The 144,179-nt window shown below is 42.1% G+C and overlaps 1 protein-coding gene across 9 annotated transcripts; it reads left to right on the top strand.

Moving 5' to 3' along the window:
• Window positions 1-9,355: 9,355 nt before the first annotated feature.
• Window positions 9,356-72,509, top strand: LOC107392751 (ephrin type-B receptor 3). 9 transcript variants are annotated; one of them, XM_015970706.3, is made up of 16 exons: window positions 9,357-10,086; window positions 38,223-38,287; window positions 44,275-44,947; window positions 48,286-48,441; window positions 49,478-49,813; window positions 51,871-51,995; window positions 54,516-54,678; window positions 55,141-55,249; window positions 57,373-57,425; window positions 57,643-57,861; window positions 59,889-60,136; window positions 60,604-60,819; window positions 62,461-62,646; window positions 62,921-63,120; window positions 66,977-67,132; window positions 68,518-72,509. In XM_015970706.3, the coding sequence occupies exons 1-16, from the start codon at window positions 10,023-10,025 to the stop codon at window positions 68,624-68,626; spliced, it is 3,078 nt and encodes a 1,025-aa protein (XP_015826192.3). In that variant the 5' UTR covers window positions 9,357-10,022; the 3' UTR covers window positions 68,627-72,509. The 9 variants fall into 9 exon arrangements, with proteins under 9 accessions (XP_015826200.3, XP_015826192.3, XP_015826193.3 ...); XM_015970707.3 differs by having other exon boundaries at window positions 57,655-57,861; XM_015970708.3 differs by having other exon boundaries at window positions 9,358-10,086; window positions 62,497-62,646.
• The last annotated feature ends 71,670 nt before the right edge of the window (window positions 72,510-144,179 follow it).

The following is a 144,179-nucleotide window of genomic DNA, read 5'->3' on the forward strand; positions in this document are numbered from 1 at the left end:
GAGGCAAACAGTAACGTAGTGTGATTTGTTTTCCGAAGCTGATGCCGAGACAACTGTGAAACTGCAAGATGTGCTTGTTTTATTTGCAGCTGGTCTTTAAATTGTTGGGATGTTCATTGCAGCAATATTTACCGGAAAGCAGAAGAATGTGTAACTTTACTTTAATAGAGGATGGAAATCAAAATCTTCATAAAAAAAAAAAAAAAAAAACCTTTGCAACTGGATTTATTTTGACATGCTGGATTTAGACTTTTATTTTATTTATTTATTTGAAAGGGACTAAGCATATTAAGGAATTTAATTAGCACGTAAATATGCTGGAGTTAGCAAGAAGCTAATTTCCATCCGTAGTCCCCTATACACACATATAGTACATTGATAAAACATATTACAACACAAAACAACATTTAAACAAAAGCTAGATCAGCTATTTACACTAAATCAAGAAAAAAACAAGTAAATACAATTAAAAAAGACTAACATGATCCATCGTCTTAACCCTAACCCTAACCCAGGGTTAGGGTTAAGACCCAGCGATTTAAAATAGACCCAGGGATTTAAAATGGCAATAAAACTCATTATAATTAACAACAGCATTGTTGCCTATTGACCAGCCATGCTTTTAGTAGGTTTTTAAGAGTATAACGGGGCGTTGTCTCTTTATGGTACTTTATTCCACTCACTGCGTCCCGATCAACAGTAGTAGTAGTATTCTGTGAAAATGAGGTATTTCTAAAGTTAATCCTGCAGTCCCCTAATTGGCGACCAAGCCTCTTTGTTTTTGATGTTTTAGAAGATCTGAGCTGGAGCTTTATCTGTTAGACATTTGTAAATAATGCACACATTAATAAATAAATGCATAAACATGCTGATAGGTTGATAATTTGCTAAATCTCTCTTTTGCCCACTTTAAAAATAGGTGTAACAATTTCCTCCTTTCAGGCCGGGGCACTGGACGTTGGTTGATTAATCATTAATGTTGTTGGAACGACTAAAGTATTGATATATGCCTGCAGAAAAAAAGAGTTGATGTCCAAGGCATTGTTTGCTTTGGAGGATTTTAGGTCCATAATCATTTTAAACACACCGTCTTCTGTTATATTCACTGGATGAAAATAGCTTGTTGTTTTTTCATTGGACACAGAATAAGGGAGGGGGGTGGGAACTCCTTGGTGAGGTTGGTAACACTTTAAGAGTTAGCATCCATTCCAGGGTCACAGATCACTCTATTGGTCCGAATGAGGTCACAGGCAGAGTACCAGTTACTTGATGTAAACAATCCACAGCTCCTCACTGGATGTACTCCATGCTGCCTGTGTACCCAGTCGGGTATCAGCAATATGTCTCCTCACAGCAGACCATCAAATGCTTGTTTGGTTGGTGGAACCACTAACTCCCCTGACTTGACTCCAGTGTTCACCTGATCCAGCCTCATGCACCTGCCTTCCACTGCGGAGTCCCAGACTTCATCTGGCCTTCCACTCTGCCCTCTGTTTGTCTATGATTCATCATCGTTATCTTATCAGAGGGCTCCATCAAAAACTCCCCTGCCGTTTCCTCTCCACCCTGATCCCTCGTCCCAGTCCCGGAGGCCTTAGGCTGTGGATCCCCTTCCACAAACGGGATTCAAGCCTCCATCCTCATAACTCTGAATTTGCAGGGCCTCCCCACAGCTCGGCCCGTCAGAGGTAAGATTAGACATTTGCTCTATGTTAATATTGGAAGGTACAGGTCACAGGTGGACAACACCACGTATCAGTGAGCAGATGAGCTTAGGTTCAACTCATCTCACAACCGTATAGTGTTAGATAAATGAAGTCACAGCCAGGGTATAATAACCATAACTGAAGCTCCCCGGCTCAGGTAGAGTGATTATGGGATTCAGAGTCGGCATGACTTTGCTTTTATAGCTGTTGAGAAGAGAAGTTGGTCCAGCCAGGTTTTAAAATGAGGCAAATGTCAGGAGAGCTGCCACTGCTCCTGCCACACCCTGCACCATCTTCACAATAGAACCTGCCTCCAAACCTGAACATACCTGAACCTGACCAGTTTCTACAGTTGATCCAATCCTGTTCACCACATGGTTTTACTTGATTTTAACTCTAAGCATGCCTAATAAGTCACTACTAGCAGGTATAAAGGAAGAAGCTATTATAGGCACAGACGTACACATTGCCCTGCCCCAGTAATAAAGGTTTTGGTTACATGATGCTTATGCTAAAGTAATAAGGACTTAGCATGCACACGTGCACACTGGCCACCTCACCCACTCACTATGAAGTAATAAAGGCTTGGCTTGCACACAAACACGCACACAGGCATTCACATTGAATTACTGAAGTCTTGCACCAGCCTGCCAGGTGCTTTCCCCCCCACATGCACAATGCACAGGAGACCAGGAAATCATCAGACCAAAAAAGTTGACCAGGTGACTCCCTAAACCACTTCCACCTTTGAAAGGAACAAACCTCTCTTACCCATGCAGGGAAAGCTGTAACCGTGTACCTCATATTGAGTATGAGAGTATTTACCTGCGGATAAGGCAGACATTTCCTAAAGTGCCCCGACTTGGCGGCGGTTTTGGAGGTGCTCTGTTTCCTATTATGCATCTTTTTGGGTTATGGTATGTCATATACAAGTGGTGTGATTGTGCAGAGAGGGAGAGTACAACCGGATGGGAGCCATGTTAAATAGTAGCTAGAGCTAAACTGAAACCATGTGCTCCTGTGGTTTGAAACTTTGTCATGACTAACTACCTCTGGGAGAGCCCTCATATATCTGGACACCGAGGGGGGAAGAAAACCTCTTTTCTCCTGACTGACAGTAACTAGAACAGGGTGATTTGTTGTGAATTAATGCTCATAAGAAGTTGACACTGAAGCTATTGACCTCTGTGTGAGACATGAGGGAAACTGTAACTGTTCCATCAGAGATTTTGATGCAATTTCAAATAGCTGAAAACTCCTCCGAGCTGGTTTAACAAGTTAATTCCCAGCCTTGTTTAGGAGGGACGTTGATGGTGACCTTCAGTAACCTACAGCTGAGAGCATGTGCCACCACTTGCCACTGTTGCCAACCCTTTGGGTCACTGGCTGCATGCAGGATTGCATTCTGCAGCTGGATTTGCTGAAATGTCAAGGGTCAAGAGAAGGATTCTGGGTATGGAGGAAGAATACAGCCCACATGGGAGACAGTGTGTTGACATTGTGTTTGAACACTTTGAACAATGTTATCGCAGACAGTGAAGAGCTATGGGCCAATCAATCATTCTGTTATTGGAACAGCTCTGGTGATTACTCATCCTGAACCTTTGATATCAGCCGATGCCTCACGTGCCTCCTCACCAGCTCGCTGTCTGGACTCTGTCCTTGGGAAATGGCCACAACTGTATTTTTCAGAAACCTTATTATTAAAGTAAGATGTGCTCTTCTTTTTCCCCAACATGCAGATAATCCAGAGCCATGCTGGAAAAGTCCAGAATATTTATGAACCCAAAGCAATCGTGTTGGCACAAACTCCACTCAAAATATTTCAGGCTCAGCCGCTGACGCATGAAGACAGTATATATTTGAAATCTGGCGTGTGCAGACAAGCGTACATCAGCAGCAAAGAGACAGAGCGGGTCACACGTTGGGGAAAATATGGCTTTGCAGCACATTCTCAGATAGTTGCAACAGAGCGGCCTTGGGATTTTTCTGGTGTGTTAATGGGAAAAGCTCTGAAGCGCTTTGTGGTGTTCCTGCTGGCCAGTTTACTCCTCCTGACCTCTCTCCTCCTACTTCACCACACAGGCCACACAAAGCACAGAAACACGGGGAGCTGCTGGCAAAAGTGCCAGGCGAGAGGGAAACTCCTCTCAGAAGAAAACAAACAAAAAAAAAATTATTTTAGTTTAGTTTAATAATGTTTTATTTTATCTCACTGGTGAGAAACAGGAAATCTGAAGAAATTATAGTAAGTTATTATTGCATATAATTAACATCCTAAGAAATCTTAATTCTAAGTGATAGAAAATGTACATAAATAAGAGACTTCCTGTATTTGTCTGTTTTTGTGTTTTCTTGTTCAAATATTTCAAATGCAAATGAATCTCTGCATGTGTAGTTAGATGCACAAATAGATGTTTAACCCTCTGGAGGCAGGCGTTGCAGATTTGCAATGTTAAAACCTACCTACCTGGTTGCTCCACATACATATGTCATGAGCATTTTTTAACTCAGAAGTACCCCTGAAGGACTTAGTTGTCCGTCCTTTTATCAAAACTTGATTTGAGCCTGAGAAGGTTCAACTTTACCACCAGAAACATGCAACTCTCTTTGAAAGACTTTTAAAATGAGGTAAAACAACACGTGACGGGGTCATCGTTAGACTGGACCGTGGAAAAGTTCTTAATTCTGACGCAAATGTGTCTGTCGAGGTTTCTGCCTCTGTGGATTAAATCCCAGGTTGTTTTCAGACTAAATAAGGATCAACATGCTTTCAAAAATAACAGAAGAGAACATCTGGGCTAAATGAGGTAAAAGTTGGTTATTTAAAATCAGTAGTGAGTAGAAAAGAGTGACTTTTAGTTTTACACTCATAGTTTCATGACTATGTTTTTGTTCAAGTCTAAAAGAGAAAAGTCCAGCCAAGGGAACAAAAGATGAAAATGAGAAAGTCAAAGATCTTTCAGACTGGAGTTTACTAAAGTTTACATCTGAAGGATTCTAAGAGAAAAAACTCCCTCGCCATCACGTTGTTCTGCTACATAGAACATTTAAATTGCCTATGGACATATTTCTTCTGAAGACCCTGTGACTTAACCCTTTTTTGTTGCTCTCAGAAGCTAAAATTTAAACCTCATTTCTACAAAACCAAACAGACAAGTTTTCGTCCTCCGTACCTGAACTGCTCACCACCTCTGTGAAACTTCTGAGCTCACTACGTAACCCCGTGGTGGTGGTGAAAGGTTCCTTCTCTGTTTTTTCTCTGTGCAGCATGTAATTTTCATGCTCAGGCTCTTTGTCAGCTGCATGTGCCTGCATGACATGGTGATCCACATACGTCCATTTGACTGAGTCTATCTATGACTGCCTGTCTGTCTCAGCGCCCTCCTATTGGTGTGTTTGTCGGCACAGACACTGCTGGGTCATCATGCTGATTGAGGGTTGAGTCATAAATCTGCACTGAGCTGAGAAACTAAAGGATGTGTTTTTCCAGTTCAGCCCGAGAGGCAAAGGATCCCAGGCAGAGAGAAGTCAGTTACGGTCGACGCTGGGGTCCAAGTTGAGAAATCTGGTGAGGTGGCAGGGTGTGTGTGTGTGTGGGTGGGGCGGGGTTTCAGTCGGGACTGGATTTGTGAGCCTGTGTTAAGTGCTCGGTCAGTGGTGAAGGTCTGCAGGATTATAGACCCCCACCCTAAAACTCTCATGAACACACACACACACACACACACACACATACACACACACACACACACACACACACACACACACACACACACACACACACACACACACACTTTTTTCTCTTCCTGGATTCCAACTTTGAGCTTTGTGAGATTCTCCAGAGCCACCCACCACCAACTCCTCCTCCACCTCCTCCACCACCACTACTACTACTACTACTACTACTACTACTACTACTACTACTACTACTACTACTAGTACTACTACTATACTTTACCTCTTTGTGAGTACACACTCAAACACATTCAAGTACACGTACACACACATAAAAAGGCACTTGAACACAACCAAGATCTCACCATTCCCCTAATATTGCCACAGTAAAGTGATCCTCTCACACTCACGTTGCATTAGTGCCGCTACTAGACCAGACCCAGACACGAGAGCTACAGGGTGCATGTGAGCATGTGTGTGTTTAAAGCCTTGCATGACTTTTATGCATGTAAAAGTGGAAGAGTGTTTGCATGCAGGTCGGGGGGGGGGGGGGGGGGGGGGTGAAAGGGAGGTACGTTAGGCAAAGTCTTTCTGTCTGTCTGTGTGCATTTGCAGAGAGAAAGTAGAGACACCGATATCCTGGCACGAGATGAGTGGGAGGAAGGATGGATGAGGTTAGCAAGGGTCTGGCGAGAGCTCAGTAGGTGTAAGCTTGAGAAATTTCCATATGGCAGTAAAATGTCTGCCACTTTGCTTATTGAGTTTCTAATGTGTGCCAGGTGCTGTTGGGACACTCTCAGGAGCACTTAGTGCACCGTTTCCCTGTGTCTGTATATAGTATGTGTTTATATGCATTTGTTTTAGGCCGCATTTGAAACAAATTATGGACTTCAAACCAGATCAAACACTGCATCGGGACAAAATCAATGTCCACACAATTTGGTTTCAGGGAGGTTTCGTATAAAAGCGGCTGAAATATCCTCTTTCCTCGTGAGAGCTGAATTAGAGAGTAAAGGTAAATGTTCCGAAGCAAGCTTGGTTTGGATACGGTTAATGGCTACAGAAAGTGTCCAGGCAAGAAAAAGATTAAAAACAATGAAAAGTCAATGCAACATTACTAAAAATCCCAAAATAAGCCAACACACACACACACACACACACACACACACACACACACACACACACACACACACAGATGGCCTGTTGCAGCCGTTGTATGACAGGTCTGTAAATACAGCTCCATGTTTAACGTTCATTGGGACGACTTTAGGTTGCCAAACCCAAATGATACAAACTGTAAAATGTGGAGAAATAAATCTACACTATAAATTAGGTGAAATACGGCTAAAGCTGCAGAGTTTTAGAGCTGGATTTATTAATTTAGACCTTCTGGAAACACTCCCTGCAACAGTATGCTGGTTTATACCAAACTCGTATTTAGGATCCGACTTGTCTGTTTTTCACATTGACAAGCAGCGGAGGATATTACTTACAGTTATCCTGCATCGAGTTTTTACTCCTCAGATACCCTTTAAACGTTTAACACTCAAACTAAACGAAAAGGTAAACAAAGAAAGTAAAAGTCCTGAGACGAGTAGTCACTCCAAAGTCTAGTTTCTGTCTGAAGGCTGCTCTTCTGGTCCTGTCAACAACGGTCACGGTCAGGACTTTACTTCTGGTTGCCCTTCATGGCGATCAGCCACAAGAGCTGGGGCTTTGATGGTTTTGGAAACAAATGACAACGTCTGCTTTGATGTTGCTTCATATCCTCTTACCTACATCAACGTTCCTGCAGGATTTTCCTGGGAGACGGACGACGGTCTTATGAGGTACGCAGAACTTCATCTGGGAAATTTTTATCCAAGTAAGATCTGACCCCTAAACACAGCTAAATTCTGCCTGGTTTTTTTGGTTATTGTTTCTAAAAATCCACTCATATATAAAACAAACTTTATTTTGTTGAAAATATGTATAAAAAATATGAGTTTATTTTGAATATTTTGGCTATTTGATTGGACATTTTTCAATGCCTTTATTTTTTAATTTATTTATTTATTTATTTTTTATTTGTGTATTTGGGTTTTAGTTTTCTTTTCTTTGATTATCCTTATTCCTTAATGCCAACTGAATTAGTTTTTCTCCTGTTTAGGATCAATAACTTAACTCCTCACTTAATGTTATTTTTGCTATATTTAAATCGGATCTAAAAAAAATCAAGAAATGCTATTTCACACGACGCAACACTGTCCCCACCTTTCTCCTCTTCGTTTATTCTATTCAAATCAGCAACCAAAACAACCAAAAAATGCAGCAATAAATTGGAAAATAGAGTATTTGAATAAGTGAAACTCACTTTATGAACTAATTTTATCAACATAATAAGTATTGATGCATGAAAGTAAATTAACACTAGCCTATCATGTCAGGTATATTTATAGTGAAGCTAAAGTTCTGAAATTAATTCCAATAGCCGCCTATTATAATATCTCATACAAAACACTGTATTATAAATACTTGTGTATTCATTCATTATATATTTACAGCATCTATTTGTTGGAGAATAGCAGAGAAAGGTCCAAACTCCATTTGAGATCTGTTTCTATGAACTAGAAGGTTCCAGCATTTAAGGAGAAATTAATCAAACTTGTCTTTAATCACCAGCTCAGCCCTCATGTCCTCCTGTCATTACTGCCATGTTAATTAAACACCTGCTGCTGCCTATTGGCCAGGTCTCCTTATAAAGAGGTTTTAATCTCAGTAGGATCTGGTTCAAGTTCAGTAAAAATAAAATTGTTGCTAAACTGAACCAACCACCCTTTTCCCTTAAAAACTCAGCATTTCTTTAAGCTTTCACTAGAAATATTTACTTTGTTTTTGTTATTCAACTAGCACCTCGGATTAGATGTGTGTGTGTGTGTGTGCTTATTTTCTATTTGTAGTTAAAGACTAATTTTCCCAAATATGTTTTATTTGTTCCTCGAAATTATACATATACATATATATATATATATATATATATATATATATATATATATATATATATATATATATATATATATATATATATATATATATATATATATATATATATAGCTTTCATTTTATTTCCTATCGTTTAGATAAACTTGTAACAAAATAATCTAATAAAAACAAATTATGGGGTGAAATGGACAAACTGGAAAGTGTGACGTGGAGACAGGTCCCACCTCCATCCTCTCATCCAGGGAGGAAGTGAAGTAAAATCCTGAAGAAAAAGGAACCACATATAAATCTAATTCTAAACAAACACACGTGTTTGTTGAGCAGATCTGGAGCAGCAAAACCCTTCCGCTTCTTCTGAAGTTAAGTACAAAATCCCGGATGTGATCAAGTCAGAAAATGTCCCAGAAGGATAATTTACAGGATAAATGTCCACCTGAGTTCAGTTCGGATGCGATCACTTTGTCTGATTGTGCAAAAAAGCAAAAATGTATATTTTTTTCATCGAATTGGAAAAGCCATCCGAAAGGGGGCGCTGTGAGTCCGTTCCTTAACAGGGGATTTGTGCCCTCAGTAACACGGTGACCCGCTGCAAATGCATCAGTCATAAACAAAAAGGCAAAGCACAACAGTGCTGTCGTTAGGTAAGCTTTCTTAGAAACTCATAATTGAACTAAACAAACACAAACATAACCGAAGAGGTGTATGTTCCTAACAAAGACGCAGGTTGTGTTTCAGGAGAAGGGAAGGATTGAGCGAGACAAAGAGCTGCGTTTGGGGAACATCTAAAATGTGATAAATGGATCCTTAAAACGCAAAATGTTTTATTCTGATAATAAATGAGAAACTAAGTGATTGTCAAGGTAGGCATTTCTGCGCGCAGCTGCTGTAACCCCTCCTCTCTGTGCCCCCCTGCTCTCTCTCTCTCTCTCTCTCTCTCTCTCTCTCTCTCTCTCTCTCTCTCTCTCTCTCTCTCTCTCTCTCTCTCTCTCTCTCTCTCTCCGCACACACACACACACACACTCTCTCCTTATTCCTGCACAGACCGGAGCTTCATTCCTGTGCACGAGCCGAGAGAAGCAGACGGAGAAGCCGAAGCTGAGTAAATCGCTCAGGGAATAAATATTTGTGAACTGTGCGACTACAGGAATATGCCCCATTGATCGTGGACGCACGTGAGCGGTGTGGACTCTATGCGCCATGGTGGTGACAACAGCGCAGTGACCACACCAAGTAATTTCTAAAGGGATACTCTCCAGGAGCAGGTTGTCTTTCCCGTGTTCCCACCCTGAACCGAGCCCTGCTGGAGACGCTGAGTGGATGGTGACCGGCGGACTGGACTACCTGCGTTCTGTTTATTCGCTCCGCGTGCGCACAACGGGGAGACTTACTGCGCCCTTCTCTCCCTCTCCGGTGTTCCACGGAGCGCTTTGGAGATCACCGGACAGCGTGAAGGGCTTCTATTTTCACAACTGTCTCTAAGAAGGAGGCTGCTGCGTCCGGTGAACTCTCACCTGTCTCGCTGAATGGAGATACCACTGATCCCGGAGGCTTGACGCAGCTGGGACGGGACCGGGTGCGTGGAGCGTTGGATCACCCAGGATCGTGTTCCTCCACCCCCCTTCTCAGTCGTGGGTCTATTTCCATGTCCGACCTGAGCGTATGACAATGGATTACTTTCTGCTTTTAAGCAGCTTCTTGCTGTCTGTGGTTTCCGCCGTTGAAGGTAAGAAGACGTTTTTATTTTATTTTGTGCTGCTGCGTATTTTCTCCAAACCAAACGAGCCAGAACTCTGTTCGGCTCCGTTATGCCCCCTCCCTCCTTAAAAATCACATTTCTTCTCTCGCCTTCCACTTTAAACTAACATCTAACCCCCAAAGAGACAACCAGCCTGCTTTTGTTGGTGATATTAACGCGTTTACGCAGCGAGGCGCTGTGGCTGCTGCAGGTTTGGGTACACACATTGTTATGCGCTCATCCATTTCACTGATAGTTGTGTGTGTTTCGCCCATCGGGGTCCGGCTTTCTTCCTCTCTTTAGAGAAATTTGCTCCTCGCAGTAGGTTTCTCATCGGGGAGTGGCGGCGATCGCCCCCTCCACCACCTTCCCTCAGGTCGACTGCGTGTATTTTAGGCTTCCTTGAGTGTGTGGCCTTTTGACATCTGGTTGCATTTAAAAAGAAAGTTTAGAGAAGATTATTCAGACATGATGGCAAATTTCATTACTTCAAATAAGCAAGAACGTGTTTTCTGAATAATTTGATTCCTGTTTTGGTTCTTTATGATCCATTATTGATGTGGCTGTTTGCAGCTATTTCCACTCAAGAGTCCGTCTATTCAGCTGAGTCTGGATGTTTGCAGCGCGTAAAATCAATAGAAAACTTTAGCTGTATTCTTTTCTCAGCGAGATAGTCGTGGTAGTCTTTTATTATTATTATTATTATTATTATTATTATTATTATTATTATTATTATTATTATTATTATATTTGTGGAATCTCCCCTCTGACATGTGTGGTGGTGGGAATAAGGCTGGAGGCCTGGAGCTTGAACTGTGAATGCTGGGTTGTCTGGCTTTTCGGTGCCAGGAGAAAAGTAGGACAGTGGGCCACTGGCGCAGGAAACGCTCCTGTTTGCTCAGCAACCTGACCACAAAACTCTCCCAGAAAAGTTGATTTTCAGATAGGAAAACATTCTCACTTTTATTTGGACATTTGATGACTTTTTTTAAAACGTGAATGAAAGAAAACGATAACTTTAATAAATAGTGTCTTGATGCATTTAAATAGTTGCAAATAGATTAAAATTGTGATTAAAATATGTATCGGTAAGGAAATCGTTTCTTTGCACTTTTCATTTAATAATCACTCAAAATAGAACATTTTCCACTTTGTTTTGTACACAAACGTCTTTAAAAGACCTGTGATCTGAGAACTTCTGTTTAGTTAACTCCACAGGGATGGGTACATTCGCTTAATTTTTTTTTAACTTTAATGGAAACTTCCCAAGAACAAAATGCTGTTTTATTTCCCTGCGACCCCCCTGGATCCTTCCCAGTGACCCTTGCGGGTCACCGGACCCCAGTTGGGACTCGCTGACGTAAAACACATGGTTTGAACGGATGAGTGGATTCTTGTTGTGCAGAAGCAGGGGGCTCCGAAGGTGGAGAAGGAGGGGAGGAAATAGAAAAAGGGACGAGAGTTTGGTGTTCCTCCGACGGGAGCAGCAAGTTTTGTGCGCTCCACAGCTTGAAGTTGATGCATTTTTTTAGAACAATCCATCCTCGACGCGAGCGGTGCCATAAATTTGACTCTACTGACCTGGTTAAGGGTTACCTACACTTTTAATACGCGCAGGTGATTTATGATCAGGGCTGGAGCTGGTTTCGCATCACGCAGCCCGACGGGGCACGATTCCCCCGGAGCAACACGCGCTCTCACGGGTCCATGGGTCACGCAGAAAAAAGGAAAAGAAAAGAAAAACCTCCTCCTGAATTCAAGTTTTCTTTATTCACGTATTTCTCAAATGGAAACGCAGTGAAGTCCAAGAGGTTTTAATCTTACAAACTGGGTTTACTTTTAATTGTGCAATTATGGGACAATTACACTCAGAGGTGTCTCTGTTCTGTAGCTGCACACAGAAATGGCGCACAATAATCCAAGACCTGCCTAACAGCTTTTACGTCATTTAAAAAATCAATTTTCTGTTAGTTTCGTCTTTTTTCCTAATTAATTACATGTCCGTGGTGTATTTATTTATTTTAATTCAACAAATTAGATTTTTTAAGTGTTTGCTTGTTCAACTATAAAGTTTTTTTTGATACTCAAGATCTTGAAAGTCACTGACTTGACTCGAAAATTAAAACAGAGCAGTGTTTTCTGTCAAAGAGCGTGTGGATTATTAAGAGTGCTGTTATTCCTCGGTGGGTAAACGTGAGGCCTTGGCTGCTGAACTTTGAGCTGCGTCAAAGCCGAGGAGACAAATTGCGTTGATGACAGTCCTGTGTGGTGCACGGGCGCTTTGCTTACCCTTTGGTGTAAATTACCTGTGATGGAAGGAGGAAGTTAAAAAAGGAAACGTATGTGAGCAAAAGCATCTTCTGGCGTGGCACACGTTTTTATTTTCAACCACATTTACGCACAAAAAGTACTGAAATGTTGTTTCAGGTGAAAGGAAAGAATCATGAATAAAACGTGAGTCAACTCTAATAAACTCAACTCAGCGTTTTCTTTCTAATGCGGACTTCATGCACAGCAGTTCCCGTGCTGCATTTTTCTATTTATGCTTGTTTATTTCTTTGATTACGCACAAGCAGCCCTTTGTTTCGCACATGTTTGTGCGTCTCTTGAGGGTGAGATCACACCTCCACAGGAGCTTTCCCGTGCCTGTTTTCAATTGGCACGTTTCTCATCAAACTTTCTCACTTGATTTATTCATGCTCAGCATCTCTCTCCTGTCTCCCTCTACAGCAACGCGCCCTTCGGCACCAGTGTGTAAATACACAAATAACTTTTATATTAATTTTTTTGTAACTTTACCAAAATTAATGTAATTATAAGTTATGATTGACTTTATCTTTATTTGGATTTTATTTAAATTGGGTAAATACGTATTTCTTCTTTATTTCTTTAATTTTCTGTAACAACACAGGGCTGACTGACATATTCACATTAATGTTTGCGGGCTAAAGGATCTAATTCATACCCACTTACTCATTATAGGAGACCACATCCTGCCAAAGAACAATTCACCTCGAGAGTAATGGGTCCATTTGTCCGGCGCGCTTTGTGCCATGCGGCCTTTAAGCGCTGCGTCGGGCTCCGTGGCCTGAGCGGGACGCACACAGACGCAGCGGTGTCACAATTTACTCTGGGAGTTCTTTTACAGGACATTCAAAAGCAAATGACTGAACAAATGTATTTAGAGTCTCTGCTGAAGCAACAAAGGGAAGAATTAGCGAGTCTGCTTTGGCCAATACACAGAACACTCAGTGGGAAGGAGGAACTGGGCTAAAGAGGCGTGCAAGTGAATTAGCAAAATAAAAGCACATCACCCTGCTCCTTCAATATCTATCTATCTATCTATCTATCTATCTATCTATCTATCTATCTATCTATCTATCTATCTATCTATCTATCTATCTATCTATCTATCTATCTATCTATCTATCTATCTATCTATCTATCTATCTATCTATCGATCTATCTATGAAACATTTTAATTTCTTAAAACAAAATGATACTATTAGCTTATTACAATGTGTTGGAAAAAATCATAATAATTATTACAGGACACTCTTTTGATCGTCAAACCCATCATTATGTTGGCATCACCAGTTTTTTTTTTTTACTACAAAACCCTGCTCAAAACTCAACCAGTACTTTTCCCTTCCACTCTTTATGGGGCCACTTCCCATGGGCAGTGATGTGAATTTCTAATTCCTACTTCAGAGATACTTATTGGCATGGTAATGCAGAATGATCTCAGCGTTCATAGATGTGCTGGTGCTCCGAATAATGAATTAAGCAAATTATGAAGACATGAGGGACAACAACTGTGCCAGTCTATCATCCTTGCCATGCAGGATCCTGTTCTATTGACCTCAGCAGGGATCGGAGCCAGTCAGCAGGTCATATGCCATAGGCTGCCGCCATGTTGAACAGATGTACTTTGACTTAGATCCACATAGGCGCAGGGCTTACAGAGAAAATGGTGGGGGGGGGGGGGGGGGGGGGGGGGGGGCGAGAACGGATGACGACATGTTGGGGAGTCTGGATGAGAAAAGGCAGTATGGTGGCAGTCGGATAATGGGATGGATTTGGAAGTAAAGATCCAGAAAGGCCAACAGAGTTGACAGACTTTGCAGATGCAAGAGCCCTGCAGCCCTCCTCCACCTACAGATGGAGCACGGCTCAGGCTGCAGCATTAAGAGATCCAACATCCTGGGATATCATATGGAGATAAGCAGTGGACATTTGAGCTCATAGGCCTTGAAGGATGGATAAGAACCAGTGAAGATGAATTTAGGAATGATTAAAGCACATTTTAGAACTTTATTTTATACCATGTAATCCTAGAGGAATCATCACAATATAAAGTTACTTCCTTTTGTGGCAGAAGCAGCTGCACACATATATGAGTCATGGGTGATATAGTTGTTTTTAACTATAACATATTTTTATTATTTAAAAAAGATTTTTTTGTTTACTTCAGATGGTACCACTTTAAAAATCTTGTTTATTGTACTAGATGTAAAAAATATTTCTAACAATTGTAAAAAGTAATTTGAATATGCCTTTCTATATCACTGCAACACATTATGATAGTATCAAATGATCAATCTTGTTTATGTAATAGTCTTTGTGTGGTATCCCCTGTATTTATTTATATTTAGATTTATAATTAGAATAGAATATATGCTGCTGTGGTTTAACCCTGACAAACATAGTAAGGCTTTATTATAGTCGCATTATTACTCTGTTGGCTTTCTCACTATATATCAGTATTAATGTTAACAAGCTTTTAATTATCTCAGCTGGCCTTGAGAGGGTAACAGGTTTTTTTTTCCACACCACAAAACTTTCCGTGTTGGTGTATTTTTCTTACGGCTGGTTCAGATGACATTTGTTTGTGCAGTCTATCCTGGCAATCAACAGAGGGGCCTTGTGGGATGGCAGGTCTTTGACACCCACTGTTGAGAGCAAGCAGGGGAGGGAGCACTCACACACACACACACACACACACACACACACACACACACACACACACACACACACACACACACACTGCTGCTGTCTGCAGTTAGTCAAGCAGAACGACAGGGACAGAAAGGGAGAGACACAGACACAGGGAGTAAAGGAGAGTCGGCGAAATGTTGCACTCATAGGGCGAGCGAGATGGGCGACACGCCCACACACTAGTGTGTTCATTGGTTGGATCAGAGATAGGGGAATGTTTGTGTGTGCATTGCTGGTGGCACAGAATGGGTGTCCAGTGCGAAGGATTAAAAAGGAGTCATTTGACAACTGCGTGGAAAGACTGAGACACTAGTTTTACCTGCAGGAGAAACTCTGAGATCAGATTAAACCGTAGTAACACTTTTAATTGTTGATGGAAACAATCAAAAATAGTGTTTGTTCATGCGTGCATTGATGAAAAATGTCTGTTTTACATTGCTAACCCCATTCAGACACACATCTTTCTCTAGTTTCTTATACTGAAACAATATTAATGGCTTTGAAAATACTGATGAAACGTTTGACAAGATATTAATGGCCATCAGAGCCGGTGGTTTATAGCCCCTGTCTGCACCGGATGCACATAAAGTGCAGCTGAAATTACCACGTGTGGAACTGTCTAGATTATAAGTGAGTGAGTACCTGCTGTGAATTCTACCCACACTCAGCCCACGTCCCGCGACCTCGATGTAGAGGCCAACAACGGATCCCCTCGGATTATTCGGAGGTGGAGCTCCCTTCCCTAGGGTAGTCTCGCTCTTTTTCAACAATAGCTGCCATAACTCAGTAGAGCTCCAGGGGTCATCTCGTTTCAGCAGCGAATAAAAATGCATTCTAAGTGGAATGTTCTTTCTGGGAGTACTGATTGTGTAACTTTACTCTTCTAACCTAAACATGCTGCTGATTCTCACGCAGATAGACCAGAAACACCACAGAACATAAAGTGTGTTGGTGTCTGATGGGAGCTGGTGTCCCCACCAGACACATGACAGTGTTGACCCTGCTTTTCATACAAGACCTTTGAAAGGTGGAGCTTTATCCTCATGGCTATCCGATCCACCTCTTCCCACCGTTCCTTTATGAGCTTTGGAGTCTTGTAACTTTTTTTTGCCAACGAAGCAGAAACAGAACTTTGATATTTGTCTTTAAAAATGGCCAATTACATCTGTGCGGCGAGTGGACACAGCTGTAAAACAGTGTGCCTCGAGGGCCTTGAGAAAGACCACATTACCTGGCTTCGGCTTTCGACGGCCTTGTTAAACAGAAGAAAAGAGAGACGAAGGAAATGGGTAAGGAGATTTCTTTGTTGGGTTTAGCTCAACAGTCGGGGCGATTAATGGCAGGACATTTTGAGACCTGTAGCTGCAGGCCTTGTTGCTTTCATGAGCAGAGAAACAACTTTTTCCTACTTTCAAACAACCATCCAGAGTAAGCCCGAGTGTGATGATAGGTACTGTTTCAAAGGGAAAATCTGAGTTTCTGACTGATGTGATGAGCTTAAATGTCCAGTGTAATTACCGATGCTGCGAGTTTAAGAAAAGAGGCATTTCATCTGTGTATATTTTACTTGGTGAGGCGGTGTGTGTGCAATTTTTTCCCCCTTCGTATTTAGTACAGTCTTGCATTAGGAAGCTATTACACCTTATTCTGTCCCATTCCTCATCCTTGAATTCAAAAACACTTCACACCTGCGCTTCATCTACACTTCAAATCCCCCACAGGCAAGAGGAGGGCTCCCTATTAAGTATTCCTCCTTTTCTCTTCGAGTCTTTTTGATGACAGCAACCTGTCAAACTCGGACCCTTGTTTTACCAAATCCATTGAGAATATCTTGAGATGTGTTTTAAAGCTGCTTGAGTCCAACCCAGCAGATATCTGCAGGAGCAGTATCGCTCACATGCAACTTTTTGTTGAGATATTTACATAATCCCCGTGCTGCGCTGCAGCCTCTCTACAACTGCCAGCCATGGAGAGCATTAGTTTAAAGGAGTAGTTTACTCGTTTAATCAATACATTTGCTGTGGTATTTAGTATGAATAAATGTCTTGTAAGTTGTTCGGGGGGGGGGGGTGGAGGCAAACATACCAGTGCACCGTTTCTCAGCTGAACTTCAGACGGCAGGTTTTGGAGTCTTATTTCCTAATATTTATTATTAGACTTGAAACATCATGGATGTTTTATCTTCACAAATAACACAAACCTAGAGGAGCTTCTGCTGTGTGGTGATGTTGCTAATGCTAACTGTTAGCGTAAACTAGCGGAGACATTGTCTGCTGATTACCAGAAGCTAAACCAAAACAGCCTTCCCCGTGGTGAGTCAAAATCAGTGAGCCCATCATCATCATCATCATCATCATCATCATCATCATCATCATCATCATCATCTTTATTTCTGTAGCACTTTCCCCATCGTCCAAGAGGCGAACCAAAGTGCTGCACACGTACAAAAACCATTTTAAACAACACATGGCCAACAATAAAATATACATAAAAATACATTCCACAACATTCCACATTAAATACACATTCCACAACTTGGGAGCCAAAACTGAGAAAGCTCTACCTCCTCTAGTGGAGCTTTTCCTTCACAGAACGACTAGTAAGTCTTGCTGTGATGACCTAAGTGCACGTGATGGATTATGGCGGGTGAGTAGCTCAGACAGATAGCTAGTAGCACTGCCGTGCAGAGACTTAAAAACAAAGACAAGTGTCTTGAACCTGGCTCAGAAAGATACTGGAAGCCAGTGCAGATAGGCCAAAACGGGAGCGATGTGTTCCTGCTTTCTGATGCCAGTCAGGAATCTAGCAGCAGCATTTTGAGCAAACTGGAGCTGAGCAAGTGCAGCCTCGCTAACTCTAGAGTAAAGGGAGTTACAATAACCAAGCCAAGAAGTAATAAAAACATGGAGGCCATGTTAATTCAGTGTGACATAGATCTGTGAGGGTTTTCAAATACTAGAATTTCAAGGTCTATTTTCTATCAGAAGTTAATCCAAGAGATAGTTTTTTTAAATACAGGAGATAGGTGTCAGAGATTTATCCATTGACTGGTTATATTCAGATAAAACTTTAAAAAATGGTTTTTCAGTCAACCACACCTTTAATCTCAGCTGAAATAAATATGGAGTCCACATGAAGTTAGAGTGAGTGTAACATTTAGAGGACAGTAAACGGACAGCTGGAGCACCGAAACAGCAGTTATTAAAACGAGCGTTTGGTTTGAGCGACAATAAAGCAAATGTCGAGGTGCTGCTTTTGTTTTGCTGCTCTCGGGCAACCCCAACGCCTGTCCATTTGGTAGAGGTGTAAGTCCCAGATAGCCATAAAGTAGTGTGTGCTCCACAAACAGCAATCATCTGGTGTGTTTTCAACTGTCGGGAAGAAAGTCATCATCTTCATGACCTTAGCTAAGTAACTTCACAGCTATTGGTTAGGTTTTATAGCTTTTCATTAAATCCAAATGTCCTCCCACATCAGTTTGCATAGGTTTGTGATTTCACTTCTGTGTGTTGGACATGATGAGTTAAACATAAATCTTGTTTCAAATGTTGTGGAAAAAAAAACACTAATTACGTTGAGCCAGATGAAAGCTCTGGGAAAACATGACCCCCTCCCTCTGTGCCAAATCAGGCCATAAACAGCTTCTCTTTCCCCCTTTCACACCCTATGGAAGTCCCTTCCAACCTCTAAACTCTCTCTCACACACACACACACACACACTCAACACACATGAGTAATGACGGCTGCTTAATTACTCAACCATACACACAAATGCACAACATACCTCCAGCCATTACACTTGCAGGCAGACCCTCACAAGATCTTCACCTCTTCACCCTTGTTTTAGGGTCAGAGCCCACGTCCCCATTTATTCAGTCCTGTGCTAATGAATCAATCAGACGGTTCCATTCATTTCTTTTCTGTCAGGTCCAATCGATCAGCCTCTTTCTCCACGTTTTAGCAGAACAGCAGGGGAACTCAGATATTCAGAGCAAAGGAAGGGGTTTGAAACATGGGTTCAAAGACCTCTCACTTTTTCTCTGCTTTGGTTCCTCAAAAAATAAAAGTCGTTTTGATGGTGTGTTGCAGTGTGAACGCAGAGGTGTGAAATGAGAGCGAGGGGATTAAAAAGAATCAAGCATCTTCTAAAGTTTATGCACTGTAGCTCACCTTCCCAGTACCTTCTGCACTAGGCAGGCACTGGCTGTGTTGATTCCAGCAACATCAGAAGGCCAAAGAAGATGAGCAGTTTTGGGAATGTTCCTCCCAACCTTCTTTTTCAGCTTCTAACTTGGGCGGCTGAGCCGTGTGTGCGCTGGGTCCAGCTCTTGACATTTTCCATTTTACTAAATACGAAGGCAAAGACAGGTTATCCTCAACGTTGGAGGTGTGCAAATGTGTGAGGGGGGTTCGGTCTGTTTATTGGCTTTCTAGTTTATTTCAAAAGGTGTTGAACAAAAAACATCTATGCAGGCCAGAGGTTACAAGAGGACGAGGTCAACTGGAGAAGTCATGATTAGCTGATGGCCCACATGTAGTACTAACAGTATTTATGGGCCAATTTCCATGACTGCTACCTATTTTCCACCATATTTTTATTCTAAAATGTCACTAATAACATCAGTTGATGTACAACATTTCTGAAGCTGACTGAGCTTTTCAACACCACATTTAACTAACTGTTGAATCTTAACTTTTTGAGCTGCTCAGTGTTAAAGTCAGACATCTAAATAAAGTTAATTTTGAGGATTTATTATGCAGATGTTATTAGTGAACATAAAAATACATTTCTATTTAATTCTGCAACAGCACCAGGTTGCACGAGGACGTGCCTGACTTTAAATCGGCTCAAGGACAAATATCAGCCGACGCCGATATGTTGGCTGACCGATATATCGGTCTACCCCAGTGCATATTGTCTTCAGAAGAACTGAGAGAGAAAAAGTGTGAAAAGCAGGAGAGCAGTAGGTTTTGGAATGGAGAAGTCTGTTTGAGCAGATAAACTGCAGCATCCTATAATCTCCTGACCTGGAGTACCGCCACCACATCATCCAAGTCTTTTCTTTCATGCCACGAAGCTTCCTCCTACCTACAGGGATGCACCTGAGATAAATGATGCACTTTTATATCAATGTCTTTTTCTAACTCTTCTCCTCAGTTTCTCACACTCAGGTGCTTTTGGTTCAGCACGGAGCAAATTTCTCACTGCTTCTTCAAATAAGTATAATAGTGATTAAAATCAAAAGAAGTGTTTTGCAGCAGTTTCCAGGTGTGATCGCTAAATATTGTCAGATGCAAAAAAGTTGAGATAAACAAGAGGAGAAAAGGAGAAAGCAAGTAAACATTAATGCTTGAGTAGATTACACTATGAGCGTAACAACACCCGAGCTCTGTGGTTTCATTACCCGTCTGTGGTGAAGTGTTGTTACCTAGTTTATCAGTGGGAACAAAGCACAATGTTATTTACTCTCACTTGTTCTTTTACAGTGTGTCAGAGTTTGTTTATGACTCAAACGGTGATTGATTTATATGTACCGATACATCTTTTTGCTTTGTGATCAAAGGAAGTCTGAGGTATTTGAGTAAATCTTCAAAGGATCTTCACGTGTGTTTTACCAGCTTGCACGGCTTGGGTTTCTTGGCGGGACACTACACACAAGAACAAAGTACAAGTGTCAATGCTGTCTCCTGTGTCCCTCTTGGCTGATGATTTCCTAGCAACTTCTCGAGGTGGCATTCTTGTTTTTGTCTCTATTGATCTTGTAATCCCAACAGTGACAGGAAGCAGACAGATGTCAATGACTTCTTGGAGATTTGTTGTCGTCTTCTGCTTAATAAGATTGTGGTTGTAAAGCTGAAAGGTCTCCTTGTTAAAAAGCGTGACAAAAACACAATAATTCCATTCCCTCCATTGGCCGCGATTGTTTCCTGTGTCTTACAAAAGCCAAACGGTGTTCTGTGTGCAGAAAAGGGAAACAACACCCAAAAGAAAAAAAGAGTTTGAAAGACCAACACTTACATGACAGGTTTGGCACGAGCTTTTATTTCAACGTGTCGTTGTCGCCCTCGGCTTTTTTTTTTTCCTTCACAAAATTGCATTCCCTGCCTGTCAGCTTGGACAATGTAAAAGATTAGTGCTTAAGGAACAGTCACAGAAACAAAAAAACAAAAAAAAAATGCAGACAGCAAGCATATCTCAGTTGGCTGTAACTTAAGATGCCGCTTTAGGTGCTAGAGGGTGTCTAACTGTGAGTTGCAGGAGATGTCTTGGTTTTAAATACCAAGCCGAACGGCTTAGAGTGTGAAAACAATTGATGCAGACATGAAAGTGGAAGCAAGAACACACACACAGGGGTCGGATAACCCCTGGCCAGATGGGGACGGTCGAGTGAACACAGGGGAGCGGTTGTGGGGAGGGAGGGAAGGCAGGAAGGGGAGGTTACAATGTTTGTGCCAACGGTGTTAGAGAAGGGATGCTAGTGTTACCTCCTAAGCCACGTCTGGCTATAAATCCTCAGAGGTTTAGGAAATAGAAGGGTGGCGATGATTAGAGATTTAATTTAGCATGCCATCAATCAACAGCACCAAGATGGACACGACCGCTGCCTATTGCCCATCCTTGAAACCAGATTGGGGCAGTGTCTCGTGGGATTCACGCCCTTTTTTCACGCTTTGTTAATTAGGCTACCGAGCTGCCCCTTCACTTACTTATTTATGAATCTTGGCTTCGACCTGTCCTGAAAACCACTTGGTCTCCACTAATTAGTCTATCACTAATGGGCCCTGCTTCCAGACAATTCTAGACCCCATTTTGTCAATGCACACAGCAACGTGTAACACCCATTTGACCTTGGTGCTGCACAAGCCACGTCGTCTGGTGTTGTGTTTCTGTGGTACTGGATAAAGTGCCCCACATGGGATAATGAGGCAACACTTAAAAAAAATCAATTTTCATCCCCATCTGTCTCGGTAATTCCTGACCTGTTTCTTAACCCAAGACCTGAGCAGCTTGGACGTGCCGAGCGAGCCGTGACAGCCATCAAATATGGAAGAAAGTCTCAAGCAGCAGAACAAGAAATTCCTTTTCAGTGAAACTTTGACACTTCTTCACAGCAACACGGCACTTTACAAATTGAATGATTATTTGAATTATAGAATGCTATGAAACGAAGCTTGTATAGCACCAAAGAGGAGGCTGATTTCTACATAACACCTTTAAGATCTAATTATGTCACCATGCTGGTCTTATAATCACTCTAGCCACCAATCAACTACCCAAAAGTGCCTTTTCTCATTCCTTTTAATGTTAAAGTCGCTGTTCAGGGTCACTGTGTATTTTCTCTTGTGTGGTGGTTTGCATCCCATAAACACTGGACAATGTCTTTGGCCAAAACCCTCATGGATCCTAATGTATCCCTCCCACTTTGTCTGGCTCAGGGTCAGGGCTGATGACTAATCAGGCCGGTGCTGACCCACACCCTGCTGCTGGAGCATTACTAAACCTATCTCAGCGGTCCAGACGTCTTGCTTATTCCCTTCAGATCCCATCACCACAGGCTACCAGAGAACTCAACCCAGCTGCACGTGTGTTAATGGGCAGGTTTAGGCATAAACACTGACTGTTACTTTTTAACTAACCACAGCTTGTGTCAGACGTATGATGGAAAACCAGGTGTTTGGGAAGGGCAGGATTTCCCAGACGTAATAAAAAGTAATAAATAAATAAAACGGCGCTAAACGGCTTTGGTGAAAATCACGATTTCTTAAGAACAGATGGAAAATTTTCTAATTCATGTTTTAGATGCACAAACGTGTGCTCTGTGTGTGTGTGTGTGTGTGTGTGTGTGTGTGTGTGTGTGTGTGTGTGTGTGTGTGTGTGTGTGTGTGTGTGTGTGTGTGTGTGAAGGTAATGGTGGTGTGGGATAATTGGTGACACCCCGCTCCCTCTAAACTGTCAGCTTTAGTTACACATCAATGAGGGGTGAATAATACATTAGCTAGGGTAGCCTGTATCGCTCCTACAAATCCCAGGAGAGAGAGGCGCACAGACAGGTAGAAAAATGACAAACTAAATAAATAAATAACAACATTCTAAATATTCTATTCCCAAGTAAAGGTTGAAATAATATTTCACTATCAGACTTCTCTCGGGTCACGTCCTTTTCCTGTCCTGGCCTGGTTCTATGTTGGTACAATCAGACACATTCAAACTAATATGGTTTTGGTTGCTCTTGGAATTATTTCTACACGGTGTGTGTGTGTGTGTGTGTGTGTGTGTGTGTGTGTGTGTACACTATTTTGGGATTCATGTCCTTGCCAGATGAGAAAGTATATGTACTTTTAAGCTACATATGTCCATGTGTGTGTGTGTGTGGCTAACTGCTGCATGATTTATTCCTTCTTTCTCTGGTGTTGCTGTCTGGGGCTCTCTCTGTGTCATGCCAATGCACAGAGGTCTTTATGTAATTGCAGTGGGCCTCTGAAAGCCCCCTGCCATATGGACCCCAGCAGCCTTGGACCTCTGTCTGTCCATCCGTCAATTACTTTTAATTGCCAAGAGCCAGGACTCTGTGCTGTGGCTATGTGGCTATTATCTATTGAGCGGTTTCTCCATAGGTTAAATACATTAATATGTAATAGGATTTGGGACGTTACCAATCCCTGACCACGAGATTGACCAGATAATGCTGAGTTTGGCTGAAAAGCAGGTAGTGTGGATGGTAAAAGATCTAGTGTGACCTTAATTTTCAATGTTCGTCGCATTAGACTTGCACTCCTCCTTTTTTAAAATGCATTTAAATGATCATTTTACAATAAATAAAAATGTATATTTTTTTTAGAAAAGGGATAAACTACCAAGATACTTCAAAAAGTATTACAAATCGATGGCAGAAATCCACGTTTTTAATGATTTGTGTGACATTTGTTCCCCTGTGTAGTTGCCCTTTGTTATGTTAGTCTACGTTGTTATGATCTCAAAATAAACAACGGAATAATGAGATCAGTCTGTCTTATCTTAGTATTTATTTAAATAACATGACATCATATTGCAGGTGATAGAAGTAGACTGTACATAACAGACGAATACGATCAGGTGGCTTTGATGTAAAGGAAGCAATTGCATTAGTACCACTTACAGCCACTAGAAGGCAAACACCACTGGCTCTAGAGATCTCAGTTATACAACTTCAACATTGTTTTATGGGATTTTGATGCATACTGTATTGCTCATAGCTTATAATGATGTGAGAAAAAAGCTCACTCGTTTTCATCAGTTTGCTGATAGTTTCTTCAGGAATATTTAACAAGAACCTATGTTGGCCAATTAATGTCAAAACCTCTGATTCTTGCCTGATCAGTGTCAAAGTGCCACTTTTTTTTTCTTCAGGCACTTCTTATGAACACAAGGGCAGCATCATGCTGAACTAGTGAACCGGCATGGGCTTTTGGGAGAGTTTTATGCAGCATCTCTCAGATTCCGGTTGCTGTTGACTTCATGAAATGTTGCAGGTCACGACATCAACCCTGTTGTGCAGCAGGCTGCAGCACTTACCGAAAATGATTTTGCAGAAACATAAACCTAACAACCTAAATGTCACTTTAATATCAGTGCAAGATAAACAGCAGACATTAGCATTGGCAGCAGCATGTTTTGAGATTTTTATGGATGCCACTAAGGGCTTCTCTTACTCTGCTTCCTGGATCATTAGGGTGCTTTTAGCTGCTAAAGCAACAAAGTCCATTTTCACAGAGGACTTCCAACAAGTTATTACAGCCGCCAAGTGTGAGATTAATTAACTCAAAGGCGATTAAGAACAGAGAGAGAATGAGACGCAGTGATACAAACCATCCACTCAAAACAGATCAACATGATTAATCTCATGAAATCATTAGTGGGTGTGTGGTATTGAAAAACGGGCAAAAGAGTCATGAGTAATGATGGTGTTTCCTCTCCACCTTTTAGCCTCAGTTAATAAAGCCTAATAACGAATAAACACATTTGTCTCCCGCCACCGGCTTAAGTTGTAAAGCTTGATGCCAGAAAAAAGATCGCGCAGAACCTTTACAGTAATGAGCACAACGCTGTTTGTCACCATAGACTGTTGCGCACACTGTGAAGAAAGGAAAAACAGAAGGACAGAATATGCCGTCATCTTCTGCAAAGGATGCAGTGATGTTGTTGAGGTTCCTAAAAACATAAAGTGCATCGCTTTAAAGTTTAAGAGATGGTTAGTTGGTTTGAGCCGAAGAAACCACATCAGTGAATAAAAGCATTAAAAAAATGGGAGCGGTAGTCGTGTGGGTTAGGGAGACTATAAAAGAAGGAACAAAGAGAAGGAAAAGAGAACGGAAGTAAGGATTTGTGAGAGAAAGAGGACGGATCGTGTGGTTGACCCACCCAGGTGACCTTAGCGAGTTATCATCCCCATCTTTCTATGTTATTAATTTCATTTTCTTTATTTTGTAAAGGTGTGGGAAACTCCTTAAATCAACACATTTGAAGAGGAAACAATCTTTTATATAGCACCTCTCAAGAACAATTAAAAATAAATAAATAATAAATAAATAAACAAATGAGAAGATTTGCAGTGGTTTCTGGTAGGAATGAATGCCTTGCAAGCCGTACTCAGGGCAAAAATGCCCAGAAAGACCTGCATCAGCATGGATAAGTCTGCCACATCAGAGGAGAGCTCAGCAAAATCTGGTATCTTATTCCTGATATTTGAACACCTTGTCTCTGATTGGATAACAGCAACGCAACTCTACCACTAACTTCATTTCCTCAGCGACGTTGATGTTTTATCTTTTGCCTTGTGGTTGAGTTGCTAATGCTACTGTTAACTTCTGCTAGCTGAGACATTCTCTGCTGATTCTGAACGATAAAGCAACAACAGCCTTCCCCCCGTGGGCCAATACGAGTGAGTCCAAGCAACAACTTGACGTAGATCTGTCCTAGCGTTTCAAAGTCTATCAGAAGCTAATGCAGGAGAGCGGTGTAGGAGACTATTTTCATGTTCAGCCTGTGTGAAAACCTCAAAATGACCAGTAATAATCCCAAATAATCATTAAGGTGGGTTTTCAGTGTTCCACACCTTTAATCTAAAACACTCTAAGTCTTACTTCAATGTTGTGTGAAGAAAAGCGATAAGAAAGTGGGCACCAATCGTGTCATCGTTGTGTTTTTTTGATTTGCGTAGTTCTTACAGAAGGGGTGTGTGCCTTTGTGAAAGAGTGACAGAGCTGGTCGGTTGCATTCTTGAGTTTAACTGCCCAAATCTCCCTTTTGTTCCTTTTTGTATCTGAAAATCCAGCGGCAGAGAAAGTAGGTAAACTCCAACAATCCCTGTGCCTTCTTTACAAGCATGAGAAAAGCAGCAGCCAGCCAGGATCTGCACGTCACCCGGTTCCCCTCCCACCACGTAAAAAATAAAAACAAGACAAAAGTCTGAGTGTGTTAGTGTGATGCCAGGGTGGAGTATAAACACTAGAATAAAAGACATCTGTAATTTATTTCTTTACAGATAAATGAAGGCTTACCTGGAAACTAACAGTGGCTGGTAGTGATAATTAACGTGATGATTACTCTGCAGCATCTTCATAAATCATCCGCAGTGGCCCAACGAGCCGGAAGACAGTTTTTAAAGTAGAAATCTGTGCTAATGGGGGTAATCCCCAGCTCCTATTTTTGTTTTGTTGTTTTGTTTGTGCAAGTTTCCGAGGAGAAGCAGAGAAGAAACAAGCAAACCTCAAAGGCTTTTGGTTTATACCACCACTGTATTTTTCTTAAAAAACTATTTTAAAGTAATTGGAAGCCACTGGCATGTGGAAAATGTGGACCGCACTGGGGCTTTGCCCCCTCGCTGCAGACGCTCGGGCAGCTGTTCCGGCTCCAACAGGAAGTAACCATTTTTTATTAGATTTCACACAATTATGACCCACAGCAATGGTAAGGTGATCCAATACGCTGGCAGATGGCTGCGTTAGAGGACAATTTATTAAAAGAAACAATAGTAGCAGGATACAGGGGGAGGAAAAAGCCAGAAAACAGGGAAAGGGGAGTCCATGTGTTTGTGACAGCCCCATATCTGTTGGAACAGAGTGAGGTGCTAAAGCCCCTTTCACCTGCTCAGCCGTTTCGATGCCCAGCTCATTCCAGACGGCTCCTCTCGTGAACAAACAAGATTTGTGATTTTGTGTGCATCTGCATGCGTCTTAATAACATGTCTCGTTTTTTCATTTGTATATTTTGCACACACTGTATGCATTGGCATTACGTAAGTATAAATTATCAGTTGTCTTCCTCTTTGTTTGAGCTCTGTTTGTTGAGTCAGCCATTGCTGACACGCAAATTTGTCGGAAACCTGCTATTAGAGCTGGATAGTAACTCCCCTCACACAATACAACTGCGCAGATGGCACAATAGGCCTTCTTCTACTGAACAAAACTGCGTATTAGCGTGCGCTTTGTGCATGTTTACACTTCCTGTGCCTCTGAGACACGCTGATTATCTGCAGTTGCCACCCATACAAGCAAATATCCAGTCAGACAGGTGAGTGTGCGCTGTGTCTCGTTCTCAGCACCAATGGCGTGCTACCGCTGAATTGTATGCGCATGTCCCCAAGGACAAGTTGCTGTTATCAGCTCCACGTACAGTTTTAGCCTGGGAATCAGTGCTGCTGTCTCCTGCGCAGTCTTTTACTGGAGCAATTGAGCTGTTCTGGATGGATGCAGTGGAGCAAAGGAAAGTGAAATGGAGAAAAGAGAATAACTAGAGTAAAAACAGAGAAAAGGACAGCAGTGCTGTAGACAAGGGCTCCCTGGGCTGCAGTAAAGCAATGAGCAGAAACATTTCCCAGCAGGCAGACACACACAAACATGGTGGACATCGTAGATGTCTACACACGTTCTCTCACACACGTCTCTGAAGGCCTCGGCGTGTCACCACGCCAAAAACACAGCGGCAAAGCGAAGAGGGCAGGAACTGTGGGAATACAAGACTTTGCGCCAGCTTTCAATCCTCCCCCTTTGTTACCTCACCCACCTGCCTTCCCTTCCACTCCCATTTTACACTTTAGTTACCCCTTTTGTGGCTTTGTTGAATATCCTTTGTTTTCTTTTCTATCCCCACTCTTTGTTTTCTTTCTTCCTTCCCCTAGCTTTCCTTGACTCCACACACCCCGTTTCTGTCTTTGCTTTAAAGCATTTGTTTGCGCTCCAAAATTTCTATTTTTTGGAACAATTAGAAGCAGACACACCCAAAGCTGGGAATCATTTTCTTAACTGTTGTGTCCTCTCTTGTGCCGGATTGAACTGTCCTGAAAAATAAATAAAAAAAGTGTTCATATTCTGTTATTGTTCTGACATGAGTCATTCTCCATTCACATTATTCTCTCTGGGACTGCGACGGGAAGACAGCCTAAGATAAAGTGTCAGGGCAGATTGAGGAGCGATAAAAACTCCACTGGCAGACACGACGTGCTAAATTTGACTTGGAAGGGCTCAGCAAGAAGACTGACACTCACCTGTCATAATTTTAGCTGCGCCACTAATACCCCTAAATCCCTATGAGAGGTGGAGGCGCCAGGTGAATTTCTGCTCACAGACTGGCACACACCAGCCAGTGAGCCGTGTGTGAGAAAGCCCCTCTCATACCTGCTTACCTTGCAGTTATTCTGTTTAATTAGAAGTTTCTGATGCTTATTTTAATACGTTTTGAGGATAAAAGCTTATTTCAAGGCTAATTAAATTATAGCCTATCTTCCTGTGTTCTTATTTGACCTTTAAGGCACTTTGTATTTATCAGCAACGGCGCTGCCTCACGTGATTCCTATCAGCGTGTGTGTGAGCTCTGCTAGTGTCATTTGTTCATTAGCGTTATCCACAGAGGAAGTACCGAAGCCGCCTGCTTTTCAAAGCACTTTTATTCTCTTTTTTTCAGAGTAAATGACTCTACCACCCCTCTTTTAGTGTTGCTGTCTTTAAGGATGAACAGATAACGAGGCATTGATGAACAGCAGAGTAAAGTGCTTTATGTAAAATAGGCTTTTGTGTGTTTTAGGATATATGTGTTTGATTTTCATGTTGGATAAGGAGCTTATTAGTTCTATTAAAAGTAGCGATAAAATGTATTTTTAAAATTGGTTAAAAGGTGTGGTTGACTGAAAAACCATCTTTTAAATGATTATTTCTGATTAGAATGAGTCACTCGAGTTTTTCATGCAGGCTGAACATGAACATAGAAAGAAAGAAAGAAAATTATCTTTTATATAGCACCTCTCAAGATAAAAATCACGAGACATTTCACCAAAAAAAACTATTAAAGTATAAAAAGATTAAAACAAAAGATTAAAAACATGTTTAAATGGTAAAATGGTAAATGGAGTAAGTAGAAAGAGCAAAATGAGGAGAGGGTGATAAAGGTCGTGTAAAACCAGCTCTAACAGGTGAGTTTTCAGCTGCTTTTTAAAGGAGACCACTGAGTCCACTGATCTCAGGCTCAGCGGGAGAGAGTTCCAGAGGTCCAGAGTCTGGGGGCCACAGCAGCAAATGATCTGTCACCTTTGGTCCTTAGCCTGGTACGCTGCACAACCAGTAGGCTTTGGTCACTGGACCTCAGGGACCTGCTGGGGGTGTAGGGACTAAGAAGATCACCAATGTAAGATGGTGCTTGTCTCCTAACCCTAACTCCTGCCTTAGCTTCTATTCAAAATAGATGGTGGATGTCTAGGATTTTAAAATCCTCACAGATCTACGTCACACTGTGAATTAGCATTGATGGACTCACCGATCTTGACTCATGACGGGGAAGACTGTTGTTGTTTTAACATCCGGGAATCAGCAGTGGACGTCTCAGCTAGTTTAAGCTAACTTTTAGCATTAGCAGCACCACCACACAGCAGAACTCCTCCAGGCTTGAGTTATTTGTGAAGACAAAACATCAACTTCCATTGTTTGGTTCTTTTTAAAACACAGGAAAGGTTTCTCTTTAGCTTGCTGACCGTTTCGTTTGCCGACTGCAAAACATCCTCGGAGCTGACGCTGATGGTGGCGTCACTTCCTACTCCGTTCATCCGCAGGCAGCAGAGGACGTTGTCGCCCTCTGTTGCCCGCTCTCCCCTCTCCGATGATGCAGTCCCATGCGCGATCCAATGTGTAGATGGAGTAGGAAGTGACGCCATCATCAGTGTCAGCTCTGAGGATGTTTTGCAGTCGGCAAACGAAACTGTCAGCAAGGTAAAGAAAAACCTTTCCTGTGTTTAAAAATAACCAAAAAATGAAATTAGAAACTAGACACAGTAAGAACACACCAAAGATATATAAAACATCAACGTTGCAAAACAAACAAAGTCAGTATGTAGAGTTGTGTTGTTTTTATCTAATCTGTGGTGAGATGTCCAAATATCAGGAAATAAGACTACAAAAACCCTCCATCTAACGCTCAGCTGATGTGAGACACAGACATCATAAATGTAGATGCCCTGTGTGCAAAGTGGCCGGCTGCCATCTTGGATGGGTCTCCATTCGCACCCAGTACATTTACTTCTACTGAGGAAAGTGTTTAACCAAATAAAAACACATTTTTTAATGATTTTTCCCCCCACAAAATCAGACAAATAATATGGCATGATTGTTAAAATATGAATATAATAAAATTAATTAAAATATAAAATCGAAGCAATACATCCAGAAATATTCATGTCTGAGACGTGGGCAACTTTTAGGTAAGAGAGATGGTGCCCCCCCCCCCTCCCCTCCCCCTCCCGGGAACAACTTCCTACTACAGACCACTGCAAATGTATTGACGAAATGAGTGAATCACTCATTTAATAAATTAAGTTAACTTCTGCTGTTTTATGTAGCAAAAATGACAAATGGGACACTTCTTGCCTTTTTTATTTCTTTGGCATTTTGATATTTTGTGCCCTTGTGCAAATAAAAGCTTCAGTGAAACTTGACAGCCGCTGAAATTATATTTCACAGTGCGTGTTATAAATAGGTACTGTTTAAAGAGAAAGGAAACGTCTTGCCTGTTTGTCATTTTCAGCTTGAAACAACGTGATGAGCTGTGCGTGGTGGATTTGTTTGCCTCTCATCTGTAAATCAATCAGACCTTGCTGTGTCTGCAGAACGTTGTGTTTTAAATATGTCAGGTCGCTGCTCTCCAGGGAGCGTGAGGTGAAGCTAAATTAAATCAACATCAGTGGTGACACATATTTCGGGAACTGAGGCACACGCAGAAAAATGCAGATTACAACTTACAAACAAAGAAAACAGATTCCCACAAAGCTCAGATACTAGATTGGAATTTCCATATGCAGATCCTTCTAGGTAAGAAACTAAACCTGCAACTCACTTGCTTGTTTGCATTTTTCAGTCGCGGTTGGCTGAGTCATCAGCCAGGAAATCTGGCGATAGCATCTCGCTGTCTCACGCAAAGGCGAACACAGAGTGTGACGCGCATGCTTGTATACATCTGATCCAAGACGTGAATGTTATCTTCAAACCATGTTTACCATCAGCCTTTGAGGTTTTATTTTATTGGAAGAACGAAAACACTCAGACTAAATTATAAAATGTTGTAAAACTCAGAAGGGAAGTGAGCGCAAACTTTCCTGGAGGGTCCAAGAGCGAAAAAACGGCTTCATTTATAGTAAAGTTTGAGGCAATAGTTTCCACGTTGGGTGATATAAACATCCCATGGCTCTGCTGAAACCTGGTGCTGTGCCCATATCCTGGCTTGGTTAAACACAGGCAGACTTGATGTCCTTAAAGTAATCATTTGGAAATGAGGAACATGAGTTTAAAAAATGTGGCAGAAATCAAAGCTAGAACAAAGTCAGCAGAAGTTTATGGAAATGGGATCTATAAAAAGCACTTTGCAAATTAAAAAATCTGATTTACTGTAAATGCTCTATATTTTAATTTCAAGTAATTTAAGCATCAAACAAGTTTGTTTTAAGAGGAAGAAGGTTCGCTGAAGCACATGCAGCTTCAATTAACCACCTTGACACTGAGCAAAACACTTAAGTGTTATTAATCCTGGCTTTTTGGATGGCTTTTTTTTATAGAAGCCACACACAAAGGCAGATCTGTAGAATAACTAAAGATTTTTTAATGAAGAAAAAGAAAGAAAATGGGCACATTATCTCTTCTGAGAGCTAATTTTTTAACACATTCATGACATCTTTCAACCTGTCTGTGCCCCACTTAGAAAATGGCAGAATATGAACATTTCAGAGATATCCATCTAGTTCCCAGTGAACATGTTAGAGTGTAAAATAGGTTTTTAATTACAAACTGCATGATTAGAAACCAATAGAATTTATTTATTATACAGCAATGCAAAATTAATAAAATGATGGTTCCTTAGAAAGTTTGTAAAGAATATGCACCATTAAGCACAAGAACAATCAACCATTTTCATTAAAATAATGAAAAATCTGCCTTTTTTTAAATTTTCTATTAATTTACAGATAAGATAAAAACACATGGACTAAACCATCCAGTAAACCTTGCTACAATTAACATATTTCAGTTCTTATTTATCCAAAAGCAACATTTTTCTTAAGTTTTTTATGTCAGTAGTCATGTTGCAGAACGTATTTACGATGATGTTATTTACAAAAAAACTTCTAAAAACACCTTAAGTGTGCATTCTGATACCTTTTTGTCCCCTGAACGTTTTAGTCTTTTCTCTTAAGCTCTTTTCACTCATGCAATCACAATTCAGAAAACCAAAGAGGCTAAAACACACTCATGCGTGTGTGTACTCATTCAATCGCACATGCTGATGCAGATAAATTCACTCAAACAGACGAACACCTGGTTTTTTAGCAGTTGCCCTCAGGGCTACCTGTTTGTCAGACCCTCTCTGGTTTGTAATTAGGAGTGCAGAAGAGATGGGAGGGGTAAAGAGAAAAAAAGATGAGAGAATGGAGAATAAAAGAGAGGAAAAAGAAGGAGGGAGTAAAGACAAAGAACAGCACAGGAATTAGACGAGACTTGATGCTCCCCTGAATGCTGCATAGCTCGCATCCTCCCCGGTGCAATCAAAGCTTTTCCTCCCCTCTATTTGAACCACTTTGCACTGCTTTGGCCAGTTTTCCTCAAAGCCTTTGAAGAAACAAAAAGTTGTTTGCTTCTGTTTATTTATCGCAAAGTTGCAGAGTTATTGGGAAAGAGCTGTTTGTCAGAAACGGCCCCTTGAGACACGATGGACTAAACAGAGACACAAGAAAGCCACGCTGTCCAAAATCCAAAGGAAAGCTTTAAGCCCAAGGGACCTTTTGGTGAGGGGCAAAATCATTTGAGAGCAGTGTCCTGCTGACAAATGCAGTGGGCAAATACTTGATTTCATTAAACTTTCTTATTGAGAAGGGTGTAGAGGAAAATAGGGATGGAAGAGAGCTTATTTACCAAGTATCTTTGGTGCTCGTTGGCACACAGACACACATGCAGCACAAACTTTTGTGTGACAGCCATTGTGGGATAAATGACAGCAGGTTGTGTGTGTGTGTGTGTGTGTGTGTGTGTGTGTGTGTGTGTGTGTGTGTGTGTGTGTGTGTGTGTGTGTGTGTGTGTGTGTGTGTGCTGATGGTGAGGGGTTGTCATGGGAGGCAAGTCTGCTCAGAAATTCCTTAGAGGAATCAACTCTTGGCTTGTCCAAGTCGCGGCAACCAATTACCGCGTGTGTGTGTGTGTGTGTGTGTGTGTGTGTGTGTGTGTGGTAGAGAACTGAAGGGGAGGCCTTGCCATAAAATGGAGGGGACTTCTCCTAATCATCGCCCTCTGGCCCCGGACAAAGGCAAAAAGACTGCTTGGACAATTTGAATTTGAATAGCATCTCTCCTCCTGCCCTCTCCCTGCGTGTCTATTTTCCTCTTTCTCGGCCTCAACTTCATTCTGGACAACAAAAGTGGAGCCAACAAAGATAGCCCACAAAGCAATCAGGCTAATAGCGCTAATAAGTTGAGCGTGGGGTCCTCACTCTCAGTGTTGACACATTTCACTGTCTCTGTGGCTAAACAGGGACTCGAGTGTTTGGCAACCAGAAGGCATAGTATTTTAATGGAGTGTCTACCCCATGCCAGGTTGCCATGTGCTTGGTCTGTTTGAATGTAGAAGAACACAACAATGGCAACTTGGAGAAGAGGTGGGGAGAAGATAATTAACTGGTGGAGAAGCCTCAAGGGAATAGTTGGGAGGCAGGAGGCATTAGAAGGTTGAAGTTTAGTTTTTTTTTCTTGTATTTGCTTTAAAAAAGTCATTTAAAAAAAGATAGCTGAGCTGAAAACATGACTGCACCATTGTTGGTCGTCGAGACATACAGTATCTTAGAGCTGTCAAGCTGGCAGAATCATGTGAAAACCCTCGGCAAGATCCGAGCTGAACCCCTCACCTGTCTGCTCCTCATGACCTGGGGACTTGTTAAACGACTATGCATTCCTGTCTTTCAATAATAGTCCTCCTTCCCCTTTCCGCCACTGGCCCCTCTCTTTTTTCATCCAAGAAGTCTGCTTGTTTGAACAAAGACATATTTAAGACGCTTGTAACTCTGGCTGCTGTGTGTATGTGTGTGTGTGAGTGTGTGTGTGTGCGAGTGTGTGTGTTGGATGCAGCCATTGGGACGAAAGTTTCAGTGCCCTCCCCTGTTATTAGGCCTGCCCTGTCATTATGGGATTAGTCAGTAGGGGTTGGTCTTGCATGCATGTGTGTATGTTTGTGTGCATGTGCGTGTAAGCATTTGTTTGCTTGTGAGTGATCTCCCGCAAGCCTGTTTGTGTTTCTACAGGTTTTCTCACGCATCCGGAGCACGCAGAGAAAACAAAGGTCTTCCATTTTACCCCCACAGTTGTTAAAATAATCCCAGGTGCATTTGACCTTCATCATAAATAACACTTTACTAAAGCGGTCCTCGGGTTGCTCAAACACTAAGTTGCTAATTGAATAGTCTCGATAAGCGGTGGGTGGTTGAAAAACAGTCCCTCACGCACGGTGTGCCACATCAATCAATGTGCTGTTCGAAAACACAAGTACGGGTGTCGACATCTGCGAAACGACAGGTAAAAAAAAAAAGGCCAGACCTGTAAACAAATGCAGAACAGAACCAGGTGGAAGGGTGAAGAGAGGGAGAAGAGGAATCGTTTTACTGGAATGATGAAAACGAGGTTGAAAGTAAATGGAGAAAGAAAGCGAGCACTGGGGAGATGGATTAAATGACCTGGTGCATCCCTGTCAGGAGTGCCTTCAGCATCTGCACGCTTCATTTTCAGCCTGCCTGTAGTCTATGGCAGTAAATTTGCATGTTCATTTGCCTGATTTACTCTCTTTGCTTAATTTCTGCCTCCAACCTACAATCACTCCTTCTCTCATTTAACTCTTTGAGGATTAGAGTGAGCTGAGACACGCAGAGGTAATACGACCAATGAGAAACACCTTCTTCCAACTGAGGAGGGTCTTGTAGAGTCACCATGGTAGTTTCGCCCCAAACTTGTCCTTCTGGTTTTCTTTGCGTCTATTTTTTGTCGTCTTTTCACCTCATCCCATTAGGCAACCTTCCAACGTGTTCTTAGGGGCTTTCAAAGCCGGTTTGCTTTTAAAGAGACCTAGTTTGACTCCTTCACGTGCTTCATCATCTGTGTCGTACAAGTCTGTCAGTTTCGCACTGAAAGCAGCGCCTTTATTTATGAGCACATAGCACCTCATTTTATGGTCACTTATGGATTGAGTTTGTGCTGTTTGTCCCTTTGCCAGTGCTTCAATTTGTCGTACAATGCAACGATAAATACTGCAATACACTTGCATTACCTGATGTTGTGGGCCAAATAATTACTGTGTGCAAAGACAAATGGGTAGGCCAGAAATCCACAAGCACATGCATGCACATGCGTCTGAGAGAAAACAGCCAGGTTAGGTCGGGGTCAACCAGGGCTTTAACTCTGGCCCATTGACTCAGGATTGATGTTCCACTTTGGGCACAAAGCAGGGCTTTGCTCCCAACAGACACACCCATAATTGCCCTCTGACACTGACTAACACACAGTCGAGTAGGCACACATACAGAGTCCCATTTTGGTTTAACAATGCATATGAATTGAAAAAGGAGATGTTGCAAATGCACCTGCACTCCAGAATGATCCACGGCCCAAACCACTGAGTCAGATTGCACAGGTGTGTGTGTGCATGCATGTGTGTGTGTGTGTGCTTTGCATATTTTTCTCGCCACACAGTTCTAGTTCTTTCAGCCTCATCTCTGTCTCCCACTCATCCTCGTCTGTCATTGTGTTTCACTGTGTTGTAATTTTTTTCTGCAAGGTCAGCTGTAATGACAAGCCACCGCTGCATACATGCGGCCTCGTTGTAATGATAAAGTCTAGGCAGTGGAGGTATATCATTTTCACCACACCGGCTTAGATACCTGCGTAGCTGTCAGTAACAAGTCCCAAATCACACACTCCCACAGTGTGAGTCGGGAAGTTCCACCGATTTTATGAGCTGACTGAGTCTCCGGGATAAAAACACTAGCAGGCTGCGAAGTGACAAAACTGGCTACAGCTCGTTTGCAAAGAGGAAAATGGGCGATGGCGAAATTGATTCAGGGATTGTTTTAAAGCATTCAACACCATTAGATAAGGAGGAATAATAAATAACAGCAGAAAGGGGGATTGGGCTCCTGCAGTTTTCTGTTCACAGATCCAGAGTTCTCACTGCGTCAGCTGGCTCAGGATACACAAATTCAGCGCGTTTTGCTTAAGGGGACCCCATGAGATTGCATCTGAAGGTGTCTGCCTTTGGTTGGAGCATTCTTGGACATAATATATGTATATTTTACCAGTGTAATATGCATGTCAGACACACTGTCACTCACAGGATGTTGGTTAGAAGTCTCCCTGGGGCAGCATGCTGTAGTTAGTCATAATTCATGAGACGTTTGGCCGTTAGCATATGTCAGAGCCAGGGTTCCTGAATGCAACAGTGCAGCACAGATCTAGAGACATGATGGTAAAATGCATTATTTTTTCTCAAGTTTGATTTTTCTTCAGGTGAAAAACAATTCTGGAAAAAAAGGGAGCGCTATGGCGTCTTTAGACTGATCAATTGATGTCCACGCAGAAAGACAGACCTTGAACCTCCGTCAGTGAAAATACGTTGCTATCTGGCCGTCTTGTTTCATCATCTTTACTATCATGTAGAACAGTGCAGCGGCTGAGATAATAACTGTGGTTGCGCCCGAAGCACCAGGTAGTAAAAGAGCCAACATTTATAGTCTTCCTTCCCTTCTCTAACAGCGCCAGTTTCTTTGCCAGCGGAAACAAGACGGTGGAAAACCGACTGGAAAGAAAAAAGATATGCAGGGGAGGTTCCTGTCCACCATTTTGTCTTCATTCCCTTTTATGTTTGTGTGTTTCTCCTGTGTGCCAACAAATAGGTGTAAAAAGGGTGCTTAACTGAAAGTGTGTTGGTTATTCTCACAACCGAATGGAGCTTTCTGACCTCACAAGCTTCTCCTTTGTGGCTCCTAACTTTACGACCCCTTTCTCCTTTCAAGCCTTCTGTTGGGTTGTATATCTTTTGGAGTTTTACAACATGCGATTCACTGTACACGTGCATGTGTGTGTGTGTGTGTGTGTGTGTGTGTGTGTGTGTGTGTGTGTGTGTGTGTGTGTGTGTGTGTGTGTGTGTCAGTGCCCTGTGGGAAGTGGAGCAGCTTTGCCACTGTTGTCCTAACCTTGTTCAAAACAAGCACCCAAAATGACACTAATTGGCCAAATGAGGAACCGCAATAAAATTTAACACACCACTTCACCAATAGCCAGCTTCTATTTCTGTCTTTCTTCCGCCTTATTCCAGATTTTCTGTCACGCATGCAAACGCACGCACTCCAGCTCATACAGTGCCTCTTTGTCTAACTGAATTTAATATCGCTCAAAGCCTGTCCCAGCAGTTCAGTTATTCACCGCGTTATCTGAGAACAGCTTTGGTCAAAGGCTTTTTATCCGTTCCTTGGATCATTTTACAAGTTTTATGACATTGTTGTAAAACCATTGAAAGTTCTATTGACCTCTCCTGCCACCCTGTTCGCCTTTTGTCTGACCTGGATGTTTTCTTTCTGCCTCCGTTTACAGAGACGCTGATGGACACCAAGTGGGCCACTACAGAATTAGCGTGGACTGCACACCCTGAGACTGGAGTGAGTTTAATGACTTTTTGTGTGTCAATTTGTATTTAAAATGGGCAAAAATGAAAACAGATGCTGTTCAAAGAATCAAAAACTCAGATGTGATTGCTGCTTCATAGCCGGAACACCTAATTTGAAAATCACCCACGAGGACATGTTAATATTCATCAGGTTGTGCTTTTTAGAGTGGCATAAGATCCACTGCGGTCCAATTTTGGCTCTCCACCCAGTAACAGATGTTTCTTTCTCTCTGCACCAGTGCACATTAAACATGTGCTATAAAGTAACCTTTAAAACACTAAAATATCTCTCAGCGTTGACAGTTTACCCATCTGTGCACCCAAATTTACCTCACACTAAGTCCCAAAGACGGCCTCTTCTTGGTTTCCCATGTGGTTCTCACAATGGGCCAAAGAGGAGCAAAGAGTCTTGACCCCTCCTCAGCTATACTTCAAAATGCCAGCACTCCTCCCCTTGCTTTTGTGTGGTCCTCACACTTGGAGTTTGTGTTTTGAAAGGTGGGCCCCAGTTTTTGTTTTCTAATATATTTTGTTGTTGCCCCCCCGGCAGTGACATACTGTCATAGCTGTTCGTAGTCACCCATCCTCCCTAGTCTGCCTTTTCTTCACTTCCAATGGTGACTGACGGAGCCGGACACATTAGCAACCTCAGCCATAAACAATCAGAGGCCAAATTCCCTCACAATCTGGCATGACCTCTTTCTTCCCCCACCCCCATCTCTATCTTCCCACTTCCCTTCACTTATTAACCTACAGTGCAGCAGCAATGCTCCCACCGGTTCCTCGTAGATGCTGAAATCATAAAACACGCCCGTTAAGCCCGTGAAGCACAACCTGCAACAGATGCTTCTTTGCACTAGATGCATAAAACTGACAAACCTTTTGCAATACAAATTCCCTCAAAATACCAAGCAATCAAGAACATATTTTGTTTCCTTTTTATGTAAGCAAAATGTGCCACAGACAGGAATGGTGCTCCTTCTGCTATCTCTTTATCTTTTTTATTTCCTTCCTCTGAGTTTTTATACATAAATGCACCCAAAAAAAGTAGAAGAAAAGACGAAAAAGCTCAATCACCGTTCCCGTTATCTGGTTTCTGGTTTTGTGTGCACTGTGGTCATTTGTTTGTGTGCTTTAGCAGTCTTGCAAAGTGAATGACGTGGACTGTTTTTGTTATGGGTGACGGGTGTTTAAGAGGGAGCAATACAGACAAACAAAACAACCAGAGCAAGCTCGAAGGGAAGAAGAACCGCAAGACTCAGATTAAGTAAATTATTTTTAGGAGCCCATGTGGCTAAAAGGAGCTAGAAAAAGATATTTATGTAGGAAAAATAAATCTACCGAAACTAATATATCTCTAAAACATTTGGGCGACGGTGGCACAGGAGTTAAGTGTTTGCCCCGTAATCAGAAGGTTGCAGGTTCGATCCCCGCTCAGTCTGTCACTGTTGTTGTATCCTTGGGCAAGACACTTAACCCCCCTCAGAAGGACCAGTGGCACCTGTATACGTCAGACTCGCCTCTGTCAGCGTGCCCCACGGCAGCTGTGGCTATACGTAGTTCATCACCACCAGTGTGTGAATGGATGAATGACTGTGTTGTAAAGCGCCGTGGGGGCTTTATCCCAGGAATCTAGAAGGCGCTATATCAAATACAGGCTATTCTGAATTTTAACATCCCCTTAGCTTTATAATTAGAGCTTCAAGAAAAAACAAACATAACTACAGAAAGTACCTTTTCAGCACTCGTTTGACTTTTTTTTTGTTTTTTTTGTTTACATGGTTTGAGGTATAAATCTCTTCACAGCTATTCTACAGTGTACTTTTTGTTTGGCTTAATTCTCTGTGGGTATGTTCATAAATCACATCCTTTAGGTTTCCCAAACCATCTGGGAGATGAAGGGGACTTTCCTCTTGTTAGATTTGGAACAACACCCCCTCGGGCTTTTTACAATCATACAACAATTTACCATGAATGACTTGTGGAAACACTGTAATGACTTGTTATGCATTGTTCAGTGTGCTTCATTGACCACCAGCATGAGTAAACGAGTTTAACAAAAACAGTAATAACCCTTATTGAATGAATTGAATGAATTGGGGGGAAAACACTTTACTGCTAAAAGATGGCCAGGAAACTTGTTTTTATTTATCTTTCATCAACGTAAAAGTTACTCAGGTCAGATCAAATCAAAATCTACATGAATGCTTAATTTAAAGCAGCAATGGCTAATTTGGAAAACAAATTAGCTTAGAACATTTTTTTGTGCCTTTTAACAAAGTTCTAGTATAAATATAGATATACTGTGGAGATTTAGAAAAAGAATAAAGTGGTTCTCTTGCATTTGACGTCTGGCTATAACACTTTTTGGACCGAAAGCAACTTTTGGATCATCTTGTTGTTGGTCTTGTCAAACCACCGCACTTCTGCACTTCCCTGTTTCCTCTATTCATTACATACTCTCGGATTTTGCAACAGAACATCGCCGGTGTGAGAGGTTCTCCGCTGAATAATATCAGAGAAGGAGAAACAGACAGCTGCTACCACTTCAACTTTAGGACAAACTACCAGAGTCCCCCCCCCCCTCCCCACCCCCCAAAAAAACAACTCCATTTGAGAACATCATCATTGTCTGTGAGGCACTCTAAGTCTTTATGTCCAAAACACCAGTAAATCTCTAATCTCTATCCAAGCAATGCCTGCCTGTAAAATCTGATCATCAATTATTAATGTGTCACTGCTTTGTTAACCAAGTCCTTAATATGGCTTTCTGTGGCCTTTCCGTGGCATTGTTAAGCTACATAAACCTCAGAAATTCTTATTAAACAGTATTTGTTACAACAACTAAGAATTATAACGCAGCTTCTGATGGTCTGGATCGAGGTCCGAGCTGTGCAGCGGTTAAAATCTCCGTAGAAGCCTCAAGCCAGATCGCTAGTCAACGTGGTGCTTTCAGTATCTCTTCAAACAGTGAGATACAACATTTAGCTTAATGTTAAAAGTTCTCAGATAACCAATCCATTCTTACATGAAGACATCCTAAATTATGTCCAGGTTTCTCTGTTCCTCTAAAGAAATTTCCACAATTTAGTGTTAACATGAAACAACTGGGTTGTAGATAATTATAAGTTCACATATTTTTACTGCCACTCAGCAAACGCTCCCTAAGATCTGAAATCATATAAATACAGCAGTAATGAGTCAGGAGGGTAGTGTATGAAGCTCCACAAGGTAAAGTTAATGTTGCTATATCTAAAGGTAGTAATTTACCATTTGAGGCAACATTAGAAAAGCTATTAATTTAAAAACTGAGCAGCTAAAGTTATTTTATTAACCTGCACGGGGATATGCTCATTGGTCTGCATAAGTGGCTCTTTGCACATTTGTTTGCAAACTAAGCTAACACTGAGAGCTCCACTCATGCAGCTGGATCTGAAATCGTTTTACAAGCGCAGGGACACAATATTCCAAAGAATATCAAAAACTCTCAAAAGGTCATTTGGCGTTTCACTATCTGTGCCTCTCCGTTTCAAATTCACCATCTGAGTTTGTTCCAAAACTCGATAGATTTGCCAAAATGTTGCAAAACATATTTTTCCAGCTGCATTGTGGACCTTCGAGGAGTGGCATAGTGCACGAAGATATTGTTCATTGTAATCGTAAAGTAGAATTCAGAGTTGTGATTGGAAGGGACACAAAGAAAATACAGGGGATTGCCAAATTCTGCACAACAACTCATCTCCCTGCAAATCAATGCCAAGAATGTTGAGGCTTTTTTTACTAAACTTCCCTAATTTATTCAGACTTGGTAAGCAGGCACTTTGAGTGTTTGCCCACCGGTGCATGTCTCAAAGGGGGGCGTGACCTCTCTCTAAATGCACACGTACAGCCACACTCAACAAACACACCATGCAAGTGCAAACTCAGACCCACAGGCAGGCTCGCACTAGCACTTTAAACAAACACACCCAATTTTATCCACACTCTCACAAACACTTGGCTGCATTGCTGTTTTGCAGACAGTGATTTATTACACTAAACTAAAGACCCATTGACACTTCATGCTTTTAGCCATCCCATTGACCTGGCTGGTGATTATTGATTCCCCCCGGTCGCTTCTTCGTTCTCTAGCTATCGTTTTAATGTCACTGCCGAACTGCACCCATTCTCCTTCTCACTGACTCGTTGGCACGAGGGTCTTGGATGAATTGCCTTGTCTCCACCGCATCCATATTACAGCCTTAATTAAGATGCTTGGAGCTCGAATGGAAACAACACGCTCTGAGGATCACATTCGTGCCTATTTACAAGTTTTGAGATAAGTTTAGCAAAAGTTAATTGTTCTGTGGAAAATTCAATCCCAAATTGTTACTTTGCTATAGGCATGTCAGGGGATTTAAACCCTTTGTATAATGGTGTTTTGGAGAAACAGAACTGATTAAAAAGACCATCGTGTAAGTAAATGCCCATGTGTATGTGAGCTACGCAGTGGTTAGGGGATTTCTAAGAAGTTTTATCCAAAACTGTATACTTTGATCCTTTTGTTTAGCTCAAGCTTTTTCCTCATTGTCCTTCAAATTCTTTGATGCATGTTCATGCATTGTGCAAAACACTTGGATGTGTGTTTTAATTTGGAATTTTCCATGCAAATAAGCCAGCTAGATTTAGCTACGAAAATCAATGTGCTTGAATACTTGCAAAGAAGAAGAGTGGGGTACCGTATCCCCAGCTGTTCACACAGACATCTATCAATGAGGATTTTTGTTTAAGGACAAAATGATTTAACTGCAGTGTCCAATATATGAATTTAAAAAGCAGAATCACTGAGAAATATTTTTGTTATTAAATTAGAAAATGGTCGGTCATTGAGTTTCACTTATAGGCTGAACGTGAAAATAGTCGTCTACTCTTATTTCCTGCATTAGCTTCTGATAGAAAATAAATAGAAAAACGCTCAGTTCAGAAAAGAAAGACAGTATGACATCACACTGTCACTTAACATTTGTGGACTCACCCATTTTGGTTCGCAACGAGGAAGGCTGTTCTTGGTTAAGTGGTCAGAAAACAGCTAATAGAAGCTAACCGTTAGCATTAGCAACTCCATCACACAGCAGAACTCCTCCAGGCTTGTGTTTTTTGAGGGGATCAACACTGCAGAACAAACAGTCAGTGGTAGAGCTGCATTGCTGCTAACCAGTCAAAAGCAAGATGTCCAATAATCATGACCTAAGCCTCCAGATCCTGCCGTTTCGTGCTACGTTCTCTTCTGGCTTACTTCTACTTCCTCAAACAGGTGCATCAGAGTTTATTTGTCCCCAGAGATCAACTTTCAAGGCATTTGTTCTTACAAAAGACCACTGCAAATGTATTAAAAATATGAGTAAAGCTGATCCTAAATGCAGGTCAAATTTGGTGATTTTTAAAAAAATCTTTGCTAAATCAATGCACGGGTATTGTAGCAGCACTGAAATGTATGGAGGTTTGTGGAAACAAACAAAAAATGCATGAAGGTTATGTGGCTCCATTTTGCAGCCTGTATTAAAGGACGTTACAGTCATTGCTCGATAATTGAAGCGTAATTGGTTGTGAAGCAACGTGGCTGCTACTTTCAAGCAGATATGAGGTAAACATGCTGTGGTGGTTCTGTAGCGAGGAGGTGACAGGTTGCTATAATTGTGATAAATTTGCCGTCCTTGTCCCTGGCTTTTTGCCACTCTAATCACAGATGAAAGCCACATTATAGTAAAAGGAAGTGAGTTGAAGTGAAATAATGGCCAACAAAAAGCCTGCTTCTTTCAGTCATGGTCTCAACCTCTGCACTGGTACTTCCACTATTTGCTTTTTATGTCGTATTAATTAATGTGTGTCATGAAAGTTAGATGCAATAGCTTCACAAATCAAAGTGATTATCTCTCAAACGCATCACGATGCAGGCACTGTCAATTATTTTCAATGCCTTTTTTCTGCTTTCTCACACAGTGGGAAGAGGTAAGCGGCTATGATGATGCCATGAATCCTATCCGGACGTATCAAGTCTGCAACGTACGGGAGCTCAATCAGAATAACTGGCTGCGCAGTGACTTCATCCCACGAAAAGATGTACTGCGTGTTTACGTAGAAATGAAATTCACAGTACGTGACTGCAACAGTATTCCCAACATACCAGGTTCCTGCAAAGAGACATTCAACCTCTTCTACTATGAGTCAGACTCTGACTCAGCAACAGCCACTAGCCCGTTCTGGATGGAGAACCCTTACGTAAAAGTGGACACCATTGCTCCAGATGATAGCTTCTCCACGCTTGAGGAAGGGAGAGTGAACACAAAAGTTCGAAGTTTTGGGCCATTGTCAAAAGCTGGGTTCTACCTGGCCTTCCAGGACCTTGGTGCTTGCATGTCCCTTATCTCAGTGAGGGTGTTTTACAAGAAGTGCTCCACCACTATTGCCAACTTTGCGGTATTCCCAGAAACTGCAACTGGAGCTGAGGCAACCTCTTTGGTTATTGCACCAGGTACTTGTGTGCCCAATGCCGTGGAGGCGTCAGTGCCATTGAAGCTCTACTGCAATGGAGATGGAGAATGGATGGTTCCAGTAGGAGCCTGCACATGTGCTGCTGGTTTTGAACCAGCCATGAAGGATACCCAATGCCAAGGTGAGTCTTTTCGTAACAAGTAATTTACTTGGTACCGGATTCTATCTCATTGTTGGTGGCGGTGTCTTAAAACCATTCGATTTTTGTTGCAGTGGTGAATCGACATGTTCTACATTCTTTACTGGTTTCATATATTTCAGACTCTTCCTAATGAACAGTGATGGTTTCATGCAAAGCCTTTCTCTGATGTAAGGGTTTCTTCATCCATAGCCCTTTTGGACATGATTATTAGAAAGACTCGGTTTGTGTTATTTTGGCCTCCAATTTATTGCTAGAATGTCCAGCTGGTACTTTATTATCAGTCAAGTCATTACCCATGCATTTGGAACATTAATCAACACATACCCAAACCAGAACAAACACATTTGATGGCCCTGTCAGCTGGAGGCTTTTTACTTCATTGACCTCCATTTGGCCATGCAGCTGGGTGCTAACAAAGAAAATTTCAGTTAGGGCTCCCTGCTTATGAAAGTTCAGACGTGATGGAAAACGAGACATGTTGGCAGAACCAGTGATGAAAGTGAATTTTAGGCTCAGCTAAACTGGTGTGCAGAAGACAGCGGGAGAAGAATTAAGGATAAATGGAAGCTGTGTGTGTGTGTGTGTGTGTGTTGAGGAGTATGAGGCCGTAAAATTGGGCTCAGGGTGTGTAGGTCAAAAGGAGGCAGTGGAATGAGTGAGTGAGAGACAGCGGCTGGTGGTGTTATTGATCAGCAGGGGTTGATTGCATGGTGTCTTTGCATGTTCGCTTTGTGGGGGTTTGTTTATCATCCTTGGCTGCTTGGGTTCAGAGGGATCATTCTTCTTCCAACAGCAGAGATGGATGAGGCTAAGAGGACCATTTCTTCTACACCTGTATTTTTGATCAGACAGAGAACAAGTGGACCCTTTGCACAGACAGCCTCCACAAAACTCATGATTCTGAACACAAATTTTAAAAGTGAGTGCTTGTGTAAGAAAAAGGACAAGTGCAAAACATCATATGTAAACTTAAAATCTCATTTGTTTGCATCTGGCAGCTCAAGGTTAAAGCGGTGGTGACGAGGCCCTGATAAAATATACTCTAATCACTGGAAAGCACATAGGATAAATCTTCCTCTTTTCCCCCTCGTTTCTTCTCAGGTCTGCTTTCTTCCCTCCTCCTCTTCCACCTCTTACTTTGCACTATTTTCACATCATTTCATCTCTTTCTCTTCTTTTCTGTTCTTATTCCAATAAGCAGCGTCTCTTTTTCTCCGCGCTACTCGTTGCTTCTCTCATTCCCTCTTAATCTGAAGGCCGTAGCACTCATTAATAAGCCACCAGAGATACAGTTGGGATGTCAGCATTAATATTAATCGATGAGCCCTTTTTTCACCTCTCCACTCATTTGCTGCACATTTTTCACCCCCCCCCAAAATTCTTTACTTTTTCATGCCTCACACTTTCCAATTTCAGCATACATTCTAATCAGTTCCTTAAGCTCTGTGTTCTGCATGAGAGGATAAGACACAGGGGACTGAGGAAGAGGGTGGGCGTGGGGGCTCCTACCGGATTAGCATTTTCTGTGCTTCCACCTTTTTTCTCTACCCCTTGTCTGTCTTTCTGCCTCATTCTTTAATGGTTCCTCCACGAGAAAAGTGGATGAAAGGAGGAGGATGGCCCCTTTTCTCACTGGAAGTGATTGATCAGCACTTTCAACCTTTTTCCTGAAAAAGAAAAATAGCCTCTTTTAATGGAAATGTACCCTCAACATCTGTAGTTGGGCCAACATGTTGAAAAAAACTATTTTTCATTCCCCGTGAGTTAAGAAACTTCTTTTAGTTTACTTTGTGTAGCGTGAACTTAAATGAACTTGCCTGGGTCACACCAGTCGAAAAGGCTGTTCCATCACCCGATACAACTGGAGGTGATTTCTTATCTGTTTATCAAGCAGCACTTCCTGTTAGCCAGCAGTGAGGATGGCTCTGATTAATGGTGGAAGAACAAATACACTTAGCACTTGTGTACACAGTGCAGGGAGCCGGTGGCTCTGAGCTAATGATAAAGCTTTAAAACAAGGGAACAACAGGAGCAGTCTGTTGTTCACGGGCTGTGCTGTAGGTTTGACCTCCAGTTTGAGATTTCTTTTTTTCAACAGGGAATGTAAATCCTGCACAGATGCTGAAAGACGATGATCAAACCATGTCGTCTGTCCTTGAGCGTGACAGTCCACCACACTAATCAGCCGTCCCTAGTTAACTTGTCCGGCCTTACCTGCTGTCGTCTTTTTATTAAGCACCGCTGCAAACTCATTCATCTTTTAACAAGATGGAAATATACAGAGCTTGCCAAAGTGTTTGGATTGTAGATCTGCAGTTACTGTTATCCTGCATGTCTGTAACTTATCACTAGAGTTATAAACTCCCAAACAGCTGCTATAAATGGAGATGTTTTTTTTTTAAGTGTAATGGTCTCTTCCTGTGATTCACGAAGCACCGTTTAATCAAGAACCAGTTAAGGTGAAACTATGTTTCTTTCCCTGGACAGGTGATCTTAAAGGTGTGGAACACTGAAAAAACATGTTTTAATGATTATTTCTGATTATAATGGGTGACTCAGAGTTTTTCATGCAGGCTGAACGTGAAAACAGTCTCTTACACCAATCTCCTAGATTAGCTTCTGATAGAAAACAGAGGGTGAAGCTCTAGGATTAGAAAAGCCTGGCAGAGCTGCGTCGCACTGTCACGTAACATGCATGCACTCACCCATCTTGACTGGCAGCGAGTAAGACTGATGTTGGTTTAGCGTCCAGGAAACAGCGGAGAACGTCTCGATTAGTGGAAGCTAACTGTTAGCATTAGCAACTCCACATGACAGCAGAACTCCTCCAGGGTTGCATTATTTGTGGATAAAGCATCAATGTTGCAGAACAAACCAAGTCAGTGGTAGAGTCATGTTACTGTTGTCCAATCTGAGGCAAGATGTCCAGATATCGGCAAATAAGACTCCAAACCTGTGTTTAAAGACTTTTGAGTTTAGGAAAGAGTCAGTCATCATTTTAACGGTCTTAGGTGTTGACATCCTCCTTAGATAAGCATAGTGTTTTACAAACAGCTTAAAACTGCATGGAAATTCTTCATTGTGTTAATGATAAAATCACTGGAACAAACAATAGAGTGCATCGAGAGCTGAAGATGCACAGTGCTGGTATATGTGTGCCCTGTACCATCAATACAGTGATATTTGTGGCAAATGTACCTGATTTGCAATAGAATGAAGTCAATAACATTTTGTCAAATTGTAGATGCATTTAACAGCAGATCAGTTCAATATTTTAAACTGTTGTTCACGCTTTACTTCATATCTTTTACGTTCAGCTTGCAGCCCAGGCACCTTCAAGTCAAAGCAAGGAGAAGGTCCCTGTTTTCCCTGCCCTCCCAACAGCCGAGCAACCTCGGGAGCAGCTAGCATTTGCTCCTGTCGAAATGGTTATTACCGCTCTGACACAGACTCGTCAGACTCCCCCTGCACAAGTAAGTGAGGCTTTACTTTTGAAAATCATTCATCCGTTTTTGTTTAAAACAGAAACTGCTTCCTAAATACCTTATTTAATTCAAAATCAAGTTAGTTATCAGTCAGAAAATAACATTTTGACACTGTGAAAGTTCTCCCAACCTCCCTGTGAATTGTGCCATCAAAGGCTGATAAGAAAATGGTTCAAGAACAACATTCCCACCGTGTCTCACATTTAGCAAACAAGGCTGCTTACTTTCTCAGCATTACCCAAACTTTATCAACCTAACACTTCCCCGCCTATCTCTCTGTGAAGTCTCTCTGCTCCAGCCCCTCTACTGGCAGAAAGCAAAGAAACACTATCAGTACCTTCATTAATAGCAAACATGCAGACATAGGAGCAGATTCATTCAAAATGTAAAGACGGAACGAGATCCTTTTGATTTTTTGCTGCCAGAGTCGGGGTCCGATTCTCCCATAGCGCAGTGCAAGATAAGGTTCTGTTAATTGGATAAGAATTGCCAAGGCTCTGCCAATAGTTTGTCTTACCCATTCCCTGCAGCACTTCACACACACACACACACACACACACACACACACACACACACACACACACACACACACACACACACACACACACACACACACACACACACACACACACACACACACACACACACAGTGGAAATAAGCATGCAATTCAAATTTAAACGTGTGCCCTCTTTTTGACTGAAGAACTGCTGGAACAGTCTCTCGCTATGTGAGGAGAATAAAATATTCGAGTTAATTCAGGGGAAATGGACTAATACCACAACACAAAGGGAATTACTGGGTCATGAATTGTGCTAAAATCAGCAATGGAGTGATGAATACATGCATTCCCAGTTTAATGATATGTAAACTCTGTTTTTCAATATGACTCTTTGTCTGTTGTCAAGGTGTCTCTGTACTGTCACCAAGACAATTTTTCGCACCTATTGTGCACAGAGATTAAATTCTATCTCATTTCCTACCCATTCTCCTCGTCTCATCCACACTTTTGCCTCTCGTTTGCAGCCGTTCCATCTGCCCCGCGAAACGTCATCTCCATTGTCAACGAAACTTCGCTGGTGCTGGAATGGAGTGAGCCTCGAGACTCGGGCAGCCGTGAGGACACCTTCTATAATGTCATCTGTAAGAAGTGCCTGCCTGAGCGAGGGATGTGCTCACGGTGCGATGACAACGTGGACATTTCACCACGTCACCTGGGACTGACACAGCGCCGCGTGACAGTCCGTAACCTGCAGGCCCACACGCAGTACAGCTTCGAAATACAAGCAGTCAATGGCGTTTCCAACAAGAGCCCCTATACACCTCAGTTCTCCGCAGTGAACATCACTACAAATCAGGCCGGTAGGTACAGCGGCTGCTTTGCTGCTGCCTGTCAGAGATCAATATTGAACTTCTGGGCAATCTTGACTGTCAGAGCCTGGAAGAAAGATACACAGAATGTCAGACAAAACTCTCTGGGCTGAAGAAGTAGAGATCAATTCCTAGTGTGCAAGTAGGGGTGTTACATATCCCTTTGAACAAGGAAGACATTTTTGAATGAGCATCTTTTTTTCACACACCCACACAGTGCTCTCTACTAACATTGCTGCAAATATAAATAGCAAGGCAAGGTGGTAAACCTTCAGTGCTGCCTACTGGTTCCAACCCACTGATCCTTCAGCTCTCCGCAGCAGCAGTAAATATGTACTCAGATATGGTGCTGTACCAAAGTAAATAATTTTGCATGTAAAAGATAGAAACGGACATCTCCATTGATGGGTGTATTGATGGGAGTTTTGTGTACGTAACTTTAGTGCAGTTACTTGGTATTTTGGGGAGTTTGTGGATTCAGAGCGCCTTAAATGACCTCAATAAAGCTCAAATGTGAAGCTTATGCTGACCAGAGGAGGTGGTCTCTTTGTTCATTCTCCCGGGCCTCTTAAGTTTGTGTCTTGGACGTGTTTAGCTGCTATGTTAAATTTGCTTTCTCACTCGGCTCAGACAGCAGCCTTCCTCCTCCCCCATCTTCTCTCTCTGTGGCCTTCACCTCACCGCTAACCTTGTGTGCATGCTTTTTTTAAAAGATGCATTTGAAATGCCTGTTCTTTGTGGATCTAGGACCCAAAGGCCCCACAGGCCTCCATGTGAAGGCCTCATTGTTTTACAAAGGGGTCTGGCGCTGCTCTGATAGGGATGCATGTCCACCCATAGCTGCACGGTGTCAGCTGGGTGCAGCGGGAGCAACAGAAGGACAGGACAGGGCAAGAGAGCATCGACTGTGATCAGATTATCCATTTGTGTAGTCCCACGGCTATCCCTGCATGCACATTCACCTTTTAAGAACCAAAACAAATACTAAGGGTGGTGATAAGCTGCAGAGGCCACCACCATGGTTACTGCAACATCTTCTCCCAGAGGAGGGCCCCTAATCCCTTGGCTAGAGTAACCAAGGGCTCTGCCTAGGAAGTATTGTCATCTGCAGGAGAAAGAGAGACATGAGGAGATGAAATGAATGGGGGTGGCTAGGGAGGGTAAGACTTAGCGATGTAGATTTTTAAGGAATCAAAGAAAGACAGAAATAGAAGGAAGTCTGGTGTGAAACTTAGATTGGTAGAAAAATGTGAGTTTTGGAAACTTGATGAATTTATGTTGTTTAACGGAAACCCATAACATTCTTTCTGAAGTCAAGATGCCACTGGAGAAGGGAAGGGGACGTTACGAGTCAAAGCAGTAGACATAGAGGGGAGTGAGTGAGAGGGACAGAACAAGACAGGACTTTGAAAATAGGAAGGGAGTCGGGTAGGCAGACGGCACATAGTTGTTAAAAGACATATGTGAACAAAGCATGGAAACCTCCAGTGGGTATAGATCCACACTTGAATGGGATGTCCACAAACTGATTCAATTGTATTTGTGTGAGCAAAATAATCTTCGTTTCTTTCTTACATCTTGTTACAGACGTGTTGATGTGCAACAAAAACACACATCCGAACCGCGGTGTTGAACGTTTAGCTAGGCTTTGCCTGGTTTATGACAGGTAGTGTCTGGCTATGCCAGAAACGTTTCATCTGTGATGTCTGATTCTCATGGCGTCACAGGAGAATCCCCTTTACTTCCTCTGGTTCTCTGTGAGAGAAAGTCTCAGCATTACTAGGGAGTGGTTCTGCATACTAACTAATGGCCACAGCTTTTCACAAAGCTCGTGGCTTTAGACTTTGTGTTTGGCTTTCTGTGAACCACAAAGAGCATAGAACTTCAAAAGACGTAACACACACAACCACACACACACACACACACACACACACACACACACACACACACACACACACACACACACACACACACACACACACACACACACACACACACGAAAAGATGAATAAACTAGTTTGTGTTGATTGTGTTTGTTCCTTGGGTAGCTCCATCTGCAGTGCCCACAGTCCACCTAATGGCGGCCTCAGCGAGCACCATGAGCCTGTCCTGGCTCCCTCCAGAAAAACCCAACGGAATCATTCTGGATTATGAGATTAAGTACCATGAGAAGGTAAGCATCAGTGAATGCCTCTAATTCAATCCAATTTCATTGACTAGCATGGCCTCTGTTTCATCTGTTTCTGTAAATACAGAAACAATGCCTCTGCTGATAAGCACATGGTACTGTTGAGGCACACCACCACTTCCATTCTTTTGCAAGCATTCTCCTCAACTGGTTTCCTCCCTTTCATCGCTTAATTCCTTCTTTTTACTTCTCCCAATCCTTTCACAAATTTCTATTATTCTCTGCCATTTTCTAAATTTCTCTTGCCCTCATTCTTTTCTTCTTCCGCTCAGTCCATCTTTGTTTCTAAAAGCACAGGACCTTTTGTTGACCAGTGGTTTATATGCTAGTTTGAGTCGTGTGCTAGAGCCATTTTTAAGTTTGCTCAAAACAGTAACTGATTAGATTTGTCGGTTACTTGTGCTTCAAATTGACAGCGCGTCTAGAGTAATTCTTTATTACTTTCTCCTAAATTACAAAGACCACATGCTACATCGATTCTAAACTTTTAAAAATGGTGCTTTACAGATTTTAGTTGGCCATCTTTAGTTCATGTAAGAATTTTCTAGCTTGGCAAACCATCTTATACATGTGTGATTGTATAGTCTGGCCACGGCTCATAGACAGATCTCAGTCAAGTGGCACAATCTACGGTTATCTTTCAAACTGCCTCTGCATGCTATTGGATAATGAACAAAGTGATGTACTCACCTCTACGTTTGTCAGTCAACAGGGAAGTTCGCCACCCACTGTTGATGAAAATGCTAATACATCTTTTTTGTCAATAAAGGACACAAATAAGTACCACCATCTGCTCTTGACTGAAAGAAAAGCCATTTCAAAGAGTCATTTCAAACAAGCTGTCACCATCTTAGTTGTTCCGCTCCATTGCATCATTCTGCCCACCAAACCAGTATAGCACAATGACTAGTGTAACTCAAAACTGCTCAGGCCAATTGTAGACCTGCTGAGACTCCTATGGTGCGTGGCTAGACCAACCTGCAAGTCTAAATTTCTAGGCTAAAAGTTTTTTTGAGCTGAGTCACATGCAGGTCCTTCTAAAAAAGTTAGCATATTGTGATAAAGTTCATTATTTCTGTAATGTACTGATAAACATTAGACTTCCATATATATTAGATTCATTACACATGACTGAAATAGTTCAAGCCTTTTATTGTTTCTAATATTGATGATTTTTGCATACAGCTCATGAAAACACAAAATTCTTATCTAAAAAATTAGCATATCATGAATATCATGAAAAGACTGCCGACCTGACTGCTGTCCGGAAGGCCATCATTGACACCCTCAAGCAAGAGGGTAAGACACAGAAAGAAATTTCTGAACAAATAGGCTGTTCTCAGAGTGCTGTATCAAGGCACCTTAGTGGGAAGTCTGTGGGAAGGAAAAGGTGTGACAGAAAACGCTGCACAACGATAAGAGGTGACCGGACCCTGAGGAAGATTGTGGAGAAGGACCGATTCCAGACCTTGGGGGACCTGCGGAAGCAGTGGACTGAGTCTGGAGTAGAAACATTCTGAGCCACCGTGTACAGGCGTGTGCAGGAAATGGGCTACAGGTGCTGCATTCCCCAGGTCAAGCCACTTTTGAACCAGAAACAGCGGCAGATGGGCTACAGAGAAGCAGCACTGGACTGTTGCTCAGTAGTCCAAAGTACTTTTTTCGGATGAAAGCAAATTTTGCATGTCATTCGGACATCAAGGTGCCAGAGTCTGGAGGAAGGCTGGGTAGAGGGAAATGCCAAAATGCTTAAAGTCCAGTGTCAAGTACCCACAGTCAGTGATGGTCTGGAGTGCCATGTCAGCTGCTGGTGTTAGTCCACTGTGTTTTATCAAGGGCAGGGTCAGTGCAGCTAGCTATCAGGAGATTTTGGAGCACTTCATGCTTCCATCTGTTGAAAAGCTTTATGGAGACGAAGATTTCATTTTTCAGCACAACCTGGCACCTGCACACAGTGCCAAAACCACTGGTAAATGGTTTACTGACCATGGTATTACTGTGCTCAATTGGCCTGCCAACTCTCCTGACCTGAACCCCAAAGAGAATCTGTGGGATATTGTGAAGAGAAAGTTGAGATAACACAAGACCCAACACTCTGGATGAGCTTAAGGCCACTATCAAAACATCCTGGGGCTCCATAACACCTCAGCAGTGCCACAGGCTGATTGCCTCCATGCCACGCCGCATTGAAGCAGTCATTTCTGCAAAAGGATTCCCGACCAAGTATTGAGTGCATAACTGAACATAATTATTTGAAGGTTGACTTTTTTTGTATTAAAAACACTTTTATTGGTCGGATGAAATATGCTAATTTTTTGAGATAGGAATTTTGGGTTTTCATGAGCTGTATGCCAAAATCATCAATTTTAGAAACAATAAAAGGCTTAAACTACTTCATTTGTCTGCATGCTCTGCTAAAGACTCTGTAGGAGAACAGAAGAAATAATGATCAATGGGAACTTGTGCTTGATATGTTTTTTTTTTCACTTTTTTTTTTGTATGCAGGATCAGGGCGAGGCCATTGCCCACACCATGACTGCCCAACGGAGCAACGCCCGCATTGAAGGCCTCAAGGCTGGTACACCTTATGTGGTTCAGGTCCGTGCCCGAACAGTGGCCGGTTATGGACGATACAGCAGCCCAGCAGACTTCAGCACCAACTTGCAAAGTACGTTACTCCCACACTTTTGTAGATCCAGAGATAGTGTGTCAACGTGTTGCGTTGGAAAAATGGCTTGAAAATAGCAACACGCTCAAACTTCTGAGGGAGATCAATAGTCAGTCTGTCTATTTTTCATTCAAATAAATCTTTACTTCTTATAGAAAATTTTACAATTTTTTAATATTTTTTCCCATCTAATTGCAGCCAATCCAATGATTATTAGAGATTAAAATTGTATGCTAGATTTTTTTAAATAAGATTTATATCTTTAGCTTTATCGGATTTCTTCCTGTTCTGCTTAATACAGCCTGATAACCATGAAGACACATTCTTATTTTCTATAATTAAATATTCTGACTGATTTATGAAAGGCATATTTGACTATACATTAGACTTTAGCTCATGTGGACATATCTTTATGATTACTCCTTTATTCATTTAACAATGTTCTCAATGCTACACCTAAAGCTGATCCACCCAAGTCATGGCAAGAGCAGCTGCCACTCATCGTTGGATCAATCACAGCCATCTTGGTCTTCATCATTGCACTTGTGGTCATCGCCATCGTCTGCTTCAGGTCAGAATATGCCTGCTAAAAAAATTACAACAATCAGCATGCATGGTAGATTTCACTTCTGTATGCTCCCACAGCAGGGGCTTAAATTTACACCTAAGCATAATGTTTTTCTTCAGATGAGGAAAACAGAGAGCTTCAAATGCCAACTTTGTTTTCACGTCCTCCAAACCACCCCAACACAGTCTCAGTGGAATGCTTTGCCACCTGTGAGGCAGCTGAATGCAAGATTAGCCTTCTGAATCACTGAATAGTAAATAGCTTTGGCTAGATTGCTCTTTTTGCTCACTGGACACAGCATGGCATATCAGCTGTTGAGTCTGATAGGCTTGCCTTCATGGCCCAACACTTTAAATCTACTGTGTGGTTGCCTGGTCACTAAGATCCCAGATGTGGCCATGTGTGCTCGGCTCAGCTGACTAAGAAGTTGTGAATGGCCGCTGACACCTTTTAAATAGTCTGATGCAACATCAGCACAGTCGTTTATCCATATTCAACTCATTTGTCAAGTAGCAAATGCAAAGTGTGTTTGTGTCACATGTGTGTGAGAGGTTGGCACCCACTCTTTGCTGGCACCCACTGATCTCCACATACAAGCCAGTTTAGGCAGCGGCTGACGAGCGTGGGCATCGGTCACGCTAGACTGAATAACAAAATCCCTGATTCCCCCTCCTCTCCTTTTCCCTCCTGATTCTTTTGCTCTGCTCTTTTTAAACATGGCAACATTGTGCTTCTCCCGGGGTCTTGGCTTAGCTGCTCCTCCGACTACCTCAGAAGAAAAAAAACTGTGATAATACAGAAGACAGAGCTCCTGCCTATACTAGACAAAAATTAGAATTTGAATTAAGATGCAAATCACCACTGAGCTTTTTTTTTTTGCCCCGGTTACTACATTAGACAACAAAGGAACCACATTAACATGCGGTTTCAACAGCCCAGTCCCAAATCTGTGGCCCCGCCCCATTACAATACAAACTGGTGAGGCTTTACAAACTGAAAGACGTGTACAAGAAAGAAACATAATAGAAAAATTAAGGGTGGGGTGGAAAGAGCGCCAGATTTCATGTGCGAATAAGATTTAGATTGAATTTGGAGAAAAAGTGGAATGTACGTAGAGTTGGGAAGACAAGACAGCTGAGCAGTCTCTATGAGTCTTTAGCCCTTTTTAGAAGACACACCATGCCAGAAAATCAGTGTAATACTGCCACCACGGTGTGTCTGATCAACGTGGCGGTATGGTGATGTGGGAATTTTGCGGCATTCATACCGTCACACTTGGTAGTAATATTACCTCAATGCCCGACTTGTGGAGGGAGGTGTTATGATAATGTGGAGAGTTACTGCCAAGCTCCAGCTGGCAACTATATTTAAAATGAAAGTAAAAACAGCAGCAAGATTAGCTTTTGCTAACAGAACAAGCTGAGATCATAACCGGGAGAGATGCAGAGCTCCAGGAGCTTCTCTCCGTTAGAGCTGGAGGTCAGATCACCAGAAACTGTACAAGGACTGTGGAGGACAGACATCTTTAGGAGCAGATTGTTAAAAAAAATAGCCTAATGAGCACAGCTTTGATCACAGTAAAAAGCAACTTATGTCCAAGATGAATGGAAGTCCGCAGTCGAGACCGGCTCCTTACCCCTTTTATGCCGCCGTTGCTTAATCTTTTGTAAAAAAGGACACGATTGCGCCTTATTACCGCTATGATCTGACCACTTAAAAATGACCCAAGGCTCCCTGACGCCACTATGGCGTTGTTGCAAATTGGCGGCATTGTTTTCTATAAGAGGCTTTTGTTTGCTTGTTTGTTTGTCTCAGCTGCTCATTTTAGTTTATCTGAGCATGGAAAGATTTGACTTGCTTTCTCAGACCTTTACTTTAGATTTGCATTGCAGTCAAATCATTATCCCACTTGACACTGATACAGTCTTTATCAGTGTATCTATCCTTTTGCCTCCAGTGTAATAAGACTAAACATCTTCACCAAGCCACAGCACCATGCTTCTATGTCTGATGTAACAACAAAAAAATTATAGGGATCTGTTTTCTTTTGCTGCCTTTGTTCTTTTCCAGTATTTGTATCCCACTGCGTCCATATAACTTAGTTTGGGTTTCATCTTTCTCAACAGAAAGCAGAGAAATGGTTCTGAATCAGAGTACACAGAGAAACTGCAGCAGTACAGTAAGTATCTTTGCTAAGATCTTTGATTAATTTCAAATTTCAGAAACAAGTCAAGTGTTCTGGTTAAAAAATGACCAACAAGCTGCTTCAATAACATAAATTGTTTTATCTTTTAGCACCGTGGAACAAAAAGTATAATTGAATGTGTTTGCATCCATAAATGTGTTGTTCAGAGCTTGTTTGGCTGCGTAGATTCACTTTCCTGTTCTTGCCACTGAATCCCCAATAGTAACGCCAGGAATGAAGGTCTACATTGACCCCTTCACCTATGAGGACCCCAATGAAGCAGTGCGGGAGTTTGCCAAGGAGATCGACGTGTCCTGCGTGAAGATCGAGGAGGTCATCGGCGCAGGTAACCCACCAAAGCTCCTGAGCTACAGGGGGAAGACTGCTAGTCACCTCCAGGCCATACCGTTAGAGGACTTCACACCAAGCGGTACTTTCACTCAATTCATCATTAGCCCTCTTCTTCCTCCCACCCCTACCACACTTATCACCTTTTAGGGACCCCTTCCTCCAGCACCCTCCTAAGTTCAGATCCGTACTAGTCATGTCCAATTTAAGTTAGCTTGACACATACTTTAATGCCACGGGCATTTGGAGTAGCTGAAAGAACTTTTTCTTTGGTGGATAATCATTTCATCCTTGTTCTGAAAATAGACCCCAATCCTGGAATAAGAACAATGATCTGTTTTTTTTAATCTCTCTTATAGCAATTGAATTCAGATTTTGGACGAGCAAATTATGATAGAGCCCTGTTTTTTTAAGTTTAAGTATTTTCATACAGGGTTTCCTCTTTTTTGGCTTTAAAATTTAAAAGTAAACTTCTTTTAAGAATGAAATGTACAATTACTTACATCATCATGCACATTCTGTTTCTAATCTAACTCTAAAAGAATTCTATTATTTCAAAGAATTCTGCAAATGACCTTCTGAGTGGCCTAGTGGTATGAGTGTCCTTCCTGAAACTGGGAGATTGGGGTTTCAATCTGGTTGGGTCATACCAAAGACTTTAAAAATGGGACCCAGTGCCTTCCTGCTTTAAGGTGTTGGATTGGGTTGGATTGGGGGCTAAAACCACCAAACAGTTCCCGAGCGCAGCCACAGCTGCAGCTCACTGCTTCCCATGGGGATAGGTCAAATTCAGAGATGTAATTTCACCAGTATGTGATGACTAATTATTTCAGTGCAACATTATTTCCAGATAAACTTTTCAAAGACTTGACCAAATAGGAAACCAAGCATTTTGCCTTTCAAAAGGACATACCTACTACTGAATCTGTCTTAAAGCTTAATATAACACATTGTCTCGAGTCCAGGATTGTCCCTGACCTCACACACTTTGTATTTTCTTGAGAACATCTTATAAAAAGAGGGCTTCACTATATTTGACCCTAGCTCCTGACACTTCCACCTCCTCACCATGTTATTGTCTACCTGATTTTTAGAACCCCCTCCCTTACATGATGTTGTAGACAGTGAAATATTTTCTGTACTTGAAATATTTGACAGTAATGCTTCTGCTTAATAGCTGCAGGACTTTGTCGTTTGAGGTTGAGTTATTTTTCAATATTTATCTGAATAAAATCGGAGGACGTTGTGATGGCAGAGATGGGAATCCCCTACTGCTGCTTCTGCTACTACCAATACTACTGCTACCGCTACTACGACAACTCTTCTACTGCTGAGGCTACTACTTGAAACCCGTCGCTTCCCAGCATTCGCCTTTGAAGTGACAAACCCTCAACCCTGTCTTCCCTGTCCCCCTTCCTCTCATATACCCTATACCCTTTCCTATATCAATCCCTCTGCCCCCCCCCCCCCCATCGCCTTCCCCTCTCTCCTCTGACCTCCCCTCACCTTTGTCACCTTTGCACCGATGTTAAAACACATCACTCTCATCGCCTAACTTTTCTTGCACATGCTTGGTGTAGAATATAAACATAAAGCGTCCACAACTGCAAAACCCCTCAAGCTTTTGTCTCCACCCATGTCCTCATCCAGCATCCGCTTCTCCAGCCCCTCCAAAGCATAGCACCACCTCCCTGATCCATGACGGCTTTCTCCCTCTCTCCCTCAAATTCACACAACCTGTCACTATTTCATCCTTGTTTCCTTTTATTTCAATGTTGTTGTTGTTTTGTTTATTTCATAGTTCTGGCATTGTTTTCATACTTTTCACTCACCATAATTTAAATTTTAATGTTTAGCCTAACAATACAAAGTTATTGTACACGCCCCGTACCACCATCATCCCTTAAGACTGGCCTTGAGTCTGGCTTCTCTTGCAGTTACCCCTTCCTCAACCCTCCTGCTCCCCTTCCCTGGCTCCTTGGTTCTAACCAGTTAACTGTTCCCTCTCCTATTTTTTCCCCCACTCTCCTCCACTCTTCCATCATGCCTCTCTTGCATATCTCCTCTTCCTCTTTTGCTTCTCTGGCTGTCTCACATGGGCTCTCACAGGAGAGTTTGGTGAGGTGTGCCGCGGTCGCCTGAAGCTGCCTGGCCGTCGGGAGATCATAGTGGCCATCAAGACACTCAAGGTTGGCTACACTGACCGGCAGAGACGAGACTTCCTTTCCGAGGCTTCCATCATGGGCCAGTTCGACCACCCCAACATCATCCGTCTGGAAGGTGTGGTCACCAAGAGTCGGCCTGTGATGATTGTGACTGAGTTCATGGAAAACGGGGCCCTGGATTCCTTTCTAAGGGTAAGGAAAATAAGACAACTCTGGCCAAACAAATTCTGCATCTCAATATTTCAATTAGGCGATCTTCACTGCAAGCCAATTTTGAGCTTTTATTTAGGCTATTTAACTTCCTTTGGATTTTCTTTAACTCAGCCACCGTGTCCACAGTGGATTTCTCACAAATAAGGGAGTTGGTGACATTTTAGCAAAAGATCCAACAAATCTCTGCCTCAAAGCTATTTCATACATTGTCTGACAAATTTTAGTGAGCAATAGAAGAAAACATAGAGGAGGAAAGAGGGGCATAAAAAACAACACAATAGCACGGCAGGCAAAAGGTAAGGATAAGAAAAGATGAAAAAAGACAAAATAAGAAGACATGTGAGAGTATACAGAGTCAACAAGAGGAATGTACCACAAATTCATTTGAACCTGTAACTCTGATCGACAGTCCAATTTAATGCTGTCATTCTGTCATCCTTTTCCAGCTCAACGATGGGCAATTCACAGTGATCCAGCTGGTTGGCATGTTGCGTGGTATCGCAGCAGGCATGAAGTACCTGTCAGATATGAACTATGTGCACAGAGACCTGGCTGCCCGGAACATCTTGGTTAACAGTAATCTGGTGTGTAAGGTGTCTGACTTTGGGCTGTCTCGTTTCCTTGAAGATGACCCTACAGATCCCACATACACCAGCTCACTGGTGAGTGGATTTGATGTGCTGTTGTAATTTGTGTTAGTGTTTTAAATGGACATCTAACATACGTAACGTTTAACATCAGTATATCACCTCTGATTTAAGTCCCCTTTCTAAATGAATCTGCTCACAAGACTTGACACTGTTGTTGCTTTTCTTGACAGTGTGGCACTGACAAGAAGTAAAACTAAAGATGCGGTTCACTGAAAAACATTTTTTAATTATTATTTCTGACCATGAAAAGTGTCTCCTACACCTATCTCCTGAATTAGTTTCTGATAGAAAATAGATGGTGAAACTCTAGGATTTGAGAAACCTGACAGACCTACGTCACATTGTCACTTAACATTCATGGACTCACCCATCTTGACTCGTGGCAGGGAAAATTGTTGTTTTAGCATTCAGGAAACAGAAAATGTCTTGGCTAGTGGAAGCTAACTGTTAGCATTAGCAACTTCACCACACAGCAGAAGCTTCTTTAGGCTTCTGTTATTTGTGGGGATAAAATAATCAATCTTTAAAAGTAAGAGTAGTCAGTGGTAGAGCCACGTTGCTGTTAGCCAATCAGAGGTAAGATGTCCAAATATCAGGAAGAAAGACTCCAACTCCTGCTGTCTGATCTGGCAATCTTCTAGGTCTTGAGAGATCCACATCAGGGCTTTTTATATCCAGAGTACAACTTACAAGACATTCATTCATGTATTTTAATGTATTGATTAAATGAGTGAATCACACCTTTAAAGACAGATTAGGGAACAGACTGAAAATAAATCATGCAGCTAGATTTTTTACACACTATGTGAACTCTTAGAGTCATAACTGTACTTCCAAAAAACAGAAAATACGTGTTGTGGTAGATGTTGTCTAGGGTGACATTTCTATTAAATTTACAAATCTGTTAAAGCTGTTAAAAATTATGTTTAATATGTATTATACTTACATACCCTTATTTTCATGTCATATTCCAATCTGTGATTCGTTTTAAAGTTAAGAAACCTGCTCTGGTTCTTCCAAATTTCTTTTTAACCCTCTGGAGGCAGGCGTTGCACATTTGCAACGTTAAAACCTACCTACCTGGTTACTCCACATATGAAGTTCATGAGCATTTTTTAACTCAGAAGTACCCCTGAAGGACTTAATTGTTCGTCCTTTTATCAAAACTTATTTTGAGCCTGAGGGGGTTAAATAAAAGAATAGTTTTCCTCTCCCTGAGCAACACAGCTGTTCGGTTGGCTGTTGAAAGTCCCTTTCAACATCTTGTTTAGCAGAAAAGACAAAAAAACAAAACCAAACACCTATAGCAATATCCGGCAGAATGAGGTCTGACAAGTCTAGTGTTGACAGGAAGCAACAGTGTTAGTTTCCTAAAGAAAACCCTGCCGGATACGAGAATCATAGCTGCACTTGGACGTAATGGTGATATACTGATGTTAAAAATACAGTGTGAGCCATGCTAAATAGTCTTATGTGTCCACGTGTCATTTTTGTCTCAGTGTTTGACTAACCATGTGTGTTTTTGGTGTTGAGGGTTTACAGCATGCACCCACGTGTTGAGCATCGACGTTTCCCTTCCAGTTTTTTTGCTCACCCTTTCTCTCCCCCTCTTGTGTGTGTGTGTGGCTCTGTCTCTGTGCTCCATCCCTCCAGTATTTCATGCTCACATACTCATTCACATATCCACAGGGAGGTAAAATCCCCATTCGCTGGACAGCCCCTGAGGCGATCGCCTACAGAAAGTTCACCTCAGCTAGTGATGTGTGGAGCTACGGCATCGTCATGTGGGAAGTAATGTCGTACGGCGAGCGGCCGTATTGGGACATGAGCAATCAAGATGTAAGCTTTGCTTTTTTTGGTTTGTAAAATGCAAATACTTGAAATTGCTCTGTGGGAAAAATCTACAGTAACTCCCTAACATGTTCCTAATGTTTAAATGTCTAGCCCAGAGCTGGTTTCATCTTTTATCTCTTATTTATCTATTTTATTCTCTACTTTCCTCCCTCGCTTATCCATTCACCAACACACATCTTGATTTTCCGGGGTGTCCATCTTCTCTTCAGTTTAAAAATGTGCGAGTGAACTGAAATATTTTTCTGTTGTCCTTCCTCAGGTGATAAATGCTGTAGAGCAGGACTATCGACTGCCCCCACCCATGGACTGCCCCACGGCCCTACACCAGCTCATGCTGGACTGCTGGGTCAAGGAAAGGAACTTGCGACCCAAATTCACCCAAATTGTCGCCACATTGGATAAACTTATCAGAAACGCAGCCAGCCTCAAGGTTGTCACCAATAGCACACAGTCCACAGGGTAAGTCTTAGTGAAACTACACCCTAGAGCAGGGGTATTCAGACCTAAAACCTTCCGATGACTGGACAACCCGCTCTACTTCCTGAGCTACTGCTGCCCTTGTAGCCACAACAGGTCTACCATTGGTCTGATTGCAGCGCTATATGTTTGTTGGGTGAGCTTAATGTTAGAGCTGCAATGGAGAAAAAAATACAAAGATGGCTTCAGCTGAGGAACCATACTCCTTTGATACAGCTTTGGCATCAACTTTGAACGATATAGACTTAAGTCCTTTGTTAGACATGAGCAGGCAGAGGTACATTTATTTTGAAAGGGGATCTATTAGCTTCTTTGACGGTGTATGGCAGACTGCCTCATTGACTGGCATCTGTAGCGGTGAATACTTCACATTTTTTGTTGCACTGATTGGTCCATGCATTGTCCAATTGCATGTGGAAACAATTTGAACAACAACCATAGATCCAGCCCCACAGCTGGGTGCTTTCCATGGCTCGAGGCCAGATTATAGATTTACTATCTAGGATGACTCGCCAGGCCACCAAAACAGCATTTTGTCAAGAAAAGCCTTAAACTGAGTAAATGCTGCTGGTACATCATCGTTGCCAGGCAACAATATAGTGGTTATTAAGTTCCCCAAAAAATCCCATTATTCAGTAACACCTTACAATAAAGGTCCCTTTATTAACATTGCTTGGTGCATTATTAATCATTAATAAACCATTACATAATGTGTTAACAACTGCTATTATGCATTACAAAGCATTACTAAACATGTTATCAATGCAATATTAAGCAGTTAACTAATGTCTATTACTGAACCTAAGGGTCCAAAATTCATTCAATAATGATTAATTATGGTTAAGTAATGCTTAAGTAATGCTTAGGCATCTATTAGGCATTTATAAAGTGTTTATAAATTGATAAATGTTTACACTTTACAAAAAGGGTCGAAAATTTATTTATTAATGATTAATTATGCTTAAGTATTGCTTAGGAGTCTATTAAGCATTTAGAAAGCATTTATAAATGGAACAATGTTTATACTTTACATTAAGGGTTAAAAAAAGCTTAGCACTGCATTAATTAAGGTTCAGTAATAGGTATTATTTAACTGCTTAATAATTCATCAAATAATATGTTTAGTAATGCTATGTAATGCATAAAAGCAGTTGTTAACACTTTTTAACGGTTTATTGATGCTTAATATTGCACGAAGAAATGTTAATAAAGGGACCCTTATTGTAAAGTGTTGCCCATTAATCTCTAAATACACTACTTATTAGCACTAAAATGATTTTTAGGTGAGTTTTGTTTTTATTAAGTTGTATGTTAACAGGCAGCAGAAGTTTGTGGAAGAATTGTATTCTTTGTCATCACTTTCTTTGATACACTCACCTTACTTGGACTGGTCAAGACATCAGTTTGCATCTGAGGTAATGTGCTATGCAAATGCATTTTTCCCTGACTCTTACAATGCATGGAAGTCCCTGATTCAGCTACTAGAGTCTGTTAGTACCACACACAGTGCAGATTTCTTCCCATACAAATCTTTAGTACTCACATATGCAGGCTTGGCCATTATGCAAATCCAAATTACCATCGCTCAATACAACCTTTAAAGAGGTTCAGCCACCAGCTGGGAGCTCAATCAATCACGACACTTCTACATTTAGCTGATTTGTCTTTATTTGAAACTTCAAGTTCTTGGAATTAGTTTGTAGGATAGAAGGCTACAGAGTTGGAGTGTATCAAAAAGGGGTGACCTACCTTTCTGTCCCTGCATCAGGGCCTTTCAGTCTTGAGGGAGGGCCTCAGACAATCCTGGGTTGGGCTCAGGAGATAAATCAAGGTCTCGGTTGGCCACTAGAGTGATGTTCTTAGAAGATTAGGCTTGCGTTTAATTAGCTCGATTAAAGCGATGCAAGAAAAGAGATGCGAGCGACTTTTAATTAGCCACTAACAGGATTTTAAACGGGCCAGTGGCGAGGTGGCCTCCTGCCGACAGACCTAACAAGTGAGGAGTGAGGGAAGGAACAGCAGTCCTGGTTGGCTGGAGGTACAAAAACACTAACATGGGGTCTTTTGGTTGTGTGCTTAATAATATGCACCTGACTTGTTTGCAAACTCTAAAATGTATTTAAGGGAAAATTACCAGAAGGGCCTAAGTCACAAGAGGATATCAGCACTTCCTAATTTTACTTTGAGTCTTTACTGTGAGTAAAAGAGAGATATATGTCCTGTAGAGTGGAACAGTGAGATCTTCAGCAGGAACAGTCTCCCATTGGAAACGTAATAGTCCCTAATAAATTTAGTTTAGGCTTATAGTGATTCTAAAAGATACCTCGTGGGATTATCCATCTATCCTGCTGTGCTTCTGTTTTCGTCTTACATGTAGCCAGCAGTAGTCTGGACCCTTTCCTAGCCAACCTTAGAGAAGCTGGGCTAACAATCCTCAATTAAGAGAAGCCAGAGTCTGGCGTTAACGACAGCCTGAAGCCCCAAGTTCTGAAGCACAGCCCTTATTAAAAAAATCACTCCATCTGCACCGCTCAATGGAGCCTCTGTACCACTGTTATTACCTCCCCTATATGGCTTTCCTCCTTCTTTCTCTCTCCATTCCTCTTTTAATTGTTAGTGCATCTAATGCCATCAAAAAGGATGACAGGGATCAACAGAGCAGGGAGAGAGAGAGAGAGAGACAGTGGTGCTCTTTCTCTGGGCTCACTCCCTCGACTGTTTTTTCTCCTTCACCTTCCCTCACCTCCCCGCCACCCACTCCACCTCTGCTCTTCTTCATCCGCTCTACTTTGCTCTGAGTAGTTTTGCAGTTTTATTAAAACTCTCAAGGTGGCCTCTTTTATCTACAGCGCTGATCGTGGCTGTTTTTTTTTTTATCCACATGGCCTTTTGGGTTGTCAGCAGGTTGGTAAGCGTTGGTCATACACACCTGCTGACAACCCTGCTGCATATTAAGACGAGACGGGGAAAGGGACATTAGCATAGCTACAGAGAAACGTCCCTTCAGATCTTACTGTTTTACCACCAGTACATTTGAAAGGTACGTGTTTACATTCCACAGATGTTTCAGTCTTTTCCAGAGGAAAATGTCTCCCTGCACACATCCGTTCGCTGAGTCAACTTGTATCATAATCCTGAAAGAATAAGAGCTCAGCTTTACCCTTGGGGAACATTCTGTAAATGCAATAATTGTAAGCTGAAATGTAGAACTCTAATAGCGTGTTACTTGAGCTTTTGTTCATGCTGAAGGTGCAAATTTGTTTCAAATTGGCCAGTCAAACCACATGGAATCCAATCTTCCCAGATCCAATTTAGACCACGGCTGTTGAAGTTTTGAGAATGGTTACAGTTAGACATTTTTTTTACCTTGATGCGTTATTCCCAAAGAAGCACACTTTTGTGTTATTGTAACGCAAGGATCAAGAAGAAAGTCAGAACTAATGTTCCACAACAAATCATGAATAATTGAGAATGAGTACATTAACTCCCATCTCACCTTAATTGTTTAGAAAAGCGTTTGGTTTCAGATTTGAAATTGTACACTGTACACCATCACTTCCCATCAGCTGTTGTGCCAGTGTCCACCGCCCAAGCCTCCAGCCAGTCTCTCCACAGTCATAAAGTCCCCAGCCCCAGTGCACACAACTCCTTACATCCTGTATGGAGGAGAGGGAAGGAGAGGGGGAGAAAACAAGGAGGAGAGGCAGAGAAATGGAGAGATGGCGCTCAGTGGGGGGCGTTTGGGGCTGAGGTTGGCCGCTAGAGGCAGTAGAATGATGACCTTAACCCTCTCTCTCTCTCTCTCTCTCCTCCCTGCCCCCTGTCCTCCCAAATGTAGGGTGTCCCAGCCTTTGCTTGACCGCAGTGTGCCAGACTATACCACTTTCACCACTGTGGGGGACTGGCTGGATGCCATCAAGATGAGCCGCTACCGTGACAACTTCATCAACGCTGGATTTGCGTCCTTTGACCTGGTGGCCCAGATGACAGCAGAGTGAGTGGAGCTAATCAGGCCCAAAGTGATTGACTGCACCGGGTTTGAAAGTTAAATTAAAGTTTCATCAATTGACCTTGAGTGAATGAATATTTACTCGTGGATAAATTAAACATGTGATGTGGACTCGGTAGACCCAGATATTAAACTTAATGGACCCAAAGCTAGCAAATAGCTAATGCCGTTTTTAAGCATTTTCAAGCTGTGTTGGTACATCTGGTGTTGCAGATTTAAAGTTCTCAATATTCAGCTGGTTCCTTTATCCCCAGCTGGAGACGTACACAACATTTATCTTGCCTACAAACAGGAAATGATGTAATGGAAGTCATGTAAATCGGATGCAAGTGATGATCAAATAAATGAATTAGGATTCTAATGATAAATAAATCATTCTCACTAGCTGCATAATAGGCAGTGGAGGTGGGGGTAATTTGTTTCAATTTGACCAGGCTGACAGGTGTGCTGTACTGTGGCTGTCTGTTGCCCTTAATGGCCAGTAATTCCTCTTAATGGTTTCCATTTATTATCATTTTATCCTCTGTTGCTGTGCTGATGGGGATGACACAATATGAAGAGGAGAGAAAAAAAACATTTATTTATCCTGGAAAATGTTGCAGGAATGTAGCATCTGCATTTCCTCAGCTCCGTTTGGTGGTCTGTGTGTGACATTAGATCATCCAGTGTGTGGGAGGATGATGATGAAAGTCGGCTCATCACTGACTCAGACAATATCTGCTCTCTCCTTGTCTACTGGCCAGTTAAATCAAGCAAACGAGTGGAAATGGGAGCTTTTGTTGCTATATTATTGAACAATGTAATCATTAAATGATAACTGATGATGACAAATCTGACTGCTATTGTCGCTGCGTGCCAAACGTTTGATTGTGCAGCAAAAAAGGACAACGATACACTGTTTGCTTTTATTTTATGCAATACAAGTTTGATGTAATTATTTTTGCTGTTGTCACAATACAGCAATTTAAATAAAATGCACTTGTATTTTCCTATTTTATTTATATTCCTATATTTTATGTTATAAATGGCAGCAGGTAGACTTCACAGACCACGGCAACCAAACAGTAGCTACGTTTGCCTTTTAATCATTAACTGTCATTATGGCATTTTGACTTGAATCATCTTGCACACCTGCAAGTAACAGAAGTATGTTTAACCGCACCTCTCTTTGACGGTTCCCGTTTTGTTAACATGCCCGCAGGAAGCTGTTTTATGGCTGAGGTCTGTGCCCGTTGCCCACCTGGAGAAGTGTGTTTACTTGCAATGAAAGTGAAACTTGCTGCTATTCAACTTCAGCTTGGCATTTTTTTAATTGATGGAGCCACTTGTTCTTTTTTTAAAGTGTATTTATTTATTTCCCATCTCCACAGGGACTTGCTGCGAATAGGGGTGACGTTGGCCGGTCATCAGAAGAAAATTCTCGGTAGCATTCAGGACATGAGACTACAGATGAACCAAACACTTCCTGTCCAGGTGTGAGCACAGACGGATGCAGTCAAAGGACAAGCAGACAGGAAAAGGAGGAGGGAAAGGTGCCAGAGAAGGCCAATGGAAACAAAACCCTAGCTGCCTGATCCATCTCTGCCAACTAGACACTAAAAACTGGCTTGCAGTGCCTCAGATATATAGTTTTTCTTTATTTCAGAACCACTTACATTTCTTGCCCCCGCTCTTTAGTTCCTTTGCATATTTTTCCCCTCCCATCCAAATGGAATCAGTTTTTTTTTTAAAGAAGAGAATGGGTTGACCCCCTTTCCCATATGCACCTCACCAGCTCTAGAATGGGTTGATGTTTGCATGCATGTGGTTTTTGGTGAAGTTGGCCTCAGTGGTGCTCTGATCCTTGTGCAAGAACCTCTTCCCTTGATCCTTAATGCAGCTCTGCTGGACGTAAGAATCTCTGGTCAATAAGGAAGACCCGCATTCATAATTAACCCGGGGATAAAACAAAATGTGTGCCAGATCACGAGAGACAGAGGACGACCTGGACGGGTTGTTTTATTGTGCATGTGTGTTGTTCTCCATCTTCATATTGAAGGTGTGATACCTAAAAGGGCACTTGCTGCAGAAAGGTGAGGTGGTGAAGACAAAAATATAAGTTGGACTTCCATCAAAGGTCAAGAGGATAACAGAAAAGGTCAAAAGAGAAGGCAGCCACATTTTTGGACATCTGCACTGGCTTTTTGGTCGACAGACCTCTTTGCTCTGGTCTGAAGTGACTTTGGATGGTTCCATAGCGTGGGAACACCTGCTTATCACCTGTGTTTTTTAAATGAGAAGCCTCTTTCTTCGCTCTACTTTTATTTTGTTTCCTTTGAAGTTGCTTAGATTTTTTACACATTTTTGGGAGATTTTCAAAATGGGATCCCCTCCATGACCGGACACTTAATGTGATGAGTGGGGGACGAGGACTGTGGCAGAATGACCCCTTGGCCTTTAGTGTGATTTTTTTATGCGAGTGGCTGTGTGTGTGTGTGTGTGTGTGTGTGTGTGTGTGTGTGTGTGTGAGCGTCTGAGCGTCTGACTTAAGTGTCTGGGTGTACAAGAGTGTATACACATTTCTGTACAAAACAGCTTCCACAGTTTGACAGAATGAAGAATTAAAGCATGGACTGAACTGTAATAAGGAGCAACTATATCTGAAATAATTACACTATACTCTGTGGACAGCTGTTAAACATTCACTTTTTTAATGACTCCAAAAATGGACTTTAGACACACACACACACACACACACACACACACACACACACACACACACACACACACACACACACACACACACACACACACACACACACACACACACACACACACACACACACACACACAACAGTCAATTGATAACTACAAACACTTGTTTATATTTCTCAACCTCCTGCCCTGTGTATTTATTTGTACCTAACCCATCAACCCCCCAAATCCCCGACTACAACACAAAGATGGACTGGGCTGCTGTTTGGGAGAGTGGACTTCATCCAACGAAGAGGAGAAACTCCAAGCAACTTTATCCGATCAGAAATTCCTAATGAATTAGTAAATATTAAACAAAAAAATGCACATAAATTGGGATATTGTATTTTTGTTGTTGTTCTAAACAGCCTGTACATGTTTTGTAACAAATAAGAAGAATAACTAAAGAAAATTGGTGTTGTGAAATGTTTGCCTCACAGTGAATTAAACCTAATGATGATGCAAGATGAGAGAGGAGATTCAAGTAGAAACAAACCGCCCCATGTTCGATGACTGCATCATCGCCTGTTTTTATGAGCAGGCGTTACGCAAGTGTTGATTGTGTGCAGGTGTGTGTGTGCCCCAATCCATTCTCAACATAAGGAGCATTTATGAAGCGCTGAGCCGTTACTAATTGTCTTCCAGGCACATAATTGTCATCTCCTGCAAACCAATCAACATTTTTTTAAATGCAAGACTTGTCAAAAAGTTTTTACAAGGACAAACCAGGGATAGCGTTGTTTCAGCATATCACTGCAGTCGCCACAGAGGAGGAGCTCCATAACGGGCCACGCAGTTTCTCCCCATCCAACAGGATCCTCATTAGAGAATCCACAGCTGTCAGAGGAGCAACCTATTGGTGTTTGTCTGTCAGCTCGATTAATGCAGCAGCCAATCAGGCATCATTCGGATATGAATGTGCAGCACGCAGGCAGACACATGGGGCAGGCAGGCCTATCATTATGTCTCATTCATTTCCTGTCTGGCCTGCAATCACCCAGTCTCTGCACTGGGTGCTGCATGATTAGCACAGAGCTGGATCGACAACACAAGCATACAGGCAGCCAAAAACCTGGAGCCACCCTCGTCTTAACTGATAGCAGCTGCACCTCCAACACCATATTTGTGCTTCTCAGGAGAGGGTGTGTGGAGATAGCGGATTAGAGACTGCTGTGATCTTCCACACTGTCTCTTTATTGTTTGGGCTGGAGGCGATCAATGCAGTATATGACTATGATAATTATTTGCATGCATGATGATACTGCAACACTTCATTAATGTTTTTTTCTCTCTCGAACAAGTGAGTTTACTAATACTCTGTTAAGCGCTTACTAATCTGTAACTGTAGAGGTGCACTATTAACTAATTCACAGGAGTACATGAGTCTGGGTTTGAGGTTGTATTGGTAGTAATATGGGTGTAAATTGGAGCTGCAAGAACTGGCAACAAAACTTTTGTCATCAATAATCACAATTATTTTATCGTCTTTCACAGCAAAACTGGAACAGAGTGAAATGTTTGGGAACGACAACAATTTCAATCAAGGGATTTTCCCCAATTAAGAAAAAATGTCCTCCTCTTTCTCAGTTGTTCATGACTTCTGTTCCACTCACTGTTAACTCATCTGTGGCGCCAAACAAGACTAGTTGATTGGCATAAAACAACATCAAAACTCGGGGAGGCTAAACACTGTCAGATGGCAAACATCCCGACTCATGAGAAGTGGCAGCCCGGAGCCTTTTGTGAACTATTGATGAAGTGCACATGGTTTTCTGGGGTCTAGAGTTGTGCTCACCAAAGTCAACCGGCCGTGAGCGATGGGCGACTGGCAGGGTTGCACACATTTAAAAGATTAACCCATCAACCGCTTCAACTGAAAACAATTAATCTTTTAGTGTTTTTTTAAAGATATTCGTAAGAGTGTTGCACATTTCACACTCAAGGAAAAAAACTGCTCTCTTGTGTTTTGAGTGTATCCATCTGGCTGCAAATGGCTGAAATGAAGATGGACTGTTACGTGTGTGTGTGTGTGTGTATGTGTGTGTGTGCGTGCGTGCGTGCGTGTGTGTGTGTGTGTGCGTGCGTGCGTGTGTGTGCTCTTTTTAACAGTTGGATCACCAGAGTTTAGATCAGTTGTGCTTATCTCTCCGTGTGCTAGTAGGATTCAGACTATCCAAACATTCCTTAAAGCTTTCTTCCTCAGTTTAACATATTCTGCAGCGTATCACAGATGAAACCTCCTCTCTGAAAACACCCCTCACCCCTCCACATTTCGGCTCTCTAGCTTTGTTTTCCTACCTGTCTGTTTTCAATTAATATATACAGTACTTTTTGTTTCCTTCTTCCGTCTAACGAGCTCACAGACCTGTCTGTCTTTTAGTTGCTTTTATTTTTTCCTGTCTTATAATAACAAGCAACATGCTTCAGAGAGTTCTGTACATGTTTAGTGAAATAGAATCAGGGGAGTGGGGTTGGATTGAGAAATACAATTGTCACTTCCTCTTTGAAAAGCATTGAGATGTATTTAAATGGTGGAGATATACACAGCAAATGACTAAAAAGATGAAGCATTCTTGTAGAAATATTTTTAAAAGACCCTTTTTGCAATTAAATTATTTAAGAAATGTGACCCAATCTCCCCTCTGAGTCTTGTGTTGTGTCTTGAATCGATCATTCTTCCACATGGAGATGGTTCTTTGTTCTTTAAAAGGTACCATGCCAATTACTGATGATAATCACACACATGCTCCTCAGTCGGGCAACTGCCCAGGACAAACACATCCTACCTCTCTGCATACATTTTTATGGCCATCTCCCACTGCTGTAATGATTACCAGAACTTTGGGTAACGCTGTAGTATTTATTACAGCGACTGCTTTTGTTTGATAAAGTCATGCTATAGCATTGGTTCAGCTTACAGAATGATTTAGGTAAACACCACACACCCCCAGGTTTAACTGCCAACTTCCAAACATCTGCTCAGTTTATCCATGAACTGGAATAGTTGATTTTTCATCCAAAAACCTCTGATTTGATGTTTGGGTTGCAGACAAGCTTAAGGTGTATTATTGCTCTTTTTGAGGAAAATGTTGATGTTGCAGAACAAAGATTTTTCTTCTGAAGAGTTTTTATTGATCTTTTGAAAAGTTTTCTGGTTCCTTTGTTGAAGGAATGCTTAAGTTTCAACTGTAGTAAACAACCCTGCAGCAGGCTGCTGTAGCTAGCACTAACAATAAGCTAACACCGATGAAAGCCAACTGACACTAAAAAAGCCATCAAGTAAAAAGATCCACGCTGTCGGGCAAAAATATTATTACTTTTAAGTCCAGTAGCAACAAAGCCAGGTCACCATCAGTTTATGATTTCGTAGCAAGAGTTGGCAGCACCAATGTTCACTACAGTTGTAGCTCTTTGCTTCGCCTCCAAAGACATTACTCTTTACTCCCAGGCTCAGTCATGATGTCAACAAAAGTTGCAAGATGGTTCTTCTTCTGACCAACTGCTAGCCTTTGTATGATCTACCAGTACAGTAAATGGTTATTGTCACAAAGCAGATAGAGACCTCCTACTAGTGCATCTACCCGAATCACAAACCCTGTTAAATACAGAGAGGGCTACTGTCACGGTTTGCCTCCCTCTGCTGTGAGTTTTGGTCAGCGCTGTGTTACAGGTGGGCGTGGTACTCATCACACCTGTTCGGAGTTCCACTAATCGGAGCCAGAGGGATTTAAGGAGCGATGGGACTCAACTCCAGCGCCAGTCGATACTCTCACATGGGTAGATTCCAGCCTTGTTACCTGTCCTGATCATACGTACTAAGCTAATGAGCTTATTTATCCTGTTCCAGTTTCCTGATCTGAATCACCTACCTGGTCTGGAGTTGTTTCTTCCCGTCTCGTCGCTCAAGGATCCTCAGGTCTTCGAACTCCTCGCCCGCCTGCCTGTCCACGCTCTGCACCATCCTCACCGCTCCAGCCTCTCCCAGTCCGCCTCCGCGCAGCTTCTGGTCTCTGATCGTAAGAACTCTCAGTCTCTCAGTCAGTTTCTCTTGGTTCTCTGGTTCCGGTCTCGCTCACCTCTCCTTTTATCTTTTATAGATTCCGGTCCCGTCCCGTTCCTGTGTTTTCAGATGCAGCGTCCTTAGTTCTAGGTTGCTCCTTATTTCTATTTTTTTAAATAAAACACCTGTATTTTTCGTACCTTTGTTCTGTCGTGATTCTTCATGTCCATGGGTGAAGCACTTACCCACAGCATGACAGCTACAGAGTGCTGTCCAGTGTGAAGTTGGTCAAGATTGTGGTCCAATAACCATTACAACCAGTTTTAAAGAAATATCTTTAATTGTTGCTGGTAAAGTCTTTTCAGGCGTTCTGGAGAGGAGGGTCTGTCAAATTGTCCAACCTTAGATTCCGGAAGAACAATGTGGTTTTCGTCCTGGCTGTGGAACACTGGACCAGCTCTATACCCTTACGGGAGTCCTGGAGGGTACCTGGGAGTCCATCCAACCAATCAACATGTGTTCTGTGGATTTGGAGAAGGCGTTCAACCGCATTCTGTTCTTAACTTTGATGGACAGGATTTTTAGGCACAGCCAAGGTGTTGAGGGGATCCGTTTTGGTGGCCTAAGAATCATGTCTCTGCTTTTTGCAAATGGTGTGGTCCTGCCGGCGTTCTCTGGAGTGGTTCGCAGCTGGGATGAGAATCAGCTCCTCTAAATCTGAGACCATGGTCACCCAAGTGGAAGAGTTTAAAGTATCTCGGCTCTTGTTCCCGAGTGAAGGAAAGCTGGAGCGTGAGATCGATTGGTTGTGTGCAGTGATACAAGTGTTGTACCTGTCTGTCATGGTGAAGAGAGAGCTGAGCCAGAAGGCAAAGCTCTTGACTTACCAGTTGACCTATGTTCCATTCCTCACCTATGGTCACGAGCTTTAGGTAGTAATCGAAAGAACGAGATCACGGATACAAGCGGCCGAAATTAGTTTTCTCCGCAGGTTGTCCAGGCTCTCCCACTGAGATGGGGTGAGAAGCTTAGAGTAGACCTGCTGCTCTTCCACATCAAGAGGATCCAGTTGAGGTGGCTTGGGCCTCTGGCTTGGATGCCTCTTTGATGAGGTTTTCTGGGCAGGTCCAACCGGGAGGAGATCTAATGAAAGATCCAGGACACGCTGAAGGGACTATGTCTCTCTGCTGGCCAGGGAATGCCTTGGGATTTCCCCCAGAGGAGCTGGCCTAAGTGGCAGGGAGATGGATGTCTGAGCAAATTATAACAATGACAATATATGAAGCTGTGATATTATGAATCAGCTGATACTTGCAAATACCCCCCCCCCCCCACACACACACACACACATACACACACACATGCACACAACAAATATTTTTAGTTCTGCTTAATCATTAGACAGTATAAGCTGTTCACGAGCCCAAATGGTCTGTATTTCTATAGCACCTTCTAAAAATTCTACAACCCCCCCAAGGTGCCTCGCAACACAATCAGCCATTCATCCATTCACACACACATTCACACACTGGTGGTGGTGAGCTACGATGTAGCCACAGCTGCTCTGGGGCGCTCTGAGAGAGGTAAAGAAATATCCTTAAATTTGACCTCATCTTGCTCTTTATCCTCTTGTACTTTTCTTATTTAATTTGCCCACTTTAGTGTTCAGCTCATGTCTCAAGTCTCTCTTTTTTTTGTCTGGATGAAGCAGATATTTTTAAAAGGCTTCTCCCTTGGTGCCTTCTTTGAGGATTCGACAGAAGGTTTGGTTTTCTACGTTTATTTTACAGAGGGCAGAACAAATGTTAAACTTTTCTTTAATTAAATGTTGTAACATCTTGTTCCTGATTAGTGCTTCCAGAAAATCAGCTCAACTGATTCCTTCAGGATCCAGCAGTAGTTCATAAACGTTAAAGTTTTTTTTTTTTTTGCCTTTTACCTAATTTGTTCTCATAATCAACCTCTTTCTTCCTTTGTGGCACTGTTTTGGCTCAAGACATGTAAAAAAAATCCATGTCGCAAAATAAAATTAAGCATGACTGCAAACATCCTGAGACAGACTGAGGAACCATATCATAGGTTTAGAGTTTATTTTGACTAGCTCACAGAGCCAGTGCTCCCTCAGAGCTGGATTCATAGTAGAACCTGTCAGATTGAGGTAAATATGGACCAATGCCAAGATGGACTAGAGGACTGTATACTTTCTTCCGGCTATTGACATAGTGTCATGTTACTCTGAGCTGGGAAATATTGATTCTCTGCAGGTGCATTTCATCAAAATATGTCATATAATGCAAGGGAGAATTATTAAGACGTCAATAAAGATTAATTTCTTATCCCTCCTTAGTGAGTGAGGCAGCATTAGCATAAATATCGCTGTGCATTAACATTACTTAACCACGTGTCGGTCAGGAAGAAGATCAATGAAAAACATGATCACACATTTATAAAAAATCTACTTCCTTACAACCTCTTTGCACACTCCTCTTATTTCCATATCCAGATTCCTTTTAGTCTTTTCATAGACTCCATCTTCCCCCTTCCCCAATAAGAAACCTGCTAACACCCACGCACTCATGCATCAACTACTTTTTCATCATCTCCTCTGCCTCTTTAACTTCAGCCCAGCACAGCTAATTGGTCACGTCTGCACTGTGACATGGGGACCTGGCGTAATTGTTGGACAAATAGTGAGGCGTTTAGCTTCAGACCCGTCTGAAGCGAGCTGTACACAGACAGCGACTGACTGGAAAGCCTAATTACCACCTCAGCCTCACAACCTGCTAATTGGCTAACTCTTCCAACAAAGTAAAATGTGTATCTTTGTTTGTACGAGGGTTTGTTGGTGACTTTGTCCCCTAAATTAAAAGGGCTTGTGAAACAGGATACAATAAAATAAAATAGCAGCTCATGATGAATTACTGAACAGTCAACACACTGTGGTTTTAAAAATGGTCAGTTTGAGGGTAAAAAACAAAAGTTGATGTGGTTGTTATCCATCTGCTAATTAAACATGTTGGGTAGCTCCATCCAGACTTTCTTTTCAAGTAACCAAAAACACCCACACCATCTTTCCAGCACACGCTCTCGCTTGCAGACATGAATGAGCAGCTAAAACAAAAGTTGCACAGGATTTAATCTGCAATCATCCAAACTAAGCTCCCCCTACATCAAAAGTGGCTGAAATCCACCGATAAGCAAAAAAAAAAAAACAAAAAAAAAAACAATTCGATTCAAAGAAACAACAAAAATAATATCCAATGGCTATACCCTGAAAATATGAGCACAAGCTCGCCTCAACCCCTTCCCCAAAGCAGGGGTCCAGGCCTCTTTTGCTCCAGAACAAGCATCCTATTGTTGGGTGTTTGGGTGCAGCTGTGCAGTCTTTCTGTCTGATGGGCTGAGCACGTCTGCGACGGGAACAATATTCAACAGGACTACGCCCTGGAACCATTGGGTGACCTTGGGTTCACGGTCGAAGCCGGACAGTCGGTGGGAATCTGTCACATGTGAGAGATATGGCAGCCTTCAGGTACAGCGAGGCCGCTAAACATCAGCGAGGGGGGAAAGATGTTCTCACGGCTGCAGTTAACAAGATAGATTCTTAATTTACTGTAAACAGAGCGTAATACCAGAACCACGACACATAAATCACACAGCTTAGCACAAAACCACTTCGACGTGAGACTGCTAGTCAGGAGAACAATGCTCACAGCTGTGCATACAAGATGTTGAATAGAGACAATGCATTTACATGCTTCTGGTATCGGCTCACTTTGTGTCCTTGAGTCGCTGCCTACAAAGTGTGCAAGACATTGATAGGAAAATGAAACTTTAGGCTGAATCACGGGGCTCGGTTTCTACAGACACAAACACTAATACAAAGCTTTTAATTAGCTGGTTGGCAAGTTATTTATGTTTGTCTCAATATATACAAAAAAAGCATTATTCACTTGATCAATAAAAATCTAAATCAATAATTCTCAGTTCATTCAGTGTAATTATGAACAATAAACTCAAACAAAACATCTGCTGGACGGTCTTTCTTTGATGTGAATAATCGAGTTGCATCATCCAATCCATTTGGTTGGTGTGCGCCTTAATTATGCACACCAGCCAAAGAGAATTAATCGCCTCTGCTTTGTTCTTATGAAAGACGGTCATGACATTGCCAAGTTAAGGTCATTTTTTTTTCTTGTCATCGGTAGGCATGAAGGGAAGGGCCTTGTTCCAGGCTGACATCTCATTAACTTCTCGTCGATATTTATCAGTCTTAATCAGAGCTGTGACAGGTCCGGTGTGATTACTTCCTGTGTGTGAAAGCAATCACACCTCGTCCTCTTCACTGTCCTTGATTTATTGAGGGGAAAACACTCTGGCATGGTTGAGAAACTTTGTGAAGGCTGCAAAAAAAGAAGGGAGATTTTAAACTGGCATATTCCCAGCTCCTGTCTTATCGCTCCTCATTGTAAACACACGCCACGAGATGGAAAACATTAGCATCGGAGCTGAGAAAAAAAAGCACTTACCTCCTCCAGTGGGAAGTCATAGTAAGCCTTTTAAAGTGTGTATATGTAATAGAAAATAGAGAATAGACAAAAACTGGTCTAAATTGTTGTTGATTTTTACCAAGTTGGTTTCATGATGTTTAATATGGAAACTTAACCATTTTATTTTTAGCAAATACAGAGAATATAGAACCCTTTAAAACTATAATAAAACACACAAGCACAACAAAACCAAAGTTTCAAAATTCATGTCATTAATTTAGTTTTGTTCCCCATTCTTGACATTCTGTGCATAACATGAGTTTTGTGGCAGTCAGTGAATAGCCAGTTTTTTAATGAGCATTCTGAAAGCCAACTATTGTACCATTTCAAACAACACCTAAACACTCAGGGCCAAGTCCAGCACAGCTGGAGCGGGGGGGGGGGGGGGGGGGGGGGGAATTAGTCTGCATGATGAGGGTGGCAGCAAAGGAAGTGGGCATGCAAGGTGGAAAATCAAAAGGTAACAAGAGATAATGTTAATATTGCACACACGCACGCACACACACACACACACACACACACACACACACACACACACACATGCACACATACACACGCGCACACACACACACGCGCGCACACACACACACACACACACACACACACACACACACACACACACACACACACACACACACACACAAATATAGAATATATGGATATATACCGGTAGGTATTTTGAAGAAAAAAAAAGCATGACCTCCTAATAAAAAATTAATGAGTAAGAAATAAGAAACATTAACCTACTAAGGAAAAAAACAAGAGAGGTTTGAGTGCATTTTATTCTTCAGTAGGTAAATAAATAAATAAATAAATAAACAAACAAGCTATACATTGTTTTAAAATTACCTAAATATTAATGGCATTTTTATTCCAAATAAAATTATATTTCAGAGAAGAATTATTTTGGTGTTGATTTTAAACACTTTGGAATAAACACAAACAAAGAAATTGCATCATCATAATATATGAATAATTTTTTTTTTCATATAATGTATTTTTCTATCAGGTCAGTTTTAAACGGGCATCTAAACAGTTTTTTCTCTGCATAGAAAAGCTTAGTTCTTCTGTTCTTGTGGGGTGGCCATCGTGGTTCGGTCTTACTCATTGACCCTGATTAGGCCGTCTAACAAGGCCAAAAGTGAAGCAGTCTAATATCAGATGGCAGGTAGACAAAGGTGGTGGTGGGGTGGGGGGTGGGGGGGTCGGTAGAACTCTTGCAGCTGTGAAGGTTGGAGGTGCTTTTCTGAGAAACCAAGCGTCAGGTCGCTGCACCTTTCCTGGACTACCAGTGACCTTTAACAGGACCGAGTTGTCACCAAACAAATGAAGAGGATAAAAAAGTGCTCTTTGAGAGCAAGACAAGCCCAGCAGGGATGCTGTGGTGTTTCTCTCCAGTAAAACATGAAGAATTGTGTAAAGTGGGACACTGTCCCAGTCTGCACTTCATTACTGACCGTATTAAGTTTGTTTTATCCGTTACGGCATGAGACGCTATCCCAGTCGCGTCACAGGGATCTGCCTCGGTGCCAGTCACAGAACCCAAATCTGATTGGATGAGAAAATAGCTGATGTGTGGTCCCGCCTGTGGCCAGACAGTCAAATTGTGGTGGATGGGGTCATCCAAAGGCCAGACCGTGGTGCATTTTGGGTAAAAAAAAATGCCCCCTCTTTCCACAGAGGGCGGATTTTAAGTGCAAAAATGTAGGACAGCTGGTAAAACGGAGAAGCCATCGTTGTTCAACTAGACATGGATTTAAATAAACTGATGTGACATTAACGCTTTAGGGATGGCTGGTGTCGTCATGCTACACCAGCGCGCGCTGTGTTTAATGGTTGTGTAGAGATGAGCCTAAACACACAGCGCTCACATATCGCTCATTACCAAAGATTTGCATCAAGCCTAATTTAGCAGAGAGCACTGTCGGGGTGTAAATGGTGTCCAATAAAGAACAATAAAGGCTTTCGATAGAGGCTTAGTTAGTGCTGGCAATTACATCTCATTACCTTCTAGATCGTTAGAGCCGTCATATTAACCACATGGAAAATGTGAACTAAAAGCCATGTTCCCCACATCAAAGGCAGCCCATAAACACAGCTCTGTGTTAAGATTAGAACGTGCTGATTAGTGAGGCTGTGTTATCTGCTGCTGATGTTGCTCGTGTGAATGCCAGGGATGTCCTGTTTATTCTGCTCATCTATTCTAACCTTAATCCTTTTAATCCCGATACTCCGATTTTGCGTGAAAATGCTAGGAAAGCTTTGTTTATAGATCACCACAAATATTTTTCTTTCGGTTTTATCAGTCGGTGTTAAAAGATGATCAAAACGACCCCGACTTTGGCATCACGTGCTTTCAGCTCAAGTGTCTTTGTCACAGTTTGAGCCTGCAGCTGGCTGCTACCGGTGACCAGTGGGCATGTCTGGTTTCAGCTGTGTGGTTAAACCTCATTTTACTCTTCATTCAGTCTTTGCTTTCATGTTTTCTTTCTCAGCTGCTAAGCGTGCATGTCTTCAGGGGTGTGGTGGGTTGCTGGTTTGACACGTGAACACCACCCCTGCCTGATGGAAGCAGAAAAAAGGATTAGTGACAGGTTCAAAAAGAAAAAAATATATATAGACATTCCTGACTGCAATAACACAAGCACACCTCTATGCTCAGATGGTTCTTTGTGATGTGATCAAATCCATCAGAAAGACGGAGAGGTACGTCAGGCAGTTTGAAGACATGCACGGACACATTTCAATCTAAATGCATCTCTCACTGAGTTGAAAAGATTTAAGGCTCACTTTAAAAAAATGACATGTTTAACAACATCATGGTGAATGTATAATAATTATACACAGGAATCTAATGTGGAAGCTGAAGCTGAAAGAAAACGTGTTCCCCCTAGTGGCTGGCTGCGGTATAGACTTTAAAGACCCATGTTCTCTTGCATAGAAATTAGATTTTTTTTACACAATAAAACAAAAACAGTGTTGACTCCTTGTGATTCACTAATTTCTTACCTTCCCCTTTGTTTTCTAATATGTTTTGAAGTCATTTGTTACTTAATGCTTTAAAACTACTGAAACTGTCACAGGTTAGTTCAGAAGAACCCGTCTTTCAGGCCTTCATGCAGGATGGGATATTTTGGCAACGAGTGGAAACAGAAATAAAGTTTTCCAGTTTTATACAATAATGATAAAAAGTTAAGTTTAATTATTTCTTTTCCACTGACTGCTACAAAAACATTCCTTTCATCATTTATGTTAACAAAATGTATCTTTTCGCACCTTTTGAGGACAACGATTTAAGGTGAGATATTATCGAATTGATAAAAATGTACATTAAGGTAATAATGTTTAACCTTTTATCCAGTCAATAATACATCCAGTTTAATAAAAAAAAATTGGTAACACTTTACAAGTTAATTAACATTACTTAATACATTATTAAGCAATAATAAACAAAGGATCCGTTTAATAATGTTCCTGATTGATTGTTAACTATAACATTGCTTAATATGGTTAAGCAGTTGTTACTACTTTTTAATTGTTTATTAAGGCTTAATAATCCCCTAAGCAATGATCAAAAAAGGACCATTATTGTAAAGTGTTATTGTGTTTTTTATCCTTGTTATATTTAGTGCATGCTTTACTAATGGTGCGTTCGATTTACCCCGGAAGTCGAAACTGGGAATGACGCCACACCAGAAGGGCGACGGTGGCACAGGAGTTAAGTCCCTAATCGGAAAGCTGCAGGTTCGAGCCCCGCTCAGTCTGTCATTGTGTCCTTGGGCAAGATACTTGACCCACCTTGCCTGCTGGTGGAGGGACCGGTGACGCCGTTAGTGTACCCCAGGGCAGCTGTGGCAACAGTGTTGTTTATCACCACCAGGGTGTGAAAGGGTGAATGACTGATTGTGTTGTAAAGTGCCTTGGGGGGTTCCAGGACTCTAGAAGGCGCTATGTCAAATACAGGCCATTTACCATTTAACCGTGTTCTGTTTGCCATAGCCAGAAAGGTCAGGATTCCAATATGGTGACACCTGTGAAAACTGCTGTTTAGTTGGACCTCAACAAACACACATTACTAATAAATACATATGAAGCTCATGTTCAAAATCATATTTGAAGAGAAAAGCTTTGAGTTGCAAACACTGCATGTGACATAGATTTTAAATGCACTCTCATAAGTGTGTCTAAACACTTTCAACCAAAACTTACTTTTGTGGATACAGAGAGCTGCCATTTTGGATGTCGAGGACAGAGTTCTGAAACTCTGAATTTCTGACTGGGGGGGTTCGACTTTTTTTTTGGGGGGGGGGGGGGGGGGGGGGGGCATATGATTTGATTTTTCCTATACGGAAATTGGGATTTCCGAGTTCCGAGGACAAATCGAACGCACCATAACTTACCACATGTGCTCTACCAAGCAGTTAATCTGCCGTTAAAAGATTTCAGATGAATTGAGATTGATTTCTCCTAATGGTCTGGAGTTGTTTTATTATACTCAGGTACAATAACCTCCCAACAATGATATTTATCATTTCTACATCTTTTTATTTATATTCAGTAAGATTACCAAATCTAAAGTGTTCTTCCAGAGTGAAGCAATGAGCCACTACTTCCCAGCATCTAGTTCAGCCTGGACACACCTGTAGATGTTAGACGTGAAACTGGAAGCACACATTTCTGATTATGATCCCTGATGACTCAGCCTGAGACCAGACAGCAATTTAACACTAAAAGTTTATGTTTATGTTTATTTACTTAGCAGACGCTTTTATCCAAAGCGACTTACAATTTATAACCTATATAGGGCATGTTGTGATGCAACAGACATATCTGTTTTACTAAATCCTGGTGTTTTTTTTTAGGGCTCGTGTCTAAATATCAAACCTAATTTCTATCATGTGTAACGGCATAATTAAATTAGACATGTATTACTTTTTGCCTGCTTTAAATCCTCAACACATGTTAGATTAATAAAAGAGGAAAGTTGCAAAATCTGCAAAATGCTAAATGAGTCTATTAGTTTTAACGGTCAGGTCTAGTTCACAGATCAATTTCCTCTTTGTTAACTGGTTGCCATGAGCGACTCTGATGATGTGACCCTAGTTACTCCCGGAGCTGATGTTTCCTCAGGACATGCACCCGTACACTGGACTGCTGATTATTACCAGACTACATTTCCTCTTCCAGGGAACACTCTGTACCACCACACTTTACTAATAGATTTCACCCTCCCTCACACACACATTAGTGATGTTCTCTTGCACACGAGAGCACAAATGACTCACCTTGAACACAAAGAAAGTTATATTTTTCCCAAAGGTGCATTGGATCGATTTAATGTGAGTGGAGTAGCAGCAGTTATGCTAATCTTTCTTTGTTATGGCATAGGAAGAATGCATAATCTTTAAAAGATCTGGAGTTTTTTTAACGTTTTCTTTCTTCCACAACGCCATCGCCCCATCACTAGCGTGGAACCTTTGTTTGTTAATCCTCGTGACCATCTGCCCCCACGCTCCCAGTGTCAAAGAGAGGTCATGTTTGCAGAGTCAGATTCATTTCTGATGAAAAACTATGATGTACCGCAGCTCCCATATTTTAGCGCGACGCTCTGTCTTCCCTTAATCATGTTTTCTTACCTCGTGCGCTTTCTCGTTTGAAGCAAACTCCTGATTTTGGACATTAGATGAGAATGTGATCAGTGTAGCCTGACAGGAAGCACAGCAGCCATGCAACACAAGTTCTTTTACATCTGTTCCACCTATCATTTCAATGCAATGTGACAGCCTCTTCACCTGAATGCTTTCTATATGAATTATTCTTGCTTATTTGTGGGAAATGCACACAGATATTCAGATTTCACTGTCGAGAATAGTAAAACTAATATAGTGCATTATTCCTACCATATCTTCTGCAACATAATGATTTAATCATTCAATTTCATAATTGCCAGAGCACTACACAGCCGACCTATTGCTAATTTATTTGAGCATCAAGATAGATTATATGGCATTGTGCTCTCTACTAAATTATAAGAGGACTTTTGCAGGTATCTGAAATATTGTCCACATGGTTAAGTGCCAAAGTCAGACAGCCAACTATGATGAATAGCTTCCAATCAAGCCACAGAATGGGTTCACACACCTCTCAGTAGGAGTTTAGGCTTAATTGCTTTTCAGAAGAAAGGCTGTTCTGATTACTTTGTGGGAAATTCATTATAATCTGATGAGGTTCATCAATGGAAAGCATTAAAAAAATCTTGTAAAAGAATGATATGCTTTCAGAAAAATTGGACTCGCACACAATTGGTGAAGATGAGGCTTTTGTGTGATTTAGGTGAGAAAGAATTTGCCAAAAACAATGATGAACAGAAACAGTCTCAAAGGTGTGGAACCCTGAAAAAAACATTTTTAATGATTGTTTATGATTATATTGGGTTACTCTGAGTTTTTTTGAGCAGGCTGAACATGAAATAGTCTCTCATCTCCTGCATTAGTGTCTGATAGAAAATAGATGGTGAAACTCTAGGGTTTGAAAGGTGTGACAGATCTACGTCACACTGTCACTTAACATTAATGGACTCACCCATCTTGAATCACGACAGGGAAGGCTGCGGCTTTGGGCAGTCTGCATCATCAATCCAAGTTAAGCCCAGACCCAGATAGTCCCTCCTTTGTCCTTCTTTCATCTGGTGTTCAGCCTCTTCACCTCTTTTGCCTTTTTACCATCTCCTTCCCTCCTTTTTTGTTTTCTCCAGTTCAAAAGTTGTTGATTCCCACTCTTGTTCTTCTCTCGTGTACATAGTAATTCTCTCCTTTGTTGCCTCTGATTGAGCTCTCTCTTGGTTCCTCTTCTTCTTAATCACTAACTTTGAATTTCGATGTCTCACCTGACAGTTTCCCTTATTTCTGCCAATGGAGCATATTTGCGAAAATGAATGAAGTAGAGGCCACAAGCTAGGTGCACACATACAGCGTGTAATAGCACTTCTTTTATACTTTATTTTAAGATCAAGTGCATTTTGAATAGTAATTTAAGTTTTAATTTAATTTTAAACATTTTAAATTTTACAAAGGAAATGTTTATTTACACATTCTTTATGTGTGAGGAAAAATACAGCAATTGTGTAATTTTCACCATTACATTTTTCATCTTGCGTACCCCCTAGCTGCAGCTCCAGGAATCCCTGGATTTAAGCCTAATTTATACTTCTCAGCTAGGAGAGATGCACACGCAATGACATATGTTTTGTTCTTAGACTTCTCTTGCAAAACAATTCCCCGCCAGGACAGAGGGTGTAGTGTCCACGATAGTGCATCTACTATTGTGTTAACATTGTTTTAATGTGTTTCAGAGTATTTTTTGTTTTAATGTGTTTCAGAGACTTTTGAACACAAACAAATTTGTCCCCAATCCATCTATTCATGCAATCAGCACCTCTAAACTCATGTTTCTTGTCTTTTCCATCCCTGAATAAAACGTTTGCTCCATATTTTTGTACTCCTTCAGTCACGGGTGAATAAATGTTCATATTTTCATTCTGAGGTTTTCCGGGCATGTCCAGCCAGTAAAATGGTAAATGGCCTGTATTTGATATAGCACCTTCTAGAGTCCTTGAACCCCCCAAGGCGCTTTACGACACAATCAGTCATTCACCCATTCACACACACATTCATACACTGGTGGATATGAGCTACAATGTAGCCACAGCTGCCCTGGGGCGCACTGACAGAGGCGAGGCTGCCGAGCACCGGCGCCACCGGTCCCTCCGACCACCACCAGCAGTTAACGTGGGTTAAGGGTCTTGCCCAAGGACACAACAACAGTGACAGACTGAGCGGGGCTCGAACCTGCAACCTTCCGATTACGGGGCGAGCACTTAACTCATGTGCCACCGTCGCCCACAGGAGACCAAAAGGGAGATCCAGGACACATTGGAGGGACTGTGTCTCTTGCCTGGCCAGGGAACGTCATGGGGTTCCCCCAGAAGACCTGGCCCAAGTGGCTGGGGAGAGGGAAGTCAGGGCCTCTTGACTTAGGCTGCTGCCCCTGCGACCTGACACCAGATAAGCGGAAGCGAATGGATGGATGGATGGATGGATAGATGGACCCCCCCCCCCCCCCCCCCCAAAAAAAAACAACTATATCCATGCTCTGCACCGACGCAGATAGAGAAGTATAAATCAGGCAATGGTGTTAAAAACACCAATGCACAGCAGAGATAGGTTTTGCTTTCGGTTCTAAAAACGGGCACTAGGAGTGCTAAAAGCAAGCCAGAAATGCCCAGTTCACCTTTAAACGAGTGCCTCACACCTTCATATTACTTCTTTACTTTATTGTAAAAGGTACATTTGGTCATTTTTTAAGAATTATACCCATCTACAACAAGCTTAAATAGACTGTGTCACTTTTTTCCATTCATTTCTGGAAATATTTATCAAAATGTTGTTGAAAATAAATTAAATGATTCCCATTTTTTTGAAATAATATTGGTGGCCTCATAACATATAACCATAAAAATCAGGTCTAAAATACATGGGAGGAGGTCTAAGTCTATGTGATGCCATATTTGATGCCATGTTTCCTTCTATGAGAGCCCATGAGGACAAAATGCATTTATTGATTTGTAACAATGGGTAACAAAACTTTCATCATTCTTAAATGTTGTTGTTTTACACATTCACCTCTCCACCCGTTGCCAGTGATAAAAGGAGCCTTATGTGCTTGACATTTTGCTAGTTTGCACTCCCCAGGGTTCTTGGACCCTAATGGGCATCCCTTGGTAAGGTCTTACTCCATGTAAGTGTATCCATGCAAGTCCATTACACAGTCTTTTGTTGTGGTTTTGTAGGATAAATGAAACCAGACACATTAACAATTGTTTTAATGTTTATTTTAAAAGGGTGAAGAGGTTAGACCTGTAGGAAGAAGAGTTGGTATGAGTATTGAAGATTTAAAATGGTAAATGATTGAGTGTTGTACTTACCTGTTTCCTTTGTGCTTCTGGAGGTGCTCCAGCTAAAAGAGTCCCCAGGGAGCTGGAGCACCTAAAGAAGGTTCCGGAGCATTCCATTCAGGATAAATAGGAGGGATGACCTGTGAAATTGCTCTAGGAATTCAGATTAGTTTCACTGAATGTTTTTAGGATTGATTAAGGACATTTCTATTTTTGTATTGTAATTTATTAAAGAAATCTTATAGATGAAGATTTAAGCATAATTTAAGAATTTTAAAAGATTTTATTTTTGTACTTACCAATGTCTGGGTTTTAAGATTAGTCAAATTAGTCACATATGTTATAAATACAGCTCTGTGTTTGTTGGAGAGGGTTGAGAGATGGATGGAGCAGCATGCATGGATTTTTGCTGCCTAGTTTTTAATTTGTAAAAAATGTAAATAAATGCACTTGGGTCTGCACTGGACATCGGCCTCCTCAGTATCACTTTTTCCTCTGGAGCGCATGAGGGTTGTCCTGACAAATGCCCTCGGCGCCACACTCCAACACAAAAATACTACTTACTTGCAACGATTTAGGTATTTACTGCATCCTATTGCCAGGAAAAATACACACTGTCACTTTAACAATACGTTCCAAAAACCAAACTGGTTAGTATTAATCTTTGTTCAAAATGTCTATGTTTGTCTTGCACGTAATGTTTTCTAATGATGCGTATCTAGTTTGGATTGAATGACAGCTCATGCACTTCTTTCATCTGTCGTGACACATGATTGCACTTTTACGTCTGAAGATACCAGAAGTTATGCAGTTATTGAAAATCTGTAAGCACCACCCACCGAGCCAATTATCACTGCTGAGTGATCTACCGAGGATTCTGGGTGAGTCGGACCACAGTCCTCATTTTAATTAGTTTTCGTTGAATAACTACAAAATAATACATAGCAAAGATGAAATGTTTGTGACAGCCTTTTTTAATGCTAGTTTAGGAATGGACTTAACAGGATTGCTGTAAAATCACTGACACTAGTCAGTGACTTAATGCAACCTGCTGGGTTCCTTATATGGGAAACTTTTTTTCTTAATGAACTGACCTGTAATGGAATGTTTACCATGTGACGTGCCTTGAGACGACTCTTGTCGTGATTTGGCGCTATATAAATACACTTGAATAAACATTATACGCACTAATGGTGTGACTTAAAATGATTTGATTAGACATACGAGTTATTAAATACACAAAAAGTCCAAAATAAATAGTTCAAATATGAAGACTGATTACAGAAACAGCTGTCCCCCTCATGTGACTGAATAAGTACAATTTAACATGTTTCAATAGTAGTGCTGAAGCTTCTCGACCGGGTCAAACTGAGTCAACAGCCCAGACCCTCCTGAAGTAATAAGTCCGTGTGACAATGAAGCTGTATGGCTAGGGCGGAGTAGCCAACGCTACGCTGCAGTACATTGATTGGGGAAGAGAAAAATGCCACCGCTTGCAAAAAGCAAAACAAACACCTGAGTGATGTTAGTATTGTTATCTGTACACAGATGTGAGAAGATACCTGAAAGTAGTAGCAGGGTTAGGTTGACTTCAGAACTACAAACATTTCTCACTATTGCTGGTGATAGCGATACAGTATGGCATGCATTTAGGTTTAACACTCTCTTGAAATTGTCAACCCATAGCGGTCCATGAGGCCCCCCTCCAACTCAGACCATTTCATTCAATGAAGCTGAAGCATTATTAGTTTTTATTTCAGGATGCTTATTTATTTAGAATATGATTATTTGGAAAGCAAGAACAATTGTGGAAATAGCAATTCATTGCAGTTCATTACTGTGTGACCAGCATGACTTTGGTCTGTGGGAGGAAACTAGAGCACCTGAGAAAATCCATGCATGTAGGGGTAGAATATGCAAACTCCATGCAGAAAAGACACAGCTGGGTTTTAAACGTGTGACCTTCAAGCTGCGAGGCAACCATAATACCAACTGTGCCACCATGCAGCTCATGAGTAGCTATAGTGGGCATTTGCACTGTGTTGTATACATGATGATCTGTAGACTCTAGTGACTCTGTGCTGTTTCTGTGCACCAGGATGGTTATTGTGTGAGCTTCTCTCTGGTGTGTAGGCAAGAATATTGCTTTGTCTCTAGTTTAACACCTGCTGCAAAGCCCCATTTGACTTACCTTTTAAAGTAGAATTTGACCAAATGCTGTTTTCTCACACCCGGGATTTATATCTGCTAATGGTCAGATAGTTAAACTAAATTTAACTGCTGTGACCACGTTTAAAGTTCAAGTCAAATATAGAGTAAAATAGAAAACTAGAAAGCAAAAATCATTGACTAACATTTTTAGCATTTTAATATTTAGTGTATTTACAAGGTATGCATTGTCTAAGGTCTAATGTGCAAGTAAAGGAAAAATAGGCAAAGCAAATGTAACCGTTGCAACCATCTTTGTCCGACTCCTGAGTGATGAGAGCCAAAATGGAGTTCTCTGCAGGCATTAGTGCTGGAGCGGAAACAAAGAGCTGCACACTCACTCTTCAGAACGTAGCAAACCAGACTGTCACAGTAAATTAAGGAGGGATGCACAACTGACAGTCACTGATAAAGCAAAACAAGGCTGTCACCATTGCGTAGAAGAATGTTTTTATTATTTTTATTTTGTTTAATCAATCACTTAATACAATGCACAAAACAAGACATAAATAGTTGTGTTTGAGATCTCCTGGCTGCGATAAGGCAGTAAGACAACATGACCACTGAAGATTAACAGAAACTCTGATTGTTTTGACTTTTTGTAGTTTCAGAGACCCACTGCAAGGATGAGGGACAGCAGCCTATCAGCACAACAGAATGCTGAAAGTGGAGCTGGGCTGCAGCAAATGGTGCTGATTGTGTCTTCCAGGAAGATCTCTTCAGATCTGCACCATGAAGCGGCAAGCCAGGACTGAGACTGCAGAGGCAGTGGTAAAAAGCTAATATGGAGCTGATCCAAGCCCTGAGAGCAGTTTTCACATTCTCCAGATACACATTAGCATAATCATTTATTAATTTGCAGCATTTTTGCTAATCGCCAAAACAGAGTTATTTGACTTAGATTTAGTTGTGTGTAAAGGCTTAGGTGTGAAAGAAAAAATCTGGTTAAATTTAATCATTAATATTTCCTACATCACATGGCCACACTGCCTGCTGCATGTAGATTTTTGATGGTGTTAATCCATTGGTGCAAAATTTAACAATGAAAGTTTTACACTTTGTGACTTAAACACAAAAGTAATAGGTTAAATATCTGATAGCTACTGATATCAAACAAATTTATGCAACTTTTATCAAGCTAACTTTTCCTTTTTGGTTAATGATCTAAAAAAATTATAAAAATATTCTTAACTAATTGCACTTCCTTTTAAGTACTTTCAGTCTGACCCTGTTTAGTTTTGCCACAGTCTTTAAAATGAGTTATCATTAACTAAAAAACACAAATATATAGTTTAAGTTTAACTATAAACTGGTTCATGCCACAGTGTGAGAAATGACAACAGGCCTATGTTTGATATAGCACCTTCTAAGGCACTGTATAAAAAAAAATTAATAAAAAGTCATTCACCCATTCACAAACACAGTCACACACCGGTGTTGAACACTGCTGTTAACCACTTAAACTAAGCATTCTCCCTCTCCTGATAATAACATTTTACTTTCTTTGACATTGGATGTGCTACTACTAGTTTACCTGTGTAATTATAGATTCACTAAGATAAATACAATAAAGTTTATCTCTCACCAAATGGAATATTTACTAAGAAATCACAATGTAACCATAGAAACATTACTTGGTGTTTGTGTGTGTGTGTGTGTGTGTGTGTGTGCGTGCGTGCGTGCGTGCGTGCGTGTGTGCGTGTGTGTGTGTGTGTGTGTGTGTGTGTGTGTGTGTGTGTGTGTGTGTGTGTGTGTGTGTGTTTTCCCCACTGAGTGATGGAGGATGGCTGCTTATACTGAGCCAGGATCCTCTGGAGGTTTCTTCCTGTTAAAAGGGAGTTTTCCTCTCCACTGTCGCTAAATGCTTGCTTAGTATGAGGATTGCTGTAAAGTCACTGACACTAGTCAGTGACTTGATGCAATCTGCTGGGTTCCTTATATAGGAAACATTTTACTGATTGGCTTGATGAACTGACCTGTATAGGAATGTTTATTATGTAAAGATCCTTGAGACGACTCTTGCGGTGATTTGGTGCTAAATAAATAAACTTGAATTGAATTGAATTGGTGATGAGCTACGCTGTAGCCACAGCTGCTCTGGGGTGCACCTACGGAAGCGAGGTTGCTGAATACAGACACCACAAGCTCTTCCGACTACCACCAGCAGGCAAGGCAGGTAAAGTTTGTTGCTCAAGGAGACGACTGCAAGAGACGAATGCAGAGCTTCCTTTTCGTTATGGGCAGGCACTGAACTCCTTTACCTCTGTTGTCCTAAAGCAGTGAACCTCAACTTATGGCCTGCTGGCCACATCTGGCCCACCAGACCTTTCCACCCAGTCACACAAACCCTTTGGACCCCAATGTCCCCAATTGGGGGAAGTTGATGTTTAGCAGCAACATTCATGTCAGTATCGATAATTGTTTACGTTCTCCAAACACAACTAAAACTACAAGTAAAACAGATTAGATGGAAAGCAAAACCATTTTAAATCATAATAAATTCACATTAAATAATACTTGAAGGTTATTTTAGAAGAGCATCTAGCCCTCATGATGTCTGCTGGAAAAAAACTCCAGCCCTTGATCAAATTTAGTTGAGGACCCCCTGCCGTGAAGCAGTAACAGGCTAAACCTTTGTATTGATCAGTTGAGCATTCTGCTTCCACTCCGCTCTGAGATTTGAAAGTCGGGGATCATTCACTCAAATCAAACATATCCACATAATGTGTATTAGTCAAAGGTCACAATTGTACTTCAAGTCTCTGTAAGGTTCCCTGACATTGTCACCAGCTGTTCTCTCCTGTATTTTCCAACAATAGGCAATGTGCTGGCAAGTGAGCCCCAACTAAACACATCTGAGTTGAAAAGATGTTTACACAACTTCTAAACTGTCCACTGAGGTCTTTGCTGAAATCTGGCCAGTTTTGGTCCAAACAGGAAAGTTTATTATATAAATAGATACAGCTTTGATGTTTGTGTTTTGCTAAGATTGTCATGTTCTCGGTCCCTTTGGTCCCCAGCTCCCTCCAGGTTTTCCTCATGTTCTCTTAGTCTCCCCACTAGTCTCTATAGGTTTATTACTTCAGTTCCTTAGTCTCCTTTCCTTAGTCTCCTTTAGTGTGTTTGTCTTTCCTTCCCCAGTTAGGTCTGGTTTCCTCCCCTGCTCTGTTCTGCTCCTCCTCTCTGTTATTAGTTTCACCTGTACCCAGTTCCCCACGCACCTGCTCCTCGTCTCCTATCACCCCAGCCCTGTGTATATAACCCTGTCTGTGTCTCCAGTGTTTGTCGGTTCATTGTCTTTGTCAGCATTGCTTTTTCCCCTCTCTAGCAAACTATAGGATCTGGCTCATGAGTGAGTTTTTTGTCTTCGACTTTGGAACTTTAGATTTTTGACCTTGAGTCCTACAGTCTTTGTTTCTGAGCTCTCATCCTAATAAAAGGATTTATTTTATTTAAACAACCTCTCCAGCCTTGAGTACTGTGGTGTTCTGCATCTTGGGTCCAATCCTCCTGCGCAAGCAGCGTGACAAAGATGGGCAACAAAGGAAAAGAAAACCCAGTAACTTTGATCTTTTGTTCAACAAGTTTTAAAGCCTCAGTGGCATGTATCAATACCACTTTTTTCCAAACCGATATGATACCAATACTTGGATCTGTGTACTCGCCGATACCGATTACAGATACTGATACTTCTATCACACAAAAAATACTATGAATTGGAATACAGGTTTTATTTTCTTCTCTGCTATCAACAGGAAAAGACTGTGAGGTAGATCTAAAGTAAAATATATGAATAGAAATGATCACAAAACTAAAATATTAGGTGAACAGAAATGACAAGTTACAGTGAAGCCACTTTCAAGCAACTGCATTGTATTGGTTCCTGGGATCGGTTAACATTTACTGATACCGATACCAGTATCAGTATTGGTATCGATGCCAATACCAGTATCAATATTGGTATCGGTATCTGTGCATCCCTACCTCAGAGTGTGTAAAGCCATTTGACTCCTTAGCACCACACAGTTTAGCTACAGTAGCCCACATGCATCCAACAGGCAATATGTAACTGTGGTGGTGCGTGCATGGCTGTGGGGGAGAGGGAGACACTGTAGCACTGACAGCTCTTCAGGGGTCACACACGGAAGTCTGCAAGTTTTATTTACTGTTTCTGCAGCTCTCCTGCTTCTAGGAGTTAAGGTCTCTCTCAGGAAATCGAGAGCCCTCTGTCCGTGTCCTGTGGATATACAGTATGTAGAATAGGTAGATCAGTTATTTGCAACAGGTGAGTCGTCTTGCTCCAGTGCTGCTGCTTCTGTGTCCATAACGTTACTTGCTTCCCTCTCCCCCGCAGCCATGCACACACCACCACAGCTATACAACTTCCAGCTTTCATTCCAGCGATCATATGTGGTTAGAGCAGGACAAGCAAACCAAGGTCAATTAGGCAGTCTACTTCTTTGCCTGTCTTAAAGAGTCACCTGAAAACCCTTTTTTTTTCCCGTTTAGCATTTCCTGATAATGCTTGAAGTTGGCCTACTTTTATGTAGTTTTAATCTTTTGCTTTTAATTCTGTTGGTTCACATTTAATGTTTTAATGACGTTTATCATGATTCTATTTTGTTCTTCAGTGCCTTGGCCTCCCGTAATGGGTGAGAAAAGCACTATATAAATAGTTGATTGAAGGTGAAGTAGCTGAATTTCTCCAAACCGGCGAGGCTGCCAAGGAGAGAACCGACACCACCCCCACACAACAAAGGGCAAGGATAGTTAACTCCCTTCCCCGAAGGCCAGTATCCAGCATGTTAGTTGTCACCCTGCTCCAACACAGTTGATTCACCTGTTCAGCAGCTAATCAGGCTCTGCAGAAGCCTGTTAATCACCTGTTTATGAGGGAGGAGAACTTTCATGTCAACTATTTCAAGATGGTGCATGACTATGGAGCGTCGACCACAGTTTATGTACTGTATATAAAATTTCAAGCTAATAGGAATATTTAAAATAAACATTAGTGGTAAATAGTCATGAAAAATAACAAGTTTGTGAACAGATACACAGAATCAGATGTATTACACACTGTGGCTTTGTGTGTAATGCTATGACTGAAACTAATCACCTGAAGCATCACTAGAATGCACATTTTGAGTCAGAATTATGGTTTATAAAGTTCTAACATGGACCAGAATGCCACAGTGAGCAGCATCTCTTCATTACTTTGCATTGTTCAAAACATCTTTGCCTCCATGTTTACATGCCCTGATAACGTGTCTATTGATGAAGAAACACAAGCAGAGGAAGATGGAGGCAGGTCAGTAAAATGAACACTTTTGACCTGACTGAACCAGTGGGAGAACATTCAGAGGTCATCCCCAAACTGAGAACATGGCTCTGAAAAAGGTCACCATGCTGCTTAGCCCCCATGGAGCTGCAGGACATACTGTGACCTCTCACCCCAGGGTGTTCTGTTCCGTGGAACCGAAGCCCCTTTTGGTCCAGACACACGTGATAGTAGTTACTGCTGTGGCCTCTGAGAGGAGACATGAGGTTAATACAAATAAATCATGTCAATAATTTGTTGATTTGGACTTAATTGGCTTCAGGATGCAACTAAAATAAAATCAATTCTGGAAAACAGCTGTTTTAAATTAGTTGCCTAACTTTGCCTGCATGTGATGGGGTGTTTTTGTAGCAGCGATGAATGTGGGAGGTTGTACTTTAGTTTAAGTGACTCTCATTTAACGTGAGAAGTCTAAGCAATATGAGTTTAATCCCCCAAAAATCAAATGAGCTATTTTATTATGACACCACAGTAGTATGTGATATACAGCAATTCCTCTTTCAGAAATTTAACTGCGTTTGCAACACAATATTGTTTAATTCACTTCCCTCAAAGACTGCTAGTTTTTCCAAAGCCATTACCTACATCTTTTAAATTCAGGCTTACTTTGCCCCAAAGTGGAATAAAACACGATTAATGATTTCAATTACCCTGACCCTGCTTGCCGTTTACAGTGCCCAAGGTCTGTGTGAGGGAGCTGTGCTGCATAAAAGCTGATGGTGAAGGACATTTACTGGTGAAATGATTCAGTGAGGAGCAGACAGATTGTGCTGGTTCATCAGAGGGGGAACGGAGTTTGTCTTCGTGCAGGGGCCTTCCAATTCCTCAGCAAAAAATAAAACTAAATGTGAATTACTGATGCCGATGTGGCCCATCTGCCCTTCTCTTTTACCCCTTAAAACCAAATGTCTGATATTCACTACACATGCTGAACTTTCTTAGCTCTGTCTCTTTAAAAGGATTAGTACTTTCCTCAAATTTCTGTGACTCTGAAATGTGTATTCTGCCTCCTTGTGGAAGATCTAAGTACTGCAGGGGATAACTGCCAATTGTATTTGTTATTACTGTAGTAATAGTGTGTATTAGCCAATGAAATGTCTTGAATAACCATATAATATTTTTATTAACATAAGCCTACATATTGATCAATCATTTTTGGGTTTCTAATAGGTTACAGTTATTAGAACGCTGCTAAGTCGTGCAGACTTTAATAATGACTACAGGCCTTAACAACTGTATACATTTTCTTATAATTTGCTAAAATATAATCATACACATTACCTATTTGGTACCCGTACTTTACAGTGCTATTTGTATGGTTTTGCAAAATAAAATGAAAGGAAAAACAAGATTTAATTGTGTGCAGGGTTTCAAAAAGAATGCGTTCTCAGTACTGCCCGGCTTTTGCTTTGCATAAAAGCACACACCGTTTGTAGAGAAGATGAGAGCTGTGATAGAAGGAGGAATGTGAGAAACACTTTGAGAGTCTCGCCATTGAAAAGATACGATATGATGTGATGGGGGCGCCTTATGCTTCTGTCTGGGTCAGAAACTTGTGACGTGGAATCACAAACATCAATATAAAGTAACTAACTCAACAGAATGTGGTATACGATTGCTACACATTGTAATGGCTGTAGGACTTTTCAGTGATGTAGGGCATTTGATCTAATTGCAAAAGAATTGGGGTGTATGTGCAATGTGCTGACTTTCAGGGCTGAATGGTGACAGATGATTTGCTGTGGTGGTCCCTGAAGAATGAAAGCTGAAAGAGAACTTGTGCATTGTGCAGATTTTCTTTTTGCACTTTAGTCAAACATAATATTACTCAGAGTTGGGCAATTCTGGTCCTGAAGGGTCACTATCCTGCATGTTTCCTTGTTTCAAATGGCAGGATGACCTCACCGTCACGACAGCATTTCTGCAAAAGCCCTGCTGTTCAGTTCATTTCAGCCAGGAGTGTTGAAGCAGAGAATATCTGAAACATGCAGGATAGTGGGCCCCGGGGACTGGAATTGCTCATCTGAAGTTGTAATTGTCATTTTGTTTGAAACTTACCCTCTTTGTTGTAACAGCTGAGTTACCAAACCCTCCCAAATTTATTTCATATTTCTCACATTTTGCGACTTACAGAAGCTAAACTGGATGAGGTTTCAGATGCCCATAACAACTCAGACTATTCTAAAAGGATTTTAGCAACATGACAGCAATTAAGGCCTTTCAACCCTTGAGAAGAAATTGGCACATTTCAGAATGCATTTTCTCAGTTTGCAGTCTACAGTCACAGGTCAGTGAGTTAAAAAAGGTTTATTTCATGAAGTTTGTGTAAAACACATCCAAAGTGCTAATTTCCTTCTCTGTGTGACGGTGGCTCAGGGACAAGGACTTCACCCCATAATTGGTAAATGACCTGTATTTCTATAGCACCTTCTTAGGGTTCTACAACCCCCCAAGGTGCTTCACAACGCAATCGGTCATTCACCCATTCACACACATTCACACTGGTGATGATGAGCTACGATGTAGCCACAGCTGCACTGGGGCACACTGATGGGAGCAACACTGCTGAACACAGGCACCACCAGTCCCTCTGATGACCACCAGCAGTCAATGTGGGTTAAGTGTCTTGCCCAAGGACACATCAGCGGCATTCTCTGGCAAGAGCCGGACTCTACAACTTTCCAATTGCTGGACAATCCATACCTCCTGAGCTACTGCGACCCTGGTGGGTTGCGGGTTCAAATCCAGGCTCTTTTAGTCGTTTCAGTGGGCAAGACACTCCCCCCTTCTTACCTGCTGGTGGTGGTTGGAGAGATCAGTAGCGGCTGAGCTTGGCAGCCTCGCCTCTGTCAGCTTAGCCCAGGGCAGCTGTGGCTACAGTACAGCTCCTCATCATCAGGTGTGTGAATGTGGGTGTGTAAAGTGCTTTGAAGTCCTCTGACTCAGAAAGGTACTGTACAATTTAACACAGGTGTCATTCGTCTTTTGTATCATCAGCATTGAGATGCTCATCCATTCATATTTTAAGTGAATAAATATAGATGTGTTTTTCACTGAAGGGGTGGTTCACAGTAAATGAAAAAAAGCTTATGTTTGAAGTAAATAATGTATTTCACTGTTGCTGCAAGAAAAAATATCCTAAATCAGCACATTTGGTCGTAAGTCTGATGTGAGTAGAGTTTGGTTCTGTAAACTCTTAGTGAGATATCATTTGGTGTTCTGTGTTATCTTCAAGTTATTGGATGCGAATGGGTTTTGTGACCCTGCTCAATTGTCACGTTCACACTGCCCTAGCTTGTCATTTGGCAAAGTGTTAAGTATCACTGTGGTGAACAGTTATTACGATACGGCAAAAGCAGATGTCATTTTTTGTGGTATACTTCAAAGCAGCCTTTGAAGCTCACGATGTTCCAGTACCTACGTGCAACAGAAACACCGCAATCCCATTTTAGTACAAACCCTTCTTCTCATATACTCACTGCTGAGCAAATGGTATGAGAAGAAAAGGCAGAAATACAAAACAAAATGTGTTAAGTGGATTCTTTCGCCGCCTGTAATCTGTGCGAGTTGTTGAAGCGCCTCTGGAACTCAGTTATAAGGTCAGACAGTAACAATGTCCTTTTCAGTGGGCGATGAAAGAGTTCCAAGTCATTCCATATTCTCTGTGGGCCTTTGTGTTGCTCATCCACTTATTCAAATCAGCAAAAACGGCAGTGTGTCATATTAGCAGGCAGAGGGAGAGAACTGGAAAACGCTTTGATATGTAGGAAAACAAAAGTGAGAAGACCAGCAAAAGAGGGCAACGTGAACACACAGGCCCAATCCACTGATCCTCTCCAGGCTGCTCCGTAACATTTCTGCCTCTTCTGGGTTAGAGAGAGCCTGTGTGTGTACATGCATGTGCTGTGGAGTAAAAATACCTAACAGAGAGGCCTCTTTTTATCTACATTGCCCTCCCTATACAGACACCTCCTTCCAGATATGGAGAAAGGAATTCTGGCACTATCAGTCAGCCAGACTGGGGCCCAAACTGACACAGTCAACTTGGAGTGACAGATGAAGTGGGGGCAAAAGAGAGAGGGAGGGGGATGAAGAGGCTGCAAATGTCAGCACCATATCCATCATCCGTGCGTATTAGTGAATGCAGAAACTATGAGGAATAATCGTTAATTAGCTGGGGCATGAACTCGCCCTGAAAGAAACCCTGAACATTCCAAGGTCTTCCCACCCTCTCTTTAACTTTCATTCTCTCCCCCCACTTTCCCTAGCGGCCCTATCTGTCCTTTTTACTGAAGTGAGGATAACTGTGATCCCTCTTCACCCAGCTGTCCCATTTTATCATTTGAAAAGACAAAAGGAGAGAGGAGGGGGGAAAGGCCATTCGTAGTGCTGAGAATTTTGCTAAACAGGATTAGAATTAGTTGGAAAAGGGGTAAACAGTAGCATGCTGCATGGGGGGCCAGCGGGATAGGAGTTTGCTTGAAGGGGTTGGGAAGGGAAGACAATGCTTAGATTAGCCATCTGTGGGGCTTCTGGTGCCCGACGTCATTAACCGGCTTAGGGCCCCATAGTAACACCAGACACCCCCCCACACAACCCCATCAAGCCTTGTGAGGTCTGGCTGAGTATGTGTGGAAGATAAGTGGTATTTGATCAAGCTAATGGTTGCATATATAAATATATACCAATGTGTACATGCATAGAAACACTAATGTGTGTTTGCACACATCTGCTTGTGCGCTTAGGCACTTGCCAGCACAATGACACACACACACACACACACACACACACACACACACACACACACACACACACACACACACACACACACACACACACACACACACACACACACACTGACGGGGTGCCAACCCCACACACCACCATCACCATCCATGGACCTCTGCTCACAGTTCAGGGTTACAGAATTTGACATTTGCTTTGTCTCCTTTTGTGTTTCCTCAGTGGTGGATCAGTGCCACTTTGCATATCACTGCACATCAATTGGAAGAGACACATGACTAGCAGTAGGACATCATCCAAGCATTTTTCACAGAGCAGAGGGGACATATAGTGGAAGCACAACGTGTAGTCCCTTCACATTGGGTATTTGTTGTGCTCAAATTCCCAAATGGGAAAATCAAATCAGATCATAACAGCTATTTTCTTTTTGCCCCAGACTGTGCATATTCAGCCATGGCCTCTTTGATGACTGACATTAGCTCCTTGGTTTATTCAGTCATTCGAGTTTAAACTTTTAAGCTGCATAGAAAACCAAACAGTGAACATTGCCAAACCAACAAATTCCTAAGCTTTACAACAAAATTACACTACATTTATAAGTAGGTTTGGTCATAATCCCCACAATGTTCATGAATTATTCACAACTGCACAGGTAGCAGCTCACAATGCAGACTCATAAGGGCATCCCCCCTGCCAAGTATTTAAAGCACCAGCGTGGATATCTGGTTCTCGGTATGTGGGCGAAATGTGTGTTGTACACAATGACTCTGATGACACTGCAGTGATTTCCTCATTTTTGAGCAACATGAAACCGTTACGGCATTTACAAAGGTTGACTAACTTAACTTAAAATAAATCTGATTTCCAGCACATTTGACAATAATGATAATAATAATGGTTTGCTTGAAAGAAATGACTCTCTTTGATGGGTGCTAGATGAAATGTGATATTGTCATCATGGAAATGAGGCATGAGACAGGTTATGTGTCACCGTCATGAAGGTATCATTTAACTGAAGATATACCTGCAAAGCCTGAGATAAAACTGTGCTATAGACAGGTGTGTACATAACTTTAACAATTGAGGTACAAAAGGTGTTGACACTTGGTGTATTTGGGGGTCAGAGGGGCCAGTAGTGTAAAGTGGCAGCCTCGCTTCTGTCAGACTGTCCGATGGCAGATGCGGCAGCCAGCAGTGTGTGAATGTGTGAGTGTATGAAAACTGGAAAGTGTTTTGGGCACCTTGAAAAGTGCCATATCAATCTAATCCATTATTATTATTGTTTACTCAGGCCACCTGTAGTACCTAAAGACCCACTAATGGTTAACCAAGAACCAAGTGTGTAAGAAACAATAAAAAAGAATGATACACACATGGAGCTATCCAAATTCAAAGGATGCACAAAATTTATTGTCAAATGCCTCCCAGTTTGCCCCGAATTTTGCGGATAGGTCCGGTGTCGCATCTTTAACAAAGGCGATCCCAGGATTCATTGTGAGCTGAATGGGAACTTTTTGTTATTATAATGATGAAAGATGAGGTTGTTGAGGATTACAGTTCAAATTTTAGTTTATTAATATCTGGCAGTGCAAAAAAAAAAAAAAAAAAAAACTAAATAAAATTTAAAGCAGTTGTTGGTCTTTTTTCATTTTCAGATTTGTTCCTTAAAGATCAACTTTACTCATATTTTAATACATTTGCAACAGTAACGTTCTGGTGCACTATAGTTTTAGGAACTAGAAGTGAGCTAGATCAGAGCTGAGCTGAAGACAGGGGGATTTGGAGAGTATTCGCTGATATTTGGAAATCTTACCTCTGATTGCCATACAGCAATGTGCCCCTAGCTGACTCAGTTTGCTTTGCAATGTTTGGATGGATGGATAATTTCCATTTCCTGAGGGAGTTGAACTGTGCAGTGGAGTTGCTAATGCTAACGGTTAGCTTCTACTAGCTAATACGTTCTCTGCTGTTTCCTGGACACTAAACCAATAACAGTATTTCCCACTGTGAGTCAGCCTTATTTGAGCTGAATGTTCAGAAGTTAATGCAGGAGTAGAAGTCTGTTTTCATGTTCAGCCTACAACTTAAACAGAGAGTGACCGATTATAATCAGAAATATTAATTTAAAAATGTTTAGTTTTTTCAGTGAAGTTGATCTTTAGGTACTATATTTGATTTTTAATAAGAAGAAAAATAACCGTAGACTATCTAGTCTGGTGGTTTTGTGTTTCTCCCTGTGTTGCAGCCAAGTTTAGAATTGTCATGGTTGCTAAGCGACAAGGCATACGCTGAACTGGGGGCGCAAATAAGAAGGCTACACCAACCAGATTCACAGCAGCTTGATTCTGGTCATTAGCGGTTGAGGAAGGTCCTGGCCTACTTGGATCTGATATACAGTAGAACAGGTCCTCACAAAAAAGCTAAGTGACCTGCACTTGTGGGGCCTATCCGAGTGAGAGGACTCATAAGGACTTTACACCAACATGGCTCCTCCTTGAACCGTCACCTTATCGTGGTGGAGGAGTTTGAGTGCCCTAATGATCCTAGGACCTATGTTGTCTGGGGCACTTTGTACCCCTGGTAGGGTCTCCCATGACAAATTGGTCTTAGGTGAAGGGTGAGACAAAGAACGGTTCAGAGGATCTTTCATGGATGTGCAACCAAAGAGTCGGAGTACCCGGCCCGGAGGGTTACCGGGGTCCCACCCTGGAGCCAGGCCTGTGGTTGGGGCCCGTGAGCGAGCGCCTGGTGGCCGGGCTTTCACCCATGGAGCCCGGCCGGGCCCAGCCCGAACCGGATAAATGGGCTCATCCAACTGTGGACCCACCACCCGCAGGAGGACCATGAAGGGTCCGGCGCAGTGTGCATCGGGTGGCAGACCGAGGCGTGAGCCTTGGTGGTCCGATCCCCGGACAAGGAAACTGGTTTTTGGGACATGGAACGTCACCTCACTGGCGAGGAAGAAGCAGGAGCGTGTGGCAGAGGTTGAGCGGTACCGGCTAGATATAGTCGGACTCACCTCGACACATAGCATTGGCTCTGGAACCCAAGTCTTTGAGAGGGGTTGGACACTCTCCTTTGCTGGAGTTGCTCCGGGTGAGAGGCAGAGGGCTGGGGCAGGCTTTTTGTTAGCCCCAAGACTCTCCCTGTGTGTTGGGGTTTACCCCGGGGAACGAGAGGGTAGCTTCCCTGCGCCTTCGGGTCGGGGAACGGCTCCTGACTGTTGTTTGTGCTTATGGGCCAAACATCAGTTCGGAGTACCCACCCTTTTTGGGATCCCTGGGATGAGTGCTAGATTGTGCTTCATCAGGAGACTCCATTTTCCTGCTAGGGGACTTCAATGTCCATCGGTACACTTGGTACCAGGGCAGCCTAGGTCGCAGGTCGATGATAGACTTTGTAGTCGTATTGTCTGACCTACGGCCTTGTGTTTTGGACACCCAAGTGAACAGAGGAGCAGAGCTGTCAACTGATCACCACTTGGTGGTGAGTTGGATCAGATGGCAGGGGAAGATGCCATGTAGACCTGACAGACCCAAACGCATCGTGAAGGTCTGCCAGGTACCGGATAGCTAAGCGGGGTGCAGTAGTGGCAGTTGCCGAGGCAAAATCTCGGGCGTGGGAGGAGTTTGGGGAGGCCATGGAGAAAGACTATCGATCGGCTCCGAAGGTTCTGGCAAACTGCCCGGCGCCTCAGGTGAGGAGCTCGGACATTTGGGAGGGACTCAGAGTAGAACCGCGACCCGGACCCGGATAAGCGGAGGAAGATGAATCATTCACACACACATTCACACGCTGGTAGTGATGAGCTACATTGCAGTCACAGCTGACCCGAGACACAATGACAGAGGTGAGGCTGTTGTACACATGTGCCACTGGTTCCTCCAATCACCAGCAAGCAAGGAGGGTAAACTGTCTTGCCACAGTGTCCTACATAATTCCCTGGACGGAGCCGGGTTCAATCCCACTACCCTCCAAATAGTGGACAACCTGCTCCTCCTGCTACGCTGCTCCTGAATTTTGACACAGCTTATGCCTTGCAAGGCAGAAACAGGTTATTAACAACAGAAGATGACCTGGGAGACACTACAAGATCTATATGAACTGCAGGTGAGTGATCACAGATAGATGGCAAATGTGAGTGGCAACCAGAGACTATGAAAGAAAACAACGAACATGAAAATCTGTCAGAAAAATGATTGAAAACAAGCATAAAATCAGACTCATATAAATCTAAACCCATAACCGAGGCAGTTCATCTCATTTTCCATGTGTGAATGCTATCCAGAATGTGGAAGACATGGTTACAGAGGATAACACATAATAAATATATATGGTGTTTGAAGTTTCACATCACAACCATCCACCTTTCAGGCTCATTTTACACCAGATTAAGACCCAGTGCACGCCATGGCCCAATTTAAGAAACCCTTTTTCTGGGGCCTTACCATCTGGCTGTTGTTGTAGTCACCTTAGAAGAACAGGGTTGGGTCTGTGCACTTTCCTTTATGTTTGGCAACAAGACACCCAGTTGTTGCAGTCTTCTGCTTTATATGTGCCATTGTCTACTAACTGTGTAATCCTGCCTGACATTTCAGTTCTCAGAAATGGTTAAAAGGTGGCCTACATTGCAGGTAGAGAAACAGTGCTGTCTGGTCCAATTGTCAGTGAGATATCCCACAAGCATAGGGGCAACAAGGAGTAATGTCACCAAGAACTGTCAGATTAGGATAGGAGGAATATTAAATTATGTCTCGGGTTACCTGTGATCATGAAAATGGACAACATGGCATGATCTCCCATTTGCCTCATTCATTTTAGGAAATCTTAATAAAGATACAGCCAATAATCAATAAAAGCATTCTCTTTTAAAATCAAAATTAGTGACAATAGCACCAACAAAATCTCCAAAATGGTTTATTCTGCTTCTGTGCTGTGTGGATCATTTTATATGTTTAGTCCCGTAATGAATAAGCATTACAAAGAATAACCTATGCTTTACAAGTGGTTACAGTGGGCCCCCACCTCAGCAGGCTGTTACCTGATCTACTGCTTATGAATACAGAACAAAGAGCTGTTTGCTTTGGACTGATTAGTAGCATTGTCTCCATTAGCTCTTCTGATGGAGTCACGCAAACAGAAGTGGCACTTTTTGATGACGGCCACGTCCAAACGAGATCCCGATTAATGGACCATAGGATTGTTCATTAGCCCTCCACCTGCCAGAGCAGTGCTTCACAAATGCAAATAAGTTTTTTTTTTCCCTTCCCCGTTCACGTTTCAAGTGTGATGTGAAGTGCAACTGTGCTATTAGTAACATTCAGATTAAAAAAGCTGGATCAGAGTGGTGGTCAGGTTCAGATCCACTGTCCCTGTGAAGTGCTTACTCCAGAAAAAACAACAACCATGGCACCTAAGAGGATGTGTTTAACTGAATATGTACTAGCACAATGCAGGGGTTCCGTATACGGTGGAACAGTTCGGATATTTCTAAAGGCCAGTGGCAGCTGGTTCCAAAGCTCTATAATATAGAAAGTTACGACATGCTTTGAAGTCTCCGACATGCGGTCACATGGTTTATGTAGCCCTCAATAGTTCCACAGCAGCTCAGTGCTGCCAGCCAACAAGAGTGGCTCCTGGCAGGACCTGATGCTAAAAAGCCCATTCCTTATTTCCACAGTGAAGTTTTGGTGATTATTGACCAATAATATGTATGGGTTACTACAATGATTATGTATTTTATCAAAGTATTTCCCTTTTAACTGAAGAGAAGCCAGCCCACAAACACAACGTAGAAAACATTTAGGGTACAGATCATATCAAGCAAAAAATAATTGTTTAATTCTTTTGTTTTTAGAACATTTATTCTATTTTCATGGCAATGTAAAAAAGAAAAAAACAACAACAACAAATGCCACAACAATTTAACATACTAATAATACTTTCCATGACAATAGAACAGGAGTAGGATGAAGAAAAATCTTATGATCTCCCACCCCTCCCTACTTCAATATTGCTACAAACTTAGCAGACTGACCAATGCCCGAACACAATAAAACACAAATAAAACATAATTACTCTCCAAACCTCAACAGCATTACCAATGTTAGTACCAACTGTAATTTTTTCCTTTCCATGTAAGAATATTTGTTAAAGAGCAAGTCACTCCCTACCAGAGTATTACTCCACTCCCACTTCCTGTTTGAAAAAAGCAACAAATGCTGCAGACCGAGAGGGCGGAGCCGCTAACAAATACACACACACACACACACACACACAGGCTCACAACGACATTGTGATATCATATCGTACCAGTTAACGTTCTAGGGTACATCTTAGCCAATAGCAATGGCAGAATTAAATTCAACTGCAGTGCAGAGTTTTTACCTGACAACGGCGCAACACTGACAGTTTTAGGCAGAACATTTTAATTTAAACTAAAATGCACTAAAGTGCAAAACGATTGACTACAAATTTCTGCAGCACGATTAGACACACATTTATATAGTTTATCAGAAAAAAATTTTGATTTGGGGGTGACTTGCTCTTTAACATTTTTCACACCCATTTTTTACGACTTGAGTACCTGCTGCTTATACTGAAAAATTCTAAAGTGCTTGAACAACATTTTAAATTATTTTCTAATAAGTTCCACTGTATCACACCAGTAGCAGAAACACACATTTGTTTCAAGGTAGTTCCAACAAATCATTTTTCCTCCTGCTTGTCTCAATATGTGTGTTAAAAAGGTGTTGGAAGTCCATGTGGTAACAGATTGTGTTTTGCTCTATAAACAACTAACAATGTTTATAAAGAAATTAAGTCCTTCATTTTGAGCAGTCCTGACCTCAGAAACAGTCCTGAGGTATGTTCTCTTGGAGCAACTCCATTAATTATTCGTATAGCCCTCTTTTGTAAAATTAACAAAGGCATTACATTGGTAATATAAGAATTTCCCCATACCTCTAACCCAGGGGTGCCCAATCCTGGTCCTGGAGGGCTGGTATCCAGCAGGTTTTAGCTTTAACCCTTCTTCAACACACATGAATTCAATCGGTAGGTGATTAACAGGCTTCTGTAAAGCCTGATGATCTGCTGCACAGGCGATTCAACCATTGAATCAAGTGTCTTTGAGCAAAGAAACCACAAAACCTGCTGGATACCGGCCCTCCAGGACCAGGATTGGACACCCCTGAGTCCAACCCATACATCAGTTATGGGAAAATGAAAGAGCATTACAAAATTCTCATGGCTTTGTATTATAACATTGACCGTACTTTACTCAGAACATTAATGTTTCTACAAATTTTATTTCTGACATACGCTTTATGTGACTTCCATTTAAAATGATCATCAATGACTACTCCCAAAAACCTACATTCGGTCACTCTCTCAATGCTTGTTCCATTTAAAATCAGATTTACATTTTCAACATATTTTCCATTAGTAAACAACATAATTTTTTTTACTTAAATTGAATGACAATTTATTTTTATTAAACCATTTCTGAAGTAGAATCATTTCTTGTTCAACACTTTCATCAACATTTTTAAGTCCTTCCCTGAAACAAAAAAAAAAAATTGTATCTCTACAAAAAGAACTAAACGTAAATTATTAGATTGATCACAGAGATCATTAATATTTAAAATAAAAAAGTTTATGCCCCAACACTGAGCCTTGAGGAACTCCACATTTTACTGTCTCCAGCATAGATTTACAACCCATATATTCTACATAGTGTTGTCTATTCTCCAAGTAACCAATAATCCAATTAAAACCTACTCCTCTAATTCCATACATCTGCAATTTAGAATTCAAAATACCATGATTAATAGTGTCAAAAGCATTTTTAAGATCTATAAAAAACTCCAACTGTATAATTCCTATTCTCCAATTCACTTGTAATGTCATCTGTGATTTTTATCAGTGCCGTAGCTGTTGAGCGAGTATTTCGAAACCCATACTGGTTAAAATTGTATTAAAGAATGTTTCCTGAAAATAATCAAGTTTTTTAATAAAAACCTTCTGCAATTTTTTTTTTAATTGACAAATTAAATAAGTGTTTGTATAATACACACATCAATGTAAGGATGCGGTTTATAAAAACATTATAACTAGTGTTATTTGAGAGCCTTCTGTTCTCTGCATGCGAGCATAATATAGACTAAAGATGTCAGAGGTTCAGAGCTCTGCTCCAGCTTACCTTTAGATCCACATCCTCTAACAAAGCACAACATATTACTGTTCCAGTATTTAGTCCTATAATCTTCAGTCTTCTCTGCTGGGTGTCAGATGGAAAAAGAGCTGAAAGACGCCACTGTTTCAACATTTTTTATGACTTGGAGAAAAGTATGTCGCTGTGAATGCTTTGACTGACAACCAAACAAATTATTACAGAAAACATTAATATTCTATATTTCATTTATGGCTTTCGTGCATCTAATAACCCTGTAGATTGTGCTGCCAGACTAACAACTTGTGTAAAGTAGTAAAACTGTTTCTGGTTAAAACCATATTAGATTACAACAAAAGTGTGAGTCATTTGTTGCAAGAAGGTTCTGGGTTCAAATCCCAGCCTGGGTCTTTCTGAAAAGAGTTTGCATGTTCTCCCTGTGCCTGCGTGGGTTCCATCCGCATACTCTGGCTTCCTCCCACAGTCCAAAAACATGAATGTCAGGTTCATTGGTCTCTCTAAATTATCCATAGGTGTGTGTGTGTGTGTGTGTGTGTGTGTGTGTGTGTGTGTGTGTGTGTGTGTGTGTGTGTGTGTGTGTGTGTGTGTGTGTGTGTGTGTGTGTGTGTGTGTGTGTGTGTGTGTGTGTGTGCGTGTGTGCTTGGTTGTTTGTCCTGCAACACAGATAGGCACCAGCCCTCCACAAAACTGAAGTTAAAGAAAATTGGTGGATGGAAAAAATGAAGTCATTGGTCACAATAACATAAAACTGTGTGAGATAAGTTTCAGCTGCACAAATATTTTCAGCAGGGATCAATATGTTTTACTTTCAAATGCTCAAGACCCCTAAAAAGAACTGCTTCAGTAGCTCCAGACTTGTTCAGGACATGACAATCCCTCTCTGACATCAGAACCCACCAAATGAGACTGCAACACTAGGACTACTGTCTGCTGCTTCTTTCATTGAGCTCCCAGATGTGGTGGATATTCTAGAGAGAGAAGCAAGTATTTAAGAAAGCATGAAGTCTTCATGACAGGATGTGTGAAATAACATAAGCAGCAGATTCATCAGCCCGAGATTAAGAATTACAGCTAAACAGATCTATATGCTGTCAAATGATGAGCATGTTGGAAAAATAAGAGACAAAAACAAAGCAACCCCACATCTTGCACCAGAACAAGCACATCCACACCAAAGCTTCGGCAGTAGTACAGATGAGTGGTGTGTTGAGACGAATTGTTAGGTCCCTTACCTTTAATTATCAGTGACTTGAGAAATGTGCTAAATTAGCTAAATGATGAATACATTCCTTATCACTTTGAATTTTATTTTGATAGCCTTCCCATCACCCAGCCAGCTGCAGGTCTCCACCAGTCCACTCAACAGCTTTTACCCAATCACTGACCAGATTATTGGTGAAAATGACACATCGTGTTACCATGGTGATCCTGAATGTGTAACAGTTTTCAGCAAGTCATTGAGGTGAGCATCATGTGATTTAATTGATAAATGATAAGTGACCCACACTTGTATAGCGCCTCTCAGAGTAAGGACTCCAAAGTGCTTTACACTACAGTGTATCATTCATCCATTCACACACACGCATTCACTCACTGATGGTGATGAGCTACGATGTAGCCACAGCTGCCCTGGGGTGCACTGACAGAGGCGAAGTTGGGATGCTGCCCCCGCGACCCGGACCCGGATAAGCGGAGGAAGACGAGACGAGACGAGGCTGCTGCTGTCTGTCACATGACCTATAACTCAATACAGTGTATCATTCATCCATTCACACACACGCATTCACTCACTGATGGTGATGAGCTACGATGTAGCCACAGCTGCCCTGGGGTGCACTGACAGAGGCGAAGTTGAGGATTCATGTTCATGATCACATGTTACATTAATGATGATATCCCAAATGCTGCTGCTGTCCTCCTCCTTGAACCGTCACCTTACCGTGGTGGAGGAGTTTGAGTGCCCTAATGATCCTAGGAGCTATGTTGTCTGGGGCACTTAGTGCCCCTGGTAGGGTCTCCCATGACAAATTGGTCTTAGGTGAAGGGTGAGACAAAGAACGGTTCGAAGGATCTTTCATGGTGGTGAAAACGAAGAGTCGGAGTACCCGGCCCGGAGGGTTACCGGGGTCCCACCCTGGAGCCAGGCCTGGGGTTGGGGCCCGTGAGCGAGCGCCTGGTGGCCGGGCTTTCGCCCATGGGGCCCGGCCGGGCCCAGCCCGAACCGGATACATGGGCTCGTCCAACTGTGGACCCACCACCCGCAGGAGGAACATGAAGGGTCCGGTGCAATGTGAATCGGGTGGCAGACCAAGGCGGGAGCCTTGGCGGTCCAATCCCCGGACAAGGAAACTAGTTTTTGGGACATGGAACGTCACCTCGCTGGCGGGGAAGGAGCCGGAGCTTGTGGCAGAGGTTGAGCGGTACCGGCTAGATATAGTCGGACTCACCTCGACACATTGCATTGGCTCTGGAACCCGAGACCTGGAGAGGGGTTGGACACTCTACTTTGCTGGAGTTGCTCCGGGTGAGAGGCGGAGGGCTGGGGTTGGCTTTTTGTTAGCCCCGAGACTCTCTGCCTGTGTGTTGGGGTTTACCCCGGGGGACAAGAGGGTAGCTTCCTTGCGCCTTCGGGTCGGGGAACGGGTCCTGACTGTTGTTTGTGCTTATGGGCCAAATATCAGTTCAGAGTACCCACCCTTTTTGGAGTCCCTGGGACGAGTGCTAGATAGTGCTCCATCAGGGGACTCCATTGTTCTGCTGGGGGACTTCAATGCTCACGTGGGCAATGACAGCTTGACCTGGAGGGGTGTGATTGGGAGGAACGGCCCACCTGATCAGAACTCGAGCGGTGTTTTGTTATTGGACTTCTGTGCAAGCCGCAGTTTGGCCATAACGAACACCATGTTCGAACATAAGGATGCCCACCGGTACACTTGGTACCAGGGCAGCCTAGGTCACAGGTCGATGATAGATTTTGTAGTCGTATCATCTGACCTGCGACCGTATGTTTTGGACACCCGAGTGAAGAGAGGGGCGGAGCTGTCAACTGATCACCACCTGGTGGTGAGTTGGATCAGATGGCAAGGGAACATGCCGCGTAGACCTGGCAGACCCAAACGCATAGTGAGGGTCTGCTGGGAACGCCTGGCAGAAGAACCTGTCAAGACGGTCTTCAACTCCCACCTCCGGCAGAGCTTTGACCACGTCCCGAGAGCAGTGGGGGACATTGAGTCCGAGTGGGCCTTGTTCCACTCTGCGATTGTCGAGGCGGCTGTTGCTAGCTGTGGTCGTAAGGTGGCCGGTGCCAGTCGTGGTGGCAACCCCCGTACCCGCTGGTGGACACCAGAGGTTCGGGGAGCCGTCAGGCTGAAGAAGGAGGCCTACAGGGCGTGGCTGGTCTGTGGGTCTCCGGAGGCAGCAGACAGGTACCGGATAGCCAAGCGGGGTGCAGCAGTGGCAGTTGCCGAGGCAAAATCTCGGGCGTGGGAGGAGTTTGGTGAGGCCATGGAGAAAGACTATCGATCGGCTCCAAAGAGGTTCTGGCAAACTGTCCGGCGCCTCAGGAGAGGAAGGCAGCAACTCGCTCACACTGTTTACAGTGGGGATGGGGAGCTGCTGACGTCAACTGAGGCTATAGTCGGACGGTGGAAGGAATACTTTGAGGAGCTCCTCAATCCCACCAATGCGCATTCCGAGGAGGAACCAGAGCTGGGAGGCCTGGGGATGGACTGTCCGATCTCGGGGGCAGAAGTTGCTGAGGTAGTCAAACAACTACACAGCGGCGGAGCCCCGGGGGCGGATGAGGTTCGTCCTGGGTATCTTAAGGCTATGGATGTTGTAGGGCTGTCATGGTTGACACGTCTCTACAACATTGCGTGGTCATCGGGGGCAGTTCCTAGGGAGTGGCAGACCGGGGTGGTGGTCCCCATCTTTAAGAAGGGTGACCTGAGGGTGTGTTCCAACTATAGGGGGATCACACTCCTCAGCCTCCCTGGAAAGGTCTACTCCAAGGTACTGGAGAGGAGGGTCCGATCGATAGTTGAATCTCAGATAGAGGAGGAGCAATGTGGTTTTCGTCCTGGCCGTGGAACTGTGGACCAGCTCTATACCCTTGCAAGGGTGATGGAGGGGGCATGGGAGTTTGCCCAACCAATCCACATGTGCTTTGTGGATTTGGAGAAGGCTTATGACCGTGTCCCCAGGGGCACCCTGTGGGGGACGCTCCAGGAGTATGGGGTGGGTGGCTTTCTGTTAAGGGCCATTCAGTCCCTTTACCAGAGGAGCGTGAGTTTGGTCCGCATAGCCGGTAGTAAGTCGGACCTGTTCCCAGTGAGGGTTGGACTCCGCCAGGGCTGCCCTTTGTCACCGGTTCTGTTCATCACTTTTATGGACAGAATTTCTAGACGCAGCCGTGGTGTGGAGTGTGTCGAGTTTGGTGGCAGGAGAATCTCATCTCTGCTTTTTGCGGATGATGTGGTCCTCCTAGCTTCATCCAGCTCTGACCTTCAGCTCTTGCTGGGTAGGTTCGCGGCCGAATGTGAAGCGGCTGGGATGAGGATCAGCACCTCCAAATCTGAGACCATGGTTCTCGACCGGAAAAGGGTGGCTTGCCACCTCCGGGTCGGGGGAGAGGTCCTACCTCAAGTGGAGGAGTTTAAGTATCTCGGGGTCTTGTTCACGAGTGAGGGTAGGAGGGATCGGGAGATCGACAGGCGGATTGGTTCGGCGTCTGCAGTGATGCGGACGCTGACCCGATCTGTCGTGGGGAAGAGGGAGCTGAGCCAGAAAGCCAGGCTCTCGATTTACCGGTCGATCTACGTCCCAATCCTCACCTATGGTCATGAGCTTTGGGTAATGACCGAAAGAACGAGATCGCGGATACAAGCGGCCGAAATGAGTTTCCTCCGTAGGGTGGCCGGGCTCAGCCTTAGAGATAGGGTGAGGAGCTCGGACATTCGGGAGGGACTCGGAGTAGAACCGCTGCTCCTCCGGATCGAAAGGAGCCAGTTGAGGTGGTTTGGGCATCTGGTTAGGATGCCTCCTGGACGCCTCCCTGGGGAGGTGTTTCGGGCATGTCCTGCCGGCAGAAGGCCCCCGGGTCGACCCAGGACACGTTGGAGAAGTTACATCTCCAATCTGGTCCGGGAACGCCTTGGGGTCCTGCCGGAGGAGCTGGTGGACAAGGCCGGGGAGAGGACGGCCTGGAGCTCCCTAGTTGGGATGCTGCCCCCGCGACCCGGACCCGGATAAGCGGAGGAAGACGAGACGAGACGAGGCTGCTGCTGTCTGTCACATGACCTATAACTCAAACTAAACTAACAATGGCAGTCTCAATAAAATCTGCTTTTCTCTAGTTGAGATGGTTTAGTAACTGGAGTTAGACTGAGTTAAAGAGCTGCATGGACAAAGGAAGTTAACAACTTTTGTCCTCTAGCACTCTGAGTTGGAGCCTCTTTACACACAAACGTCATTGTGTCTCAAGAGAATTTATTTCAAACTCAGAAATCTCCAAGAATTAGTAAAAAAAAACTGAATCTGACAGAAATAGGCACAAGAAAATAAGCTAGCTGCAGTTAGTCTGTTAACAAGATTATTAACTAAAACTGCCTACATGAAAAAACACTATTGACCTACTATTGACTATTGACTATCTCTTTTATCTACTATGTTGTTTTTATCCTTGTTTTTAATGTGCTGTTCAGCACATTGGGCCTCCAATAAGGTGGTGGCAGATACTATATAAATAAATCTGATATTTTTCAGTTTGAGGCAGTCAGCTAATGCTTCTCAATGTCAAAATGCTGGAATTTCATCAAATTACCAGAGGAAAATAAATACGAAACAACAAGAACGAACAGCGTCCAGTGATGGAACTACTGGTGTTACTTCCACATTCCATTCTTGCTATTGATGCCTATGGGAGTGTCTGAACTCTGGATTTCAATGGTGCTAGGTTATTTCCCTTCTTTGTCCACAGTAAGCATTAAAATGAAGAAATGAAATAACTACAGTTCCAAAACAACCATTCATTTCCATTTTTAACATTTACAGACAAACTAAACAATAATACAATACTCAAATAAATACACAACCCTACCATGTAAGCCTTTAAGAGCAACTGTACTCAATGATTTCTGTTTTATTTTGTCTGTAGTTTTATTCCATCTTGAGCTTTCAGTCTCCAGCAGCCTGTGTGTATTAATGAATGATCTTTTCAAAGCTGCACACCTCAGAGTGCAATAATTAACTATCTGTTGCTCACTAAGTATCTGCATCACAAGGTCCTTTATGCTGTTGCATCTTCTTCCAGCTGTTGATGATAACTCCGCACTGCTGTTGATGCAGGGCGGAGCCAGGCTGAGCAGGAGGGGGTGGGTGCAGCCTGCAGGACATGGTGCTGATCGGACAGCTCTTCAGGTGTAGCACCACAAAAAAGAGAAGGGGAAGAAACGGTACACAACGAAAACAACACAAACGGCTGTGGCCGTCACGTTGGGCTCTCACAACTAACATTAACTGAATGTGAAATTAGACATTGCTGTACATATATAGACACCAACTCCTGAATAATAGACCATTAATCACTAGTTTAGATGAGCTTGACTTTAGAGGTTCACGTCAAAAATACTTTGCTACTACATGGAATCAGATATTTTACAGCAACTCTACAGACCATATCTTTGCCTTTTGCACCCAAACGGTTACCAAGAATTCTTCAGAGTAATGCTATCGTGGTGCAAAATTAAGGTACTACTACTATCCATCTGGGAGTGATGGAGAAGGCTCTGTGGGGGATTGTGGAGATTAGGTGTCCTTCAAGATTAGGCCAGACAGGGTGCCAAGGCTCATCCCTCCTCCATGCCGGGTATTTAAGAAGTGGTTGGCTTGCCCACGGGTGGCTAATATGCCATGAGCAGGGCCTCCTTCATCCCATATATGGTTTGTGTACACACACACATGTGTGTGTGTGTGTGTGTGTGTGTGTGTGTGTGTGTGTGTGTGTGTGTAGAGAGTGAAAAGATAGATAGGAAAGCATTAATGTGTTGAGGGCTTCACCAACTAATCAATCAAACAAACAGATGAAGTGTGTGTGCACAGGTGTGTTTGGATGACAACATGACCCAAAGGAATGTACATTTGCGAATGTACCTTGGTTCCCATTTAGAAAAAAAGAGCTCAAATGCACCATAACATAAGTATTCTGTTCTGTTAAAACTTTAAAATGGCTGCAGGTTGAAGCTACAACTGCTGTAAACTCGTTTTTTCCAGTGTGAGCTTATGGATGACATCCCTGACTTACCTGATGATATTCACTGGATAAAAATATGGCTGAAATAAATTTTTCCACTGATAATTGATCACCACCCACGTCCTTTACAACTCTCTGATTTATTACCAGAAGACTACATTTACTCAGGGAATATGGTAACTGCTGTTATATATTTTCCCGTTGTTTTAGGATTTAGAATTTGTTCTACAAATTCAAAGTTGAATAACCAATTAAAGTGCAAATACGAGGTGTGATTGATGACTAGCGGGTGTAACTGACAGATCAATTACTGCTTATAGATTCAACTGGCCAAAGAGGAGGAAAGGTTGTAATTTATTGCGTGAATCAGCTTTCAAAACCCCAGAGAAGATCAGTTGTCAGATACTGCTGAAGGTACTCATTCTCTTTTTGATGTAATCTTGTCACACTGCATGCACTTAAAGCCATCATTCCTAATGAAATAGAGATTTTTGTTCAGCATTTATCGTGTATTGCTTGCAGTGTTTTTAGTTTTTGTATAGAAAATAAATGGAGCATCGAATAAGTTCATGCAGAGTGCTGAAGTGACATTAGCCACCCACGATTTCACTTGCGAGTCACCGTCAGAAGCTCATAAGGCTTTCTGCTGACTCTTCATCCATATTCTTATTGGAGCTGTCCAAGCTAGCTGTTAAAACTCATGTCCGTCATTACTCTGCCTTTACAAGCTTGCCAAAACTCTGCAACTTCAAAATAAAATATTTTTATGCCAAAAAATAGCTTTTTTTTAATTACAGCAAATGTAACTGTCAATGAATCTTATTTGCCATGTAATAGTATACAGCATGCATATACAAAGCACTCATCTATATGAATGTATGAATCTGAATAGGCAGAAGTATAATCAATTTTTTGTTGCTTTTGCATACATTTTTAGTGTTCATCTGCCTCTTGGGGCTTGTTCATGTATGCAATTATTTTTTATCTGGTGCATTTACATTAAGTAGAAACTTTTGTTATTTGTCATCTTGAACAAGTGTTGCCGAAGGTTTACTTGACATTTTAATGCATTACAAAGAGAGCCGGCAATGACTTGAGAATTGATGAAAGAATAGAAAGAAGAAAACCATGGCGCTACCATACATGGTCGTGTAAATTGAAAGAGTTAGGTGATGTGTTTCCTCAGGTTTTTAAGTTTACACTAAATTGTTTTTCCCAAAGGCCAAGGTAGAAGTTAATAGTTCTATAAAGCCTGAGCTGCAGATCGTGCAACTGTCCAGTAAAATAAGTCACCCCTATTAAATCTCAAACTGGGTTTATCAGTCTTTATGCAATGCCTGATGAGATGGTGAAACGTTTAATTTTCAGACTTGTAGACCCTCCTGCACACACGCACGCACACACACACACACACACACACACACACACACACACACACACACACACACACACACACGCACACATGCACGCACACACACACAATTCTGTTAAACGTGCCTCCTGCACATTGGATGAAATAGGCTAGACACCATCATCCACCTGAACTTGAGACTAACAGGTACCAGACTACATGTCCGGGTCAAGACAATCACCACAAGCAGAGACATACAAAAGTGTGTGTGTGTGTGTGTGTGTGTGTGTGTGTGTGTGTGTGTGTGTGTGTGTGTGTGTGTGTGTGTGTGTGTGTGAGTCTCCCCATTGCTAAATGACTGCATCATTAGTGTCATTTAGGTTTAACTTATAGGCACAGATTAAATTAACAGCCTCAACAATGGAAGAAGCCTTTTGCAGATGCATACATCTTCAACTAATGATATGAGTATTAAATCTCTCTCTCTCTCTCTCTCTCTCTCTCTCTCTCTCTCTCTCTCTAGACAGGCAGACAGACCAGTATATATGGATGTTTTCCTCTTAATATTTATAGAAACACCAATAATAATACTAGGGGTTTAAAGGTTATGAGTCAAAGACAATACAAGCCAGAGGTGAAGGTTTATGCATTCAACAAGAAAGGTCATAAATGATCATCAGGGCTGCTGTAAAATCTAAACCAGATCAGTTCAGGTCAGAATTATCATTTCATCTGTCTCATGATCAGCATCAGCTGGATGTTCATGGCCACAAATTTTCAAGTGAAGCACACTTTGACATTTTATTTCTTGTGTTTGCTCACAATCCATATTTCCGTTTAGGAAATGTTTCTCCTCCATGGATCTACCTGCCTGTCAGAGCATTTAACCACTAGCTGGTCAGCTGATGCTGCTATCAGTCATTGCAGGAATGTGTACGGTGTGGGAAAACAATTTTATTTTCTCTCCTCTGTGTGAGCTGATAGTGATGCGTGGCTCGCCTCGTGGCAGTGACGCACAAATTGTGGGCCCTTCATGGAGCGCGTGCCAGACTGTGGACAAGTGATGTTTGAGGACAGATATCTTTTCAGAATTCTCAGAGATTTCGACTAATGAATATCTAGAAAATTTATCGATACGCACTGTACCCTAGAAAAAAGTTCTGGTATGGTGAAAGGTTATATTTAGAAGTAATGGAGGAACTGGTACCAACCCAAAGCACTGCTCTCTGTCCCTAAAGGATGTGAGTCTGATGATCTGATCATCAGAATCTGATCGTCATGATCTGTTCCTGACAGCCACTGCTTGTCCCTCGCCAACCCACCTCATGTGCCCAGCAGTGCACACTGTGTGATGATTAAACTGGCCCAAAAGCTCCACCTTAAACCAGTTCTACCAACATGATCACATACAGGCCAGCCTGGACATGCACCTGTGGCAAGAGCTTTCTTCTTTTTCATTCTCTCCTTTTCTGCTCCACCTTTCCTGGCCCATCTAGGTCAATTTTGCCTCTGGGGCCAAAGGTGCGGTGGTGCTGTAGCGTGCTCTGAGGTGGAGGTGTCTGCAGTGCTTTGCCAAACCCCGACAAAGTGAGAGGAGGGGGTGTCTTTGTGCCCAGTTTGCTCCATTTGTGTGGGCATCAGAAGAACAGATGCCCTGATGAGCTGCATGACAGATTGCTCATTTAGATATTACACACGTCATGACCGGCAGTCACTGAGCGGGCCAGTTTAATGGCCAGGCCACCGGGAAATCTCCCGTTTCTTCTGATTACCAGTCCGCCACTGTTTCATATGACACTAGCATGAATTTTCACATATGCCTGGGTCGTGTGAGTCATGTGTTGGGATTGCAATGAAAAATCATCAGTAATGTGACAGTGAAATCATTTTACTTCCTGCAATTCAGTCCCAAACGTATCCCCCTCTCTCTCTCTCGGCAATTTCTGACTTTAACAGAAATTAAATTGAGACACAAACAAAACATCAGAATGCATTGTGATAAATTTTGTCTTGCAGTTTTTTTACACATTAAAAATTCCAGAAAGAGGAAAGTAAATCCCAGCAACGAAAGCAAAGAAAAAGTATATAATAAATCTTTGATATAGTATTTGATATAGTGCCTTCTGGGGCTCTACGGCCCTCCCAATGTGCTTTACACAACCAGTCATTCACATCTGTGGTAGTGTCCAGATATTTTTGAAACTGTCTTAAATGCTGCTCACTATTTGTCACTAGCAATAATTGATTGGTTAATGGTAAAATATGTCACACGCTTCTTTTTTTACCCAGAAGCTCTTGTTCATGTGTTTTATTGTTCCCATTGTGTCGTACAACATACACACATTATTTTTTAGATTGAGTCACTTTTATTATAGAAATAACATTTTCATCTTGATCTTGAAACCTTTGAACTCAACTTGCACAGCAGTGAGGAAGGACCTTGTGAGCAAATCTACTCAGTAAGTAAACAAGTGAAGCGGGTGGATGTTGTGTATTCCTGAAATGTCAGCAATGTATTTGGCTGGGAAGGATGGTCTAGCCATGTAGCAGGCCTAGATAATCATAGGAAGAATGATGACAGTAATAACCATTACTGGGCTATATGATAGGTCCCATGGTGTTACTTGTTTACAGTTATTTGTCAGTGCACTACCCCCGTACTGTATGCCACACATTAATAATAAATACACGTTAGAGGAGGGGGGTGATGTAGGATGGGTTAAATGCTTACTCTAATAGCCACTTCACAATTAGAGTGTCTGGCTATTAATGTGCTATTGCATTTTTTCCCCCAATGTGCGGATAATTACAATGAGAGCCATTCCCCCCCCTTAACAATTAAAATCATCATTTTGAATTTTTGTATGCTTTTACTTGTCAACAGCTGTGTTTGTTATGTTCATCAAAAATAAAATAAAGCAAGAATTATCCTATTTATTTATTTGCTTATTTATTCATATGAGTAATTTAGTGTGCAAAACTGGATCTGGTTTTCAAAATAAACTGCATCAGCTAGTTTGTGTCTGCACACTGTTACATTTTCATGCCTTTGTTGTAGTAAACAATCCCTTTGCTGTGGCACCAGCTATGCAGGTTAAAGTCCTCATCCTGATGTTTCATTGACGTACAAGACAAGACAGGACTAATGCAGTTGGGTTGAAATTTTACCTGAAACCATTTGAAAGTTTTATAAACGATGGTAGGAAACTCAGTCGGACAGGATTTGGACAAAAGGATGTAGTGTGTTTCACACAAGTTTTAGAGCGGTTTAACCTAATCAGACAACTTCAATTCTCTTTGTTCTTAACAATAAATCTCAACTAACTCAAACCATGTTACTGTGTTGCTTGGGTTGATTAGCCGGTCATATTTTAAAGCTAATTCTGCAATTCTATTTTAACTAGATATTTGTTATTTTTGTCCCACTTGTGGTGACAAATGTGTGTACACTGACTAAAACGATAAATATATTTCAGAGCCATATAATTAGGTATTATGCTCCTGTTATTTTGGATCAAGATTATTTTAACTTAAAGTCATCATCACACGCTGCTGAAATTACACCTCTGCTTTTGACCCATCCCTGGGGGAGTGGTGAGCTGCAGCTGTGGCTGCGCTCAGGAACTATTTGATGGTTTAACCCCCCAATCCAAACCCTTAAAGCTGAGTGTCAAGCAGGGAGGCATTGGGTGCCATTTTTAAAGTCGTTGGTATGACCCAACCAGATTTGATCCCTAATCTCCCCGTTCCAGGGTGGACACTGGGTCACTGAGAAAGGTAGACAATGTTTTTACCGTTGATTCATTTTTTTCAATTCAATTTTATTTATATAGCGCCAAATCACGACAAGAGTTGTCTCAAGGCACTTAACATAATAAACATTCCAATTCAGGTCAGTTCATTAAGCCAATCAGAAATAATGTTTCCTATATAAGGAACCCAGCAAATTGCATCAAGTCACTGACTAGTGTCAGTGACTTTACAGCAATCCTCATTCTAAGCAAGCATTATAGCAACAGTGGAGAGGAAAACTCCCTTTTAACAGGAAGAAACCTCCAGAGGATCCTGGCTCAGTATAAGCAGCCATCCACCACGACTCACACACACACACACACACACACACACACACACACACACACACACACACCAAGCAATGTGTCCATTGTTACATCGTGATTGCTTAGTAAATATTCTATTTGGCGAGAGATAAACTTTATTGTATTTATCCTAGTGAATCTATTGTTAAATGGGTAAACTAGCAGTAGCACATCCAACGTCAAGGAAACAAAAAGTTATTATCAGGAGAGGGAGAAAGTTTAAGTGGTTAGCAGCAGTGTGCTAGACGATGGCCCCCTTCATGAGGCCACCACAGCTCAGCAGAACATCACCGTAGCGTCCTCTGGGGAGAAAAAAACACTTAGAGAAAAAATAAAGTTAATAGCTGAAGTAGCAGGAAATAATACTAAATAATATAATATATAATAATTTATAATAATAAAGAGCAGATTGTAGAAGAAAGTAGTAGAGTGTGAAAAGTGGTCAGTGTATCTTCCAGCAGTCTAAGCCTATAGCAGCATAACTACAGAGATAACTCTGGATAACCTAGCCGTTTTAGATGGATGCATGTTGGAGGCAGGGCAAGGGAGAGCCGTCTTTACCGACTATACACTCCACCTCCCTCTACTCCCCCACTTGTCCGGATCTAAGCTAACATTAGATTTTAACCATTAGCCCTATCAAATAAAAATGTTTTGAGCTTATTCTTAAAAGTAGACAAGGTGTCTGCCTCACGGACTAAGACTGGGAGCTGGTTCCACAGGAGAGGAGCCTGATAACTAAAAGATCTGCCTCCCATACTAATTTTAGATATTCTGGGAACCACCAGTAAATCTGCAGTCTGGGAGCGAAGTGCTCGGTTAGGAACGCATGGAACAATCAGATCACTGATGTATGATGGAGCTTGATTATTAAGAGCTTTATATGTGAGAAGAAGGAATCTATTCTGAATTTAACAGGTAGCCAATGTAGGGAAGCTAAGACAGGAGAGATATGATCTCTCTTTTTAATTCTCATTAGAACTCTAGCTGCAGCATTTTGGACAAGCTGAAGACTTTTAACTACATTCTGTGGACTTCCTGAGAGTAATGAATTACAGTAATCCAGTCTTGATGTAATAAATGCATGAACTAGTTTTTCAGCATCCCTCCTGGAAAGGATGCTTCTAATCTTAGCAATATTCCGAAGGTGGAAAAAGTAAATCCTACAAACCTGATTAACCTGGGATGTGAATGACATGTCCTGGTAAAAAAATAACACCAAGGTTCTTTACTTTGTTCTCGGAGACTAATTTAATGCCATTAGATCAGGTGATTGTCTAAGCAATTTCCTTTTCTAGGTTTCTGGTCCAAAGATAAGAACTTTCGTCTTGTCTTGATTTAAAAGCAAAAAGTTTAGAGTCATCCAATTTTTTATGTTCTCAAGACAAGCCTGTAATCTACCTAACCGATTAGGTTCATCAGGGTTAATGGATAAAAATGAACTGAGTATCGTCAGCATAACAGTGAAAGTTTATCCCATGCTGCCTAATGATTTTACCAATTGGGAGCATATATATATATATATATATATATATATATATATATATAGTAAAAACAATTGGTCCAAGCACTGAACCCTGTGGTACTCCACAAGTAACCCTGGAGTATGAAGAAGATTTGTCATGCACATTCACAAAATGAAATCTGTCAGACAGGTAGTATTTAAACGAGCCTAGCGCTGTTCCTTTGATCCCTACAACATGTTCAAGCCTTTCTACAAGAACATTGTGATCTACTGTGTCAAAAGCAGCACTGAGATCTAACAAGACTAGAACAGACACAAGATTCTTATCTGAGGCCATGAGAATATCATTTGTAACTCTCACTAATGCAGTTTCAGTGCTGTGATACTCTCTAAAACCAGACTTAGGCCTAGTCCACACGTAGCCGGTTTTTTTTTAAACGAATATCCGCCCCTCCAAAAACTTGCATCCACACCACCTCGTTTAAAAAAAACTCTGTCCACACGTACCCGGATGAATACGTTGTTAAGGACATGCCAGACCTGTAGGCAGCAGTACTTTCCACATTCTTAGCCTCGTCCTTCGTCTGTGGTCTTCCGCAAGGAGCAGTAATTCCGCTTGCAAAAACAAACCAGCAAAAAGCGCTTGGACAATTGATAAAGCGAGCGCAGCTCTGAGGGCATCCATGCTGTCGGCTAGTGTAAAAACAGGTCGCACACGTGATGTCAGCATTTTTTTGTCGTGGAAAGTGACGTTGCGGACCTTAAAACTCCGGTTTTGTCTGTCCACACGCAGACACCCAAAACGGAGAAAATGCAGATCTTCACTTTGGCCGTAGTTTTTAAAAGGTTTTATTGTGAAAAAACTCCGTTTTCGTGTGGAAGACAGGCCAAAACGTAGAAAAATATCTACGTTTTTGCAGATCCCCGGCTACGTGTGGACAGGGCCTGAAATTCCTCAAACAGATCATTAGTGTTTAAATGCTCACATACTTGGATGGCCACTATTTTCTCCAGGACTTTGCATAAAAATGGAAGGTTAGATATTGGTCTATAATTCATTGGGTCATCTGGATCCAGAGATGGCTTCTTAAGTGAAGGTTTGATTACAGCAACCTTGAAATCCTGTGGTACATATCCATTTACTAAGGATAGGTTGATTGTATCTAGAATGGGGGCAGTAACCAAAGGAAATGCATCTTTAAATAATTTGGTTGGGACTGGATCTAAAATGCAAGTGGAAGGTTTAGATGAAGCTACTATTTTTAATAACTCTGAAAGCTCAACTGGATCAAAATGGTTCAAACACGGATGAGGTTCTACAGTCACCTCTGATGCTGCCTCACTTACTGAGGAAGAATAAATCACATTAGGGAGGATGCTAAAGATTTTGTTTCTAATATAATTTATTTTACGTGCTGAGGGCTAAGGGAATAGATGGCTCAGAGCTATGATTCTGTGTAAGTTTGGCAACTGTTCTGAAAAGAAATTTAGGATTATTCTTATTCTCCTCAATTAACGCTGAGAAATAAGCAGTTCTAGTTTGTCGAAGCTTATTTTTATAAAGCACAAGACTATTTTACCAGGATAGGTAGGCCTCCTCATGATGCGTAGAGCGCCATGTTCTCTCCAATTTTCTAGAGTTTTGTTTTAAAGCTCGCAAATGAGAATTAAACCAGGGAGCCGACTTCCTGTCGCTAATTACCTTCTTTTTTAAAGGGGCAACATCATCTAATGCCACACGTAAAGAGGAAGTAACATTATGAACTAAGGCATCAATTTGTGAGGGGCAAGAAATGAAAATATTGCCCTCTGCTATGTTCCTCTGAGATGCAGAGGACAGTAAAGATGGAACAGTTGATTTAAAAGATGCAACAGTGTTGTCAGATAGAGACCGACTATAGTGAAATTTACTTTCATTTCTCGAGAACTCAATTATAAAAAACTCAAAGGTTATCAGAAAGTGGTCCGAGAGGACTGGATTATGTGGAAAGATCGTTATTTCCTCACACTCTATGCCATAAGTCAGCACAAGGTCCAATGTATGATGGCAGGAGTGGGCGGAGCTATGTATTCTTTGAGAAAAACCAATTGAGTCTAGGATATTACCAACGGCTACATTGAGGCTATCATTTTCAGTGTCCACATGTATGTTAAAATCCCCCACTGTAATGACCGTATCAGTATTTAGCACCAAATCAGATAAAAAAATCAGAGATCTGATCCAAAAACTCAGTGTAAGGGCCTGGTGGACAATATAAAACTACAAACAAGAGTGGTTTTACAGTTTTGCAATCTGGATTAGGAAAACTAAGAATAAGATGTTCGAACGAACTGTAGCTATTAATTGGTAAGGGGTTGATTAATAAGTCTGAATGAAAAATGGTTGCTACTCCTCCTCCTCGCCCTGTACTTAAAGCAATATAATGATTTAAATAATTAAAAAGAGTCAACTCATTCAAACTAACATAGTCTTGCCGCAGCCAGGATTCTGTGAGAGAGAGCAAAGAAATCTGATTATCACAAATCAAGTTATTAACTAACAAAGTCTTAGAAAAAAATAGATCTAATGTTCAATAACCCACATTTAATTTTTCAAATTTTCTGCTCAGTTGAATTTGTTCTAATATTTATGAGATTTCCATGATTTGCTTTATCAAGCCTGCTATTTAATCTGTGTGATTTTGGCCGTGGGCAGGACACTTACTCTACGGGGTAGTGGGTGGGTAACAGTACAGAAGCTGCAGAGGGGTGGGTTAAACTACGACTCTGCTTCCTGGTCTGGACCCTGGGTTGTCATGGAGGACTAATAAAACTGGCCATGTTCCTAGAAAGAAGAGCATCGAAAAAGGGATGGATGCCGTCTCTTCGCATCAGACCAGGTTTTCCCTAAAAAAGTTTTCCAATAATCAATGTTGCCCACGTTGTTTTCAGGACACCACCTAGACAACCAGCAGTTGAAGGACTGCGGCTAAACATGTCGTCACTGGTCCGATCAGGCAGGGGGCCAGAGAAAATTATGGAGTCCGACATTGTTTTGGCAAACTTACACACCGAAGCAACATTAATTTTAGTGACCTCCGATTGGCGTAACCAGGTGTCATTACTGCCAGCGTGAATAAACAATCTTACTGTATTTACGCTTATCCTTAGCCAGCAGTTTCAGGTAAGATTTAATGTTGCCCACTCTGGCCCCAAGTAAACATTTAACTATGGTTGCTGGAGTCTCTAATGCCACGTTTCTGACTATGGAACTGCCAATGATCAGAGTCGGCTTGTCAGTGGGTGCGTCACTGAGCGGGGAAAATCTGTTAGAAACGTGGACAGGTTGGTGGTGGCCCACGGGCTGAGTTCTATGCTTCCTCAGCCGGCCTGAGGTCCCGGCTGCTCGGGTTCTGCTGGAGGGTCGCTACGGGGTGGTTCTAAGCTAGTTAGCCCCGCGCTAGCTGAGTAGCTACGGCTGTTTATAGGTTTTTCAACAGCACGGAGCTGGGCCTCCAATTCCGACACCCTCGCCTCCAAAGCTACAAAAATGCTACATTTATTACACGTATCAATCTCACTAAAGGAGGCAGAGGAGTAACTAAACATCTGACACAGAGAGCAATAGATAGGAGACTGAGAAGCAGAGACAGAAGTAGCCATAGCCGTGCTGAGGCTAAGCTAACTGGACAGCAAACTGTTCAACACTAAATAAACTGTGTGCAAACTCAAATGGTTCCCTAAAAGCTAGGTGGAACAACAGAAAATGTGTGTTTTAGTGTGCATATGTGCTACAATAACTCAGAGATATCCGAGTACAGAGAAATTAAATCAGTTTGAGCAAGCCACAAACACCAAACAGCTACACGTTGTGCAACACTGAAAACAGGAAACAGGAAACGCCTTACCTCTCTGGAAATATCCTTTGAAATGTTGAAAATTAATTAAATGATGCCCAGTTGTTGAAAAGTATTGGCGGCTTCGTAACACATTTCGAAAAAAATTGGTTCTAAAATACATGTGAGTGGGTTTCATTGTGCTTCTCAATGCCAAGGAACCTTGCCTTGATGTCTTGGTCCCACCCCAGTTGCCTAAAAGATACCACATCAGGAACTGCCAAGGCGAATGGTAAATGGTTAATGGCCTGTATTTGATATAGCGCCTTCTAGAGTCCTATAACCCCCAAGGCGCTTTACAACACAATCAGTCATTCACCCACACATTCACACACTGGTGGGGATGAGCTACAATGTAGCCACTGCTGCCCTGGGGCGCACTGACAGAGGCGAGGCTGCCGAGCACTGGCGCCACCAGTCCCTCCGACCACCACCAGCAGGCAACGTGGGTTAAGTGTCTTGCCCAAGGACACAACAACAGCGACAGACTGAGCGGGACTCGAACCAGCAACCTACCGATTACGGGGCGAGCACTTAACTCCCGTGCCACCGTCGCCCCAGGCGAGTTCCAATGTTCATGTTCTACCAGCGCATGTGTTCTCCATTTGTTTGCCGTTTAGCTAGCTGAGTGAGGATGCACGGGAGGTGTCTTGTAGCCTAACCTTGGTCAAAAATTTCCCAGTATACACAGTGGTATTTTCATAAGGACGGTAAGGACCCATAAGTCGGTAGATACCTTGGGGGCAAATGTAAATCAACTAATTTAAAATCAAAAGAAGTTATCTATGGTTGGTTAGTTGCTTAGTATTTGCAGCTTCGGTGGCTAGCAGGTAGTCACTCGTTTATATACTGAATTTAACACACACACGCACACACACACACACACAGACACACACACACACACACACACACACACATTATATATATATATCTTCTTATACATTTATATGAAATTTATACTTATAAAATATGACAATATCTCTGTCACATGACATTACGTGACCGCCGCAGAAATCAAATCAAATCAAATCAACTTTATTTATATAGCACTTTTCATACAAAAAAAATGCAACTCATAGTGCTTTACAGATTAAAATGGCCCCATAGATCCCACATTCCCATCCCAGCCCCCCTCCCCAAGTATAAAACAATTAAAAATTACAGTTCCCCTCCCGCACCCAACTTCCAAAAGTGGACATACAATCACCCGCACACTCGTCCATGCACACACACACACGCACACACACACACTCGTGAACACCAGAGTAAACAATAGGCTGAGTTCAGATGGGTCAGGTAATGAACGACACATCATCAGCGGAGCCATCTGCCCTGGCAGCAACAGATCCACGGCAGCAGCCAAGACACCGGCCCATGACGCCCAGTGGCGTAGGGCAGAAACCCCCACCAGTGCCCGGGCACTACCCGGGGAGCGCCCCGGCCGCCGCCGCCCCTGACCACCGGCCCCAAGGCAGAGGGCTCCGCAGAGGAAACACTGGAGGATTTAAGATATATAACATATAAAATAATAAAAGCTAATAATGATAAAAAGTAACTGATAAAAAGTGATTATAAAGATAGTAAAAGAAAACATAATCATGTAAAAACCCTAAGATGTAGATAAAATGATAAAAAAAATAAAAGAGATAAATATGTACTTATAGATAAATAGTGATCAGTTAAAAGCTAAGCTAAAAAGGTGGGTCTTGAGCCTATTCTTAAAAGCCTGGATGTTCCCTTCGGACCTGAGGTCCTCCGGCAGCCCGTTCCAAAGGCGAGGGCCGTAATACTTGAAGGACGCCTTGCCGTGGGTGTGAGTCTTAACTTTAGGGATAACTAGGAGACGGCTGCCAGAGGAACGCAGAGACCGCGAGGGTTTATACAGTAAAAGCAGTTCTGAAAGATAAGAAGGCCCAAGACCATTAAGACACTTAAAAACCATTAAAAGAACCTTAAAATCGATCCTGAAACATACGGGGAGCCAGTGCAGTGATTTTAAAACCGGAGTGATGTGCTCCCGCTTCCTGGTCTTCTTCAGGACAAGTGCTGCTGAGTTTTGTAAGAGTTGTAAACCTGAGATGCTCTTTTTGGGAAGACCAGAAAGCAGGGCATTGCAGTAATCAATTCTACTGGTTATAAAAGCATGCACTAGCGTCTCCGCATTGGCCCGAGATAGAATGGGTCGGACTCTGGCGATATTCTTAAGATGGTAAAAACCTATTTTTGTGATGTTTTTAATGTGGGGGATAAAAGTCAGCTCAGAGTCGAAAATAACGCCCAAATTCTTCACTTGTAGTGATGGATAAAAAGACATTGACTGTAGTTTAGGTAAAAGTTTCTCTCTCTGGGCCTCAGGACCGATGACTAAAACTTCAGTTTTGCCCTGGTTGAGCTGGAGAAAGTTTTCAGTCATCCATGATTTAATATCTAAAATGCAATTAAAAAGTGTTTCCATTGGCTGTGCGTCATCATGAGACACGGAGATGTACAACTGTGTATCATCAGCGTAACTGTGGAAATTCACCCCGTGTCTCCTGATGACGCTGCCCAGAGGGAGCATATAGAGGTTAAAAAGCACTGGGCCTAGAAATGATCCCTGAGACACCCCGCATGTGATGCTGTGGACCCCAGAGGAACAGGTATCCAGACTCACCATAAAAGTCCTGTCTGTGAGGTAGGAAGTGAACCAACTGTGAACAACACCAGAGAGGCCGATCTGTTTTAAACGGGTTAAAAGAATAGTGTGCTCTACTGTATCAAAGGCAGTGCTTAGATCCAGCAGAACCAACACTGTTGCCCTCCGAGCATCATAATTTGTTCTAAAATCATTTAAAATCTTCAGAAGGGCCGTCTCAGTGCTGTGGTTCACCCTAAAACCAGACTGAAATTTCTCTAGGACATGTTGGTGGTTGATAAAATCGTTAAGTTGTATTAAAACAAGCTTCTCTAAAATTTTGCTTAAAAATGGTGAGTTGGATACTGGACGAAAATTGTTAAAGTCATTAAAATCTAAATTGCTCTTCTTCAACAGGGGTCTGACCACCGCCCGTTTAAAAGCAGCAGGAAAGACCCCCGTCTGAAGGGAACAGTTCATCAAAGTTAAAATCTCATCTCTAAAAGAGTCATAAAATTGTTTAAAAACCTTGTGGGGATAGGGTCCAGAACACACGTGGTGGGCCTCACTGAGGAGAAAACTTTATCAATAGTCTCAACTTCAACCAAGACAAAACTGTCCAGTGTTTCCTCAGGTAGACACACACTCTCAGATTGATCGGGAGCAGCATGACATTGGGAGGAAAAAATGTTACGTCTGATGGTGTCTACCTTCCCCCTGAAGTGGGCTGCAAACTCCTCACAGAGAGCATCCGAGGGGGTTTTCTGGAGAGAACTAAATTCACGACCCAAAATATTTGTGACTGTAGAAAACAAAATTTTGGGATTATTTTTGTGTTCCGAGATGATTTTAGAAAAGTAATTATTTCTGGAATTTCTAACAGCTTTGTTGTATGATTTTAATAATTCAGTGTATATTTGTTTATTATGTGTTCTCATATTTCCTCCATTTTCTCTCTGCCGCCCTGCAAGATCTTTTCAACATTTTTAAGTTTTCATTGCTCCAAGGGGAAGCCGGTTTTGGCTGTAGCTTTTTAATCTTAGGTGGAGCGAGCAAATCCAGAGTAGATTTAAGTCTGCTGTTAAAATCATTGAAGATAAAATTACAGGGGGCATTTGAATTAATAGGAGGGATCTTTTTAAAAGTTTCCAGAAAACCAGCAGCCACTTCAGGGGTTAGATGGTGTTTCATTACAGTTCTCACAGAGGTCTCTTGCTGAATTATGCTGGTAATACCAAAAAACACACAGAAATGATCTGAGATCGCTAAATCCACGACAGAGGACACACCGGTGGACAGACCATACGTGATGACCAAGTCCAGGGTGTGTCCTCTGTCGTGGGTTGGTTGTGCAACATGTTGTGTAAAATCCATATAACTCAAAATGTTTAAAAATTCAGTGGTAAAAGGGTCTGCAGGGTCATCCATGTGTAAATTAAAATAACCAGCTAAAATAATACTATCAAAAGAGTTGTGCACAATTGATAAAAACTCGGAAAATTCCTGTATAAAAAGTGCACTGTGCCTCGGAGGCCTATAAAGAGTAACACATAAAATCTGAAGATCGCTGAAAATGGCTGCACAATATTCGAATGTGGTGTAGTTATCAAATAAAACACGTGATGTGTCTGTTCCAGTTAACAGTTTTCCTTGACCAAGAAAGGACAGTGTCCTGGTAAGCAAGACGCCTGGCCTCGCAAGACATCGCCTCGCAAGGCCAGGTGCTTTGTCATTTAGAAACACCTTAAGTTTCTGGGCAACACCATTAAATGCCATGTTTTATGCTATGGAAGCCCTTGAGGACAAAACACATTTACTGTTTTGTAACAGTTACATTTACTTCTTTACTCGTTGTCAGTGATGAAAGTGATTTTGATGTGCTTGTTATTTGACTGGAAGGTAGACGAGGTACTTGTTCGAAAATTGCGCTCCTGGGATTTTTGACCCTAATGGCCATCCGTTGATAAGGTCTTACTCGAACACAAAAATACTACTTGCTTGCAATGATTCCAGTATGCACTAGGGGTTGTATGAACTAGTCGACGAGTTGACTTCACTGCTCTGTAGTGACTTTTTATGCCTGCCATCGACTAGTCGCTGTCATGTGATAATGACCAACAAGATGCAGTCCTCGAAAAAGACAGCGAGTGACGAGCCCCTGCGCGCTGGTAGGCAACACGCTGTGCCAGAGCGTCGGTACTGACACCTGCGGTAAAAGGGACATTTAACCAAATTGTGACCTTTACCCTCTTGCAATTTAACCTTCCCCTCACCCCAATTCCAATCTTAACCAGCTTGCACATGCAAAGTTCTGATCGTTGACGCGCTCCAGACATCTACATCCTGAGCACGGCCACAGTAACATTATCAAATTAGGTGTCACCACCTCAATAACAAATTTGACATGCGATCGTTCATGTCGGCTCATTTCCTTTTATGTTTTCTGTCTTTTATTTGTGCCTGATGCTTTTCGCTGCTGTGGAGCGGGGCGCATCACCTGTTTTCTCCTCCGGTGACGCACCTCACTGATGCGGCCGGCGAGCAGCAAGCACTCTGCTGTTTTAGCGGTCGGTAGATCTTTTAGAACTGCAGTACAAAGGTAACTCATGAGGTGAATATACATGAACCCAGGTAGCAGTTTTTCTTTAGGATGGGAGGAGATGCAGGAAGATCATAAACAGACAGGACAGAAAAATAGTCAAATAAAAAACAGCCGCTTCAGGTGTCATCAACGACTACTCAAAGTTGACTCGATTTTCATTACTTGACTGTTGACTTTATTTTTTTTTTTCTTTTCCACGTGTCCTGTCTGGCTGAGTCAAGCCAGTGCAGTTTAAAATTGGAAGTGGGCACCTTCTGATTCTGATAACAGCTCCTACTGGAAGGACCACAAGATAATTGAGTGTGCTGTTGACCATGGAGAAGAGAGGGTAAACATGCTACTATTAGCAACAGTTTTCACTTTTTTTACTGAGTAAATTCATGTTTGCCAAAGCTGTTCAAACACTCTGCCTTAACTTAAACAACAGGATCAGTGTTTTTACAACATCAAGGTTTAAAATGAATTTTGCCTACATGTTTGAGTACTTTATTAGCAAAACACATTTCTCTTTATGGCCTATGTAGTTACCATCATCAACGTAACATGATTTACAGAATACCTGTGTCCCAATAACAATTTGCGTTCTACCACCAGATGTTTGGATCAAAATGTGAACCAATCAGATCTTAGATCACGTGAAAGCCAGCTGTCATGCCCTAGGTTTTGCAGCCAGTGGAGAGCAACTGCAGTGCCTTGCTCCAAAATCTGAGGGCGCCTTGATCTCACGAGGTTGTCGTTGCCTACATGGGCACAACTTCAGAGCAAGTCGGCATCAAGTAGGACACAAATCTAACTGGCATGAACTGCGCGCCTATCACCGGTGATCTAATATGCTCAAAACTGCCTCATCTCGAACACAGCCAGTGCAAGTCAATGGGGCTAAAAACATTATTTTCTAATCCGCTTTGCCTTACACCCTGGATCGCACATGTGCTCTACTGAAATTTAAATGAAAAGTAACAATGGGTGCTTCAACCACGCCAGTCATGTACTTTGAGGTTTATCCAAGGGCGTAGGGTGCGCCGGTGCAAGCGGTGTGGCATATCGGGGCCCACAGGACCAGAGAGAGAGAAAGCCTCTCGGAAGGGATGTAAACACAGATAAACATGGCCCCTCACTAGTATCTTTCAACCACCTACAACATGGCAAACTGGATGAACGCAGAGACCATGGAGCTTTTGGCCATGCGAGCGGACGAACAGATTGTCGCCTTTTTACGGGGACGGTGAGAGACAGCCAGCTGTTCGACAGAGTGGTGAAAACACTGGCTGAGCGGGGCGTCAAGCGGGACAAAAATCAGGTCACATTTAAGCTAGAGGTCCTGAAAAAGAAATTTCATCAGTCTGACATGTCTTCCGTCTGACGCTGAATGTGCGACCCTGTACGTCACTTGCGGGGGGACCGCCCAGCGACCTCCCTTTATCCCATTTTGGTTTGAGAGGTGCCTGATGGCAGTTTATTCTAGCTTCAGCTTTGCTACTATAAATGCCAAAATTATCCCCAGGGAGCCGCGGCAAATCCTGTTTTGCAAACGCTATGGTCCTGTAAAAACAGAGGGAGAGAGAGAGAGAGAGAGAGAGAGAGAGAGAGAGAGAGAGAGAGAGAGAGGGGGGGGGGATGAGTGGACGCATCCCACACAATATGCTTCTTGATTTCAGTAATGACGGAGACAGGGAAAGAGAAAATTCAAACCAATCTCTTCCATCTATCATAATGGGCAATGTGAGATCACTGGCCAACAAGATGGATGAATTCTAAGCCCTTTCAAGGACTCAGCCAGAGTATCGGCAGTGTAGTGTTATGTGTTTCACTGAGACGTGGCTGCAGGACCATATCCCCGATTCCAGAATCTCTCTGCCAGGACTTCTGACTGTACGAGCAGACAGAGATCTGAAGAGGAGTGGGAAAAGAAAAGGAGGTGGAGTGGCAGAGCTTGTCAACAACAGATGGTGTCATCCATGTCATCTTCAGTGAAATGTCGTCTCTGCAGCCCAGATGTTGAAGTCTTGGCAGTAAGTTGTTGCCCATATTATTTGCCAAGGGAGTTCACCAGTGTTGTCTTGGCAACCGTTTATATTCCACCTTCAGCCATTGCTGAAAATGCATGTGATGCCATCAGTTCCGTTGTCGCTACGCTACAAACCCAGCACTACAATGCATTTGTGGCTATATCTGGTGATTTTAATCATGCCTCGCTCTCTGCTACACTTCCAACATTTCAGCAGTTTGTCAGCTGCTCTACCAGAGAAAACAAGACATTGGATATGTGTTATGCAAATGTAAAGAATGCATACATGTCCAAAACAAGACCTCCTCTGGGACAATCAGATCACAATCTTGTTTTTCTCTTCTCAGAATACAAACCACTTGTTCAGAGGCAACCTGTGACAAGAACTGTGAGAGAAGCCCTGCAGAGTTGCTTTGAGACCACAGATTGAATGACTCTCTGCCAAGGATATGAAGAAGGCATCAATGCCATGACTGGATGTGTCACTGACTATATAAACTTCTGTGTGGACAATATCATACCCACCAGAACAGTGAGATGCTTCACAAATAACAAACCCTGGATCACCAGTGAACTGAAGAATCTGCTAAAAAAGAGCCTTCAAGGAGGGAGAGAGGGAATTGTTGAGGAGTATACAGAAGCAACTGAAGATCAAGATCAGAGACAGCAAGGAGGTATACAGGAAGAAGCTGGAGAACAAACTACAGGGTAACAATATCAGAGATGTCTGGTCAGGGATGAAGAAGATCACAGGCTTCAAGCAGAGGAAGGATTGCACAAATGGCAGCCTGGACACAGCCAATGAACTGAAGAAGTTCTTCAGTAGGTTCAGTTCAGGAACAAACCCAGCATCCTCCTCGCCTGTCCCCAGCCAATCAGACATCCCACCCTCCTCTGATCCAACATTTTCCTGTCACACGCCAGCTCTTTTGTCCTCTAACGCAGTCATGGACTCTTCTGGTCCTATAAATCTGTCTTCAACCAAGTCAGGAGATGCTGCTGTCCCATTTACCTCCCCCTCCCACCTATCTGCCTCTACAAGTCGGGTGAAGAGGCAGCTGGAGAGACTGAACAGGAACAAGGCTGCAGATCCAGATGGTGTCAGCCCCAGGGTACTGAAGGCCTGTGCAGAGCAGCTCTGTGGGGTTCTGCAGCACCTCTTCAACCTCAGCCTGGCCCAGGAGAAGGTCCCAGTCCTGTGCAAGACATCCTGCCTTGTTCCAGTTCCAAAATAAATCTCGCCCATCAGTCACTGACGACTATAGACTGATTGCCCTGACATCCCACATCATGAAGGTCCTGGAGAGACTCCTGATGGTCTACCTGAATAAGCAAACTAGAACATATCAGGACCCGCTGCAGTTTGCTTATCACCATGGAGTTGGAGTTGAAGATGCCATCATCCAGCTGCTTCAACCAATCCACTGTCATCTGGACAAAACAGGCAGCACTGTGAGGGTCATGTTCTGTGATTTCTCCAGTGCATTTAACACAATCCAGCCTGATGTACTTTGCCAGAAACTCCAGAAGACACAGTTGGGACCTCAACTATCAACTGGATTAAAGACTACCAGACAAACAGACCACTGTTTGTGAGGCTGAAGAACTGCACATCAAACCAGGTGATCAGTAACATTGGAGCACCACAGGGGACTGTACTCTCACCATTTCTTTTCACCCTGTACACCTCAGACTTCCAGTACAAATCAGAGACCTGTCATCTACAGAAATACTCAGATGACTCTGCAGTTGTCAAATGTATCAGAGATGGACAGGAAGCTGAGAACAGAGAGCTGGTGGAGCGCTTTGTTGCATGGTGTGGAAACAATCATCTGACCTTGAATGTGAACAAAACAAAGGAGATTATTTTAGACTTCAGAAGAAACAGGGTGGAGTCAAACACTGTTTCCATCATGGGAGAAGATGTGGAGGTGGTTGAGGAATACAAATACCTTGGAGTTCACCTCGACAAGAGACTGGACTGGAGAAAGAACAGCCAAGTTGTTTACAAGAAGGGGCACAGCAGACTGCAATTCTTGAGGACGTTTAGGTCCTTCAATGTCTGTAGCAAGATGCTGCAGATCTTCTACAATTCTGTTGTTGAGAGTGTAATCTCTTCATCCATCGTCTGTTGGGGTAGCAGTATCAGAAGCAGGCACCTGAAAAGGCTCAACAGCCTAATAAAAAAGGCTGGTTCTGTTCTGGGGACGACTGTGGAACCACTGGAGGAGATAATGCAAAGAAGGATTCTCCAGAGAATCAAGAAAATTATGGACAACCCTGAGCATTATCTTCAATGACAACGGAAGAGTGTCTTCAGTCAGAGTCTTCTTCAGTTTCGCTGCAACACTGACCGCCACTGGAGATCCTTCCTGCCAACAGCCATTGTAATATACAATAACTCTTTGATGACTTGATTATTATTATTATTATTATTATTATTATTATTATTATTATGAGCTACTACAGCAATCAATTTCCCTTTGGGATTAATAAAGTATTTTTGAATTGAATTGAATTGAATTGAATGTGATATCTGAGTTCAAATTATAATGAAATGATGCTTACATTTCTTATGGGTAGAGTAAATTTAAGTTTTCATTATTCCTAAAATAAAGATGGCACCATAACTCTGCTATCTATCTATCTATCTATCTATCTATCTATCTATCTATCTATCTATCTATCTATCTATCATCTATCTATCTATCTATCTATCTATCTATCTATCTATCTATCTATCTATCTATCTATCTATCTATCTATCTATCTATCTATCTATCTATCTATCATCAAGTACCAGATTAGTACCAGCACGTGTGTATGTGTGTGTGTGTGTGTGTGTGTGTGTGCGTGTGTGTGTGTGTGTGTGTGTGTGTGTGTGTGTGTGTGTGTGTGTGTGTGTGTGTGTGTGTGCCCTAGAGCAGCTTTTGCACTGGTGCCCAGCACAAACTTGCTACGCCACTGGGTTTCTCAGCTTGTAATGGCATGAACTGCACGCCGATCACTGGTGATCTGATCTGCGCAGAACTGCCTCATCTCGAACACGGCCAATGCAAGTCAACGGGGCTAATAACATTATTTTCTAATCCGCTTTGCCTTACGCCCTCGATCGCACATATGCTGAACTGCAATTTAAATGAAAAGTAATAATGGGTGCACCAAAGCTATCCATCAATCTGTTAAGCCCAACATATAACTTCTGCTCTTCTCTCTTATTCTTGTCATCCGTCCGTTTTATTTAACATCCTCCTCTTCCTCTCACCAATCCCTCCTTATCCTACTTCATCCTCGTCACCTTCTCAAAGTCTTATTTCAGGTTTTACCACATGTAGTTACCCAAAAAAAAAAAAAAAAAAGAAAGCCATCCTCTGGTCAGACAGAATCTTTCCAAATGTTCAAACATTCTCTTGTTTATGTTGTTTCATATACGTAAAAATTAGTTATTACAATTAAACCTAACACACATTTTTCTCAGACTGTTTTTTCTCAAACACCTGGTAGATGGAACTAGCTGAAGTCAGTGAAATTGTAGTGCCCTTGATCAATGCTGATTTGCTTGTGTGGCTGCCGTCTCTCTGACCAAACTCCTGCCAGCCACCATTCATGCATCATTCATACAGTGTAAAGTGAAGCACAGCAGCCCTGGAGCCTTTTAACCCCTAAGGCCATTGCTGGCCCCTCTGTGCTTCCTGTGAGTTATATTTTATCTTGCTTGTATGCAAATGGTAAAGTTGTTCAGTTGCTAGGCACATGTGTCATTTGAATAAACAAGATTTGACCATCAACGGAAATGTCATGGTGGTGTGAGATTGAAGTGCTGGAACACCGCACACGATTACAATGATAATGTAAAGTTTGTGTAGCATTTATTTGAACATTTGCAATTTGTTTATCTCTCAGCTTTCCCATCCTTACTGAGTTCAGTGTGGTAACTGGTTTGTGAATGCCATTGTTTTTGCAACGTTACAGTTTGACTGAGAATGGTGCATAAAGAATGAAGTTACTCAAAATACAACCATATGTGTTCATTGTTTCCAATGTTTTACACTGATACAAATTGTGAAAATAAATAAATAAATAAACAACAGAAAGCTTTTTTGCCGCTAATTATGGTCTACCACCAAACTGCAGTCTTGCTTGGCCGACCTGTGTGATTATGTTTGTTAGTGTAAGAAAAATATTTCATAAACCACTTTATGGATTTGATCAAACTTAGAAAGACTTGCTTGAATACAAATCTACAACCAATGAACTTATTTATGACAATTACGTTAATTTATTTTAGCAAACACAAATAATAGTTTTGCAGATGTTGAAATAAAATTTTGTATGTTAGTGGCTAAGATCCACTCAAAACATACAAGATGAACTGAATGATACATCTTCAGAAAGCACTGCTACTGTTGTAACTAATGGACTGTTTTAGTCCATTCATGCATGTTCAACATGAATTTATTTATTTTCGTTAGACAAAGAACCAAAGGAAAAAAAAATTTATTCCAATAGAAAACACAGAACAAACATAGCACAAACTGTGAATCTATGTCCTACATTTCAGTAATTTGGGACTTAACCTCTGTTGCTAATGAAAGTGTTAGAAATTCCTAATTTAACCAACACGAACAAATCTCTTTGCAATTTGAATGATGAGAATTAAAAAGAGATATCATATCTCTCCTGGCTTAGCTTCCCTACATTGGCTGCCTGTTAAATTCAGAATAGATTTTAAAATCCTCCTTCTCACATATAAAGCTCTTAATAATCAAGCTCCATCATACATCAGTGATCTGATTGTTCCGATTGTTCCATATGTTCCTAACCGAGCACTTCGCTCTCAGACTGCAAATTTACTGGCGGTTCCCAGAATATCTAAAAATAGGATGGGAGGCAGATCTTTTAGCTATCAGGCTCCTCCCTGGTGGAACCAGCTCCCAGCTTTAGTCTGCTATGGCAGACACCTTGTCTACTTTTAATACTAGGCTTAAAACGTTTTTATTTGATAAGGTCCATGGTGATTTTAGCCCATACCTGGACAAGTGGGGGAGTAGAGGGAGGTGGAGTGTACAGTCAGTAAAGATGGCTCTCCCTTGCCCTGCCTCCAACATGCCTCCATCTAAAAAGGCTAGGTTATCCAGAGTTATATCTGTAGTTATGCTGCTATAGGCTTAGACTGCTGGAGGACATACTGACCACTTTCCACACTTGAATACTTTCTTCTGCAATGTGTTCTATAACTGTATTATTTCCTGCTATTTCAGCTGTTAACTTTATTTTTTCTCTAAGTGTTTTTCTCTCCAGAAGAAGCTACAATGATGTTCTGCTGAGCTGTGGTGGCCTGATGGAGGGGGCCATCGTCTAGCACACTGCTGCTAACTACTTAAACATTCTCTCTCTCCTGATAATAACATTTTGCTTTCTTTGACATTGAATGCGCTACTACTAGTTTACCCGTTTAATTATAGATTCACTAGGATAAATACAATAAAGTTTATCCCTCACCAAATAGAATGTTTACTAAGAAATCGCAAGTAAGCATAGAAACACTACTTGGTATATATGTCGTGTGTGTGTGTGTGTGTGTGTGTGTGTGTGTGTGTGTGTGTGTGTGTGTGTGTGTGTGTGTGTGTGTGTGTGTGTGCTCTGTCTTCTCCTTCCCCAGTGAGTCGTGGTGGATGGCTGCTTATACTGAGCCTGGTGGTTTCTTCCTCTTAAAAGAAGTTTTCCTCTCCACTGTTAAGTGCTTGCTTAGTGTGAGGATTGCTGTAAAGTCACTGACACCAGTCAGTGACTTTACAGCAATTTGCTGGGTTCCTCATATAGGAAACTTTTTTCTGATTGGCTCAATGAACTGACCTGTATTGGAATGTTTACTATGTGAAGTGCCTTGAGACGACTTGTTGTGATTTGGCGCTATATAAATAAACTTGATTTGAATTTAATCCCACAGAAGATGGCAGCTACAGCTAGTCAAACTTAGCCAAAACAGAAATTGCTAAAACTCTTTAAAGCTGTGGCCCATAGGGCGCCTAATGGGGGATTTCCATTGCCGGTTTGGGTTATTTTTGGACGATGTGTCCAAGTTTGGGTCTGCAATTTTCAGGCAAGCATTTCAATCGCAATTTGGGACATCAGGTAGGCAGGTGGGGTTAAACGAACCGTCATACGCTATTTAATAAGGTGTGCAACTATTCAGTATTTTTGTGCTGCAATACATGGTCTACAGAGCTAAAGACAAAAACTAAATGCTTACCACAGGCTCTACATGTGACTTCAGAGTTCAGCTGCTAAGTCCTGTCTCGCTGTCTCAACTACCCAGCGTAGCAACTCCGTGTATTTCTCCCATCTTAAAAATAAATTTAAAAAAATTTAAATCCATTCTGGCTGTTTCTGTCCTTAACTTTTATATACTGGGCTTTAATTTCTTCAACCTGGCCCAACACTGTGTCAATGTCTGCTCTGACCCTTCAGCTGTCAGCCACTGAGAAAAACATTTCCTTACCGATCTACTCCTGTAGACTCTCACGATGGTGGTGATGAATGTGGAGCTCTTAAGGTGACCAAAACATGCTGGCATTTTTTTTCACATTCATGTTCAGCTAATGAAAATACAATCAACAAAACTCTGTTTGTTTTGCATGTTGCAAGTAGTGACGTATTTCTGTCAACCAATCAGTGGGCTGTGTTGTTGCTCCGCCCCAACCATACAGAAATTCCTAGACATTAGAAGGTGGCCAAAACAATCCCGTGGCTGGCGCAGGCCAGGTAGGTTGTCTGGATCGGTTTTACAATCAGAACAGAAAAATTAGCGATCCAATCCTTTCCATTCCATGCTAAAACGGACGATAAAAATGAGCTATTAGTCTCCTCCCTTTCCGGTTGGCTCATGGGTCCCTGGAAGAATATATGACATCACCACAGAATCTCCTCTCTCCCAGTGTAGCTGTTACTTACCACATGGCCAGATTTAAGGCCGCTCTTTCCTCCTGAAAGAAGGATTCGAGTTTGCTGAACTCACAGCCATTTTACCTCTGCTCGTCTCCGTGTCTGGTTTGATGACGTCAGTTGAGTGTCATTTGTAGCCCTAGATTTATTTTCACTCAAAACCTAAAATAATATTTGCCCCTGTGCAAAAATAAGCATGTTCTTGGCACCAGAATGTGTCTTTAAAATTCACAGACATCATATGTGAAATCCATGACGCAGAACAAACAGCATTAGAAAGTAACGATTTTAGCCCCATTGCTCTGCATTTTTTGTTCTTCCGGGGACCCATGGTCCAGAAGTAAATTGATGTGACTTAGCCTCCCTATAGCATGGCGTCATCAAGGAGAGGAGAAGATTTTAATATGTAAATGGCTACAGCCATTTAAACTGACCCTTCTGGAAGGAGCTGAAGCCACACCTCATACCACGCATGCCCCCTCAAATAGCTCTATAGCGTTAACAGAAAGCCGCTGAGACAGCATGTTTTTGATATGTTCCAACTCAGGCACATCTGATTATAACTGATTAATTATCTACTTAGCCTTCACCATGTTCTGCAGGGGCTGCCGTTCACTTGTTTTAATCAAATCTGCAGTTTTCATGCAGGGAAACATCTTGAAGAAGCGGGAAATCGGCACTTGCAATGCTAGCACGACTCTGCTAATGCTACAACAAATAAAAAATTAAGCCTGATGTAGCGTAATGTTTGATTTGCTTTGAGTTTTTTTGTGGATAGTTGGGATTAGAGTTAGTTGCATAAAAGCAACATTCCCACATCAATTTTGCATATCCGTGGCATTTTGTAATGAGACATATAACCAGGATCACTGTTTAAAAACTGAAATGCAAGAAACACCTTTTAAAGCTTTGACAGCCCTATATGGATATGGTATAGCTCTATATGGTATAGAGGAACATGTGCAAAGACAGCAAGAATGATGGTTTCTGTCTGGATACACACCTCTGTAGATGTACGTTAGCGTTTAGATTTTTATTTGTTCTGTTGATGGGAGGTTGCTGGTAAAAATAGACTCAATTCATGTCTGAATCTATGCAATCAAATTCTAGGATATCTCATAATAACAGTAAAGATACTTGCATGTGATGCATGTCTAAAAGCAGAAATCTCTGTAACCAGTTTGAACCAGTTTAGTTCAAACAGACTATTTTTAATTAAATATTTATTATATAAAATATTACATTCTCTATATACTATTCAGCCATGCCAATTATTCAGGCCAATACTGCAGCCATGTGCAACATAAATGCGTGCGTTTGAAAATTAACCATTGAGCCGCTTTGGACAGCTACACAGGGAATCCCAGTTTCCTCCGTTTTTTTCTCCTTCCATTCTTTTTTTTTACTCACAAGTCCAACACATAAAAGTGCTAACCAGCAGGGATCCTGGTAATAAGGAGTCATTATGTAAATTACTTCCTCTGCTGTGTGAGAGCGATGTGTGTCTAAACTTTCCTGCTGTTCCCTCTGTTTCTGGTCCACATGAGTTTTAGTCATTACCCAGGCAAGCCCGGCACATGCGGTAACGTAGCAGGAGAGTATAGAATCTGCAACATCCGTTAGCAGTCTTTTATTTGATCATTTGTGTTCATGATAACAGAGCAAAGCTATGATGCAAAGTTTTATGGCTGTGGAGCTTCCTCTAACCGGCAGATTGTAAAACAGTAAAAAAAAAAATGGTGGTGACAGTTTGCTTTTGTGTGGGCGGGTTTCTGCATGCAACTGCTAGGCAAAAAAAAAAAAAAGGATGATGATCACAGAAGAAAAACATTCACTAAAAGACGATGAAGAAAACAATAAAGCTGTTGTGTGTTCAGGTCTTGTAGCACTGACTGTACCTCCCACTCCTTCTTGTGTGTCCCCATCGCTTCATCTCTCCTTTGATCACTGGCCTTTCTTTTCACAGGCTTCACTGTGGCTCATCACACACATACACTTTCTTGTATGTGTGCTTCTTCCTTCTCTTTCCTTCCTTCCCAGGATATCAGCAAGACTTTGATCTGCATCACAGACTTGTGCAACCTTTTCCTCTTTCTTCTTCCTTCTTTTTTGCTCCTATGTATGTTGTGAGCCTGCACTATACCTCTGGGCTCCATCCACTGTTTACTTCATCATATGTTCAAACTCATACATCTGTGAACCTGATTCATAGGTGTGGTCAATAAGACACAAGTCAGGAAAACTGGACAGCAAAAAGTCATGAATCTGGATCTTGGCTCAAGCTCATTACGTTTAATTGAAGCTCGGAATACAAAAGGAAAATTAGTTGAAAGAAGAACAGAATTTGGGCTAAAAAGGGAAAAGAAGGGTCTTATTATCTGTCACAAGCTCACAAAATGGCCTTCTTGCACTCCATCTTGAGGAAAGTCATTTCAGACAGCTTCAGACACCTCTAAAAAATAAAGATCAGTAGATAACCTATGGATGACTCATTAAATAACATACTTTCTTTGACGTTATGATAGCTCTATGGTCTGTATAAAACGTGTTAATGAAGTTCTTTGCACTAAATCCTTCTCATATAAAACGATTTCAGCAGTTTTACTCTTGAGTTGAGGTAAGGGGTTTGTGTACGTTTTTGAAAAAGCTAATTTCATAATTCTTAAAAACCAAACACTGACGTTTGGAGTGTTATAGAGGCAGTAGAGACTCGTGTGGCAGCAGAAAATGGTTTAAATGTGAGTTTTGTACATACAATATGTTCCCTTTAACAGAATTAAGGTTCCTATAAATTAAGTGACTGCTAAGGGATCAGGTGCTTCAACAGGACAGTTGTTTCTAAATTAGTTTACTAGAACATCAACGGATTTGTACGAGCAAGGTGTTTATTACTGAAAAACTGTGGAGACACAAACCGTCTTTACAATGAGACCAGCAGGTGCAGCCATCTTTAATCAAGCAGAAGGGAGGCATAAAAAGTCAACAAGGAGCGTCAGACCATGTGCTCAGCGCTGCATGTGCAGACGGGTTTGACTTGGAGATTAAGTTAAGTCCATTAAACCAACGGTTACACCAAAGGAATCACACGCTGATTTTCATTTTCAGCATAAATGAATTTGAACAATTCATCTGAGATGAGGAACTCACCTACCCTCTGACTTTTTCATTGTCAAATACATGTTTCCACTAGAACAGGCATCACATTTTGGAAATCTTGCTGTTTCACTCAGAGAGACCAAACCGTTTTCAGGAAACATCTTAGGTGTGTTCTTGCTGTGTCGTATTTCTAATTCCATGCTGTAGTTCTTTTTTTAAACACAGAACAGTTTTGTTACCTGTTTTCCCGCTACGTTTCATTTGCGGCTGCAAACTTCCTCAGGCTGACGCTGATGGTGGCGTCACTTCCTTCTCCGTTTAGCCGCGGGTAACAGAGGACGTTGTCACCCTCTGCTGCCCGCTCTCCCCTCTCCGATGATGCAGTCCCATGCACGATCCAACGTGTAAACACCATTGTTTCTGTTCATGGTCCCACATCAACGTCTTCTTATCTCTATAGCTTCCTTTATCCATCTTTTGTATTTTTGTTGTTCGGTGTTTATGATCCTTGTGTTGTCCCAGTCCATTACATGGTTTTCTCTTGTGCAGTGATCTGTTACAGCTGACTTCTTTATTGTACTTTCTGCTTCTTGTTTTGCTGCTCTTGTGTGTTTTCGACTTGTTTCTTTCTCGCATTCCTTTCTATGTTCTATTGTTCGTGTGCTGAGTTGGTGTCCGGTTTCTCCTACGTATGTTTTATTGCAGAGTTTGCATGGGATTTCGTTAACGACTCCACATTTAAGTCCAGCAGGTGTCTTGACTTTTGGGTGTACTAGTCTGTTTCTAACTGTTGTGTATGGTTTTGTTGGTGTGTTTATGTTGTGTTATTTCATTGTTGCTCTTATTTTTTCTGTTATGCCTTTGATGTATGGTAGGGTTATCACTGGTTTTGGTTCTTGTCTTTCTGGGTTTCTGGTTCTTTGCTTAGGTTGTTCTTTTCTTTCTGTTGTTGTTTGTTGTTTTCCTTTGTTTATTGCCCATGTCGGTTATCCGCAGGTCTTTAAAGCGTGT

The sequence above is a fragment of the Nothobranchius furzeri genome, chromosome 8, assembly GCF_043380555.1.
Source record: "Nothobranchius furzeri strain GRZ-AD chromosome 8, NfurGRZ-RIMD1, whole genome shotgun sequence".
NCBI classification, from domain to species: domain Eukaryota; kingdom Metazoa; phylum Chordata; class Actinopteri; order Cyprinodontiformes; family Nothobranchiidae; genus Nothobranchius; species Nothobranchius furzeri.

Coding starts and splice junctions, on each gene's coding strand:
- LOC107392751 (XM_015970706.3), top strand. CDS start 10,023: ATGACAATGGATTACTTTCTGCTTTTAAGCAGCTTCTTGCTGTCTGTG. Junction 51,996..54,515: donor AGATTAAGTACCATGAGAAG/GTAAGCATCAGT, acceptor TTTTGTATGCAG/GATCAGGGCGAGGCCATTGC. Junction 57,862..59,888: donor AGAGGACTTCACACCAAGCG/GTACTTTCACTC, acceptor GGGCTCTCACAG/GAGAGTTTGGTGAGGTGTGC.